The sequence below is a fragment of the Melospiza melodia genome, unplaced genomic scaffold (assembly GCF_035770615.1).
Source record: "Melospiza melodia melodia isolate bMelMel2 unplaced genomic scaffold, bMelMel2.pri scaffold_18, whole genome shotgun sequence".
NCBI classification, from domain to species: domain Eukaryota; kingdom Metazoa; phylum Chordata; class Aves; order Passeriformes; family Passerellidae; genus Melospiza; species Melospiza melodia.
Window position 1 is genome coordinate 2521523 of NW_026948525.1, and position 142669 is coordinate 2664191.

At 51.9% G+C, this 142669-nt stretch overlaps 2 protein-coding genes and 1 pseudogene across 2 annotated transcripts; all 3 read right to left on the reverse strand.

The window, feature by feature from the left end:
• Positions 1-42025: 42025 nt before the first annotated feature.
• Positions 42026-78576, reverse strand: LOC134433330 (olfactory receptor 14J1-like; the record flags this gene model as incomplete). The annotated part of the gene is made up of 2 exons (XM_063182189.1): positions 42026-42031; positions 78115-78576. Coding segments are annotated over 2 exons (468 nt in total), but the record flags the coding sequence as incomplete, so codon positions are not given.
• A 3-nt stretch (positions 78577-78579) lies between these two features.
• On the reverse strand, positions 78580-78894 carry LOC134433453 (olfactory receptor 14I1-like; the record flags this gene model as incomplete). The annotated part of the gene is made up of 1 exon (XM_063182305.1): positions 78580-78894. A coding segment is annotated over one exon (315 nt), but the record flags the coding sequence as incomplete, so codon positions are not given.
• Positions 78895-104741: 25847 nt separating this feature from the next.
• On the reverse strand, positions 104742-123114 carry LOC134433331 (zinc finger protein 845-like; annotated as a pseudogene).
• Positions 123115-142669: the final 19555 nt, after the last annotated feature.

Sequence of the window (142669 nt, forward strand, 5' to 3'; positions counted from 1 at the left end):
GTTTCTTTACATTGTCAGGTTAAAAAAAAAAAAGTTGTAAAGAAAAAAAAGTGTTCTAAAGAATTTATTTCTTACTACCTTTTTTTTAAATTTGCTTTTAATAAAATTTTCTTTATACCCTTTTAAAATTTTAAGCCTACTTTACCTTTCTCATAATCCTATCTCACAACAAAATAAATACATAAATAATTAACCGACACTAAAACCAACCACACTCATCAATACATTAATTAAGAGATATCAAGATTGGAAAAAGTCTTAAATTAACAAACCAAAACCACTACAATGTCATGATAAACCATTTGCGAAAGTTTCTCTGATTTTCTAAAGCTGACAGTAAAGGCTGTTTGCTTGTTTGGTGCTCCTAAGAATCTCTTGTAGGTATTTCTTCAGGGAGTCCAATTCAGAGTTGGTATGGTTTGACACTGGCACAATGCCAGTGCCCCCATGAAAATTCCCTCTCCCTGGCATCTGCTGTGAGGTGGTACCCGGAAATAAGCAAAGCAGGCTCCTGCTTAAGGAAAAAGGAAAAAAAACTTTATTAACTAAACTACAAAAAACTAAACCACAAAGGGAAAAAAAAAACCAAGGAAAATTAAAACTACACAGAAACACTTCCCCCTCCTCCTCCTACCAGATCCCCAGTACATTTACATTTCCCAAAATTATCCACACTCGGTCTGGCACCACCCTTTAGAAAATCAAATCTTCAGCTCATGAAGATTAGACGGAGTCCTTCCTTGTATCACGGACTTCTTGTCACAATTAGCACCGCCCAGAGTCCTGCTATCTCGTGACATCATCTTTCCATGCCAAGGTGCTCTCACCACCAGGCATGGGATGGGGCAGAGGCCTGCTTTCAGGGTGGACATTTTTAAGGATGCCTCATCTCGTTCCAAGCAGAGCACAGTCTCATCTCTGGGACCTTTGTCCCCCCCATTTCTTCTACACCCCCTGGGGCCGAGGGGTCTCAACACCAAACACTCTTGGCTCCGAGCCTCCGCTTCCCCCTGCAATGCAGCCTCTGTATCACCAGGAAACAGTCCATGGATATACAACAAAAGAGTCCAGCAAAATTGCCACTCCATCTTCCTCCATTCCTTCAACATCTCTCTTTCTCTTTGCCAGACCCCCTTACTGGCCTATTTCTTCCTTCATCCTCCTCTCTTATCTCTTTCCTAGGAAAGGTAATGTTCCGTGAAGTTCTCATTATCCACAAGGGTTAAAAGCTCTCCCAAGCGGCTGGGCTGCTCCCAGCCCCCCCCCTTCTCCTCCCAGCCGTGCTGCCAGCACATGATATCAAGTTTCAAGGTAACAGTTCAAGCACAGGCTGCATTCTCTCTCCGTCTCCAAAAGGAGGGGGAGGGGATGCAAACAGGTCGTTCGGTGCCCCCTCCACCCTTCCACCGGGTCCGGCCTACCGTAAATGGGCCACGTGGCTTTCCCCTCCCCCAGCCCAGCCAGCAACTGGGCCGGGGGAGAGACCCAACTCCTTCCCGCCGGAAATCCAAAGAGAGCTCTGAAGGAAAAGAGCCCTGCTTCTAACTCCTTGGGTTTGTGGTCTCAAGAGGCGGATCCAATGCCCCACTGGTCAAACCAGGTGCTCATCTAAAAATCCGAACACCCATTGGTGACCACAGCAAAAACAACATATCCCAGATGTCCCATTTCCAGTAAAACCACGACAGAGCACCTGAATCTTGGGGCACCCAGCTGCTACCCATGTTTGGAGGTGCCTGAGGAGGGCTGGGACAACGCCCAGTGACATCCTGCAGGGACATCCTGCAGTGACATCCCCCCTGTCCTGCCCTGGGTGAGCTCAGTCCCAAACCTTACCCTGATCCTGGTCTCAATCTCACTCCATGTTTAGACACACTCACAGTTCTGTATTTAATCTCATCCCAGAGCCAGACTTGTCTAGCCCCAGACCCAATCCCAACCCCAGCCCTAAAGCCAATCCCATGTCCAGTTTTAAACCCAATCCCAGCTCTAATCCAAATCTCAGCCCCAACTCCAAGCCCAGCCCCAATTCCAGCCCCTTCCTAAACCCTCAGCCCCAAACCAAATCCCAGGTTCAGCCCTTCTGGGGGTTTGGGGGTGTCTCTGTCCCTCTGACCCCGATGATGTTTGGGTGGGGTCACAGCAGGGCTGAGAGGGACAGAGACCCCCCCGGCCTCCCCAGGTGTGAGAAGGTCGGAGAGCCCCCCCAGCCCCAAGCACCCTCAGTGTTGAGAGGGACACAGAGCCCCTGGTCCCCAGCCCTGCACAGGCATTGCCTGAGGCCAGAGGGATGGAGACCCCCCGAGCATCCCCCAGGGTGAGGGGACAGAGACCACCGAGCATCCCTCAGGGTGAGGGGACAGAGACTGCCCCGAGCACCCCCTGGCACAGGGGTGAGAGGGAGGGAGAACCCCCAGGCATTCCCTGGATGAAAATGATGGAGACCCCCTGGGGAATGGCCTGGGGTGAGAGGGACAGGGAAAACCCCCCTGGGGAATGGTCTGGGGTGACAGGGACAGGGACAACCCCCCTAAACCCCTGCCAAGTATCCCCCAGGGCGAGAGGCACAGAGACCCCTCGAGCATCCCCTGGTCACTGGCAAAATAAATTTGGCAGAAATCATACTTGACTCTGCATAAATCACTTTGATGAATATTTGATTTTCCCACAAGTCAGATGTGATGAAAATGCAAACAAATCCCAAACATTAATAAACTGACTGTACAAGCAATTTTTGACAATTCCAAGTTCCACTGGTTCCTGCACAGCTCCAGCTCAGCTGCTAGCACATTCTGATAAAAGTGTGAATTCAGCCCAATACAGATATCATAAAAAGGAAAGGAAACTCTTTGTAGCTGTCACAAAGGCGACAGGGATGAAGAGAAAAATGATTCTCACATTTCGCAAAGCACTCAAGCATGGGAATTCAGGAGTTATTTGGGAATTTAGCTACTTGAGCTGAGCTTCTTGTAGGACTTTCAGCAGCCTTATGTTCCTCACCATGGGGTGAATGAACCTTGTCAGTCTCGCTGGTATCATTTGCTCCCTTTCCTCCTGTGATTTAAAAAAACATTTCAAGGAAGGATGTTGCAGACATTTTTTTCATAAAATCCTCTCTTTTAGGATTTGTCCTTTCTGGGAAGCTGGGGCCCCAGAAGAAAAATGCAAACAATAATTATCTGCTGATGTGGAATGTAACAGGAGCATCTGTGATCGGTCTTCTGTGAGTGTTTGGATTTGCTGACCACTCACGGGAGAGTTGGTCCTTGCTTTCAGCTGGACACAGAACTCTGTTATTCATTCTTTTCTTTCTATTCTTAGCTTAGCAAGCCTCTGCAACTTTTCTCTTTATTCCTTTTAGTATAGTTATAATGTATTATATATCATATATCAATAAATCCAGCCTTCTGATCATGAACCAAGATTCTCGTCCACTTCTCTCACCCTGAAGACCTTCATCAGGTCGCTGTAATAGAAGGACAACAAAATATTTTCTTTACACTCTGGGCCCACAAAGGCGATTTACCTCATCGGTTCTCCCATAAGTCACTCAGAGGAAGCTGCAGCCCAGTTTCAAAGAGTTCCTCCAGAGAGAACCACAACCTCCTCAGAGGAGGGCACCATGCTGTTGTCAAAGGCACTTGGGTTCAGAGAACAGTGCCTAAACTCACTGTGCCAAAATAATTTCACAGTCTGGTGAGTTTGGTTAAGAAACGTGTTAGATTCCTCTGCCCCAATTAAGGTGATAATGATGTTGCCCGATTGATCAATGACACAAAACTCAGATAAGTTTTGTGGGTGCTTTATTAAGGGCCCGGGGAACTGGGGGACTCACGTCCCAAAATCCCAGCCCCCAAATTCACGTATGGATGCTTCCCTCTTATACATGCGATTCACAACAAAGTCTCTAAGAAACAGTTTCCCGTTCCCCTTGCCTAGCCTCCAAGAAACAGTCCTCCGTTCCCCTTGCCTGGTCACAGACCCCTTGTGATACATTCCTTGGTTCACAAACAAGATCATTAATCCTCTGCTTATCTTATTCTAAGAGCATTGTATGCTGCCTCTAGACAGGTTAGCATTCTTACTTTCTTGCACTAGTTTAATTATTTATTAAATCTCTAAGACTACCTGCTAGGTAACACACAAAACCTAACACACACTTTCAACGGCTACAAAACTACTTTTTAACAAACCAGTTCACACACAACTCACTATAATTAAATATTTTGCTAAATTTCATTTCTTTTCCAACATTTCTCCCCTTTTGAGCATCCTTCAGTCTTGCTGCAAGGATGCTCAATCAACAGTATTGACAGTAACATCTTCATAACGAGGTGGGGAGTGTTTTTCATTCTGCCGCACACGGGTCATCGCCTTCAGCAACCGGAGAGATCGCCTCTTTTCCTTTTTGATCACACCTAAGAGGCATCTATATACAATCCATATAGTCACTAAAAATACTAAAAACATTAGTACATACTGTATAGCAGACATAATCTAGCCAGACAGGTGAAGCTCCAAAGAATCAAATACTGCTCCTATCTAATTATGCTGTGCTTCCCTTTCAATTTCTTTGGTTTTTGTTTCCACTTCTGCCAGTTGAGAAATATCTTTCTCAACTTCAAGTGTAACATTTGGAATGTGTACACAGCAATGATCTATTCTCTTACTCAGGTAAGATTCAGTACCGTGTTTCTTTGTTGTTTATCCTGATCCCAACTGACTCTTATCTTGCCTCGGCTTCTTTCATCCCTCCGTTGTCATATTGCAATAACTTCACCGGCCTCAACTCTCTGGCGGTCAAAGATAACACAAGTTAATTGAACATCCATCTCTTTCATGACTGTAACTTTTGTTTCTTCAACCTGTACTAGAGTAGACCCTTGAACGGGTAATAGTCTCATGATCACTAGAGGTAATATAATTAAGAAGGCGGCTTTGCGCGGAAGATCATCCGGGTTGGAGACACTATCTGGGTTTCCCATTGGAACGGTGCCTTCTTTACCCTGGTATAATGGATCTAAGCATCCATCCCCTGGACCTTCACCGCCGTGTAGGTAGTCATCATCACTTGGTGGGGTCCGCTCCATGATTCCCGTAGCGGATCCGTGATCTACTTCTTGACGTACACCTGGTCCCCAGGCTGGATGTCGTGGGCAGAATTCTCCAGCGTGAGCGGTCTATTCTACTGTAACATATTTCTTAAAGAATTCAAGATCTTATTAAGTGACATAACATACTCTGCAATCGCCTGGTCCCCACTCACATGTACCTCCCCTTTTAATACAGTTGCATGATATGGTTTGCCATATAATATCTCATATGGACTTACGCCTACTTTTTCTTTTGGTTTAATTCGAATCTTGAGTAGGGCTAAAGGTAAAGCTTGAGGCCAGTGCAGTTTAGCTTCCTGGCAAATCTTTTTGATTTGTCCTTTCAGAGTTTGATTCATCTTTTCCCCCTGCCCACTAGACTGAGGTCTCCAGGGGGTATGCAAATTCCAGGTTATATCTAACATTCGTGCTAATTCCTGCACTACCCCGGCTATAAAATGCGGACTCCTATCTGATGACAATCTCAAAGGTACTCCAAATCTTGGTATTATTTCTTTTAACAAGGTTTTTACCACCTCCTTAGCCTGATTAGTTCTACATGGAAAAGCTTCCGGCCACCCTGAGAATGTACATATGTACACTAACAAGTATCTGTATCCCTGTGCCCTAGGCAATTCAGAAAAATCAACTTGCCAGTAATCTCCTGGTTGTGGCCCGACTTGCAACTTTCCCATTTGTATTTGTCTCTTAACTACTGGATTATTTTTCAAACATACTGGGCACATTGCATTAACTCTTTTTGTCATTGTTAACATCTGATTAGAGATTATCTCATTCTTCAAAAATTTTACCAATACTTCTGCCCCCCAATGACATTTATTATGTTCTGATTCCAAAATAAATTTCATTATGCGGGTAGGTATCACTATTTGTCCCATTGGTGTAACGTACCACCCAAGTTGATTCCTCTGTGCCCCTAGCAAGTTTATTAGTTTTCCATCTTCTATTGAATATTTGGGCTCCTGATTCAGGTATGGGGTAGCCGGCTTTGTTCTTACTGGTACCAATGCCATTTGAGTCCATACTTCCCGTGCCACTTGCCGTGCTGTAACATCAGCAAATCGATTTCTTCTGTAAACGTCTCCTTCTGCAGTCTGATGTCTTCTAACATGCATTACTGCAACTGCTTTGGGACTGTGTACCGCATCCAGTAGCTGTAGCACTTCTTCCCGGAGCTTGATGTTGGTTCCCTGTGAATTCAAAAGCTCCCTTTCCTTCCATAATGCCCTATGTACATGAACCACACCAAAGGCATATTTAGAATCTGTCCAGATATTAACCCTTTTGTCCTTGCTCAAATACAGGGCTCTGGTGAGTCTAATCACCTCTGCCTTCTGGGCCGAAGTTCTAGGTAACAAAGCTTTTGCCTCTATTACCTGATCTAATGTTACCACTGCATACCCGGCATAGCGAGTCTCATTCTCGACAAAACTGGATCCATCAGTGTATAGTTCCCATTCAGGTTCTTCCAATGGTTCATCTTTTAGGTCGGGTCTGCTGGCATATACTTGTTCAATTACCTCTACGCAATCGTGCACCAGTCCCTCAGCTTCCTGGTCACTGCGTAAAAACTCTGCTGGATTAACATGATTAGTAGTCCTTATTTCAATATCATCCTCTTCTCTCAGGATGGCCTGGTATTGCAACATTCGACTGGATGATAGCCAGTGACCCCCCTTTTGCTCCAAAACGGCCATGACCATATGGGGAACAAACACTTTCATTTTTGCCCCCAAAGTCAATTTCCGGGCCTCTTGAATAAGAATTATTGTTGCCGCCACGGCTCGTAAACATGAGGGCCACCCGGAACTTACCGAATCCAGTTGTTTAGAGAAGTATCCCACTGGCCTCTTCTAGGATCCCACTTTCTGGGTGAGGACCCCCAATGCCAGTTTTTTACCTCTCATTCACGTACAACTGGAATTCCTTGGTCACGTCAGGGAGTCCTAGGGCTGGGGCTTCCTTTAGTGCCTGCTTCAATTCTTGGAAGGCCTTCTTTTGCTGTGTCGTCCACTCCAACCGATGCTGCTTCAAGGCCTCATATAGTGGCTTGGCTAGGAGACCGAAATTCATGATCCACAGTCGACACCATCTCACTATTCCTAGAAAAGATCTCAATTCTTGATGGTTACGAGGCAAAGGAATAGCACATATTGCCTCTATTTGGTTTACTCTCAAACGTCTCTGCCCTTGTGTGATCACACAACTGAGGTAAATAATGCTATTTTTGACCAATTGAGCTTTTTCCTTAGAAACCCGATACCCTGCTTGGCCAAGCATGTTGAGTAATTTAATTGTTAATTCCACGCACATTTCCCTTTCCTTAGTAGCCAGAAAAATGTCGTCCACGTACTGCAGGACTACATACAAGGATGGGGATATTGTTACCTGGGTTATCTTCCATTCCTCCAGCTCCTTGGCCAGTTGGTTTCCAAAAATAGTAGGGGAGCATTTAAATCCTTGTGGGAGTCTCGTCCACATAAGCTGCTTCTTTCTCCCAAAATCAGGACTCTCCCACTCGAAGGCAAAATATTTCCTACTCTCTACTGCCAGTGGGATGCAGAAGAAGGCATCTTTAAGGTCAATCACTGAGAACCATTTAAACTCTTCTGATACAGATGTTAACAAAGTATAAGGATTAGCAACAACTGGATGTATGTCTTTCACTATTTCATTAATAGCTCTTAAGTCCTGTACCAAACGGTACTTACCATTAGGTTTCTTTACTGGAAAAATTGGAGTATTATACTCCGATTCACATTCCTGTAATATTCCTTGAACCAAAAATTGTTTAATTAACGGGGCTACTCTCCTCCTTGCCTCAAGCTTCAAGGGGTATTGCTTTATCTTCACTGGTCGGGCCCCTTCCTTTAGTTCCACCTTTACTGGCTGCGCAGCTTTAGATTTTCCGGGGACCCCTGACTCTCTTACCCAGGGTACTACAGCCTGCTCAGTTTCTTCTGGAATAGGAAAGGTATCCACTTCCTTGATTACAAAAATGCCTGCTATTTGTTCCTCAGGTATTTCTAATTTCACCTTTCCCCCTTCAAATATTATTTTCACATTAAGTCGGGACAACAGGTCTCTGCCAAGAAGGGGTGTGGGGCAGTTTGGCATATACAAAAATTGGTGATCTAATTCCTTCCCCTCAAACCTAAGATTTAAAGGTTGTAAAAATGGTTGTTCCTCTAGCTTCCCTGTTGCTCCCACCACCTGTACCGTTGTGTCACTCAAAGGTCCCAATCGTCTATTGAGTACAGAATAAGTAGCTCCAGTGTCTACCATAAATTCTTGATCTTTTCCATCTATCTCTAAAACTACCCTTAAATCCTTTTCTAGTTAGCTTTGATTCTGATAGTTTCCCAAAACTAGTGCTTGAGTGACTTCTGCTGGTCCTCCCGTGAATCCTCCCACAGGGGCATTTCCCATTGGGGCTGTCCTTAATCCCATGTTTCCCATGCCCATACCTCCTCTAACCGGGCATTCATTTTTCCAGTGTCCCAATTGTCGGCAAAACGCACACTGGTTTGGATCCAACTTCCCCATGTTAGGTGCAAACCCAAATCCTCCCCGACCTCTTGGCAACCCCCTCTGTCCGTGATTAGCTCTTCCCCGACCTCGACCCCTAATGGGTCTTCCTCCTGCCCCTGCCTGTTGCATTACAGCCAGAATACTAGCTTGTTGTCTTTTTGCAGTTTCTTTTTCCCTGTTGTTGTATACCTTCCACGCTACCTCTAGCATTTTATCCAAACTTCTAGTATCCTCTCCTTCCAGCTTTTGTAACTTTTTCCTAATATCCTCTTGTGATTGCCCCATAAACAACAATGCCAATTGAAGTTTACTTGATTGATCCTCTACATCTAAATTAGTAAACTTCCGAGCCATGTCTTTTAATCGTTCTAAAAAGGCAGACGGAGACTCATTCCTGTCCTGCTTGACCGAATACAACTTAGACCAGTTCATAGTCTTAGGTATTCCTGTCCTAATTCCTTCCACCAACAATTTCTGATATCGTTTTACAGCCCTTATTCCTCCCGTAGAGTTTGGGTCTCACTTAGGTTCCTCACTTGGTACCAATTCATCAACTGTCTCATTTAGTTGTCTCAACCGAATTTCCTCACAAGCCTTTTCTCTAGTGGCTCTAATAACCATTTCCTTTTCCGTGGAATCTATTATAGTATCTAATAATAACTGTAAATCATTCCAGTCCGGATTCTGAGTCTTTATTACCATTTTAACCACCCTTGCCACCCTTTCAGGATCCTCCCGATAACTCCCCGCTGATTGCTTCCATATTACCAAATCCCCTGGGGAGAAAGGCACCTTTATAAGTATCCTTTCTCCCTGTGGTCCCACAGCTTCCTTCAACGGCGCAATTAAATGTGGCCCCTTCTGCCCCTTCCTTCCCTTGCGAGTCCGTCCTGCTACCGGAGTTCTTTTAACACTCTCATTCTTTTCAGCATCACAACCATCACTATCACTCTCACTAGATCCCGTTTTTATAGCTATATACGCAGGGGGAACAGGGGGCACATTAGGAGCAACCGGAACCCTTGGAGGTGCTATACAATAAGACAAATCCTCCTCAATTGAAGGATACAAATTACGCTCCTTTCTTTCTTTACATCCCACACACTCCCTTTCATCATTCACTTCTAAAACAAAAATACTGCATTCCTTTTGCCATTCCTCTTTCCGATATAAAACGAAAAACAAATCCAAATATGGTATTTCATCCCATTTCTCATTTCTCCTTAAAAATTGCATCAAAGATTCCATTATCCCCAATTCCAGTGTACTATTCACCGGCCATCCCACTTCCCCAATCTCATATTCAGGCCACCAATGATTACAATAATCTATCATTTTACTTTTATCCAATTCTTGATAATACCCTTCACTTTTCCACCGTTTCAATATACAACCTAATGGTGTATTTCCAGGTATTTTACGATTGGCTTGCACTAAGGTTTTAAAAGTTTTAAAAGACATCATATTACAACCTTTAATTCCACTATTAATCCCAATAAACCAATATACCTTAAACCAATATACCTTCTCACCATCCTTCCCTAAAACAAACAGGAGGCGAGTTCCGGTCCTGCGTCCTTAGACGTCTTATGGCTGGAGCCTAGGCTTTTTTTACCAACCACCAAATCCAAATCCAATTATCACCTTTTTTTTCCAATATAAAGCACCTTCGGGCTTACCTTAATGCAGTTTGTCGAACAGGCGCGGGGGGTCGGGCACAACCGATGACTCCCCGAGAAGTGCTCGGTGCCGGCTTGGAGTGGATCGGGGCGCGAACCGCCCCAGCAGCCCTCGGAGTCCTGCTGCGGTCGCCAGAAAACTGTTGCCCGATTGATCAATGACACAAAACTCGGATAAGTTTTGTGGGTGCTTTATTAAGGGCCCGGGGAACTGGGGGACTCACATCCCAAAATCCCAGCCCCCAAATTCACGTATGGATGCTTCCCTCTTATACATGCGATTCACAACAAAGTCTCTAAGAAACAGTTTCCCGTTCCCCTTGCTTAGCCTCCAAGAAACAGTCCTCCGTTCCCCTTGCCTGGTCACAGACCCCTTGTGATACATTCCTTGGTTCACAAACAAGATCATTAATCCTCTGCTTATCTTATTCTAAGAGCATTTTATGCTGCCTCTAGACAGGTTAGCATTCTTACTTTCTTGCACTAGTTTAATATTTATTAAATCTCTAAGACTACCTGCTAGGTAACACACAAAACCTAACACACACTTTCAACGGCTACAAAATTACTTTTTTTGTACAAACCAGTTCACACACAACTCACTATAATTAAATATTTTGCTAAATTTCATTTCTTTTCCAACAATGAGACCAAACCCAAAATGAATTTTATTGAACAGTAAATGGGATAGAAAAGGGGGGACAGGAAGGGAATGAGAGGAAAAAGAGCCCTCCCCGGGGCAGGGCAAGTGTGACATTGTCCCCTGTATACGGGGCATTCCCAGGGTTGGGGTTTTACAGCTGAGCCAGTTTGGGTAAGGGGGGTGGTGTTCACCCCCTGAGCAGGGATTACCCCACTGTTTCAGGTTGCCATGCAAGATGTAACCAAATGCATGTTTTCAATCACCATCTTCATCAACTGTTATAAACAGGTGGGGCAATGTTCTTTATCTCTTCCATGACTCAGCCCTGATAACGCCCTCCAGGGGAGATATCTCCTGTGAATGGGCCATTGAGTGTCACTGCAGAACTGAAAAAATTCCATCCTCCCATTGTGGGATGCTCCGCCCAGGGGGAGGATCCAAGCATTCCTACCTGGATATAAGCTGAGACTTGCCACACCAGGCGTAGCTTGCCTACTGGATTCCCAGAGGACAAGAGCTCCATAACCACCACTGGACCTCCAGAGGAAGACCAGACCCTTCTACAGGATCACTGCTTCGACAGAATCGTGTTCATTTCTCCAACAGGACTGCACCACCATTTACTGGGACTGCTGCCACCACCCTGACCAACAGGGTGTCAGGTTATATCCTGACTCTGTCAGTTTAAGGCAGTGTTTCTGTATCATTGCCTTGATCTTCATTTTCTTTTAAATTGTAATTCTGGTTTAGACCCTCCCCAGGTTTGCGTTCAAACCAGTACAAAAGACAATGTGTGCACCCTTTGTTTTCTTCCCAGAACAGGATTTCCCATTCCCAAACCTTGATTGGATGGAGAAGGAGGTTGTGAGGAAGAGGAAGGATCCCCGGGACACCCAGATAGGTGAGGAGGAAGTCAGTTCCTATTTCCCTCTCTCTCCTGCTCCATCTCCCAGCCCAGCACAGCCCCTGGCTGCAGGACAACCCTGCTGCCAACGCCATCCTGCCGGGGATGCACTGGGGGAATCTCCTTCCCCTTCCCTCTGGCATGGAGGCAAATCCCATCCTGTCCTTGTCCTTCCTTCCCCAGGGAAGGAACTTAGGATGGAGACCAGGGAGGAAAAATCTGCATGGCAGAACCTCGTGAAAGAGGCCACTTTGAGTGATTCTAACGCACAGGAATCCAACAGGGAAGAAAAACCTCAGACATCCCCCATGAGGAGGAGGGGCTCCAAACCCAGCCCAGGGTGCTCTGAAGAAGAAAGAGCCACCCTGAGCCAGGAAGGTGGGCAGAGCTACAGCCAGAGTTCAGAGCTGGTGGTCCATAAAAAGCTTCATGATGGGGAGAAGCCCCACAAGTGCTTGCAGTGTGGGAAGAGCTTTAGGCGGAGCTCCCACCTGATCAGCCACCAGATGATCCACACCGGGGAATGGCCCCACAAGTGTGGGGAGTGTGGGAAGGGCTTCAGCTACAGATCCAACCTTGTGACCCACCAACGCATCCACACTGGGGAGAAGCCCTACGAGTGTCCCCAGTGTCAGAAGAGGTTTCAGAGCAGCTCCAATCTCCTCCAGCACCAGCGGATTCACACTGAGGAGAGGCCCTTCCACTGCCCTGAGTGCGGGAAGGGCTTCAAGCACAACTCCGACCTCATCAAGTACCGGCGCATCCACACTGGGGAGAGGCCCTACGAGTGTCCCCAGTGTGGGAAGAGCTTCACCACCAGCTCTCACTTGATCAGACACCAACGGAGCCACCAGTAAGGGATCCCTGCAAATGCCACAAATGCAGGAACAGCTTCATCCAGCACTCCAGCTTCATCCCCCATGGGAGAACCCACATTGGGAAGAACCCTGGTGATCCATGTTCCCCATGATCCATGCTGGGAAGACACCAGTCCCTTTCCCTGCCCCTACCAGTGTCATGATGTGGCATTGAAAAACATGAGGGTCTTACCATGGCTGTGTCATTACATTCACTCCCACCTCAGAGAATTTCCAGGTGCAGAAAAGGGACACACTCTCTCTCTCTCTCCCTGAGAAGAAGGGTGTCCTTTCCAAACAGGGGAAATTGTGGCCAGGAAGACCCAGTGAATTGTGGTTTAGTTTTCCCAGTAAACTGTTTCATTTATCCCTTCTGTTATCAATATTGTTTCAGTTCTGTTTGTCCCTTATCTTGTTCCTGTTCCTAATAAATTGTTCTTATCCCAGCCCGGGATCTTTGCCTTTGTGCTTTCCATGGGAGGCAGGAGGGCAGTGAGGGCAGCGCGGTTTTAGCAGGGCCAGGAAATTGGGGAATCCCATTCCTGAACCCCCGCCCGTGGAAACCGAGCATCCCAGCTGGTCCCAGCCCTGGTGGCCATGGCAACAGCCTTGGGAGTGGGTCCCTGGCTGGGGCTGTGGGAACCTCTTCCCTCTGGTGCCCAGGGACAGGAGTGGAGGGAACGGCTGCAGCTGAGTCGGGGCAGGCTCCGGTTGGATGTCAGGAAAAGGTTTTTGCCCAGAGGCTGCTGGGGCCCTGCCCAGGCTCCCCAGGGAAGGGTCCCAGCTCCAGGGCTCTCTGAGCTGCAGCAGCGTTTGGACAGCACTGCCAGGCCCAGGCTGGCATTGTTGGGGTGTCCTGTGCAGGGCCAGCAGTTGGACTGGAGGATCCTGATGGGTCCCTCCCAGCTCAGCCAATTCTGTGGTTCTGGGATCCCATGAGCCTGGGGATGGGGCTGCCAGTGGTTGCCATGGCAACGGGCTCTGGCTGCAGGCCTGAGCTGGTGTCCATGGCAACCAGCCCTGGCATGGGGTCTCCATGGAGCTGCCAAGGGACTGAGCATAGCAACAGGGATCTGGTGATGGTTGCCATGGAAACTGACCATAGCAACAGGGGGCTGCTGATAGTTGCCATGGAAACTGACCATAGCAACAGGGGCCTGCTGATGGTTACCTGCTTAAGATCAGATTTGTCACAGGCCCTCAGAGGGGTTCCTTGGGGAATTTCCAAGAGTCTCCAGGCTGTTCCAGAGCTGGAATGTCACAGGCACAGACAGGGGCTCCATGGAGACCTCCCAGGGCTTTCTGGGGATGGTAAAGAGCCCTGTGGTCAGAGGCAGTCTCAGCCATTCCATGGTGACATCCCAGGGCACCTTGGGCTGCAAAGGCACCGATCTGTCACAGGCACTCACGGGGGCACCACGGTGACATCCCAGGAGTCCCCAGGCTGCCAAACAGCTGGGATGTCCCAGACACTCACAGGGTTCCTGTCATGGGCAGATATATTTATATAAATATGTATTCTCTATTATGGTAATGATTAGACAAAATTGCCTTAATCAGAAATATTTATGCCAGTATGTTAGAGACGTAAAATATATTATACAGAGCACTAGGAAATTATTTCAAAGCAACTGTATTAAGCAAAACCCGTAATTAAGCAGAGATTGATGTCACTCCCCTAGACCAATGACCATGGGCAATTCCCTTTGGCTCAGCCTGGAGCAGTGACCTTGAGGGTGTCCCCACCGCTGGGAGGAATGCCCACACCCCTCAAGAAGGGTAATGTCAGGACATGCTGCCATTAAAATTTGGGATGGGGCTTTTCCAGTCTGAGGTGCTGCCCTGTCAGTCAGATGTGCCCAGGCTGGGCCAGCTCAGCAGCTCTGCAGAAGCTCTCAGTGGTGTCACTTGGTTGCTCCTTTCTCTGGGGATTTTTCCAGCTCTGCCACAGCTTCAGCTCCCTCTGAGGATGTTGAACTTTGAGATGGAGGAGTCAGGCTGGTTTCAGCATTATTCACCCCCAAAGCAGTGTGACACCCCTTCTTCATTTCCCACTGGGGGCTTTGCAAACAGGACCTTGTTGGAGTTCTTGGAGCCCATTGCAGGCAGAGCCTCCTGCTCCAGCAGGAACTGCCTTTCCTGTGCCATCAGCAGGGCAGGTCCCGCTGCAGGAAAAGCCCCAGGCTAGCCCCAGCATAGGGAAGGGCTCGGGCACAAGGGCAGAGTGCCGTGCTGGGAGCTGTGCCAGGGAGAGCCTGAGGCACCAAAGGCACCTTGGCAGCAGCAGCTGCTTGCAGGCCATGGCCAGAAGCCTCCCTTGGCAGCCCGGCCTGGTGGCCACCACTGCAGAGCTGCTGCCTCAGGGCTCATTCCTGGCTGGGCTCTGAAAAGCCACTTCTGCCCCAGGAGCCTGACTGGGAAGCCATTGGCCCCAGCACCTTGGGGACAAGATATTAATTACAAAACTCTTCATGGCAGCAGAGCCAAGGCAGGGGCAGAAGAAAGGGCAGAGGCAGGCCCAGGGGACAGGGCTGCCATGGTGATGGCTGTGAGGTCACTGCCCCAGCAGCAGCCTGGCTGCCCTCAGCAGACATTCTGGCCAGAAGCCTTGTGAGGGCACCCAGCACATCAGAGAACCCACAATGCAGGAATTCTGTCACTAGGGATGAGAGGGTTTCAATGGGCAATGCTGCACAAAGCTCCTGCTCTTGGACAATTCCTGGGATGGGGAATCCACTTCTCTGGAAAAACGGTTACAGTTTCCTGCCACTTTCTTAATTGTAAAATATTTCCTCCTTCTAACAAATGTTAATTTGTCCCCATTCAGTTTAAAAATACTAACTCGTTTTCTGTCACTGTAGGATTTAGGAGAAAATAACTTCGAATGCTATCTTTCCCTTTTCACAGACCTTGGAGAGGACTCAAAAATCTCCCAGAATGGGGTTTGTAGACCTCATCACAAAACCAGCAGGGAGAGTCTGCGGCCTCTGTGGTCAGTGGTGTAGAGACTGAGGACTGAAAGGGAATAGCCTGGGAGGGATGGATGGGTGGTTGCAGAGAGGCTGGAGATTTTCTTCATAGTAGGAATAAGCCTGAAGAAGACCTAATAGCACCAAGTGCAGCTTGGGAGGTCCAGACTGAACACCAGCAGAAAGGAATTTCCCTGTCAGAGCAGGGCTGTGGTGCAGCATGTCCCCAGCAGGAGCCTGGAGCAGCCCAAGGCTCTGTGTGGGCAGGCAGAGGCAGGCAGGAGGCAGAGCTGTCAGCAAAGGAAGGGCCAAGCCATGTGGGGCAGCCAGGGATGCCGACAGCCTGCAGGGACAGAGGCGCAGGTTAGCTCAGCAGCAGAAACACCTTTCCCTCGCTTGTCCCCAGCTGTCATCACTGCCACCAGTGTTCTGCTCTACCTGGAACCTGGGGACATTTTCTCAGTCCTGTCCCTCAGATGGATCTATTTAAAGTATGAGAAACTTCAGTGTTTCACCCTCTTTTTGAGTTCCTGAGAAGTTCTTTGAGCCCACTCTGAGGGATTGAATCTGATGCAAAGAGCACTAAAGCCCCAGAGGCTCATTAAAGTCCCTGTGCTGTGTCTGTGCCGCTGAGCTGGGCCGGGCTCCTGGCCCAGAGGCAGCTCCTGGCAAGGGCAGCGCTGCAGAGAGACAGCTCTGGCCAGGAGCAGCTCCTGTGCACAGCCCAGCAGGGCTGGGGCACTGCCAGGGCCCCTCAGGGACACCAGCAGGGCACAGACAGAGCTCACAGGGGCTCAGCACTGGCAGGGGCTGTGGGATGGCCCTGAGGGAGCTGCGTCACAGCAGCACCTCTGTGGCTGTGTCGTAGAGGCACAGAGCAGCTGGGATGTCAGCCAGGGGCTGTGTGACAGAACAGAGTGGGCTGTGTGAGGTCACAGATTGGGCTGTGACATCAAAGAGTTTGTTGTGTGAGGTCACTGAGCAGCTACAGCGTCATAGAGGGGACTTTGTGACAACACAGAACAGGCTGTGAGATCATGGCATGGCTGCATGATGTCATAGAGCTGGCAGTGAGGTCAAAGTATGTGCTGTGACCTTACAGAGTGTCAGTATGACATCACAGAGAAGGTTTTGTGACATCACTGAAGGGGGTTGTTACATCACAGAGCTGGCTGTGACATCATAGAGTAGGGTGTGAGGCCATAGAGGAGATCCTGCCATCATAGAAGGTGGCTCTGTGACATCAGGGAGTGGGCTGTGACAGCAGTGGGTGGCTGTGTAACATCATAGAACAGGCTGTGACATCACAGTAGAGATTGTGAAATCATAGAGTGACTTTCTGACATCACAGAGACTTCTGTGACATCACAGAGCATCTGTGTCACAACATAGCGTGGCGTCTCAGAGTTGGGTCTGGGACATCACAGCGGCAGTGTGACATCATAGGGATCTGTGTGACATCACAGGGGTTGTGTGACATCACAGGGCCTTTGTGAGGTCCCTGGGGCGGTCACTCTGCCCTGGCCCCCCTCACAGCTCCCCCCAGAGCAGTCCAACCCTGCTCGTGCACAGTGGGGTCCCCTGTCCCCCCGGGTCCCCCCGCCCCCAGCCCTGCAGCCTCCCCCAGAGGATGTTCCACAAGATCGACCCCAGAGCCTGACACAGGCACGGTGGGCAAGGCCCTGGGGGTGGCACAGGGGGACAGGGACCCCCCGGCAGCGTCCCCGTGTCCCCCAGGGCCAGAGCCTGGGCCAGGGCTCCTTCACCCTGTTACCAATGAGGCCTTGAGAGCGCTGAAGAAATCCCCAGCAAGGGAGCAGCAAAAACCAGACTGAATATTAAGGGACAGCAGCACAAAGTTCCTTGGCAAGAGTCACTCTGCTCCTGACTGGACACTTCAGGCACAACAAGGAAACAAAGCAACAACAAAACCAAACAGAATCCAAACAATCAAACCAGAAATTTACTGAAAACTGCGGCTTTCATTCCTAAGGAAAAGAACTGTCCTTCTTATCTCGGTGCCCATGGCCAGAATTGGGATTTCACCTCCAGTATTCCGTATTGTGACAGAGTGGAGGAATTTCTTGTCTCAAGACATTTCATGTGTGGGGAGTGTTGCAGTGTGTTGCAATTTCCTGTTTTAAACTTCCCAGCCCCTTCCCAGGTGTGGCAATATCTCTCTTCCCCTTCCCCCTCGCCCCCTGCTGGGCTGTCAATCAGTCTTAATATTCCAGCAAGGCCATCATGTGGTTGGTGAGGTTCAAAAGATGCCCCTGTGCCCAGAGGTCATTGGTCTGTCTGGGTGTCATCGTTGCCTGAGACCCTGCCCCTCCCACCTGGTTGGTGGCTCACCTGTCCCTTCCCTCTCCCTCCCCCTGGAGCTTAAAAAGTCACTCAGGCCATGCGGTTGGGATTCTGTTGGTGCTGTTACCTAAGATTCAGATGTCTGTGACCATGGAATAAACTCTTGATATTAACCCTCCAGCAGAATCTGTCTCCTTTTCCTCCTCACCTTAGCCTGAAGCCTTCGCACCTGAGGCAAACTGAGTTTCCACAAGCCTGGACTTGTTTTGGCGCTCAGCTGCACCATCCAGCCAGCCAAAAGTGTCTCTGAGGTGAAACACCACAGTTGCCGCCTTTGGCCAAGGAGCAGGGGTCAGAGGAGCCCAGGCACAATCTACCTGGTAATATTGGGATCTTATTCCAATAGGGGAGGAAGGGGCAGGTCCAGCCCTCCCCTGCCCTGGAACCCCAGCCCTGCCCTGCCCTGCCCTGGAACCCCAATCCCCCCAGAGCCTCTATCCCAGCCCAGCAGTGTCTGCCAGTCCCTGGCACAGCACAGGCAATGCTCCACAGCCACCTCCGCAGCCCCAGCCCAGCTCCTGAGGGACCAAATGAGCCCAAGTCCCACCTGGGGGAAGGGCCCAGGAAGACCAAGGGGTATTGAAGGCTGACCACAAGGCAAGCACACACCTTGACCCTACCTCGTCTTGGAATTTCCATCTGAATGCTACTGGAATCCAGGAGTTGGTACCTCTGTGTATGCTCCTCTGTATCCTTTTCGCCTCTCTCTCTTTCTGTCCTTTTCTTCTATTTTGGTCCTTTTGCAAATTTGAGTAATGTAAAATTCAAATAGCTTAGTTTGTGAAGTTGATTGGGCCAAGTCAGTGCTTTAAGAAGTGTTCTGTGTTGATTGAATGTCATATTAAATCTTTTGCCAAAAATTCTCGGATTTTCTACAGTTCCCAGTAAAGACTGTTTTGTTGTTTTGAGCTCCTGAGTATCTCTTGTTGGTATTTCTCCAGGAAGTCCAATTCAGAATACAGAAACAATTGTAATTCCTTTTAAATATCTCCTTGACAGAGTTTTCTACTGGATGGAAGTCAGGGCTTGTGTGCCCTGCCTGGCCCAGCCCAGGCAGGGCTTTCCCAGCCACATTCCACACTCCATTTCCCAGCTGGAGCCACTGGTGCCTCTGAGTTGTGCTGCCCCAGCCCCAGGGACGCTCTCCTTGTCTGCCCATTCCCCCACGGTCTCTGGGCAGGGATGGCCTCAGTGGGGTGGCTGACATCCTCAGTACCTTGGAGGCTGCTGCTGAATTTTCCTGCTCCAGAGGCTTGTTCAGCCTTCAGCTCTTCAGTGTAGGAATTCAGTGTCCCAGGGCTCATTAACATTCAGAACAGCTAAACAAGCTAAGCTTCTGGGAATAATTTGATTTAAGCGTTCAAATCAAATGTGTGGTTAATTAGTCAGATTTCAGAAGCCAATTCAATGTGAATTTCCTGAATTTAAAAAAACAGGAAGAAAATATTTTTTTAGGTCCTGTAATTTTTTTTTTACTAGTAATTCATTGAAATGTGCAATCTCCAATTGACATTGAAACCAAGTACCTCCTCATGCAGTTTGACTGGGTATGAAAATCAGGACCTTTCATGGCTGACAATCAATCAGACTCTGTCCCTACCCCCACCCCACCATTTTCCCCATCCAAGGCTGGCACTCAGAGCAGCCTTGTACCAATCTGAGCTCCCTCCAGCCCACACTGGACCTAGCCAACAGACCACAGCTGAACAGGATATAACTTAGTAAAAATTACTATATTAAAATAACAATCACACAATTACAAACTCTTCCCTGAACTATGTGCAATGTCCCAGCATGTCTGATGAGTCCACTGTTCACAACTGATTTGCATACTAAAATTAATTTTTGACTATTGTGGTTCTGTGATAGATATAAACACAATTAAGTTCTTGTATCAGGATTCTTGTCCTGGACTGAGGACAGAACAGCTCAAACAATTCCTGATTTGCAAATCTATCAGTGGTGGATGGAGAAGGGAGGTCAGGCTGCTCTTGGTGTTGACGAAATGCTGAAAGCAGCCTGACTCATTTCATCTGCTCATGCCCTGGCTGATCTCCCCTCTTTCCCCTTCCACCCATCGGCTTTTGTCTCCCCCCAGCCCCCTGTGAAGAGCCTGGCTCTGTGTTCTCCATCCCCTCCTCGCTGGCACTGCCAGGCTGGGATGAGGAGCCCCTCAGCCTTCCCTGCTCCAGGCTGGACCAGCCCAGCTCCCTCAGCCTCTGCCCACAGCCCAAGGGCTCCAGCCCCACCTTGGAGGCCCTTCCCAGACCCTGCTCCAGCTGCCAGACATCTTTCCTGCCCTGGGGAACCCAACCCAGGCCCCAGTGACCTGGATAATCCCCGTCCTTGATGTCCTGGTCACACAGCCCTGGCCCCTTGTCCCCATGTCAGTCTCTGGGGTGGATCCTGTGGAACATCCTTTGGTGGAGGCTGTGGCTCCAGGTGGGCCGGGGGGATCCTGGGGGACAGGGACCCTGCTGGGCATGAACAGCATTGGAGTTGTTGGGAGAAACTGTGAGGGGGAGCTGGGGCAGAATGACCAACCCAGTGACCTGACAGAGCCCTGCTGGGATGTCACACAGCCCCTCTGGGATGTCACACAGCCCCTCTGCGAGGTCACAGCCTCCTCTGTGATGTCACAGCCCATTCTCCAATGTCACACAGCTGGTCTATGATGTCACACCAGAGTCTGTGATGTCATTGTCTGCACTGTGATGTCAGACCTCTGCCCTGTGATGTCAGAGCTGGATCTCTGATGTCACAGAGGCAGACTATGATGCCATGGCTGCTCGATGACCTCACGTAACCCACTCTGTGATGTCATAGCCCACTCTGTGACCACATGGTACCAGATGATAAATTGTCTTCACCAGGTGAGCTCACACCTGGAGCTTGTTCTCCACAACCCCAGGCCTGTGGAAACCACACAATGCCCATTGTGTGAGAAGGGGAACTGGAAGTTCAGCAGCCTCAGTGTCCTGCCAGCTCAGCCAGGCCCACTGGAACATTGGGATCCACGACCACCAGGGACCACCAGGGAGACCCCCAGTACAGGAGAATGCCTGGGTAAAGGGGAGGGGAAATATATTAATGATTTCAGGGAAATGAATATCATATGTATTTTTAGTCCAGGACAATCAATTAATATGTATGCAAAATACAGAATATAAACAGAAACTTTCCTGTACTCAGCATGCACAGCTTTGGGAGGAGCTCTCCCCCATGCATCCAGCTGAATAAAGAATGCTGCTTCTTAATGCTACATTGGGGTTAAGGAATTTTCTGGTTTACTAAATTTTTGGTAACACTCCCACTGCCAAGGAAAGCTCTGTCTGCTGCTGTTCACAAACAGAGAAGGGCTGGTGGCAGATGTGGGGCTCAGAGTCTGCCTGGGGCACAGTGACCATGAAATAATGAAGTGTTCAATGTTCTGTGAAAGAGGGAGGGGCAGCAACAAAAATTCTGCACTGGAAATAGGAAGGGCAGACTTTAGCCTGTTTAGGCTGCAGATTTGGGGAATACCAAATCAGGTACTGATTGCTTTAAGGGAAACAGCCCTTAACAACAAAGGGATCCAGGAAGAATGGACACATTTCAAGAAAGTAATCATAAGGGGGAAGAAGCAGCCTGTCCCAGTGTGGCAGAAGATGAGCTAGTGAGGAAAATGACTGGCCTGGCTGCCCATGGAGCTTTTCTGGAGACTCAGGGGTGGAAAAAGGACCAGCAACTCAGGAAGTCTTTAGGGTGTTGCTGGGTCATACAGAAAGAAAAGCTGAGAGTTGAAAACTCTAATAAAACTTAACCTGGAGGGTTCAGCAAAAAGAATAAAAATGTTTTCATAAAAAAAATAACAGCAAAAAGGAGGAGTAGGAGAACCTCTACTCTTTATTGGTTGCAGTAAAGAATATAGTAACAAAAGATAAGGAAAAGGCTGAGCTACTTTACCCCTAGTTTGTTTCAATTTTCAATATTAGGAAAGGATATCCTCATGACAAGTGTTCTCCTGAGCTGGTAGATGGGCACAGGGAGCAGAACAGCCCCTGGAATCCAGGAGGAAGCAGTGGGTGACCTGCTGAGCCACTCAGATGCTCACAGGTGAATGGGATCAGACAGGATCCATCCTAGGGCAATGAGGGAGCTGTAGATGAGCTCCCCAGGCTGCACTCCATCATTTACCATCAGTGCTGGCTCAGCAGGGAGTTCCCAGAGCACTGGAGGTGCCAGTGTGAGCCCATCCCCAAGCAGGGCTGGAAGGAGGATCTGGGGACCTCCAGGCCTGTCAGCCTGACCTGGGTGCCCAGCAAGGTTATAGAACAGATCATCCTGAGTGCCATCACAGGGCACCCCCAGCTGATGGGAACAAACTTTATGGCTGAGTGCAGAGGCCAAGACAAACCTGGGTGGTTTCCTGCCATCCCCCAGCCCTTGCTGGCCCCAGAGCTGATGGCATTTGTGCTCCCTCAGGTTCATGTCCCACACCAACAGCATGGGGTGCTCCCCCTGCTGTGTGCAATGCAAACAGGGGCTGCTGAGCCAGTGCTGCCGTGTCTGTGCCTGCAAGGATGGGGCACCTGTGTGAGCTGGGGGAGAGGCCAGGGCTGCAGAGGGAGGATGTTGTTGGCAGCTCCATGGGGACGCTCTGGGACGCTGCCCTGGGCTGTGCAGCGCACTGGGGATGGATCAGCCCCTGCTCTGCTGCTCCTTCCCATCTGCCCCAGGGCCATTGCAGAGCACCAGCTGTTGCTGCCCTCAGCTGCATGGCAACCCTGGGACAAAGCGGTGCCAGGGCTGTTCCAGGTACAATTGCAGTGACACTCATTGGTGCCACCAGGTGCCATGGCAACGGCCACAGGGACCCGTTCCTTGGTTTGGTGCCATGGCAACCAATGCCTGGCGCTGTTGTGATGGTTGGTGGCCATGGGAAGCTGCCCTGGCCCCTGGCTCAGGGCTGGTGTCAGTGCCCAGAGCCAGAGGGGATCCCTTGCTGGGGGCTGTGCCATGGCCACCTGCCCTGTGCCGCGCTGGCCGCTCAGGCACCAGGAACCAGCAGCCACCAGCACTGCCAGGGCCAAAGGCCAGGTCAGCCAGACAGAAAGGGGCGGGGCTGGGCACTGTTTCCATGGCAACCGGCACTGGGGGGACACCTGGGTCACCTGGCCTGGCAGTTGCCATGGAAACCCCTGGCAGGGACTGAGGGCACAGCCCCTAGCACTGAGACACTGCTGGGCCGGGTGCTGGGCACAGCGCTGGGCACGCAGAGATGGTTTTGTTCTTGCTGAGCTGCAGCACAGCCAAGGCCTGTCCTGCCCATCGTCAGCCACGCTGGGGAGGGGCTGGGGCTGTGGGGGAGCTGGGCAGGGACACAGCCAGGACAGGGGACCCCAACTGAGCCCGGGCACACCCCAGACAAGAGCACATCATGCTCAGGGTGTGAAGGGGGAAATTTTGGAGGGAGGGCTTTTGCCTTGCCAGGTAACACTTAGGCAAGAGGGGGCCCTGTGTCCCCAGTGGGCAGGGTCACTACCAAAGACACAGACACCAACTGAAGGAATTGTGTCATTTCTATCATGCACAGTTGCAAAGAATTACAAAAGGATAAGCTCAGCAATCCATCATAACTCATCATTACATTTTGATGACCAATCCCTTGGTGAAACACTGGAGGTGTTTGTGACAAAGATTCTGGCTGACTTTCAAGGTACACCTTACAGACATCAGGAGTACTTTAGTGACACCGTTCTTCATTCTTTTTTCTCAATCCCATTGGAGTTAGGAACAAGAATTCTGTTGTGCCTGGAGCTGGCACCTTTTTAATTCCAGAATAATGCCCCCAGGCCCTTTGCTGTTCAGCTTTCCCATGCTGTCTGTGGCTAACAAGGCCTGGGGGGCCCTTTCCCCTCTGGCTGGAAGGGGCCGGGTCCCAGTCCCTGAGGGACACCCAGGCTCCTGGATGGAATTCCTGTGCAAGTCCCTCAGTGTCACAGCAGCCTTCAAATGGAGCCCTGTGGATCAGAGCATTTTCCACAGGGGCCCGTGGGGCAAACAAGGAGATCTGGTCTGGCAGGATGTGTAAAACAGTATCCTGGCAGATCTACTTGTTCTCACACAGAATCCTTGGCTGCAGGGACACATTCCCATTGTTCCTGCCCAGGTTCCAGGACTCAGAGTTGTCTTTCCTAGGAGCTGCTCCTTCAGCTGCCTCGGAAGGGCCTTTTGGCCTCTGGACCCACAATCTGGCTCCATTATCAGGTCTGCTGCATCCAAACCCTTTATCTCCACAAACGGTGGTGACTAGAGGTGGATCTCCTTTTTTCAAAATTGTTCTTAATATTGCAAGATCAATAATTGTGCTACCCTGTCATGGGGTTGAATAATCCAATCCTGGTCACTATAGCTTAACAGAATTACTGTAATTTCTCCTTGATATTCTGCATCAATTCCTCCTGCCATGACAGGAACGCTTTGCAAGGCCAAGCTCCAAGGGAGCAGTTACCAAAGCAAAGTGTCCTGGAGGAATCTGAACTCCTGTTTCAGTACTGATAGCTCTCATTTGCTTTGAATTTCTCCTAATGAATTCCAATGCATGAAGGCCCAGCCCTGCAGCCTCTGGGCTGGCCCTGCCAGGGGCCATCACAGCCAGAACAATTTCCCAGGCAGCCCAAGTCTCACTGCCCATGGTTGGATTTGCAAACTGGGGGCAGCTGTGCACAGCCAGGGGGTTTCCATTTCCCCAGTGGGCCATTGTGAAGGGCATGGAGCACATCTGGGAGATGGGTTCTCCATGGGCAAAGGTTCCCATCTCCTCATTTTTCCAACTGCTCTTTTAACTACCCCTTCACCCGTGCAACCAATCCTGCAGCTTGTGCATAATCTGGTACATGAAAAACCCTGCAGGCTTAATCACTGTATTTTTCATAGGAACAGACAAAGCACTCTGCATCACAGTATCAGCAAACGCTGCAAAAATAGCCAATTTCCTCCCTTCCTCCTTTTTCATTGTATACAATCTCACAAAGTTGGCAACTGACATTAAGGTCCTGGCCAATCCTGTTCTGTAGGGTATTTAGTGTTACATCCTTGAGCAGCCAAAGATACCAAATTAGTATTGTCAGCACTATTTCACATTATTCTTATTTTATATGTACATATTGTTATAGAAATATAGATATAGATATGTAGATATAGACACATATATATATAAATCCATAAATATAAACATGAAGGTCTTATTATCCTATAAATATGTATATACTTATTTATTATATTATTATTTCACTTGCACAGGTGCATATGAGCTAAGATTAAAACCTTCTTCTGTTGCTCCATGTGGGAGCATTCCAACAATAATTGTTCCTTCTGAAGGTGCTGTGTCCAATGGACTCTTAACAAATTCATCTTTGTCTGCCTAAACCCACAAGGTCTTTTCCTTTTCCATTTGCAATTTTTGGGTGCATTTGAAGCCATCCAGGGGTGCAGCTTCTTTTACCCGACTGCCCCACTGCCCACACAGGGCTCCAACCTCAGCCCATTCCAGAGCCAGGGAACTCCAGGGAAGGGCTTCCCAGCTGGGAATTTCTGATGGCACTGATTCCTCACACTGACACTGAACAAGTGACATTTTGTTGGGATCTGGCCAGACTGTGCCAGTTTTGTTTTACCAGTGGGCAAAGTCAGCACCAAAGACACTGACTCCAACTGAAGGAATCAGTGTCATTCACTGCAGCTCCAAGCAGCAAAGAATCACAAAAGGAGCAGCTCAGCAATGTACCCAACCATCCCCACCACAGATTGCCTGCAGTGATTAAGAAAGGTCCAGCAGCATTTACCCTCAGCCTTTACCATCCCCCAGACCCACACAGCAGCTGGGGAAGCTGTCACAGCCAAGGGCTGCAGAGCCACTCCTGGGCACTGGGAATTCCTGCAGGTGCCTCCAGCCCCAGGAGAGGCTCCAACCCCGCTGGGAGAGGGCCCAGCTCTGACAGTGCTGAATGAACAAACTGACAGCACTGCTAGTGTGGCAGCATCTGCTTTCATCCTCCTCTTGGGTCCCTCCCAAAGCCTGGCCAGGGCTCAAGGAGGAACCAAGGGAGCTGACTTTGATCCTTCAGCCCCAAACAAGGCCAGATGTCAGATTTCATGGCCTTGTCTGGCTTCTAAATACACAAAGGTCAATACATGTCTCACTAATGAGTGGCTACATCTATTACAGGGCCTAATGACCATGCATATTTCATCAGGGAGCAGATACAAAGATAACCTTTGCTTGGAAGGTTCATCCAGAGGCCACCTTTGGCTCAGGGCCTGCTGTCCAGGCCTCACTCAGGGCTGGTGTCCAGGCCTTGGCACTTCAGGGACGTGGTTTAGTGCTGGGCTTGGCACTGCTGGGTGAGCGGCTGCACTGGGTGAGCTCAGAGGGCTTTTCCAACAGAAAGGATTCTGTGATTCCATGATTATATCCACTGCATACAGCTGGGGCTATTTTAGCAGCATTCCTTTGCTCCAAAAGTTCCCTCTTGCCCAGCTCCTGTGGCCTGAGGCTTCAGCTCCTTCAGCTCCTGGTGCCGAGTTGCTCATGCTGAACGAGACGGCTCAGAGAGAAGAACACAGTCCATGCAATTCCTTCTGGGACACGGAGAGGGGAGGCTGTGCAAACAGGAGCATTGTTTGCTGTGGCCTCCTCTCTGCCCTTCACGCCTTTCAGCGCTTTGAACCAGCCAAGAGCTTTCTCCAAGAGTGCAATGGAGCAGCTGTTCCTGCTCCCAGGCCTGGCTCTCTCCAGTCTCTGCCCTTGCCTGGTTCTGTCCCTCCTGCTGTGCCCTCTGTTGCCCCAGGGCTCGCTGGCTGCTGCCCAGGACTGTGGCACTGGCACAGATCCAGTGCTCCAGAGCCTCCTTTCTGTGCCCTTGCAGCTGCCTGGGCACAGCAGCCTTTTCCATCTGGAAGCTCCCCATGCACAGGGCGTGCCCAGCTCCGTTCCTTGCACAGCCTCCAGGAGCCCAGGGCTGCCATCTCCAGTCCCTGCTGGCACTGGGGGCTCCCAGGTGCCTCAGGCTGCTGTGACACCGCTGCACACGGGAGGCAAGAGGGGCAGGGGCTGTGCTCAAAGTCAGCTCCATCTGCTGCTGCTGCCGTGGGGTCATTTGTGCAGCCCTGGCCCAGAGTCAGGGATCAGATCCTGCCAGTCTCTTCCAGCCCTGGCTGCTCAGAGTTTGGGCCTTGGAGCCTCAGGTGGCCAAAGGCAGCTGCTGCTGGTCCCTCTGTGTGCCCGTGTTCAGCAGTGCTGCTCCATCAGTCTGTGCCCAGCAACGGGGAAAAGCCTCAGCCCTGCAGGGCCAGGAGCTGCCGGGCTCTGCCTGAGCAGCTCAGCCAGCAGGAAGGGAGCTGCTCCACACAGGAACCAGGAGCAAAGGACATTTCTTCTGTAGGACATGTTTTCTATTTAGAGGGAAAAAAAAGGAAAAAGGAAAAAAATAGGTAAATTGTAAAAGATAAGAATAAAATCCAAGTGTTAGTGAAAAAACATAACACAATGTTAGTGAAAAAACCAAAATATAAATGCAAAGATACATTCTTTGCATTAAGAGGTAAATGATCTTTTTCAAAAGAGAACTCAGTTCTTTACATTGTAAATGTGCTGATGGCATGGATCCATCTTACTGACCTCAGCAGCCTCTTAAAAGATTTTGGGCTTTGTTCCCAACACTGGTATTTGAAATTGTGGTCAAAGCAAGAGGAAATCGCTTTGTGCCCTTCCAGCTCCAAGCCGGACTGGGAATGGAAACTCTGTCAAAGCCCAAATCCTTTAGAAGATGACCTTCCTTCTCAGCCTGGGAATGAGCTGCACATTCCCTTTGAAACTGCCAAGAGTTTCTTAGAGTCACAAAGTCCCACTTACGGCTTTTTGCTCTGGTTTGGAAGTGCAGAAGGGCAATTCTCCATCCACCAGCTCCAGACTGCACTGCCTCAGGAGCACGGCCCACTCGCCAGCTTTGGCCCACTCGTGGCACTGCTAGAGGAGGAACAAACTGCAATTGCACAATTCCAGCCAGTCAAGAAGGAAGAATGGGACAGACAAAACACCCTGTGCAGATCCAGGCGTTCAGCTGGGACTGTGGAGAGTTTGGGTCCTTGCCAGTTGGATGTGTGTCCCCAGCTGCAATCTCTGGGCCTGCAGCACAGTCTCACTCACCTGCCAAAGCAGAAAGCTCAGGCACTGTGCTCACAATGGGCTCGTCTGATGCAGAGCTGTGAGAGCAATGTGAGTGCAGAGCCAGCCCAGCTGGGCCCAGGGCTGAGCCCAGCAGAGCCCTGGCAGAGCCCAGAGCAGCCTCAGCACCCGCAGAGCCCGGCTGCAAGGAGAGAAAGCAGAAAGCGCCCGTCAGCTGAGGGCTCCTGTGCCCTTGTGCCAAGGTCTGCGGTGCCCAGGCCATGCTGGCTGTGCCCAGAGCTGTGCCCAGAGCTGCCCATCCCTGCTGCCTTTGGCACAGAGCAGGAGGGCAGGACATGTGCCCAGCCTGCAGCCAGCCACGGCACATCCAGCCCTCAGCAGCTGCCCAGAGCAGGATGTTCCTGTGCTCGCTGCCATCTCCCAAAAGCTCTGATCCCACCCTGCCAAGCACACAGGGACCCACCTCACACCACCCACGGCTGCAAGAAAAGCTGCTCCCAAACCATGGCCTCAGCCTTCTCCAAGGGCATGGCCCATCCACGCCACAGCTGCTCCCCAGCACTTCCCCATCCACACTGGACCACCTGGAATGCTTCCTCTGGAAAAACAAACAACACATTATTGAAAAGAGATTAGATGCAAAAAGGGAAAACAAGGAAAAATGGAAAAACTCTTATCTCTGTCAGAGCCTTGAGGAAGGCCCAACTCCTACATGGTAGGGAAAAACCCAGCCATGGCTGAGGAAAGCCCACATTTTCTCTCTTCCCCCCTGCACAGCCCCCCAAAATCACAGTGATCCCAAAGCAAACAAGGGCTGCTTATGGCCTCTGACAGCCCATTGCTCAGGGCTTGCCAGCGCCCCAGCCCCTCAGGGGCTGCCCCAGCCCGGCCAAGCCGCAGCCCCGCAGCCCCACAGCAGCTCCAGAGCAGCCCCATCCAGAGGCACCTGGGAGCCCTCAGCAAGGCAGCCAGCACCACACGGGCAGGAGGACATGGATGGCACTTCCTGCCTGGCACAGGGCTTGTGGCCATCTCCAGGCACCGCTCTGGCAGGGATCCCCGCAGCCCCGGGCCCTGCCCAGCCGCTCTGTGGGCAGCACAAAGGCTTCAGCAGAACCACCACAGGACAAGGGCCTTCTGGCCATTTCCCTTTACCCACTGCACGCCTGGGCAGCTGGCTGAGCGCAAGCACCCTTTTCCCCCTGCAGGGCCTCAGGACCCCTCAGCCTGCTGTGCTGCTGAGCACAAGCTCCCTTTTCACCCTTTCCTGCCTCTTGCCCTGCAGACCCTGGGCAGCAAAGAAAAGCTCCTGGCAGTCTGTGTATCATAACACATTCTAGAATTGAATTATTTACAATAATCTATAATATATACAAATATATATCATGACATATACTCTATATTATTTATTTACAAACTAGATAAAAAAGGGAAAAGAAGAAAAGAAAAATCTTCAAGAAAAGGAAAATTACCCCTGGCTCAGGTTGCCCCAGCAAAGACAGCCTCCCAGATCAGCTCTCCTCCTCAGTCATCTGGCAGTGCAGCAGCCGAGCCCCGACAGGCGAGGCCGACTCCGCCATGCCCTGTGCAGCTGATCATGCAGCCTCCAGATGGTGGAATATCGCCCACGCTGTATTGCCCGGAGGACATGCAGTGTTTCAAGTGCCAGCTGTGACACGGCACTGCTCGTGTCCTCTGTCAGGGGTTCCAGGGCTGCAAGAGGGAGGAACAGAGGCACGGTCAGAGCCGGATCTGTGGGGAGCCCAGGAGAGCCCCCTGCCAAGGCCATCCCAGCCGGGTCTTGCCATGGCCAGGAGGGAGCAGGGAGCAAGGGGATCAGCCCAAAGCTGCTGTCCACCAATGGCCCACGTGGCCCTGAAAGCTCCGTGTGCTCTGCCCACGGGAGCAGAGCCCTCCGCAGCTGGGGCAGGGCTTGCAGCTCCCCTCGGCAGCCCCCGCTGTCAGCCCGCTGCCCTCACTCACCAGTGCAGATCAGCTGCAGCTCCTGCTGCTGCCCTCTCAGGCGCCGCCCGGCCATGCCTGTGAACACAGAGCCTGTCAGGGCCCCAGCGGCACAGCTCCCTGCCAGCGGCGCTGCTGGCGCTGTGGCCACACGGGCTGCTGGCCCGGCAGGGCTCAGCCCGGCCCTTGCCGCACGCTGCCGCCCCAGGGCACGGCTGCCAGAGGGCGGAAGCAGCGATGCCCAGGCCAGGTGGGGCTGCACGGCGCCCCAGGGCACGGCTGGCGCTGCCGGGGCAGCAGGCGGGGCCGGGGCCGAGCTGCGGCGGGCCGGGGAGGGGAGGGGCAGCCCGGGCTCGGGACTCACCCATGAACCTGATGGCCGCCTCTCGCAGGGGCTCCTGTGGGCTCTCGAGGTAGCGCATGGCCTGGCGCAGGTGCTCGGCCGCTCGGCTCCTGTCCTCTGCCAGCTGCAGAGAGCGGCAGGAGGGAAGGGTTGGCGCGGGCTCAGCCCCTGGGCCCGGCGCTGCCTGCGCCCAGCCCCGGCCCCCCCTCCCCGCACAGCCCTGAGGCGCGGCCAGCAGCCGCTGGCCAAGGGCTCCCGAGGGGAAGGGGCAGAGAGCCGGCTGCTGCCCGGGGAGCCGCGGTGCCGCCCCACAGCCCCGCCGGGCTGGGGCTCCATGGGCACCCGGCTCGGGCCCACAGGAGCCTGGAGAACAGCCCGCGCGGCCTCTGCGTGCAGCACCGGGCCGGGGCACAGCTGCCAGTCCCGCACACTGAGCACCGCCCTCAGGGGCCTTCTCCAGGCTGAGGCTGGGGCTTGCAGGCCATCCTTACCAGGAGCTCAGTGAACTTGGAGAGTTTCTCTTTTTTCACAGTTTTTTCAAGAGCTTTCCTTTTCAGGAACTTGACCGCACAAAGGAGCGTTTCCCGAGAAGTCTGGAGAACAGCAGAGATGCGGAGATGGCCCCAGAGCCCAGGGCACAGGAGCTGCAGCCTGGAGGAGGCTGCAGTCCAACAGGCGCAGGGCAGGAAGCAGCCGAGCCCCCTGCCAGGGGGACAGCAGCAGCCCACGAGTCCTCACCTGTGCCACAAGCAGATTCTCATTATGGCAATGGAAGAGCAGTGGCAGCAGGCTCTCACACACTTGTGTCATCAGGAGCGTTTTTCCTTCTTCTTCTACAGCAGACATCAAGTTTTGAAAGACAGTCATGGAGAGCTGCTGCACCTGGCTGTCACCCTGTAGAACAGGAAGGCAGCAAGAGCTCTGCAGCAGCTGATTCTGGACCACATTGGCACAGGCCTGCATCTCCACGGGGCACCCAAGTGACCGGGCAGCAGCCAGTGGCCGTGACTGGGGGCCTTACAGAGCCTTACGTTGTCAAAGAGTGGCAGGAACACCTTAGCCAGCTGCAGGGCCATGGGGCTGGGTATTGGGGCACCATTATCCAGGAACAGATAGTCCAGTAGCATGGTGGTCACCCTGACCTGCGGGAGCTCCACGAGCCCTTCAGTCAGGCCCCGCATTCTTTCGGCCTGCGTGGAAGGCAAGTTTGTGAAAGGCCACCCTGCTGCTGCAGGGCCCAGAGGCCAAAGGCCTGTCCTGAAGCACTGGGGCAGCTGAAGCGGGAGGCAGGAGAGCTGGGGGCAGCTGCCCCAGCGCACAAAGCCCAGGCAGGGCCAAGCGACTGCGTTGCCCAGCCCCACGCTGCCTGCACGGCTTCTGCCACTGCCCCCTTCTCACCAGTGGGGAATGGTCCCTGCGCGGGAGGAGGACCCTGAGCAGCTGGCTGCCAATGTCTGCACGCTCCCTCCGCAGCTGCCATGACAAGACATCCATGATGCTGTCCCTGCAGTCCCTCAAGTCCAGGCACTCGAGGACCTGCAAGGCACAGGGCAGTGACGGGGGAGCCGGCCGGCAGGAGCCCGGAGCCGCACGGGGCTGGGCCCAGGCAGCAGCGCAGGGCACGGGCACCGTCCCAGGCATCTGAGAGGGCAGAGAGCTGGGAGGCAGCTCAGCCAGGTCATGCTGGCCTTCAGGCTCACCTCCGCAAGGAATGCCAGGGCAGGGAAATCCCAGTATGGCATCTCTTCACTGAGCATGTCAAGGAGGCAGCATAAGATGCTTTTACACAAGGGCCTGGATGCATGGCACATCTCCCTGCAAGGCAGAAAATGGCATTAAGATCCTGAGCCAGGGGGCAGGGGGGGGAAGCCTCTCCCAGTACTGACTCACACGGTTCTTGTCTTTCCCCACCACCCACTGCCAGGGGACCTGGGCCCTTTGAGGTGTGGCCGCTCCTGGGCACCCCCTTTCCCAGCCTTTTCCAGTCTGCTTGGCTGTCGCTCGTCCCTTTGGCCCCAGCCACGGGGACTGTGTGGGACAGCCCGGGCACAGGGCACAAATGCCAGGAGCAATGGGGAGAAGGGGGGGTCTCACCGGGCCAGCAGAGCCACGGCAGAGTGGTGGGTATCGACGCAGAGCAGCGTGTCCCAGCCACACTTGCCTTCCATTGAAACCACCACCTGCTCACACTGGAGAAGGCAGAGCAGGGACTGCAGGGTCTGCACTGCAAACCTGTGGGCAGAGAGCAAAGCCCAGGTCACACTGGCAGCACTGGCTCCTTTGCAGGCCACATGGCAGGGACAGGAGGAGTGGGATGGAGCACCTGTTGGGGCTGGTGGCAAGGCCGTGCTCTTCCTGGCATTTCTTCCAGAAGGTATCCACCTCCTCTGGCATCTCTTCTGTGCTGAAGAACACTTGGAAGAGCAGATGCACAAACAGGTGGGGGAAATACAGCGTCACTACACGTGGGACACGGGGCTCCTGGAGGATCTTCCACATCACCACGGTTGCCTGCAATGGACAAAGCCCCACGAGACAGCGCTCAGTGCCCAGGTGTCTGTGTGGCAGAGCCTGAGCAGGGCAGGGAGAGACCCGGAGAGACCTTAGCAGGGGGAGCACGGGGCCTGGTGGGCCTGAAGCTGCCACTGGGGCAGGTTTCAGGCCAGCGCCTGAGGCAGGGAGATGCAGTGGGGGAAGGAGGAAGGAGAGCTGCTGGAGAGGCAGCCTTGGGGCCAGCAAAGGCCAGTGTCAGAAACTCACAGCCAGGCCAAAGACACCCGTTTCGTCCCCATCGGAGGTGCACGTGCTGCACTCTGGCCAGCTCCCCAGCACATCCAGGAGTATCAGCTGCACTGGCTCTGCAGTCCTGGGCGAGCACATGATGGTCTTCCACATGGTGATGGCAGCTCTGCAGGGTTAGAGCTCTGTCTCAGGGCGGGTCTCAGACACAGCACCGTGGCCTGGGCATCCCCAGGGGCCCGGGCTGACCACCGGCTCTGCCTCTGCCCACTGGCCCTTGCCAGCAGCAGCCAGGCAGCCTAGCCCTGTGGGGACAGAGCCCTGAGGGGCGGCAAGGGAGCATGGCAGCAGGCTTGGGGGCTGATGTGCCTGGGCTGGGAAAGGCAGCAGCTAGAGGGCCCTGGAACTCTCTGTTGGTCACACACCTGGGCCAGGCGGTACAGGGTGATGGGCTGGGGAGGCCTGAGCCCTGTGGGCAGGTGGGCCCCATACCTGTCACAGGACGGGGCCACACGCAGGAGCGTCACCACTGCGTCATCCGGGTGTGCTCTGGTGAGATTCAGCAGGGCCTTGTCCAGCCTGTGCTCGGCAGAATCATTGGCCACAAGCCACTGGTGGATGTACCTCACCATGGCAGGCACCTGGAGAAGGCAGGGGACACTTGGAAAGCTGCCAGAGGGAGGAATGTCCCCAGCTGCCCCAGAGAAGTGCTTCCCTTGCCTCCACACTGCCATGGCCTCAAGGCTTACAGTAAGCAGCAGGCGTGGCTTGGGAGGCCAAGCAATTGTTGGGAGGATGGAAGTCAGGCCACAGGCTGCTTACTTGCTTTGCACTGGAAGGACCCTCCTCCACAAGCATATCCAGCAGGGCAGCACTGGTGTTGGTTTTGAAGATGGGAGGGTATGCTCTGAGCTCAGTGCCCATGACGCTGGTCTCTTCCTCCCGAATCCTCTTCATGAATTTGCCAACAATCTGTAGCAGAAGGGCAAGAAGCCGGGGATGTTGCATGGAGTGCTGCACACACGGTGCTGGGCTGAGCAGGGACAACAAGCCCAGCCCAGGTGGGGGGGGCTGCAGGTACCTGCGCTGTGCTGCGGAAGAGGCCACGGGTGCGTTCCTGCTCCTGTGTGCGCTCCAGGGCTGCATCTGGCAAAGAGCGAGCGCAGTCAGAGCTGAGGGGCTGCAGGAGAGGCCAGAGAATACAGCCCAGCACTGTGCTACCCCGGCAGGGAGAGCCCCGGGATGCTCCAGGGCGATGGAGCACGGCCCCTGCAGGGTGTATGCCCGGCCCCTCTTCTGTCCTGTCCGTGGGCATTTGCCCAGGGGATGGGATCGGATGGGATGGGGTGGGATGGGATGGGATGGGATTGGATGGGGCCAAGTTGGCTGCAGGCTCCAGCCCTGCAGCCCAGCTCTGCCACTCACCCTCCTGCGGTGGAATGAACGGCACCACCTCTTCAATCTCCTGCGCTGGGGCAGCTCCAGGGCCTTCTTCCTCCTCCTCCACCCAGGCCAGCTTGGGCGCTCTCGGGGCTCTCTGCTCCATGGCTGTGCCTGGAGCGCGCCCCAGCAGCGAGCCCAGCCGATGCCGCTCCTGCAGGGCCTCCTGCGCCTCACCTGCGGGCGGGACGCGGCGGTCAGCGCTCGGCCCGGGGCCAGCAACGGCCCCGAGCGCCCCTCACCCGCCCCGGGGCGGCCATGCCCCGGCGTTCCATCTTCGGAACGCGGCACGGGAGGCTCGGGGCCGGCGGCCGCGCTGCCGAGCGGCGGAGCTCGGGCCGGGGAAGCCGCAGCGAAGGCGGCGGGAGCGGCCGCGCCGCCTGTGTCCTCCGCGGGCCCCGGGAGGAGCCGGGGCCGGGACCGGGGCCGGGACTGGAGCCTGCCTCGGGGCCGGAGCCGGGCTCGGGCCAGGCGGAGCCGAAGGGCGGCGGTGCTGCCCCGGCCCCCGGCACCGATGCCCGCCCGGCAGCGCCACCGCCAGCACGGCCAGAGCCGGACGGAGGCGAGACCGCGGCGGGACGGCCGGGGCCGGGCACGGGGCAGCCCCGCCCGGGGCCGGGGGCGGGCCGGGGGCATGGCCCGGCCCGGTAGGGGAGAGGGAGGCGGGGAGAGGAGAGGGACGCCGGGCAAGGGACCCCGAGAGAAGGGTGCCCGACAGCGGGAAAGGGAGAGAGAGAGAAAGAAAGAGAGAAGAGAAAGAAAGAGAGTATTCAAAATATCTCTTTGCTCTTTGCTGCTGCCGCCGCTGCTGCCGCCGCTGCTGCCGCCGCTGCTGCTGCCGCTGCTGCAACTGAGGCACCGGGGCCGTTCGTCCCCGTGTCCGTTCCCCGCTCGCCCCACGAGCCCCACGTTCGAGCCCCGCGCGCCCCGGGGACAGCCCCTCCGTCTGCCCAAACACGGGAACTTTGCAGTGCTGAGCCCGGATGCAGAGCCCTGACTCCTGCACACTGGCACAGCGATCCCCTCGCTCGCTGCTGGGCATTGTCCTTGCTGAGGGGCAAACACTGTCGGGCCACCTTCCCTTGGGGTAGGATTCCTACCTGAGCCCAGCACTGCACTGACACCTCCAATGTTGCTTTCCTGTAAAACCGGGAAGGAAAACTGTGTGTGGCTCATGGTATTTTAGAGGGTCTAAAAATCACTAAGTCACCGATCTTAGAGGTGCAGTGCACCTGGAATTACTGGGATGGAGAAGTAGTGCAACATGGAAAAGGGGAGCATAGAAATAAATAGAGGAAAACATCTTGGATTGTTTCTTTCATTTTCATTTCACTTCTGGAAAGCTGTTTCAGTTTTCCAGGAATCTTCTCCTGTCTGCTCTTCCCAAGAATCTCTCATGGAGACCAAGGTCAAGCTTCTGTCACAAGATTTGCCACCGGGAAATTACGCCACTGGTGAAATTTTCATTGTGACTGTTTGTGCTGGCTTAGGGCAAATTTTGGGAGGAAATCTCCAAAAGGGGTCCGTCTAGAAAGCAAGTTCAAATGGCCCCTCCCCCTACTAGTTCAGGAAAAGACTTCCCTTGAGAAAAGTGGAAAAAAACCCAGTTTATTTAACAAGTAGAGTATTCACAAGCATGAAAAATGAATTATATTAAATCAAACCTCTGACAGTGGTGAAGAGATGGCAAATTCAGAAAGTCCTTTCTGTGGGTTGTAGTTGGCTCACTCGGTCTCTCCTGAGTCCCTCTGGTGCTGGAATGCAGCGTCCCAGAGCTTGGTGGGCCACAGGTGTGAGCTGCCGGTGTTTGTCTGGGTTTTCAGTCCAGAGCAGGTTTAAACAGTTCCAAGAAAAAGGAAAGCCACAGTCCGAGGAACTTCGCTTCCTAAGCTAGCTAAAACCAAATTGCTAGACCTGGGCTGTGAAGGCATCGGGAAATTTCCAAATCTGGGCACTGGCGGTCCCAGCAAACACATGAGCTGGATGATGCTGGTGCCAGAACCTGCAGATTTCCAAATTTTGACTTTCTGTGCCAGCAAATCACTGGACTTGGGCTGTGCCAGCACCAGGAAGTTTTCAGATTTAGGCGCTGGCACTGCCAGCCAACACCAGATCTGGGTGGTGTCATTGCCAATGACAGAAATTTGCCAGATTTGGGCTCTGCTGGCACTGAAAAATTTCCAAATCTGGGTTCTGGTGCAGGAAACACAAGATGTGGGGGCAGTTCCAGACCCAGTAGCAGGAAGCTGCCACAGGTTTTGGATTTCTGTGCCAGCAAATTGCTGCACTTGGGCTGTGTCAGAATAGGGATATTTCCATATCTGGGCACTGGCAGTGCCAGCAAACAGCCCATTTCAGGCTCCAGGCTCCAGGAAGGACTGGGTCTGGATGCCTTCCTCTTTTCTTTCCTTCTTTCCTTCCATCTTTCTTGGGATCCTGCTGCGAACAAACTCCAGATTGGGCGGTGCTGGCAAGGGGAAATTGCCAGGTTTTAGCTTTCTTTGCCTGCAAATTCTGGACATGGGTGGTGCCAGAAGAGGGAAATTGCCAGATGTGGGCACTGGCAGTGCCAGCGCACACCAGATCTGGGTGGGGAATGTGCCGGCACTGAGAAATTTCCTGATGCTAATTTTCTGTGCCAGCAAATTGCTGGAATTGTGCTGTGCAGGCATCTGAAACATTCCGGATCTGGGTACTGGCGGTGTCAGCAAATCCGAGATCGGGTTGCTGTAGGTACCAGGTCTTTGCTTGGTTTTGACTTTCTTTGCCAGCAAGTTGCTGCACTTGAGCTGTGCAAGAATAGGGAAATATCAAATTCTGGGAAATGGCAGTGCCAGCAAACACCACATTTCAGGAAGGATTGGATCTGGACCCGTTCCATCCCTGCCTCCCTCCCTCAACAAGGTGCCAGAGGGGCTGGAGAGCAGCCAGGCAGAAAGGGACCTGCAGAGACTGATGGACAGCAGGCTGGACATGAGTCAGCAGTGTGCCCAGGTGGGCAAGGAGGCCAATGGCTCCTGGCCTGGATCAGGAATGGTGTGGCCAGCAGGAGCAGGGCAGGGATTCTTCCCCTGCACTCAGCACTGCTTGGGCAGCACCTCGATTGCTGTTTGTAGTTCTGGTGCCCCCAATTTAGGAAGGACATGGAAGGGCTGGAGCGTGTCCAGAGAAGGGTAACAAGGCTGGAGAGGGGTCTGGAGCACAAGAGCTGTGGGGAGTGGCTGAGAGAGCTGGGGTTGTTTATCCTGGAGGAGAGGAGGCTCAGGGGAGACAAGGTGGTGTCAGGGCACAGGTTGGACTTGATGATCTCCACAGCCTGTTCCACCCTTGCTGATTCTGGGATTCTCTGAAACCACCCTTGCAGCAGTTGCAGGAGGAGCCCTGGGCCTCCTCTTCAGCAGCTCCAGCAGCCCAGGTCCCTCAGCTTCTCCTGCCAGCCCCAAAGCCCATCCTGTCAGTCCTGCAGAGCCTCTGCAGCTCCTCCTCACTGCCCAGAACAGGGAGCCCCAGAGGCAGACACAGCAGCCCAGATGTGTCCCCCTGGCCTGTGGTGCCGCTGGCAAGGGAGCAGCACCAGGCACTGCAGGAGCCTGCAGACAATTGATCTGAAGGCCAAAGCTCCTTAGCTCCTTCTGAAAGAGCAGGAACAGTTCCTCATTGCAATGTGGTGGAATGCTGGGCACCACAGCTCCAGGTGAGGACTGGACACAAGTTTGCTCCCACTGAGTGCTGGGATGGGTTCTGCAGGAGCTCTGGGCTCCTGTGCTTGCCAGGCACAATGAGGAGAGAAGGAGCTAAGTGCACTGATGTGGGAAATGGATATCTAGAAATCTTTTAGGGCCTAGTAGAATGCCCACAGAGTATGAATCTGTATATAAACCTTGAGACAAGAAATGCTAACTTAAAAATGCCATGGAATAGGACAGATATTGTTGAGAGAGAAATGGAGGTGGAAAAAAGTTCCAAAAGATGGCCTTGCAAATAAGATTTTGGAAAAACAGAGCTATGAAAGATGCATTGTAGTGGGACCCACGAGGGGCAGTTTTAATAATTGGCTTTAAGGCATTCACAACGTGGCATGGCAAAAGGCTGATAGACCAAAAAAACTAATTATAATGTATTATAATTAGGAAATAGTTGACTTCTGATTGTGATGGCGTGAATTATAACATCTGTATTGTCTCACCCTTCTCATAAGACTGAAAATGGAATAAAAGTTTTTAAAACACCTCTCAGTGTCCCCATCTCTAGGTCAAGAAAAGAGTATTATCCAACACACTGAACCACCTTTGCCTTGAGCATAACCCAGCCTGGACCAAACACACTGAAAGGTTTCCCCTTTGGCCCATGTCTCGAAACATCAGGTCTGCTGTTTGACAGCTCAGGTTGGTTTGGTGTCAAGGAGTTTCCCTCAGAAATACGGGGTTTGTCCTCCTCTGTGCCTTCCCCTCAGCAGCCTTGGGGATGCTCCTGTGTGAAGCCATCTGTCTCACACAGTCTCAGACAACTTCAAACAGGATATTGTGCAATAAGTCGTCTCCTCTGAAGTGTTCCAACAGTCCCTTTCCAGCAATAGGAAATTATTACTAATAAATGAAAGTGGAAAACCCCCAACAGTTTATTAACAAACAGAATCCCCCCATGACACGCGTTACAAGAAGGTGCCGGGGTCTCTCTCGGAAGAACAGGAGCTGTCACGGAGCAGTTCCAGCAGCTGATGGAAGCTCGGGGACTCGTCCGGGGTCGGCTTTCTCCCATGGCAGAGCTCCATGGAGCGGGCAGGGCAGTGAAGCGGCTGGGCTGGAGCCCCTCGCTGCCTTTTCTCCCCGGCGTGGCTCAGCCCACAGACTCTCGGGCTGGGAGCGGGGCCGCTCCGCTCCTGCCGGCACCGTGTCCCTGGGCTTGGACAAACAGTTTCCTGCCAGGAGAGCCCTGCACACTGCTCCACAGATCTTTCATAAAGGCCCAAACCAACTCCAAACACTCTGTCAGCTGCAGCTTTGCACAAAGGGCTGCAGCAATCCAGGACAGCTGCAAGTGAGTGTCGGAAGGCTCTTGTCTTGTTCCTGACAGCAGAATTCTTGATGATCTTGTGCAATTTTCTCCCTAGATGTAACATGAGAGCTGAGGTTTTTTGTTAAAATACTTTATGATGAGTAACAAGCCTTGGGAGCATGAGGTGCAGGACTGACATGCGAAAGCATGAGCATATCCTCCAAAGGGACCAGTTTAATTGTCCATTTTATTACTCTTGTATTTACTCCACACTAATAAGGAAAACCAAGCTCTGCTTGGAGGCAAAACAGGCATGGGATACACTACAGTCCCTCACAGGCTCAGCAGGGCTGGCAGTGACACAGCAGGCAGTCTGCTTCATTGCAAACCACTACAGAGCTGCATCCCAATCTGGTTTAAGTGGCGTGGTATTATTAAGAGCTCCTTTTCTGCATGAGATACAAAAAGGAGATCCCAAATGATCTTCATGCAAGCATGCAGTAAAGAACTGCTCCTGCTATCCTAATGAAGCGTTTGCTTTGGCAATTACACTCTTCCCATTCATCTTTTGATGCAGACACCTCAGGTTTTCCCCCACACCCTTGCAAGGCTGGCAGTCACTGTTTCCCATTTCCTGTTCTTCCCCAGAGATGGTGCAGTGGCTGCTTTGAAACAAAGAGCCCTGAGATCTGAACAGCTTGAAGGAGCATGAAGTGCTAATTAAGTGCTCATATTGGTAACACCCAGGTCTGACCTTCCCAGAGCTCTGAAGCAGCAGCAGCAGGACCATGCATCATTCCTGTTGGTGGATGTTCATGTTTCTCATGTGCAAGAGCAATGACTTTGAGGAGGGACAAAAATGCCCCTCTCCAAACAGTGGGTGTGCAAGGAGATGTGAAGTTTCACAGCCTCTTCTAGGATATTTCAGAAAGATCTAAGAGAATATTGTGGCATGGGGTAGGTCCCTAATTTTGTCTCCAGAGGAATCCCCACAGGGCACATTCACTCTGCTGCTGATGGCAACCCCATAAGCTCACAAACCAATTTTCCCTGCAATGTGCCACCCTGCCTGGGCTTTACTAGGCCGGGACTAGACCCAGAGCCAAGAAAACACATGCAGCCAGGTGACATTGTGTAACATCGGAAGCTGGCAACCATGAGGACTTTGCTGTCAAAAGGTTACAGTTTGCACTGGGCCCAGAATTGCTTTTCCCTAAGGCAAAGCAACTTGAAATGTGAAGTTTCAAAGCTTCGAATGACTATGAAAGGAAACTGCAAAATAATTTCTGGAAGGGCAGCATTGTCAATGATCATGCAGCCCACCAACAGCTGGAGCTGAATCCAGAATTGCTTCTTTCAGCTGTGCAGGAATTCATTCCACTGGCAAGCACTGGTCCATGGGAAAAAATGATCCCCTAGCTCTGGGCTGAACGGCAGCCAGGCTGCAGTGCAGATCTGAGGAACCCTTGTAACTTGTTATTGGCCTCCCAGTGCACTCATCCTTCTGCAAACAAGGGGAAAACAACACAGCTGCACTGCTCTCCCGGGTAAATTTACATACAGGTGATTTTGGCAAAGCAGTGCATCATTTCCCGGTGAAATACACGACCTCTTCTTACCTATGGAATTGTGATTGAAGACACCTGTGAGCCAGATCTGTGGGAGATTGCAAAGGAGCAAAGCTTTGGGATTTGGGCACACTTCTCTTGGTTTCTTTGCTCAGGCCTTTGGTGAGCACAGAACACACCTAGGTAGAAAACCTTTGACTAGACAAGATCTTTTGGATCCATTGTCCCCCAAACATGTTAATGTGTGGCCCTGTTACAATGACAAGTTGAAAACAGCAGCACAAATGACACAAAGAAACCATGGCCAAAGAGGAAGAGGAAAGAGAAGAGGCCCAATGAGGAAAGGATGTGGTGAGACACTGGCACATTGAGTGAGATGCTCTCCCATAATCTCTAGGCTAGCAGGTCATGGTCTCACATTCTCCTCTTGGTTTTTTCAATTTTGTTTATTTATTTACTTTTTTTCATCATCAAAATGAAATATATAGAATTAAAAACATGTCATCAAAACTTAAAGACAGAATCAAAACACATTAATTCAAAACTACATCTAAAGATCAGAACATATGTACAGCTGTAACTATCAAGCCTAACGCATCAATCCTATTCTTCAAACACTCTTCATACAGGCGGCAGCTTCTTCCTGAGCTTGGAGGAAAGAGAGCTCTTCTGGACGGGAGGCGAGGACTTTGTGGGTGAGGGAACATTGGAAGTGTCCCGAGAAAACTTCTCCTTAAGACTGTAACCAGTCAGATCTGCAAAATGGAGACACAAAGTTTAACAGAGAGGCAAAGTTTAACAGAGGCCACCATGCAAACCTAAAGCAGCTGAAGCTCCATATTTCATGGGACACATTTCCTGGAAATGTCCAAACAGCTGCACAGGGAAACATGCTCCTGCTGGCAGACACTGAGGCAGGCCAGGGCAAACCTGAGCCACTTGCCCAGAGCTGGCACAGGCCCAGCCTGGCCTCTGGGCTGCCCTGGGACAGCAGGGAGCCCAGAGCCCTGTGCTCCCCAGGAATGGCTCAGCTGCACATGCACCCTCCTGCTCCTCCGCCTGCCCCACAGCTCAGCAGCCCCACAGCTCCAGGGGCACTGGCAGCAGCACAGCTCATTGCAGGGGCACGTGCAGGGCACAGCTGTTCCCTGGCAATGTGCACAGCCTCTCTGGGCTGCCACAAGACCCTTCCTGCCAGCAGAGATTGGCCCAGCTCCCCCCTCACCTCTGTGTGAGGCTGAGCCATGATTGCCTTCACCTTGTCCTCAACCTGGAGCAGCTTCAGGCCCCCCATGCCATGAGTAGGAAGGGCAATGGAGAGAGCAGGGGCAGATGCACACCACAGAGACCTGCAGCAGGATTGAGGCTCTTTTCACCCATGTATCCCGAAATCTGCAGAGTTTTGGAAAACAACAAATGCAGGGAAAACACGTGGTGGGCTGTGAAGTTGCAGAATATCCAGCAATGCAGCCTGTTTCTTCTGTGGAGCTTGGCAATGGATCCATCTGAATGTTTTACCCTATTGCAAAGCTGAGGAAAGGGTGGCAGGCAGTTTAGCCAGGCTGTCCTGTTCTAGAGAGTGTCTCTTGGGAACTATCAGGCCCAGCACCAACATTTAAGGCAGCATTTGCTTCAACTGTCCCATGGCAGTCAGCCTGTGAAGGTGCCTGTAAAGTGATTTATCATCTCAAGGCTAACATGAAACATCACTTTGAATAGAAAGTAGAGCTCTAAGGCCATGACAGTCATACAAGACTCCTTTGGCAGGAGCTGCACCTGCTGTGCAGGCTGTGCCACACCCAGCAGATTGTCCCCCATGTGCTCCATGAGGGCAAGGATGCTCTTCGTTTCCCAAGTTAGTGGCATCATGAGGAGATGTGGTTTTCCCAGGGCCTCTGTGGTTAGCACTGTGAAATACAAAACACTGCTCACAGCTGCAATTGCAATTGTCCCTCTGCCCACAAAAGCACAAGGCTCTATCCTTGGCCTTTGCAGGCACTTTCCCTTCCCCATCAGTCACCACATCCAGGAAAATCTGAGAGACTGGGAGAACTCCAGGAAGCAGCAGGAAGCTGAGTCAGAGGAGCTTTAGTTTGGATATCAGGAAAAAGGGTTTTTCACCCAGAGGGTGGCTGGGCACTGGAACAGGCTCCCCAGGGCAGTGGTCACAGCACCAAGCCTGACAGGGCTGAAGGAGCATTTGGACAACAATCTCAGGCACTTGGTGTGACCCTTGGGCTGCTCTGGGCAAGGCCAGGAGCTGGACTCGATGGTCCTGATGGGCCCCTTCCAACTTTCCATATTCTTTACTTCTGTAATTCTGAGAACTGATGGGCTGCAGGAGGGCAGAAATAGGTGACAAGAGGAGAGAAGGGAGGTTGGTTGGAGAATCAAGTCACTGAGTCCACAGAAGATGCAGGATACAGGACCCTTCCCTCCAACCATTCCCATTGTCTGTCTCATCCCTTCTCCCTCCCCCACACACAAAGGTGAAGAACATCACTAAAAGAAGAAGAACCTACTTGACTCCCATGTCCATGAGAGCAGTCATTGCTCGTGCAGGAGTCACATTCTCCACCATGATCCCGAGGGTCTGACTGGCTGCTTTCTGAACAAATTCTGGGGCGTTGGACACCATCTGGAGAAGGACCCGAGCAACCTCATCCACCTCAGAGTCCATGTCCTTCTTCAAGGTCACAGAGAGCTCTCCCAGAGTGACAATGTCAGAGCAGGACACCTTGGAACCGAGGTTGGTCACCTGGGGAAGCCATGAGGGGAAACATAAGAATCACCTTGGAAAGAAAACCAGTTGCCTTCAACAGAAGTCCCAGGAAATGACAACACTTCCCATTGTGTCCAGAGGAGCATACAAGGACAGAAGAGCAGGAGAGCACAAGCACAGAAAGGCACTTACTCTGGCACCAATTTCTGGCTTCAGACCTGCTTACTGCAGGCGTAAATAAAAATTTCATTAAGTGTTCTATTTAACCCTTCTTAAATGTCCACATCTTTGTTTTTAGGCCCTTTTACTAGAAAATAAATAAAGAGCTGCTTTCAAATCATGAAGGCAAAAGTCATAAAGATAAAAGAGTCAGGTGCTCCTGTTCAAAAAAGCAACACCAGCAGCTGAAGCACTCAGCCAGGAAACAGAAAACACAGGCTCAGGTCTACAGAATAATTTGCAGCGTTGAATTATAGCTTGGGCAGAGACTGGGACTCTGGCAACTAACATCATTAGTGTCTCAGTTTCTGCATTTGCACATTGCATTATGAAGGCACCACACTCAAAGATGAGTGTCAGATACCCGAGCTGCCAGTAAATACAGCTGCATGTGCCCACAGATCCTACAGACAGCTGACAGACATTGGAAATATCAGGTCTAAAACCAGAAATTAAGGCAGACCCTGAGCACACATGGAGGTGAGCAAGCACATACCTACTCTACACACTGTGTATGAAGTATGGGGGACAATTCAGAACAATGTTCTCACCTTGCTGGCAACTGCCAAGCAAACCTCACCAAGTCTACAAAGCAGGAGCTCTGAATGGGACCCAGCCAGGTGTTGGATGGTGAAGAGTCCCTCCTCCTTCAGCTCCCTGAAAGGCAGAAGACTGATTTTTCTCTGCACCAAGGCAGCACCCTCTGAAATGACCAGGCTGGCAGCTCAGTTGAACAATGGGAGGTGCTTTACAAGGAGTGCTTAATGAAATCATGGAATGCGTTGCCCCAGGATGCTGTGGCTGTCAAAAGCATTCACAAACCCAAGAGGCAAAGAGAAGGGGTTTTAGAGTGGCCATTTGAGAAGACAGCCTTTCTGAAACCTCTGGCACATGAGGCCCCTCTGTCCCTGCTTCCTAGAAGCTGTGAGACCGGGCCATGCTGCTGTTTGTTGTCACCTCCCTGTACCTGTCCCTGGGACACAGTGCCACCGGGCTGTTATTGGGGCATTTTCCTTCTTTGCCAGCCCCAGCAGGCATTCAGCAGGGAGAGTCTGCACTGCCACTCTGGAGCTGAGTTTCCACTCTATGATCTCGGCCTCTCTGTCACCCCCTCCACTCCCCCTCACACATTCCCCAAAAGCAGCAGGATGTCTGCTGGGACCACCTCAGCCTGCAGGAAGGCCAAGTGGGTCCTGGCCTCTCCTGACCCACAGCACAGCTTTCTTTTATCCCAGCATGGAAATATAAAAACTGTATTATCACATCACACAGAGGGCCAGGAGCTTTTTATTTTGGCTGCAGGTGTCCACAGGGGATTGGGGAAGAGAAGAAAAAGAGTGCTTTGCAGCAAGCAACCCAGCTACTCAGGCAGGATGATAGGAAAGTGTCTGGGAGCTGCTTTTTAGGACTTTGGTTGTTCTGCTGAAGCTTCTGACAGAGCTGGTGGGCAGATCCCAGAGCTGTGGAGAGTTCCTGGGAAATTTGTCCTTGGATATGCCTATGAATGCTCTCCCAGCCAGGAACTGCCATCTGTGTCTTGTCCATATGTTACTGCCTTGACTGTTGAGTGTCTGAGGTGCCTCTTGAGGCTGCTATGGACCTCCTTCACCAAGGAATGGATTGTGATACAACATCCCTTTCTGCTTATGTTTGGGCACTGACAGAGCCTGGACCACTCTGGCTCGAGCTTGGGCTCTGGCCAAGCAAGATTGCCAATGAGAGCAGCTCATGGTCCTCAGCTCTTCCCTGCTGCTGGGACAGACAGACATGGCCATGGGGACAGAATGGAGCTGCCCCATCTGCCAGGTCACTAAGAAGGATGTGAATTTTTCTCTGCCCTGTCACCACCAGTTCTGCCTGGGCTGCATCCTGCAGTGGGCAAAGAGAAATCCAGCGTGCCAACTCTGCAGAAGAATGATAGAAGCTGTCAGGTTTTCTGAGTAGGATGAACAGGACTACATACAATTTGCCATCAGCTCCCCCAAACAATTGCTAGAGTCCAGCAGGGAGAGAGCCTGGCCACCTTGCTGAAAACAGCCCCCCAGACCCTGTGATGGCTGCTCCATCTTCCCCACAGGGAACACTGTCCCCAGCTGAGCAGGGGGCTGCAGGACCAGAGCCTGTGGATGGCCTCCTGCCCAAGGAGTGGGCCCAATTTTTCAAATAACAATGTCATCTACTGGACCAAAGGTGGCTCTGGCTGCAGCAGAAGCTGGAGGGAATATGCCAGCACCAGAGATGGCTGGTTAAGGAATTCATAGAGCAGCATCCTGCATGCCCTCTGTGCCTATGGTCAAGTTGCCAAAACCTTGGTGCCAGTACCGCAGCTTCTCCTCTGGAGCAGTCTGAATTGCTGCTAGCATAGTCCAGGGTAAAGAAGCAAAAAGGACCTTTGCATAATCTCCACAGATGTTTCATTCAGCCGTGCAGGGAGATGTTCAGCTCCCAGCACCCACACACAGAGGGTCTCACTTTGTCTCCACAGAGGCCTGGGGGCTGACCCTGATCTCGGGGCAGTACAAAGATAAGGGGGCCGATCAGGGAATAGGGAAGGTGTGGCTCAGGAACACAGGAACAGACATAGGAACAGGGGAAGGAGCCAATGGGGTCTAACAGCTCTTTGAGGGAAGCTTCTTGTGTCTCCCTAGACCAGGGAATGCCCCCTCAGGGTCTCCACAATTTCTCCTGTTTTATATTATTAGGAAAGCTTCTCTGAAGGATCAACTGAATCAACACAAAATGACAAAAATCATCAAAAGCGCTCACAGGACAACTGTTCAAAATTCAAACAATTCTGAGTTCCCAAAGTGCCAACAGATTTCTTGGAGTGTCTTAGATCTGGCAGGACGGATGCAGGGTTTTCTTAGCAGAGTTTATCAGGAAACTGAGTCATCCATACTGAACCTCTGGTCCATGGCCTCCTCACTGCCATCGTGCAGCAAGGAGGCCCAGAGGCTGCTGTGCTCTGGGCCTGTCAGGGATGAACACAGCGGCTCTGTGGCCAGCTCCAGCTCCAGCAGCTCACAAGAGGAGACTCCTTCCAGAAGCTCTGCTGGCTCCAGTGTGGCAGACCAGCAGAGCCCACTGGAAGCCCCCCTCCATTGCAGCCACCCCCAGCTGCGCCCATCATCACTGCAGAGCAGGAGCTGCCCCAGAGGAGCTGCGGCAGGAGCTCGTGGCAGTGGCAGGTCCCTGTGCCCCGGGCAGAGCCACAGAACCTCTGCTCCTGGCTGGGACAGGGGCTGCTCACCCTGGTGTCCCACCGAGAGGAGGGATCCTGGGCCCCAAACTCTGCCCAGCCCTGCCAAAGGCCACCCCGCCAGCAGTGCCAGCAAGGTTCCTGCAGCCATTCAGTCAAATCAGAGGAAACAAATGTCTCTGTAGCTGACACAGACTCTGCACACAGATTTCTCCCCCTTCTCCTGGTGCCTTTCCCTGGCTCCAGCAAGAGCTGCAGGAAATGCTGTGTGAGCCATGATGATGGAAGAGCTACTGATAAAAACACTGGGGTGATGCTTTCAGAGGAGTCATGAACGGAAGATTGACCAACCTTCCAGCCAATGGTGTGCCATAAGTTTACATTTTTTAAATAGTTGACTGCAATCTATTAGTAAAAAGAAAGATATGGAAACAAATTAAATCTCCCACAACTGCTGGCTTTCCTCAGGCTCCATGGTCTATGTATTGCTAGATTTACTTCATTTAGGCAGAATATTAACTGCCCTGACTTGTTGGAGACTGACCACAAGGTCTCATCTGTGGTGGGGAGTCACTAGAATTAGCTCAGCAGAGGCATCTTCAGCTGTCCAAGTATAGCAGAAATACATATTCTCTGCTTCAGGGCTGTGTGACAACAGCTGCTGGTGTGGGTTTGTCAGCGTTGCTTCATGGATTACTCCTGGGAAGGAATTGTGTGCACAGGCACAGTATGATGGCTTCGATCTCCTCTAATTACTCCAATTGGATGATGGCCAGAACTTTTAGGCAAAAAGCATCATGACAGAATAATTTACAATATTCTCCAAACTACTCCTGTGGTTTTGATTTTCTTACTGATTAGGTTCAGTGTCTGGCCTCAAGAAATCAGTCCAGAGAGAACAGGCAAACCTCAGCTTGCAAGTTAGAGTGCAAGTCTTTAATCTGCCGTTTTTGCAGCATTTATAAACTGCTTTTCAACATATTTGCAAAAAAATCTCTCAGTTCTTTCTATACCTATCCAGAACCTGACTCTCTCCTTGTTTTATTTTGATTTGAGATCTCAGCATGATTTTTTTCTGGACAGGGAAGTAAGAACCAGGTGCAAATACAGACTACAAGTGTGAATCTGTACTGCAGGAACTGAGCTGTAGCTTGGAATTAAAGGCAAGAAGGGATGCCATGGTAAATGTGAACGTTTAGTGCTGGCATAGGAGCCTTCTGCAATGCTCCACAAACCCATGGTTCACATTGCTAAAAGCTCTCTTTCTGGTGTTACAAAGAGTGTTGAAGACCTGACTGTAAGTAAACAAAATAGCCAGAATGTTAATTTTTTTTAATATGGCAAACAATGACTAATAATTCAGAGCTCATAGAAGTGAGTATTCAGATTTCCACTTAGTATGTGCTGGCAGTTTTAATTTGAAATCAACAGGTTTATCCAAATCAAGTTATCCATAGGCATTAATTTTCTCTATGATCTACCTAAAAATGCCTCATTGTCTGATAAGTTTAGTAGAAATTTGCAAAGTCAACAGTCCACAGATTTTCATTTCTTGTTTAGTGGCTATTCTGCTTGAAAGCTTTTACAGACTAATCAGTTTGGATGTAATTAAAATGCCAGTACATTTCATCTAGCCATTTTGGTATTAGAACAAAACCATATGACTGCACAGCCTTTTAAAAAACATTTTAAAATAAATTTTCAAATCAACAGTCTGAGTAGGACTCAGAATAAAAACTCTACCAAACTTCAACTCCATTGGAAGATTCCCTTGTCACCCTGTGAATCAAATCTACATTCAGAAGATTAAAAGTCCCCATTATGGTGGTTTTGGTATGGTTAGGAACTGGGTCTTCTTCCTTCTCAGCTCCATGCTGCAGTGCCTTTGGGATGTGGCCTGCTGGCCGTTGTTTGTGCAGCCCTGGTGTTTCTCCCTGAGGCAGAAAGTGCAATTGCATTTCCAGCCCAGAGCCCGTGAGGAGTGGGGCGTGCAGAGCTGTGCCAAACCCAGGCCAGCAGCTGTGCCCCAGAGGGTTTTGGTTCCTGCCCAGGGCAGCTGGTGCCTCTCTGCCGTGAGTGCCTCCCCTTGCCAGGTGCCCATGGACAGCAGGTGCAGGGTTCTGCACGGGGCATGGAACAGGGTGGGGATGTCTGCTGGCAACAGAGTGCAGCGGAGAGCAAACAGTCCAGGATGGTCCTGGAGTGTGTGACAGAGAACTCCTGACACAGCTGGTGACTGAGCCAGTGAGGGAAGGCACTGCTGGGCCTGCTGTTTGTGAGGAGAGAAGGGCTGCTGGGTGACAGGAGGGTTGGAGGCGGCCTTGGGCTCAGGGATCACAAAATGCTTGTGTTTGATTCCCAGAGAAGGAACGAGAGATGTTGGGGAAGTGTTGACCTGCAACAAATTGTGAATTTGTTAAGCTTTAACAGGCAGTGCTTGATCGTACCTTCCCTCACAGCAGTGGTTAATGTGTGCAAGTGGATGTCTTAGCCTTGAGAATAAAGACAGTGGGCCTAATGAGGACGTAGCTGCAATGCATTCAAGGAGAAGAAGGCTCTTAGCCATGGGAGGAGAATTTTAGGAATGAGTTTTTCACCACATGACCACCAGAGACCCTCAAGAGACCCCTACTCTAAATGTCAGTAATTTTGGGGAAGTGATTTAAACATGTCAAATACTTTGTGAGAATGTTTAGCCTGTGAGTTAGAGCAAAGTAATGAATAAAAATAATGAAAGTAATGTCTTAGTTCCATGGATACTAACACGTGGGTGTGCATGTTTCAGGGAAGTGATTCCTCACACACCCAGCACTGAAATAAAGTAATTCCTCTTTTCTCACACTGAGCTGGCAGTGTAGATTGGCCCTGCTTGGTAACTTTCATTTTGGTCATTCCTATTGAAGCATAAGGAATGGTTGAAATGAAATCTTTTCCAGCTGTTTCCCTTTGGTTTACCTGTTTGAGGGTTAAAATTGTGTGCTGCAGGTGTGCTGGGTGTGTGCAGAGCAGTGCAGCCCCAGAAACCCCTTGGCTTGCCCACAGGTTGCCATGCCTTGTTGCCAGGTGTGCCCGGCTGTGGCAGGAGAAGGAGCCCGCAGCGCAGTGGGCACCGTGCCCTGCCCAGCCGGGGCTCTCTGGCACAGAGCAGCAGCAGCGCCAGCACCGTTCAACCCACTTCTGCCTTGGCTTCCCCTGGCACACAGAAGCCTCTGGAAATCAGCACCGCCAGTGGCGTTCCCAGCTGGGAGCAGCTGCTGCTGGCGGGCAGATGGTGCCGGTTTGACTGCTGCCAAAGGGGAAGAAAGGCAGAGATGTACCCGCACCGGAGCCCTGGGCATGTCCAATAAAGGTGCAAATATGTGGGGAGATTTGTTAGGAAGCATTTCATCTGTGATGCCAACAGTGGCTTCTCTCCTGGTTCTGTGTGTTCTGGATGAGTAATGCAATGGTTGGCTCTGACAATTAAGAAGTAGATGTTATGTGGATGTTCAAATGAGTAGTGATTATATTGTAATATATCCTCCCATAGTCCTCTTTCCCGTCCCCCTTGTAACAGCCTGGGCAGTCAGGGCATTTGGGGAGGGCTGGCTTGTGACCAACAGGCAGGGTGTAACAACACCTGACCTCCAGTCAGGATGCAAGAAAGTAATCTCCACCAATGGACAGCAGAGAAAGAGTTGACTGAAAAACTTTTGGAGGGGCTAAGGGTATAAATGGCAGAACATCCTTTTTGTAGATGAGCACATGGCTGCTAGTCACAGAGACTCCCAATGCTGCAATTTTTCCTTATTCAGTCCTTTGTAAAGGTTTACTAAACGTTTACAATTTTAAAAGTGAGAGTCATTTCTCACATGTGCAATGCTGTGGGCCATTTTCTTGGTCTGGTTTCCTTTGCTTGTGTCCCATCTGAGTGCTCAGCTGGGGTACAGGCTGTGGGTGCTTGGGGCACCCTTGGGAGTTCCTATTGGATCCCTGAAAAACAGGGTTTGGCCCATGGGGGGAATTTGTGCTGCTTTGTGACAGATAAGAACGTCCCAGGCTCTTTTGTGTTTGCTGTAGGGAAGGTTGATTATTGCTTTGCATAAATTCACAGGCCAACATGGAGCGTTTGCTTTGTGATGTCAGGGCATGGTTGCCACCTTGTCGTAGTGGCATCAGAAGGTTGCCTTGGTGCACAGAAGGCCTGAGTGTCAGAGCAGCCCTAGTGCTTGCTCACATCAGGAGAACTTTCCTGGCTGGCGCCTTTGTCAGTGGATAGCTGCCCTCTGACAAGAGCCTTTTTTTCCCTAGTTTAGGAAAAACTCATACAACACTGTTACAATGTTTCATCATCTGGCTAAAGCAGCAATTGCTGCCTATGGCATTTCTTTTTCTGTGTATTACATTACACATTTTGCACGTAAATAGAGGTTTCCATTCTACTTAGGCTAGGGTGTATCCTAACCTGGCTTTTATATGTCTTCCTGCTCTTTCTTGGTGGCTGAGTTTCTGGTTTTGAAATAGAAAGAGCATTAGGATGCCAGTGGTTTGCTAAAGCTCCTGTCAAGAGGTCCAGCTAAAAAGGGGGTGTCTGTAGCCACAGGGGCAGCATTTGCAGGGGAACCTGCAGGACTTCCGTTCCCTCCACGGGAGAGTCTGTGGCAGCAGAGTCTGTAATTTCCTCAGTTTGTTGGGACAAGCAGGACACCTTTGAAAATGTAGACTGGCAGAGCTTCTTGGAAGGCCTTCTAAAAACTCTTCAGTTGTTCCCAGGATTCAGAGAAAGCTTATTTTCTTTTTAAATTTTGTCATGAAAGGATTTGACTGTCTAACTTAATAACCTTTTACTGTGTGCTAAAATAGTTATTACCTTTGAAAGAAAATGCAAACTCTAAAGCAGTGAGTGTCTGCTCCTGATCCGTAGAGGTGCTGCTGTGCTCTTCCACAATAGAACTGTCACAGCTCAGGGGAATTTTGGGAAGCTTTTCTGGGCAACTATTTCCTGCAAGTTAATGAGAATTAGTGCGTGTAACTGACCGGAAAAAAAAAGAGTACCTGAAGGAGAGGATTTCAGAAGCTGTTTTATGTGTTTGGTAGAACAGGAGCATTGAGTGTTGAAGAGCAATTTGCATTTTCTTGGTCATATTTGTATTCATTTACTGGCTAAACAGGCCAATGTGTTGGCACAACCATGAATATTGTCCTGATCTCTTGCTGGCTGTGTGAATGAAATGTGTCCCCTGGAGGGGTGTTGTGAAACAGGAAATCATCTGTGTTTGGGTTGACTTGTTCTGTGGGATTCAGCAGCCCAGGCAGTTTTCTGACAGCATCTGGTTCATTTTCCCTTCCCACTACAGGTCACCTGAAAGCGTGTATTCAGCAGTGCTGAAGATCCTGAGGTGAGTGAGAAAGGAACATTTCATGTTCCTGGTGTTTAAGAATTGTAGAGGAAGATGTAAGCTTGGCCAGTAGCAGTAGACTGAAGAGGGCCAGCTAGGAAGGCCGAAAGAAAATCCATATTCATGCCTGAAACAAAAGTAACAAAGGCAGCGATAGATATTTTTAAATTTCCTTCTCAGAGTTTGAAGAACTAAAAACCTAGTTTTAAAAAGAGAACGATGCTTGCAGACAGCAGATAGGATAAATTTAATTAAGAGCAATTTCCTCTACAGTTGTATTAGATAATTTTAATTTAAACAGAGTGACTTAGAATCCTATTCCTATCAAACTTTATGATATCTACTTGGAACATGAGGTGGTAGAACAGGAAGGCCATCTTGCAATGGTGCCTGCAGTATCTGAAGCGCAATGGGCACCTTTGTGGCTGGGGAGCTGCGTGGGCCCAAAGGACGCAGGGCTGGCGGCCGTGAGCAGCTGAAGATGAGGCAGCGTGGGGCCAGGGGGCCCAGAAGGCCAAGGGCACGGTGGCTGTGCCAGCAGCAGGGGGGCAGCAGGAGCAGGGCAGGGAGCGTGGCCTGTGCTGGGCAGCACTGCGGCCACAGCTGGAGTGCTGTGTGCAGCTGTGGGCCCTGGGAAGCAGAAAGTCATGGAGGGGCTGCAGCGTGGGCACAGAGGGACAGGGGAGCTGGGCAAGGGGTGCAGCACAAGGCCAGGGAGGAGGTGCTGAGGGAGCTTTAGCCTGGACCATGGGGGCTCATGAGGGACCTTCAGGCAGACTGCCATAGATCCCTGCCTTGGATCCATAGAGCCAATGCTCAGCACGAGGGCTGTTTCCCTGCCAAACATCCCTTCACGGCCTCCAAGTGCTTTAGACACTGGAGTAGGTAACACTTTCATATTTTGTTTGTTTATTTGTTTGTTTGTTTGCTAGAAGGAGAAGCCTTGTTGTCCTGGTTTAGGGCGAATTTGGTAGAGAACCTCCAAAGGGGCCCCTCCAGAAAGCAAAACCCACACGGCCCCTCCGCCCAACCGGTTCGGGAAACAATTCCTCGGAGAGAAGTGGAAAGAACCTGCTTATTTAACAGGCACAGCACCCCCCAGCACACAAAAGGAACAATACCAGATGACACCACTCTGAGAAAGATGACAAAATCAGAAAGTTTCTTTCGGGGGTGGTTGCTCTGTTCTCAGTCCCTCCGGCGCTGGGGCAGCTGCTGCAGGCCAAAAGGGTGCAAACCCTCGGTGTCCCCAGGTCCCAGTCCAGAGTAGGTTCGAAATGGTTGATAAAAAGGAGAGGAGAAACAGACCAGGAAGGATTTTGGTATGTTTAGCTAGAGCAAGCGAATAAGCAGAAGCAAAAGCAAGCAAAAGCGAGAGCGGAGAGACAGCAAGCAAAGCAGAAAAGCCAAAAGTAAAAAGCGAAAGCAGCCCTATGTACTGCCCATCTCTGTGTCCCTGATAAGAGAAACCCGAAGAAAACTTTCACTCTTCAGAGACAGTCTTAAAGGCACAGAACAGATGAATGGGGATACAAGCATCATAATGTCACCCCAGGACATTCCACCCCTTATCCCCATATCATCAACATACTACAACACATCATGCATTATTCATACAAAATGTCCATCTGTTCCCCCAAAATTTACAACCAATACCCATCATGCCTTCATCTCATCCCCACACTGGATGACTGAATCCAGGCCCTATATTACAGAGCTGCAGGATTCCCCCCTTTCACTTTACTCACTTAAAGTTTCATCTATCACTTGCTCAGACCTTTGACACTTACACATTTCCTTCTATCTCATGTCTGTATGGTTTAATGTACAGACAATGGCAGTAACATCCAATGAACAGTGATATTGCACATCATTCTTACTCCAAAATCAGATCTCCCTGAGGTACATATCGTGTTGTTCCATCTCTTTGCATTATCCACCATGTGCAACCTGGTCCCTGAGCAAAGACAACCCCACGAATGGGTTTGTCTCTACTCGAGGCAGAATTGATCCACACAGTCTTCCCTAACAAACCTCTGATATGTACCACTGGGACTTTGTCTCCTTCTGTTATATTCAGGGACTCAGACTAGGCAGGACCTGCTCGCTTGGTGGAACCTCAGGTGTTAACTAACCAGGTGGCCTTTGCTAAATGCTGCTCCCAATTTTTGAAAGATCCCCCACCCAAAGCTTTCACCTGGGATTTTAGTAGTCCATTGTACCTCTCCGCTTTGCCTGCAGCTGGTGCATGGTAGGGGATATGGTACACGCACTCAATGCCATGTTCCCTAGCCCAGGTATTGATAAGGCTGTTCTTGAAATGGGTCCCGTTGTCAGACTCAGTCCTCTCAGGGGTGCCATGTCTCCACAGAACTTGCTTTTCAAGGCCCAGGATGGTGTTTTGGGCCGTAGCATGAGACACAGGGTAGGTTTCCAACCATCCAGTGGTGGCTTCAACCATGGTCAGCACGTAGCGCTTGCCCTGGCCTGTCTGGGGCAGTGTGATGGAGTCAATCTGCCAGGCCTCCCCATACTTGTACTTGGACCACAGCCCACCGTACCAGAGGGGCTTCACTTGCTTGTCCTGCTTGATGGCAGCACACGTCTCACAGTCATGGATGACTTGAGAAATACTGTCCATGGTTAGATCCACCTCTCGGTCTCATGCCCACTTATAGCTGGCATCTCTGTCCTGGTGGCCTGAGGCATCATGGGCCCATCGAGCTAGGAATAACTCTCCCTTATGTTCCTAATCTAGGTCTATTTTGGACACCCCTATCTTTGCAGCTTGGTATACCTGCTCATTGTTCTGTTGCTCCTCATTGGCCCTACTCTTGGGTACATGGGCATCTACATGGCGGACTTTCACAGGTAGCCTCCCTACCCTGGTAGCAATGTCTTTCCACTCTTCAGCAGCCCAAATTGGTTTTCCTCTACGTTGCCAGTTAGCCTTTTTCCACCTCTCCAGCCATCCCCACAGAGCATTGGCTACCATCCATGAATCAGTGTAGAGGTAGAGCTTCGGCCACTTCTCTCTCTCAGCAATGTCTAGGGCCAGTTGAACAGCTTTGAGTTCAGCAAGTTGGCTCAATCCACCTTCTCCTTCAGTGGCCTCTGCCATCTGTCGTGTGGGGCTCCATAAGGCTGCTTTCCATTTCCGGTTCATCCCTACAATGCGACAGGAACCGTCAGTGAAAAGAGCGTAGCGTGTTTGCTCTGGTGGCAGTTGGTTATAGGGAGGAGCCTCTTCAGCACGTGTCACTGGTTCTTGTTCCTCTTCATCTATGATACCAAAATGTTCACCTTCGGCCAATTTGTAATTACCTCCAAAATCCCAGGGCAATTCAGTTTACCTATACGGGCGCACTGAGTGATGAGAGCAATCCACTTGCTCCATCTAGTACTGGTGGCATGGTGAGTGGAAGGAACCTTGCCTTTGAACATCCACCCCAGCACCGGTAGTCGGGGTGCCAGGAGGATTTGTGCTTCAGTGCCTATTACCTCCGAGGCAGCCTGGACTCCTTCATAGGCAGCCAGGATTTCCTTCTCTGTTGGAGTGTAGTTGGCTTCAGACCCTCTGTAGCTTCGACTCCAAAATCCCCGTGGTCGACCCCGTGTCTCCCCAGGCACCTTCTTCCAAAGGCTGCAGGAAAAGCCATGGTTCCCGGCTGCAGAGTAGAGCATGTTCTTTACCTCTGATCCTGTCCTGACTGGGCCAAGGGTTACTGCATGAGCAATCTCCTGCTTGATCTGGACAAAGGTTTGTTGCTGCTCAGGGCCCCAGTGGAAATTGTTCTTCTTGTGGGTGACCAGGTAAAGAGGGCTCACGATCTGACTGTACTCAGGAATATGCATCCTCCAAAAACCTATTGCACCCAGGAAAGCTTGTGTCTCTTTCTTATTGTTGGGTGGAGACATTGCTGTGATCTTGTTGATGACATTGGTGGGAATCTGACGCCGTCCATCTTGCCACTTCACTCCCAGGAACTGAATCTCACGAGCTGGTCCCTTTACTTTGCTCTATTTAATGGTGAAACCAGTTTCCAGGAGGATCTGGATGATTTCCTTCACTTTCTCAAACACTTCCACAGCTGTGTTCCCCCACACAATGATGTCATCAATATACTGCAGATGTTCTGGAGCCTCTCCTCTTTCTAGTGCAGTCTGGATCAGTCCATGGCAGATGGTGGGGCTGTGCTTCCATCCCTGGGGCAGTCGGTTCCAGGTGTACTGCACTCCTCTCCATGTGAAAGCAACTGAGGCCTGCATTCTACTGCCAGAGGAATGGAGAAAAAGGCATTGGCAATGTCTATAGTGGCGTACCACCTTGCTGACTTGGACTCCAGCTCGTACTGGAGCTCTAATATGTCTGGCACAGCAGCGCTCAGCAGTGGAGTCACTTCATTCAATGCACGGTAGTCCACAGTCAATCTCCATTCTCCTTCAGATTTTCGCACAGGCCAAATGGGGCTGTTGAAGGGTGAGTGGGTCTTGCTGAGCACCCCTTGTCTCTCCAGCTCTTGGATCATCATATGGATGGGGATCACAGCATCTCGAGTGGTTCTATACTGTCATCGATGCACTGTTCAGGTGGCAATTGGTACTCGCTGCTCTTCTCCCGTCAGGCATCCTACTGCAGATAATCTCAGATAACCCAGGCAAGGTGTTCAATTGCTGGATGCCCTCTGTCTCTACAGCAGCTATTCCAAATGCCCATCTGAGTCCTTTTGGGTCTTTGAAGTACCCACTTTGAAGGTAGTCTATGCCCAAAATACATGGGGCCTCTGGCCAGTCACAATAGGATGCTTCTTCCACTCATTTCCTGTTAGGCTCACATCAGCTTCCACCAAAGTGAAATCCTGGGATCCCCCTGTCATACCAGCAATAGAAACAGACTCTGTCTCCACATGTCTTGATGGGATTAATGTACATTGCGTACCAGTATCAACCAAAGCTTTGTACTCTTGTGGCTCTGATGTGCCAGGCCAACGAATCCACACAGACCAGAAAACATTGTTTTCCCCGGTCTCTACCTGGCTAGAGGCAGGGCCCCTCTAAGCCTGGTTATCCTTCTTTCCCTGGGCATATATTTTGGATGTTCCTTCGAGGGGATCAGACATGTCATCATCATCATACCTGGTGGTTTGGCTACGGGCAACTGGAGCTGCTTTGCTTCTGTTGGCTTCCTTCAGTTCAGCACCCGTCGTGCCAGAACAGCAGTAGGTTTCCTATCCCACCTTCTCATGTTTTCCCCACAATCACGCAGGTAGAACCACAGCTCAGCTTGTGGGGTGTACCTTCTCTCACCATCTGGGAAACGTCTGCCTTGAATACCAGAACCTCTGATCTGTACTGCTGAAATTTGGAGAAGGTCTTCTTTAATCTCCTCTCTAAGCTTCTTATGATTATCCTCTATCTTATCCTCTAAGTTCTGCAGACGTGTTTCTACCGCTGCGATTCTGGCATGTGTCGGGCCATGTACAGCATCTGCATATGCTCGGAGCTTCCTTGCCATGTCCAGCACAGTCTCATCCCTCTCATCTCTCTTCATGATGGCTAAGGCAGAAGCACATTCATGTGGCCCAAGTCATTCAAGTTTTCACCACATCACAGACATGCATGGTACTAAGTCTGGATTCCTAGTTGTTACGTCATCTGAGAAGATAATCTCTGCCACTGCCATTTCTCTCAGGCGTTGGATCCCTTGCTCTATTGTCTTCCACTGAGTTTGCTGCATATAGAGATCATCTGCACACAGGTATCTTTGTGCAACACTGTCCAAGACCACTGCCCAGAGGCTGTGAGCATTAGCCCCCCTCATCATTCCTTGGTCGATGACAGGATCCTGCGACAGGGATCCCAAATGCCTTGATTCAGTGCCATCCAGAATTGTAACCTTGCCTGCAGCATTCCAGAGATGGACCAGCCAACTAATTATGGATTCATCAGGTCGTCTGGTGTAATCCTTCCTTAGGCCACGAAGGTCCTTCAGGGAAAAGGACTCAATATTTGCATCTGATCTTGCAACTGCTGCTTTGACTCCTGATTTTATGTCAGGAGGCATTGAGGTTCCTTCTCCTCCATCATCATCATCATCATCATCATCATCATCATCATCATCATCATCATCATCATCATCATCATCATCATCATCCTCCACTGGTCGATTGGTCTTGTCGGTGCATTTCCCAGTTCTAGTACTGGTAACAACAGCCATGGGTTTAGCTGCTGGCTTAGTCTCACTATCTGGTTTGGCTGCTGGCTTCGAGCCTGGAGTGTTGTCTGCAGCCTGAGTCACTGGGATAGTTGCTGATTTATCTCCCTGCCCCCCTGCCTCTGTCTGCTGCCCGACAGTCTCTAAAAGAGTGAGATAAGCATATGCCAGGGCCCAGCTCACTGCAATGACCTTCCTCTCCTTAGGCTCATCCTGGTACTTCTCTTTCAGATATTTCCCCACCTCAGCTGGGTTCTGAATTTGTTCATGGGGAAAATCCCAGACTATAGGGTCAGAGAATACCTTCAGGATTTGGCCCATATCCTCCCATTTCCCACACCACTCAGGATTTTCCACACTGGGGTCTACTCCTGAGTCAGGGGTCTCATCAGCCCATCTAGAAATCTCAGCTCTCATTCTAGAGAAGCAGCAGGCTGTATAGAAGAAGGTTACCAGATTGAATACCAAAAAGATGGTTTCTTTAATATTGAAGGGAAACTGAACATTCCTTCACTAGTGATGCAACTGATTCAGAGGAGAAGAAGGAAAGCAGAGGCTGAAAAACCTCATTCCCTGCTGCTCCTCTAACAAACTGGATGCATAACCAGAGCCATGAACCATTCATACCTGGAGCAGACCCTAGCATGTTTATAAACTTCTTGCACATCATTGCCACCAAGCCCAGCAGGATAGCTACTCTGGTCACTGCCCCTCTGATGTAAAAACTACGTATTAGGGGCAATACTAAAGCTATTTCTGGATAAGAAAATAAACCTAGGGACCATAGAGGTATTAAATTCTCAAAAAACCCTAGGGACCAGAAATGCATGCAAATCTTCACCCCAATAGACATTATGAATCCAAAAAGCATGGCTATTAGCTAATTTAAATGAACACAGAGTAATAGCAACCAAAATGCAGTCAAAACAGGGTTTTTCCATTCTCTCTAGAGCCCCACATTTGGGCACCGATGTTTTGTACTGGTTTAGGGCAAACTTGTCAAAGAATCTGCAAGGAGGGCCCCTCCAGAAAGCAAAACCCACGCAAGCCCTCCCCGCAACTGGTCCGGGAAAAATGTTCCTCGGAAAGAGGTGGAAAGAACCTGTTTATTTCAGGCACAGCACCCCCCAGCACACAAAATGAACAATACCCGATGACACCACTCTGAGAAAGATGAAAAAATCAGAAAGTCTCTTTCGGGGGTGGTTGCTCTGTTCTCAGTCCCTCCGGTGCTGGGGCAGCTGCTGCAGGCCAAAAGGGTGCAAACCCTCGGTGTCCCCAGGTCCCAGTCCAGAGTAGGTTCGAAATGGTTGATAAAAAGGAGAGGAGAAACAGTCCAGGAAGGATTTTGGTATGTTTAGCTAGAGCAAGCGAATAAGCAGAGGCCAAAGCAGAGCAGAAGCGAGAGAAGAAAAGAGAGCAAGCAAAGAAGAAAGATGAGAGCAAGAAGGGAAAACAGCCCTATATACTGCCCGTCTCTGTGTCCCTGATAAGAGAAAACAAAAAAAACTTCCACACTTCAAAGCCAGTCTTAAAGGCACAGAAAAGATGAATAGGGATACAAGCATCATAACGTCACCGAAGGACACCCCTTCTTTTGCAACATCTGTAAGCTTAGCTTTGGCATCTTTTGGTCCTTTGCAATGCAGCTGATTTCCTCATAGCCTATTTTATGAAGACACTAAAATTCCCGATTATCTGCATTTTTCAATTGCATTTCATTTGAACCTATCTCCTTTCCAGAGTGTTTGGAACCCTTTCTTTTGGGATTTGCAAGATTCCTTTTCCCTTCCTGAAAGGAAATTTCGGGAAAGGAAAAGGAATCTTGCGGTTTCAATGCGGACCACTAGAGGAATCTTTGGTGCATGTCCCTGCCCTTGATGGCATGCCATGCCTTTTGATGGCTTTGACTTTGGGAAAGACTTTTTTCTTTTTTTGGTTGTTTTATGAAGTGTCCATGCCATGTCCCTCATATTTTCCCCCCTAAGTTGTGTCTTCCTCCTTGACCTTTTTCCCCTTCTTTTGCAACATCTGTGAGCTGTTATTGGCATGTTTTGGTCCTTTGCACTGCAGCTGAGATAATCCTGGGGCATTTTCTCAGAGTCACTAAATTTCCCAAATTTTCTTTTTTTCTCCTCCAATTGCAATTCCTTCGAAGGTATCTCCATTCCAGGGTGTTTGTAAGTCGTTCTTTTCTCTTTTGGCTTTCAGTTGGGATCAATTTTGGCAAGCTTTCTGCATGTGCCTGCCCTTGATGGCGTATGGCCTACCTGCATTTTGATTGCTTTGACTTTGGAAAATATTTTTTTCTTTTTTTTTTTTTTTCTTTAAGTATCTATGCCAAGTCTCTCATATCTTCCCCTCTATGTTTTGTCTTCCTCCTTGACTTTTTCCCCTGCTGTTGCAACATCTGAGAGCTTAGTTTTGGCATGTTTTGGACCTTTGCCATGCAGCTGATTTCCTCACAGCCTATTTGATGAAGACACAAAAATTCCTGATTTTCTGCTTTTTTCAATTGCATTTCATTTGAACCTATCTCCTTTCCAGAGTGTTTGGAAGCCTTTCATTTGGAATTCCCAAGGTTCCTTTTCCCTCCCCGAAAGGAAGTGATATTTCCTTTTGGGAAGGGAAAAGAAATCTTGCGATTTCAATGGGGACCAATAGAGGACTTCTTGGTGCATGTCCCTGCCCTTGATGGCATGCTATGCCTTTAGATGGCTTTGACTTTGGGAAAGATTTTTTTCTGGTTTTGGTTGTTTCATGAAGTGTCCATGCCATGTCCCTCATATCTTCCCCCCTAATTTTTGTCTTCCTCCTTGACTTTTTCCCCTTCTTTTGCAACATCGGTGAGCTTACTTTTGGCATGTTTGGTTCTTTGCACTGCAATGGATATAATCCCGGGCCATTTTCTTAGAGTCACTAAATTTCCCAAATTTTCTTCTTTTCTCCTCCAATTGCAATTCCTTTGAAGGTATCTCCATTCCAGCATGTTTGTAAGTCCTTCTTTTCGGTTTTGGCCTTCAGTGGGGATCAGTTTTGGCAAGCTTTGATCCATGTGCCTGCACTTGATGGCGTATGGCCTGCCTGCATTTTGATCGCTTTGACTTTGGGAAAGATTTTTTTCTACAATTATTTTTTTTTTTCTTAAACATCCATGCCAAGTCTCTCATATCTTCTCCTCCAAGTTTTGTCTTCCTCCTTGACTTTTTCTCCTGCTGTTGCAACATCTGAGAGCTTATATTAGTATGTTTTGGTTTTTTTGCAATGCGACCCTGATTTCCTCACAGCCTATTTGATGAAGACACTAAAATTCCTGATTTTCTGTTTTTTTCAGTCGCATTTCATTTCAACCTATCTCCTTTTCCAGAGAGTTTGTGTTTCTTAGCCTTTCTTTCGGGATTCGCAAGATTCCTTTTCCCTTCCCACAAGGAAGTGATATTTCCTTTCAGGAAGGTAAAAGGAATCTTGCGATTTCAATGGGGACCAATAGAGGAATCTTTGGTGCATGTCCCTGCCCTTGATGGCATGCCATGCCTTTTGATGGCTTTGACTTTGGGAAAGAGTTTTTTCTTTTTTTGGCTTTTTTATGAATTGTCTATTCCATGTCCCTCATATCCTTCCCCCTAAGTTTTGTCTTCCTCCTTGACTTTTTCCCCTTCTTTTGCAACATCTGTGAGCTTCCTTTTGGCATTTTTTGGTCCTTTGCACTGCACTGGATATAATCCCGGGCCATTTTCTCGGAGTCACTAAATTTCCCAAATTTTCTTTTTTTCTCCTCCTATTACTATTTAATTGAAGATCTCTCCATTCCAGTGTGTTTGTCACAATGGTCTTCATGATTCCGTGAGGCCTCACAGTGTTACAATGTCCCTTTGGTTTCATAGGACTACTTGATTTCACGAAGTATCTTGGATCCTTTGGCCCACACGGCCCCGCAGTGTCACAATGGATCTTTTGTTCCATGAGGTCTGGCAGTGCAGCAATGCTCTCCTTTGTTCCACCGTGTCACAATGGCCTCTTGGTCCCAAGGGTCACCACAGTGTCAAACATGTTTCCTTCATTCCAGGAGTCCCTGAAGAGCAGTACTGTCCCCTTGGTTCCATGGGGCCCTGCATTGTCACGATCGCCCCATCCTGACACCAGGTCCTGCTCTGTCACAAAGCTCTGCATGGTTCCACAAGGCCCTGCAGGATCATAGTGGCCTCTGTGGTTCCAGGAGGCCTCAGAGTGCCACAATGTATTCCTTGGTGCTGCCGTGTCACAATGCAGCCCTGGTGACACAAGATCCTGCAGTGTCATCAGGGACCCTTGGTTCTATGGGGCACCACAGTGTCACAGTTGTTCCCTCAGTTCCCCGAGTCCTTGCAATGGAGCACAGGCCCCTTGATTCCATTGTCCCCAGGCTCTCCCAAGGGTCTCCTTGGTTCCTCAGTGGCACAAGGGCCCCTTGGTTCCACAAGGCCGTGCAGGGTCACAGTGGCCTCTGTGGTTCCACCAGGACCCAGATTGTCACAATGGACCCCTCGCTTCCACTCAGCCCCACAGTGTCACAATGGCCCCTTGGCTCTGTGCTGCCATGTCGTACAGTGTCGCCATGGTCCTCTTAGTGCCACCAGGCCTTGCAGTGTCACAATGTCCCCTTGCTTCCCCAGGGCCCTGCACTGTCACAATCATCAGAGAACCAGCCAGGCTGCAAAATACCTTGGAGAGCATCAAGTCCAACCTGGGACCCAACACCACTTTGTCACCCAGGCCATGGAACTCAGGGCCACATCCAGTCTTTCCTTAAACACTTCCAGGGATGGTGACTCACCCAACTCCCTGGGCAGCCCAATCCAATGCCCAATTTTGAGGAGAATAATTCCTCATGTCCGGCCTAAATGTTTCCTGGTGCAGCTGAAGGCTGTGTCCTCCTGTCCTGTCACTGTCCCCTGGGAAAAGAGCCCGAGCCCCACCTGTCTGCGCCCTCCTGTCAGGGAGTTGTAGAGTGTGATGAGGTCTCCCCTGAGCCTCCTCTCCTCCAGGATAAACAACCTCAGCTCTCTCAGCCACCTTTCACAAAACTTGTGTTCCAGACTCCTCCCCAGCCTTGTTGCCCTTCTCTGGACACGCTCCAGCCCCTCCATGTCCTTCCGAAATTGGGGGTACCCAGAACTGGACACAGCACTCGAGGTGCTGTCCAAGCAGTGCTCAGCACATGGGAAGAATCCCTGCCCTGCTCCTGCTGGCCGCACCATTCCTGATCCATAGGAGTGCCAGGGTTTATCAGGGAAATTGTGGGGAGGGAGTGGGGGCAAAGTGTTATTGATTGTCAGCCATGAAGGGTCTTGATTTTCATGTGTATTCAGACTGCTTTAGAAGAGTCTGGGGGTCAATATCAATTGGACATTTCTGATACCAATCTATAAACAGGAAATGAAAACCAAACTTGCATTGTTTTCAATACAGCAGATTCACTTTGAATACTCTTCTGAAATCTGTCTAATTAACCACAGAAGAACTGAAAACATAGATTATTCCCATGGGCTTTTCTTGTTTAGGTGTTTTGAGCAAAAGTTTATGAGCCTTTGTCACTGAATTCCTGAACAGGAAAGCTCAGCAAAGAAGAGGCCTCTGGAGTAGTAAAATCCATCAGCAACCTCCAAGTGGCTAAGGATCCATCCCATTCCGAGCAGCAATGGAAAGAAATGGGCACAGCTTTGCGGCTGCCTCAGCTTTGGCATGAGCCCTGGGCCTGGAGCAGGATCAGCTCTTGAGGTCCCCAAGGCCACGGCTCTTGTGCTGCCCTGGGCAGATGGGATGGCAGCAGGGGCTGCAGAGCTCTCAGCACCTCAGCCCGAGGGGAGCAGGGCAGCCAGGGAGCCTCCTTTGGCCTTGGCCCAGCACCTTCCCCCACGGTGGGGCTGAGTCCTGTGGCAGCTGCAGCTGCTGCTGTGCCCTTGCCAGGGGCTGAGGCCATGGGGCAGTGGCCAGAGCAGCCTGGCCTGAGCAGAGCTGTGGGGCCAGAGCCGGCTGGGCTGGGCTGGGCTGGGCTGGGGAGAGGCCCTTGGTGCTGCCCAGAGCTCAGGGCAGCTGGCAGAGCTTGCAGGGAGCTGGGCTGGGCTCAGAGAGCCTGGCCCAGAAACCATCAGTTTCCATCTCAGCCTGGCTGAGCGTGCAGAGACCAAGAAGAGCAGGCCAGGGTCTGCAAGTTCTCTGGGTGGGAGCTGAGCTTGTGAGCCCCTGAGCCCTGCCAAGTGCTGGGGCTGCACCTCCATCTCCAGAGATGTGATAGATGGGAGCAGGGACAAATAATTCCTACTGGATTGTTTCTTGTTTTTGCTTATACAGGTGACCTGGAGTCATATGTAGATGAGCTGTTTTGTTTCAGATAACTCGGGTAAAGTGATAAGAATAATATTTTTAGCTGAAAATAATACTTCACACATAATACACAATAAGAAAGAAGAGACACATAAACAGAAGAGCATCTGAGTTTTTAAGAGTGTGAGACTCATTGATGTCCCAGCAGTCAAACCTGTTCAAATACTTTCCTCAGGGCTTCCTTGAGATGAGAGGTGACCACCAGAGACCAAGGCCAGCCAGAGCTCTATGTCCGGCAGCTTTTGTCTAGGAGAACCCTTGCATACAGGGAATTTTCGAGGGGAGTATCAATTTTGGCTGTGGGCACCTCGAAGGACAAATGGTTCTTTTCCATAGGAAGGAAAGCACTGGGAACCAGTTCTCCAGGGGCTGATGAAAGACAGCCCTCAACATTCCAACATCAGCTGGGCCTGTCAAGTGGGCCCTGGGTGGCCAAGCTAGCCAGATCTGTTCCATGTTCCCTTGCTTTCATGGCACTGTGCAGTGCCATGTCCTCCTTGCTTCTGCAGTGTCACAATGGCCCCATGCTTCCAAGAGGCCCTGCAGGGTCGCAGAGGCCCTTTGGTTCTGTGAGGCCCCACAGGGTCACAATGGTCTCCATGATTCCATGGGGCCTTGCAATTCCACAATGCTCTCCATGGATCCATGGTGCCCCACAGGATCACAACGGCCCTTTGGCACCACGGGGCCCTGAAAAGCAGCAATGGCCTCTTGGCTCCACAAAGCCCTGCTGCTTCACACTGGCCTCTTGGGACCATGCAGCCCAACAGAGCCACAATGATGTCTTTGGTTCCACGAGGCCACACATTTTCACAATGGTCCCTTGGATCCCTGAGGCCCTGAAGTGACATCATGGTTCCACAGGAAGGAAAGCAGGAAGGAAAGCATGGAGCCCCAGTCTTCCAGGAGCTGATAAACAGCAGCCACTAGAGGCCAAGGCCAGATAAATCTGTCCGTCCTGACAGCTTTCATCTGGGAGCAACAAAATAAATATCTTGTATCTCAGGTGTAAATATTCTGTATCTCAGATATATGGGATTTTGGGGGAAGAATCCCAATTTCAGCCCATGAGCACCTGGATGAGAAGGCCAGTTCTTTCCCTCAGGAAGGAAAGGACAGAGCCCCAGTTTTTCCAGGGCAGATTAGAGGCAACCACCAGAGCCAAATTGAGCCAGGCCTGTCTGTCCTTGCAGCTTTTGTCTGGGAGAAACCCGTGCATGTAGAGAATTTGGGAGAAGAACCAATTTTGTCAGAGCTGTGAGCAGAGGCTGAGGGAGCTGGGCTTGTCCAGCCTGGAGCAGGGAAGGCTGAGGGGCTCCTCATCCCAGCCTGGCAGTGCCAGCGAGGAGGGGATGGAGAACACAGAGCCAGGCTCTTCTCCGGGGGGCCTGGTGGGAGACAAAAGCCAATGGGTGGAAGGGGAAAGAGGGGAGATCAGCCAGGGCATGAGGAGATGAAATGAGTCAGGCTGGTTTCAGCATTTCGTCAACACCAACAGCAGCCTGACCTCCCTTCTCTATTCCCCACTGACAGCTTTGCAAATCAGGAATTGTTCGAGCTGTTCTGTCCTCACTCCAGGACGTGAATCCTGATACAAGAAGTTAATTGTGTTTATATCTATCACAGAACCATGTTTGTGTGAAATAAATTTTAGTTTGGAAATAACTTCTGAATGACGGACTCATCGGACACTGCTGGGACGTTGAACATGGCTCTGGGAAGAGTTTGTAATTGTGTGATTGTTATTAAATTGTATCCTGTTCAACTGTGGTCTGTTGGCTAGATCCAGTGTGGGCTGGAGGGAGCTCAGATTTGCACAAGGCTGCTCTGAGTGCCAGGGCTTGGATGGGGGAAATGGTGGGGTGGGGGCAGGGACAGAGTCTGATTGATTGTCAGCCATGAAAGGTCCTGATTTTCATACCCAGTCAAACTGCATGAGGAGGTACTTGGATTCAATGTCAATTGGAGATTGCACTTGTCAATGAATTACTAGTGAAAAAAAATTACAAGACCTAAAAAAATATTTTCTTGCTGTCTTTTTAATCTCAGGGTATTCACATTGAATAAGCTTCTGAAATCTGACTAATCAACCACAAAAATCTGAACACTTAAATCAAATTATTCCCAGAGGCTTGACTTGTTAAGGTGTTCTGAATGTTAATGAGCCCTGGGACACTGAATTCCTGCACTGAAAAGCTGAAGCCTCTGGAGCAGGAAAATTCAGCAGCAGCCTCCAAATTGCTTAGGATGTCAGCAGCCCTCACTGAGGCCATCCCTGCCCAGAGACCGTGGGGGAATGGGCAGACAAGGAGAGCGTCCCTGGGGCTGGGGCAGCACAACTCAGAGGCACCAGCGGCTCCAGCTGGGAAATGGAGTGTGGAATGTGGCTGGGAAAGCCGTGCCTGGGCTGTGCCAAGCAGGACACACAAGCCTGACTCCCATCCCACCAAACAATTCTCTCAATGAGACATTTAAAAGGAATTACAATTATTTGTGTACTCTGAGTTAGATGTACTGGAGAAATGCCTACAAGAGATTCTCAGGAGCTCAAAACAACCAAACAGCCTTTTACTGGGGACTTTAGAAAATCAGAGAAACTTTGGCAAAAGGTTAAATATGACAGTCAATCAAAACCAAACACTTCTCAAAGCATTAGCTTGGCCCATTCAATTTCACTAACTGTAAGCCTATTCAATTTTAAGTTAATCAAAATTTGCAAGGAGAGAGAAATAGAAGTAGTAGATACACAAAGAGAGAAAGACAAATAAGATACAGAGAAGTACCCACACCCAGATTCCAATGTTGTTCAGATGGAAATTCCAAGGGGAGATATGGTCAAGATGTGTGCTTGCCTTGTGGTCAGCCTTCAATACCCCTTTGTCTCCCTGGGCCCTTCCCTCAGCTGGGAATTGGGCTCATTTGGTCCCTCAGGAGCTGGGCTGGGGCTCCAGAGGTGGCTGTGGAGCATTGCCTGTGGTGTGCCAGGGCCTGGCAGACACTGCTGGGCTGGGATAGAGGCTCTGGGGGAATTGGGGTTCCAGGGCAGGGCAGGGCTGGGGTTCCAGGGCAGGGTAAGGCTGGACCTGCCCCTTCCTCTCCCACACATGAAATTTTTCTAGCCAACAATCTCCCCCAGTCTGTCACAATAGGCACTCTTGGAGCTGGAACCCAAATTTGGCCATGGGCACCTGGCCAAGGTGGACAGTTCTTTTCCATAGGAAGAGAAGCACAGAACCCCAGTATTTGGAAGGCAAGTGAGATACTCACTGGGCCAAGGCCAGCCAGACTTGTCAGGAATGGCAGATTTTGTCTGGGAACAGTCTTTGGATTTAGGAAATTTTGAAAGTGGAACCCCAATCTTGGCCAGGGTTACCTGGAGAAAGCAGGACAGTTCTCTTGCATGGGAAGGTAAGCAGAAAGCCTTGCCCAGTATTTTGTGGATAGAGGGGAGGTGAGCCCCATGAAACCATTGCCAGCCAATCTTGTCCTGGCAATATTCCTATGTGAACAACCACTGGATATAAGGAAATTTGGAGGTGAAATTCCAATTCTGGCCATGGGTGCCTGTAGCAGAAGGACAGTTCTTTTCCATAGGAAGTAAAGTACAGAGCCCCAGTGTTTCAGCAGCAGATGAGGAGAGACCCTCAACATGCCAAGGTCAGCTGGACTGCTCAGGCAGTATATGGGAGGCTAAACCATCCAAACCTGTTCTGTGTTCCCTTGGTTTTATGGGGCCCCATAGTGTCACAATGATGCCGTTGATTACAAGAAGACCTGCAGTGTCACAATGGACTCATGGTTCAATGGGGTATCACAGCGTCACAGTGGCTGCAAGGTTCATAAGGCCCTGTAGTGTGACAATGGTCCCAAAAATTCCACGAGCCCTTGCAGTGTCACAATGGTCTCCGTGGTTCCACAGGCCCCACAATGTCACGTGACTCCTCTGTTCCATGAGCCCTGCAATGTCACAATGGACCTTTGGATTCTGAAGGTTTGCAGTGTCACAATGGTCTCCTTTGGCTCCACAGTGTCCCAATGGGCCACTGATGACTGGAGGCCCCTCTGTGTCACCCTGGAGCTTTGGTTCCATGCATCCCTGCAGTGTCACAAAGGTCTCTTGGTTTCACAAGGCCCCACAGTATCACAATGGTCCTCTTGGTGCTGTAGGGACCCCCCAGCGTCACAATGGTCTCACTGGTGCCATGAGGCCTCACAGTGTCACAATGCCTTGTTTATTTCATGGGGCCTCATAGTGTCACAATGGTCTCCATGATCCCTCAGAGTCACAATGGTTTCCCTGGTGCCATGGTGCCCTACAGTGTCACAATGGCCCCTTGGTTCCATGTGGCCCCACAGTGTCACAAGGGTCCCTTGGTTCCATGGGCCCTGTGCTGCTGCATTCCCCCTGTCCCCTTCTCAGGCCGCCCTGCCAGCTGAGAAATGCTCCTTGGGCCTGGGCCTTGGCCAACAGCCCCTCGGCTCAGCTCCTCTGCAGCTCATCACAAACACTGTCTGCTCCAGCCACTGCTGCTGCCCAACCAGCTCCTGGCTTCTGAAGGAGCAGCTCTGGGAACTGTTTCTGTTCTCTCAGTGGCACAACATCCCTGTTCTCACACTGGCAAAGAAAGCTGTTTATGCCAAGGGCGGTGCCAGGATGACTTAACCTTACCTACATTGCCTGTAGGTAAGGTTAAGTCACAAGGTCTAAGTGAAGTTAAACACTGCTAAGAGTTGTTGTTTCCCAAGTTGTTATGTTTAATATAAGTTAAAAGCTGAGTTAAATACTGTTAAATGTGAATCCTCTGTTAAATTGCAAAGTCATAGGTTACAACTAAGATTAAATCCTGCTAAATGCTGGTTTTTGCTAAATTGTGAAATTGAAGGTATCAGTTAAGGTTAAGGTATAAATTAAGTCCTGTTAAGTTTGAGCTCTGTTAAGCTTTTGGGCCATATTCCTTTCATCCTTGCCCTCACTGTCCTTGTGTCACACACACACACACACACACACACACACACACACACACACACACACACAGGGACAGTTCTTGGTTGATTTCTGGTTTGATTGCCTGGATTTTGTTTGGTTTTGCTGTTTCTTTGTTTCCTTGGTGTGCCTGAAGTGTCCAGTCAGGAGCAGAGTGACTCTTGTCAAGGAACTTTGTGCTGCTGTCCCTTAATATTAAATCTGGTTTTTGCTGATCCCTTGCTGGGGATTTTTTCAGCACTCTCAAGGCCTCATTCGTAACAGGGTGAAGGAGCCCTGGCCCAGGCTCTGGCCCTGGGGGACACGGGGATGCTGCTGGGGGATCCCTGCCCCCTGTGCCAGCCCCATGGCCCCTGCCCCCGTACCTGTGTCAGGCTCTGGGGTCGATCTCGTGGAACATCCTCTGGGAGAGGCTGCGGCAAGGGGTGTGGGGGGACCCGGGGGGACAGGGGACCCCGCTGTGCATGAGCAGCGTTGGACTGCTCTGGGGGGAACTGTGAGGGGGGCTGGGGCAGTGACCTCCCCAGTGATCTCACACAGCCCCTGTGATGTCATTCACCTCCGTGTGATGACACACACACCCTGTGATGTCACTCCCCATCTGTGACTGATGTCACACAGCCATCTGTGACCTGTTACACAGCCCCCTGTGATGTCACATGGCCCTTATGATGTCACACGGCCCCTGTGATGTCACACAACCTTGGTTCAGTGCTGGGCAGCCTCATCCCCATCCCAGCATGGGTCTCTCCCTCCTGCCCCATCCCTCAGCCGGTGGTGCCCTTGGGTCGCTGGGCCTTGGCTTCCTCTTCTCCCTGGGCATCCCGTGCTGCCCGCCCGCCCAGGGTGTCCTGGGGAGCTGCTGCCCCTGAGCCAGGGGCTCTGCTCTGCTGCCCTGGGCACCCCAGGGCTCCCAAAACACCCCACGGCCAGGGCAGGCCCCGAGTGTCACCATGTCCCCTTGGTTCCATCAGGCTCCGCAGTGTCACAGTGCTCCCTGCGCTCCCTGAGGCACCACATCACCCAGCCCAGGCCATTGCCGGGGTTCCAGTCAGTCCCAGTATGATCCCAGTGACTCCCAGTCTCTCCCAGTATATCCCAGTTGTCCCCAGCATGCTCCCAGTCACTCCCACTTCCTCCCAGTTGATTCCAGCATGATTCCAGTCAGTCTCAGTACGGTTCCAGTTGCTCCCAGTGTATCCCAGGAGTTCCCAACACACTGTAAACTGCCCTCAGCATGCTCCTACTCACTCCCAGTGGGATTCTAGTCCCCATCTGTATTGTTCCAGTTGCCTCCACCATGGTTCCAGTTGCTCCCAAATTCCTCCCAATATGATCCCAGTTGCACCCACTTGCCCCAGTATAGTCCCAGTCACTGCCAATAAGATCTCAGTCACCCCCAGTATTGACACAGTCACTCCCAGTGGCTCCCAGTTTCCCCCTCAACGTGGTCCCAGCTGTTCCCAGTGTTGTCCCGTCCAGTATTGTTCCAGACACTACCAGTATATCCCAGTTGCCCCCAGCATGCTCATTCCCAATCACTCCAGTTGCCCCAGTATGATTCCAGTTGCCCCCAGGATGACCTCATTCATTCCCAGTCACCCCAGTTGCCCCCAGTATGCACCCATCATTCTCAATTGTTCCCAGTAGCCCTCAGTGTGCTTCCAGTCACTCCCAGTATTTCCATGTCTGTGCTCCAAGTGCTGCTCCCAGCCCTGATCCATGGGGATGGGAATGTCCTGCTCCCTTGCCGGGGCAGGGTCACACCTGAGCCAGATGTGCAGGGCAGGACCTTGCCCTGACCCCAAGCACTGTCGCAGCTGCAGGATCTGCTTCCCATCGGCCTCTTCGTCCTCCAGCCCTGAGCCCAGCCTGGTGCTGAACAAAGGGGCTGGGCCAAGGTCATCCCCTGGCAGGGGCTGCTCAGCCCCTCTGCCCCCTCCCCAAATTCCCTCTAGGGGAGCAGGAGCTGGGGCAGGAGCCCTGTGGGGAGGGACAAGGGGGTGACACTGGGATGGGGGGATCACACACGCTCTGGGCACGCACAGTCCCTGGGGACCCCCCCCTCACCTTCTCCTGCAGCACCAGGAGGATGAACCCCAACATGGAGCCCCTGACTGCTGGCAGTATTTTGTGGGGTGGGGTCTGGTGGCAGCTTTGGGGTTCTGGGGGATCACGACCACCCAAAAACCCCCTCCCAACCCCATAGCCACTCCTGCACCCCTCCAACCACCCCACAGCTCCAGGCTAGGACATCCCCAACCACTCCCTGCAACATAAATGTCCCCAAAAATCACAAAACCCCTTTCCATCTTCCCCAAGACCCACCTAAATTCTCTCCATAACATGCAGCTCTGCCAACACACAAAACCCCTCACAACCCTGGGTGGGGGGAACCCGGCCTGGGCAAAAGGAGAGGCAAACTGGGCAAACTGGGGCCTGCACATCCAAACTGGGCCTTGCTGGGGACCCTGCTTGGGACTGCCAGCCTTTGGGTCTCCTCTTGGGAGATCCAGGAGGGGGAAACACAGAGACGGGTGGGGAGTGGAATCACTGGGAGGGACTGGTTTGTACTGAGATCATACTGGGAGCAGCTGGGCCCATGCCTGGGGAGACTATAATCACACTGAGAGAGACTGGGATCATTCTGGGATATACTGGGAATGAGTGTGATTATGCTAGGGTGACCAGGAGCAGCTGTGAGCAACTGGGATCATGCAAGGAGCAACTGGGAGGAACTGGGAGTCGCTGGGTGCATGCTGGGGGTGTTTGGAAGCAACTGGGCTCATACTGAGATGAACTGGGATCATGCTAGTGATGACCGGGATTGGACTCACTGGCAGGGAGTGCGACTACACTGAGGCTGACTGGGAGTGGTTGGGAGCAACTGGGATCATGCTGAAAAGAACTGGGAGTGACCTGGACTATGCTGGAAGGAACTGGGGTACACTGGGAGAGACTGGGAGTGACTGGAACAAAAGTGAGGGTGAAAGGGAGCAACTGTAACCATGTGGAGCACAACTGGTTCATACTGGCAGGGACTGGGAACACACTGGGGTCATCTCTGGATCGTACTGGGAAGGACTGGACTAATACTGGGAGAGTCTGAGAGTGACTGGGAACACACCCTGCACATCATCCTCCATACTGGGGGGGACTGGGAGCAACTGGGAACAACTGGGAACACGCTGGGAACAAATGGCATCATACTGGGACTGACTGTGTTGATCTAGCTGGAGGCAACTGGGACCATACTGGGAGTGATTGGAAGTTACTGGGATTATACTGGGACCACACTGTGACTGCTGGCATGTGACAAGGATCCTACTGGAGCTTACTGGGCTCATATTGGTGTTGAAAGGGAGAAACCGAGATCACACTTTGGGTTACTGGGAGCAACTGAGAGAAACTGGGATCATGCTACAAGCAAACTGGAGGAACTGAGAATGACTGGATGCATGCTGGAGGCAACTGGGATATACTGGGTGTGACTGGGATCATACTGGAGTAACAAGCACCTTACTGGGATCACTGGGAGTGTCTGGGAATGACCACGGACATGCTGAGGGCAACTGGTGTATACTGGGAGTGTCTGTAATCACACTGGGGATGACTGGGAACACACTGGGAACAATGGGGACCGTGCTGGGGAGAACTGGGACCACAAACTGGGAGAAACTGGGAGTGAGTGGGAGTGACTGGGTCTACACTGGGGGCAACTGGGCATGACTTGCACCATGCTGGGAGGAACTGGGATCATATCGGGAGTGACTGGGACCATACTGGGGGCAAATAGGATCACACTGGGAGGAACAGGGAGCAACTGGAACCATGCTGGGGGCAACTGGGGTCCTAGTGGGATCACAGTGGAAGAGGCTGGGCCCATGCTGGGATTGATTGGGATCATACTGGATCTTACTTGGAGCAACTGGGACTGCACTGAGGGTGACTGGGAGTGGCTGTGAGCAACTGGGATCAGGCTGGAAGCAACTGAGGACAACTGGGACTGACTGAGAACATAGTGGGAGCAACTGGGATACACTGGGAGAGACTGAAACCACACTGGGGTAAATGGGAGCAACTGGAACTATACTGGATGATAATGGGAGCAGCTGTGCCCATGCTGGGGTGATACTGGAACTGACTGCCATCATACTGGGATTGACAGGAATAGTACTGGGAGTATCTGAGAGTGGCTGGATTCATACTGGAACCAAACTGGGAGTGACTGGAAAGGTGTTGGCTGTGACTGGAACCATGCTGGAGGTGACTGGGAGCAACTGGACTCACACTGGGAGTGACAGGGAGTCACTCTGGGCATGACTGGAATCATACTGGGAGGATCTGGGATGGACTGGGATCATACTGGGGGTGGTTGTAACCATACTGGGAGTGACTGGGATCATACTGGGGGTGGTTGTAACCATACTGGGAGTGACTGGGTGCAACTGGGATCATCCTGGGAACCATTGAGATTACAGCAGATGAGAATGGATCCTGACTGGGGGGTACTGGGAGCTACTGGGACCATGCTGGGAGGAAAATGTGGACATACTAGGAGAGACTGGGATCATACTGGGGGTGGCTGTAACCATACTGGGAGTGACTGGGTGCAACTGGGATCATCCTGGGAACCACTGAGATTACTGCAGATGAGAATGGATCCTGACTGGGGGTTACTGGGAGCTACTGGGCCCATGCTGGGAGGAAAATGTGGCACAGTGGGAGCAACTGGGATCATTTGGAAGGTACTGAAACCATGCTGAGGGGACTGAGACTATAACTGGGATCATATTGGGAGCAACTAAGACCTTACTTCAGGAAACTGCCAGAAACTGAAATCATACTGGAAGAAACTGGGAGGAACTGGGAAAGACAGGGATCATTCTGAGCTAACCAGAACATTACTGCGCACACTGGGATATACTGGGAGTGTCTGTGACCATACTGGGTGGACTGGAACCACACTGCAAACAGCTGGGACCATGCTGGGGGCAACTGGCAGTGAGTGGGACCATGCTGAGAGGGACTGGGACTATTCGAGGGACAACTGGGATCACACTGGGAGGAACTGGGAACAACTGGGACTATTCTGGCAGCAGCTGGGATCATACTGGGATCACAGTGGGAGCAGCTGGGTCCATGTTGGCTGAGACTGGGATCAAAATGAGGGTGACTGGAATCATACTGGGATTGACTGGGAGTGGCTGTGAGCAAGTGAAATTAGGCTGAAAGCCACTGGGAGGAAGTGGCAGTGACTAGGAGCATGCTGGGTGTGACTGGGATCATACTGGGAGTTTCTGGGACTATACTAGGGGCAACTGGGAGAATGGGGAACACACTGGATGAAAGTGGGAGCAACTGGGCGCAAATGGGACCATGTTGGGTACAAATTGCATCATAATGAGGAATGGCTGGGAGTGCCTGGGCTCATACTGGGAAGAAGAGGGATCCTGCCAGGAGTGAGGGGAAGTGAGCAGGATCATCCTGGGAGTGACAAGGAAACTGGAAGCACACAGGGGCGACAACTGGGCTCATGCTGGGAGCAGGGCTCCTGGACAGGATGGAGGCAGGGGCCAAACCCAACAAGGTGAGGTTTAACAAGTCCAAGTGCTGGGTCCTGCACTTTGGCCACAGTAAACCCTGCAGCAATACAGGCTGGGGACAGAGTGGCTGGACAGCAGCCAGGCAGAAAGGGACCTGCAGGGACTGATGGACAGCAGGCTGGACAGGAGCCAGCAGTGTGCCCAGGTGGCCAAGAAGGCCAATGGGTCCTGGCCTGGATCAGGAATGATGCAGCCAGCAGGAGCAGGACAGGGATTGTTCCCCTGTGCTCAGCACTGCTTGGGCAGCACCTCAAGTGCTGTTTGCAGTTCTGGTGCCCCCAATTTAGGAAGGACATGGAGGGGCTGGAGGGTGTCCAGAGAAGGGACACAATGCTGGGAGGGGTCTGGAGCACAGCTGAGGGAGCTGGGGTTGTCTTTCCTGGAGAAGAGGAGGTTCAGAAGACACAAGGCAGTGGCAGGGGAAAGATTGGATTGATGATCTCCGAGGTCTTTTCCAACATTGCTGATTCTGGGATCCTCTGGAAACACCCTTGGAGAAGTTGCAGCATGAGCCCAGGGCCTCCTTTTCAGGAGCTCCAGCAGCCCAGGTGCCTCAGCTTTTCCTGGCAGCCCCAAAGCCCATCCTGTCAGTCCTGCAGAGCCTCTGCAGCTCCTCCTCATTGCCCAGAACAGGGAGCCCCAGAGCCAGACACAGCAGCCCAGATGTGCCCCCCTGGCCTGGGGTGCCTCTGGCAAGGGAGCAGCACCAGGCACTGCAGGAGCCTGCAGACAATTCCTGCAGCACTTGTAGGATGATCCTGCTGCCCAAGGGACGTTCCCATGGTGCGAAGTCAGGAACTGCAATGGGGAGTGGGGCCAGAGAGGAAAGGGCAAACAGGGATGGGCTCCTTGGAGGGGAGGGAACAGGGATGGGCAATAGGAAGAAATCTGGATCAGGAAAGAGGAAGGAAAGCAAAGGTGAAGGCAGGGAAATGCTCGGGGCAGTTTGGGAGTGGCTGCCAGGCAGCCCTGGCTCTGAGCAACAGTGCCTGCAGTGGGACAGGAAACTCCCAGCAGATGGGAACAAACTTTCTGGCTGACTGCAGAGGCCAGGACAAAGCTGAGTGGTTTCCCTGGTGTCCCCAGCCCTTGCTGGCCCCAGGGGCTGATGGCATTTGTGCTCCCTCAGGTTCATGTCCCCACACCAACAGCATGGGGGTGCTCCCCCTGCTCTGTGCAATGCAAACAGGGGCTGCTGAGCCAGTGCTGCTGTGTCTGTGCCTGCAAGGATGGGGCACCTGTGTGAGCTGGGGGAGAGACCAGGGCTGCAGAGGGGAGATGTTGTTGGCAGCTCCATCAGGACGCTCTGGGATGCTGCCCTGGGCTGTCCAGCGCACTGGGGATGGATCAGCCCCTGCTCTGCTGCTCCTTCCCATCTCCCCCAGGGCCCTTGCAGAGCCCCAGCCATGTTGTTTGCCCCCAGCCTGCCCACGGCCAGCCTGGGGCTGCTCACGGGGCTTTTCTGTGCTGAGCATTGGCCTGGCTGTGTCCTTGAGAGAGCCTGGGCAAGGAGCCTGGAGCCCCTAGGCCCTGGCCTGAGGTGTCAGCGCTGCCCCAGCAGTGCCCATGGGCTGTCCCTGCTGCAGTCCCGGCACTGCCACCCCCAGGGCTGTGCCCAGCCCTGAGAGCACTCAGGCCCTACAGCAACACCAGGGCCACCAGGGCAGTGGGGCAAGGCCATGGCAGCAGCACTGGCAACACCAAGAGCTGCTGCTGCTGGGCACAGCTGCTGTGCCAGCACTGATCTGCCCCCAGCTCTGCACACAGACATTGCTGCTGCAGCTCCAGAGAAGGCAACAAGAGGGGGAACTCTGGTTAAAACTTTGCTTGGAGATCCTTTACTTCCTTTAGAGCCACTGAGAGCACAGCTCCTCATTGACACAATCTGGGGCCACAGCAAAGGTGGAGAGAAATGAAATGAGAAATGGCAAAACCAGTAGCACTTCATTTGGACAATACTAAAAATAAAAAAAGAATGAGAATAATAAACCAACCACCATACGCAAGAAGAACAATGAAAGATTACATTGATTTCAAGTGATTTGCAGAAATTGGCAAGCAGTTTAATGTTTCTGATATAGTCCAGTCACCAATCTCCACACTGCAGCCTTGAGCTCCTGGTTTCTCAGGCTGTAGATGAGGGGATTCAGGGCTGGAGGCACCACCGAATACAGAACTGACAGGGCCAGATCAAGGGATGGGGAGGAGATGGAGGGGGGCTTCAGGTAGGCAAAAAAGCCAGTGCTGAGAAACAGGGAGACAACAGCCAGGTGAGGGAGGCAGGTGGAAAAGGCTTTGTGCCGTCCCTGCTCAGAGGGGATCCTCAGCACAGCCCTGAAGATCTGCACATAGGAGAAAACAATGAACACAAAGCAGCTTGAGGCTACACAGACACTTAGAGCAAGAAGCCCAAGTTCCCTGAGGTAGGATTTGGAGCAGGAGAGCTTGAGGATCTGGGGGATTTCACAGAAGAACTGGTCCAGGGCATTGCCATGGCACAGGGGCAGGGAAAATGTATTGGCTGTGTGCAGCAGTGAGTAGAGAAAGGCACTGGTCCAGGCAGCTGCTGCCATGTGGGCACAAGCTCTGCTGCCCAGGAGGGTCCCGTAGTGCAGGGGTTTGCAGATGGACACGTAGCGGTCGTAGCACATGATGGTCAGGAGGGAAAGCTCTGCTGAGATAAAGAACATAAAGAAGAAGAGCTGAGCAGCACATCCTGAGTAGGAGATGTTCCTGGTGTCCCAGAGGGAATTGTGCATGGCTTTGGGGACAGTGGTGCAGATCATACCCAGGTCGCTGAGGGCCAGGTTGAGTAGGAAGAAGAACATGGGTGTGTGCAGGTGGTGGCCGCAGGCTACGGCGCTGATGATGAGGCCGTTGCCCAGGAGGGCAGCCAGGGAGATGCCCAGCAAGAGGCAGAAGTGCAGGAGCTGCAGCTGCCGCGTGTCTGCCAATGCCAGCAGGAGGAAGTGGCTGATGGAGCTGCTGTTGGACATTTGATTTCTCTGGCTATTGGGAGCTGTTCATGGAGAAAAGTCAGTGACCGGTTAGGAGAAACTTCTTCCAGCAAAATCAAAGCCTTTTTCCACAAACCCTTCTCCTGTAACACTCTGACACCCTTTTCAATTTCCAGAAGATTTTTCTTCAGCTCCAAGTTTGGAGCCCTGGCTGGTGCTGCCTGAGTGGGACTTCAGGTTTAGGGTAGGTGCACACAGAGGTTTTTATAGTTCAGCCTTGCTGTGCAGACATAGGAGGGGCACAGGGACCTGTCCTTTTGTTCTTCTTTGAATCTCTGTTAACACAGACAGCCCTGTCAGCATCTGCCCTCCCACTGCCAGAGAACAGGAATGGTAAAGTCTCTTAAAATGTACTAGTGTTATTTACAGCTTTTCTTCATCTCCCCTGCTGACTATTTTTGGATGTCAGAAACTCTCTGCATTTCTGCTGCCCTCAGGGAGAACAGTGAGTTCTCTGAGGCAAGGTGGTGAGTGGAGAAGAAGGGGAGGATGTCTGTCACCCTGTCCTGTTTCAGGATTCTCTAAGCTTTCACCTTTCCCAGACAGAGGATGATCACCCTCCCATGTTTCCCTTAAAAACCATCCTGACATTGCTGACAGCAGATGGATCCCCACAGTTCACCAAATGTCCATCCCCTTCTCAAGGTCTCAGCCCCACATTTGTACCCAGGACAGGGCTCATTTCACCAACCCAAAAGTATTTTCTCATCATAGACCTTCTGTGTCTCACTGTGGGGCTTTTAGATAACACAGAGATGCTACAGACAGGTTTGTATCCTGGAGGGAAGCTCAAAGCTTGGACTGAAATCTCAGGGAGATTCCAGGTGTCCCTATGATGGCATTGGATGAAGGGAGATGCAGCTCCTTCCCTGGCTGCACTGACAGCATTGCCCAGAGCCAGGCACTGGGGACAGCGTCACCCTGAGCCAGCTGTGCCCCCTCCAGAGCCCCCAGGGCCAGGCAGCTGCTCCCAGCCCTGTGCTCTGCAGAGGGAACTGAGCCCGGGTCTGCAGAGCTGCCCCACAGCTCTGCTGCAGCTCTGCCTGCACAGGAGGGGCTGCATGCCTTGGAGCCCCGGCCATGAGGGCAGAGGCTTGGCTGGGGCACAGGAGGGAGGGGGCTTGTTCAGAGAGAGGGGCTGCACTGGAGGGGATCCTGTGGGCATCTCTAAACTCTCCCTGCCACAGCATTGCTGGGTTTTTTCTCTCATTGCCTGATCTTCTCTCTGCTTCCTGCAGATTTCCCTCCAGCAGGTGTTTCCCAGTGCCTGATCTCTCCCTGCCAGCACTCACAGACCCCAAATCTCTGTGCACTCTCCTTGGCCCTACAGAACCCTGCTTGTTTTCAGGGCACTGCCTGGGGCCAGGTTCTGTTTGCAGATGGGACAAAGGACAGCTCAGACTGAGCCTGATGGGTTCAGCAAAGGGGATGCTGGTGCTGTTCATGGGCAGAGTGGCTGAAAGTACATTAGGGATCTGTGAATCTACAGAACACAAAAATAACAGTTCCAATGTCTCAGAAACTTTTAAAATTTTGTAATTATAATTCATAATCAATCTTGAATATTAATCCCCCCACTCCCTGCCATTCTCCAATATTAGGAATCCGAAGTCTTTGGAAATGTCCTAATTTTTAATGAAATCCTTGTATTGGAAATATTTTATGACTGACTAGCATTCCTCAGCATGTCAAAGCTTCATGAGCATTTCACCTCCCCTGAACCAGAAATATTCAGAGTTTTACTCACAGAGTCTGTAGGCTTTGGGATGTTCCAGCTTTAGGAGATCACTCCAGGAGCTGCAGCTTCATTGTCCTTCAGCCAGAGGTTCCTGCGGCAAATGCTGGCAGTGATTCTACCCCAGGCACTTCTCAGCACTTCCCAGCCCTGACTGATTGAAGCTCTCTGTGCCTCTGTGCTGTGCCCAGGGTGGCTACCGGCAGTGCCCCAGCCCTGCTGGGCTGGGAGAGGAGCTGCTCCTCAGGAGAAATGTCTTTTTGAAGGTCTTCTTGGTTTGCCAGGAGCTGCTTCTGTGCCAGGAGCCCAGCCCAACTCAGCAGCACAGACAGAGCACAAGGACTTTAATGAGCCTCTGGGGCTTTGGTGTTGTTTACATCAAACTCAGTCCCTGAGAGAGTGTTCAAAAAACTTCTCAAGAACTCAAACTTAAATTGAAAGTCTGAAGTTTCTTGAAGTTGTTATGGTTCCCACTGAGGGACATGACTGAGAAAGTGTCCCTGGTTAGTTCCGGTTAGAGCAGAACACTGGAGGCAGTGATGGCACCTGGGCACAAAGAAAGCAAAGGTGTCTCTGGTGCTGAGCAAAGCTGGATGTGTTTGAGGAATGCCAAGGGCCAAGGCCTGAGCCCCAGTCCCTGGCCAGGCAGATCCTGTCCCTCCCTCCTTGCTCAGGGCTCTTCCCGGGATGGGCACTGGCATGTGGGGATGTGCAATGCCAAGGGCAGGACCATGGGGCAGCCCCTGCCAGGCTGCTGAGCAGGGACAAGGAGGCAATGAGGCCCCAGCCCTGCAAGGGTCACTTGTCCCCTCGTGGCCTCAGGCCCAGGGCCAGCAGCCATGGCCACAGTGCTGCCCAAGTTGGCTCTGGCAGGGCTGTCTTGCAGCTGCTGCCCATCCCTGTGCCCTGTGCAGCCCAGGCTGTCCCACGGTGTCCCTGCCCTGTGCCTCTGTCCCTGCAGGCTGTCGGCATTCCCCGGCTACCCCACCTGGCTGGGTCCTTCCTTAGCTGACATCTCTGCCTCCTGCTGTCCCGCGGTGTCCCTGCCCTGCACCTCTGTCCCTGCAGGCTGTCGGCATTCCCCGGCTGCCCCACCTGGCTGGGTCTTTCCTTAGCTGACAGCTCTGCCTCCTGCCTGCCCCTGCCTGCCCACACAAAGCCTAGGGATGACCCAGACTCCTTCTGGGGGCCATGTTGCACCACAGTCCTGCTCTGAGAGGGAAATTCCTTTCTCTTTGGGTCCTGTCTGGCCCTCCCTATCTCTCCTTTGCATTAATTCTTTCTTTCTCTGTCTGTTCTCTACTATGGAAAAAAGATCCACCACCTCTGAAACCACCATTCAGTCCCTTCCAGGGCTCACCTCTGCTGTCCTCAGTCCCCACCCAACTGAGCACAGAGCTCCTCTGTCCCTGTAGAGTGCTCATGTGCTTGAGGCCTCCAAACCCCACCTTGGGAGATATCTGGGCCCTGTCCAAGGTATTGGCAAATGAAAACATTCTGCTCATAGTCTAAGAAAATCACCTCAGGACAACACCAGTCAGACCTGTGTGTCCTGGCTACTTTTGCCTTGGAGCAATCCTTGGATAAATAGAATTTTTTAGGCCGAATTTCAGTTTTGCCCATGGGCACTTTGATGTGAACAACGATTCTCTTCCATTGGAAGGAAAGCTGAGGCCCAGTGTTTCAGGGGCAGATGAGCAGCAGCCACCAAGGGCCAAGGTGAGCCAGACCTTTCTGGAATTGCAGCTTGTGCCTGAGAGAAATCCTTGGATACACATAATTTGGGAGTTAGAATACAAGTTTTGGCCACTGGTCCCTTGATGAAAAGGCCATTTCTTTTCCATCTGAAGGAAAGCAGAGAGCCCCAGGGTTTGATGGTAGATGAGAAGCAGCCACTGGGAGGCCAAGCCAGCCAAACTCATCTCTCCTGGCAGCTTTTGATTGGGACCTATCCTTGGATATATGAAATTTAGGGGCCAAATCTCAAATTTGGCCCTGGCCCCTGGACAAGGAGACTGTTCTATTTCCATCACAAGGAAGGCAGAGAGCCCCAGTGTTTCCGGAGTAGATGACAGGTGGCCATCCGAGCCCACAGTGCCAGAGAGAGCTGGCAGGTTTTGTCTGGGAGAAACCCTTCATATCGTGAATATTTTAGGAGGAGTAGCAATTTTGGCCGTTGAGGAATAAGAAGATTCTTTTCCATAGGAAGGAAAGCACAGAACCCCAGTGCTTCAGGAGCTGATGAACTGCAGGCACCAGAGACCAAGGCCAGCCAGACCTTTCTGTAATGGCAGCTTTTGTGTAGGAGCAATCATTTGATATAGGACTTTTGAAGTTGGAATCCCAATTTCGACCACAGGCACCTGGAGAAGAAGGATGGTTCTTTTCCCTTAGGATGGAAAGGGCAGAGCCCCAGTGTTTCAGGGCAGAATTCAGGCAACAACCAGAAGCCAAGGCCAGCACGACCTGTCTGTACTGGGAGATCTTGTCTGGGAGAAAAAACCCTTGAATGTAGGAATTTTGGAGGACAAGTACCAGTTTCGGCCATGGGTGCCTGTGCAGGAGGGACAGTTCTTTTCCATAGGAAGGAAAGCACACAGCCTCACTGTTTGAAGGCAGGTGAGAGCCAGCCCTCAGGAAGACAAGGTCAGCCAGACGTGTTGGTAATGGAAGCTTTTATGTGGGAGAAATCCCTGGATATTGGGAAATTTGGAGGGGGAATCCCATTTTGGCCATAGATGCTTGAATGAGAAAGGCAGCTCTTTTCCAATTGAAGGAAAGCCCAGACCCCAGGGTTTCAGGGGTACGTAAGAAGAGACCCTCAACATGCCAAGGGCAGTTGGACCAGTCAGGCCAAGCCAAGCAGGCCTGTTCCCTGTTCCCTGTGATCCATGGGGCCCTGCAGGGTCACAGTGGTGGTGTCATATTGGATCCTTGGTTTCATCAGGCCCAGATGTCTCACACTGGCCTCTTGTTTCCATGGGGCTCCAGTGTCACATGGTCCCTTGCTTCCATGAGGCCTGGCGGTGTCACAGGGGTCTCCTTGGTGTTGCAGTGTCACAATGGACGTTTGGTTCCATGGGGACTCACAGTGTCAGAAGGGTCTCCTTGGCTCCATGAGGCCCTGCAGAGCCCCTTGATCCAACAAGGCCTCCAAGTGTCATCATGGCCTTCAGGATTCCACGAGGCCCCGCAATGTCACAATGGACCTTTGGTTCCATGGGGTCCTGTACTGTTCTTGGATCCTTAGTTCCATGGGGCCCTGCAGTGTCACAATGGTCTCCATGATCCCATAAGGCCTTGCAGTGTCACAACAGGCCATTGGTTTCATGGAGCCTCACAGTGTCACAGTGTTCCCTTGGCTCCACAAGGCTCTGAAGTGCCACAAAGGCCCTTTGTTTTCTCAAGGCCACCAATTTTAATAATGGCCTCCAGGTTCTATGAGGCCCTGCTGTGTCACAATGGCTCATGGTTCCATGAGGCCACACAGTTTAACAAGGGACCCTTGGTGTACATCAGGCCCAAGGACCCTTGGTGTACATCCTGTGTCACAATGGACTTCTGGTTCCATGAGCTCTCACGCTGCCAGCGGCAGTCTCCTCGGTTCTGCAGTGTGTGCTGGTTTGACCAGGAAGAAGTGGGAATTCTGGGATGTTGTGGTCAAACCAATGGGTGCTCAGATTTTGATACTGGCACCTGATGTGGCCAGTGGGGTTTGGACGCACCCCTGAGATCACGCAGGGGTTAAAAACCAGAGCTTCGGCCCTGGGAGTTCTCTCTTGGGACTTTGAGGCAAAGAGGTCGGATCTCCCTCCCCCGTCCCGCTGCTGCTGCTGGGCGGGGGAGGGGCAGCCATGCGGTAGGCTTGGGCCTGGACAGAGGTGCGGGGTGAGGAGGCTCTTGAGGATGGAAGGGTGGAGGAGCCCCAAGAGACATCGAGCCACCCCATCCCCCCCCACCAAGAGAGAGAGAGGGAGAGCCGGCGACAGAATGTGATAGCAGCTGGCCAAGGAGGAGAAGGGGGGAGTGCGGCAAGAAAGTGCCCGGCCAGAGCAGGGGCCAGAGCAGCGTGGGAGTGCCGGAGCTCTAGGACAGGCAGAGACTGAAATTTTTAACCCTTTTCTTACATGACTGGGACCTTGCAAAAATGCTGATCCTCCTCGGAGCTGAATAAGAAGAGAGATAAGAGATGAGATAACGAGGACTAGGCCCGAGGAAAGTGGAGAAGATTGGCTGAGTGGGGGAAGAGATGGAGTGGCCTTTTGGCTGGACTATCCTTATGTGGCCATAGACTGAACCATTTTTTATTCCTGTGACACAGAGACTGCATTTAGGGGGAGGCAGTGCCTCAGAACCAGGAGGGTTCATTGTGGGCACGCCTCGGCCCCAGGGAGTGAAAAAATGGGGGGGACAGATGTCCCGAAGGAGAGACTGTGCCTCTTTTGGAGTGAGACAAGGCATCCTTAAAAGACAACCCTAAAAGCAGCTCTGGTCCATGCACAGTGGTGAGAGCACTGGGCATGGAAGGAAAAATGTCATAATGGCAAAGGATTTTCCGGGCAGTGCTGAGTGACATGGAAGCACACGAGGTTTCAGCATGTTTCCAGGGGAAGTCTATGGTGCAAGAAGGACTCCTCTCCTCTTCATGGACTGAAGTTTTAGTATTCTAAAGGATGCTGGACTGAGATTTGATGATTTGGGGGAATATATTACATCGAGAAATTTGGTGGGGAGGAGGAGGAAAGTGCTTTTTGTAAGGTTTTCAATTTTCCCCTTATAGTTTTTCCCTTCTTTTCTTGTAGTTTAGTTAATAAAGTTTTCTTTATTTCCAAGCTGGAGCCTGCTTTGCTTATTCCTGGTCACATCTCAGAGCAGACACCAGGGAGAGGGTATTCTCATGGGGGCACTGGCTCTGTGCCAGGCTTAAACCATGACACAGTGTCACCATGGTCCCTTTGTTCCATGAGGTTTCGCGGTAGAACATGGTCACCTTGGTTCCGTGAGGTTCTGTAGTGTCAAAATGGAGCCATGGTTCCATCAGGCCTTGCTGTGTCACAATGGCCCCTTGGTTCCAAGAGGTTTCTCAGGGTCACAATGGTCTCCTTGAATCCGCAGTATCACAATGGAGCATTGGTTCAATGTAGCCCCAATGTGCCAAAATGGATTTTGGTTCCATGGGGTTCTGTTGTGTCACCATGGACCCTTTGTTCCATGAGTTTGCACAGTGTCACAGCTGAGTCCTTGGTTCTGTGAGGAACCACTGTCACCAAATCTCTGAAATATCAGAATAAGGCTCCTGAACATTAATTTGCTATTTCAGAGGGTATCATTTATTCAGGAGAGAGATCCAACATGGAATATCTCCCAACCTCACATGAACGTGTAATTCTACCAGTGTGTTGCACATATGCAGTTGCAAAATGTGAATTACAATTTACCCATTTCCGTAAAACCCACCCCAAGTTCCCAGATTCACTTTTTGTTTTCTCTATCCCTGCACCCTTGAGCCAGATGTCTTCTTCTTCTTCTCTTCCACCCATCCTTGCAGGGACAGCAGCCCCTGCATGTCTTGTTCCTGTGCTGAAAGATCACGGGCAGGGTAAACATGGAAAAAACCCTTTTGATATCAACCCCAGGCTCTGTGTGGGCAGGCAGAGGCAGGCAGGAGGCAGAGCTGTCAGCTAAGGAAGGGCCCAGCCAGGTGGGGCAGCCGGGGGATGCCGACAGCCTGCAGGGACAGAGGTGCAGGGCAGAGACACCATGGGACAGCCTGGGCTGCACAGTGCACAGGGATGGGCAGCAGCTGCAAGACAGCCCTGCCAGAGCCAACTTGGGCAGCACTGTGGCCATGGCTGCTGGGCCTGGGCCTGAGGCCATGAGGAGACAAGTGACCCTTGCAGGGCTGGGGCCTCATTGCCTCCTTGTCCCTGCTCAGCAGCCTGGCAGGGGCTGCCCCATGCTCCTGCCCTTGCCATTGCACATCCACACATGGCAGTGCCCATCCCGGCAAGAGCCCTGAGCAAGGAGGGCAGGACAGGATCTGCCTGGCCAGGGACTGGGGCTCAGGCCTTTGCCCTTGGCATTCCTCAAACACATCCAGCTTTGCTTAGCACCAGAGACACCTTGGCCTTGTTTGTCCCCAGCTGTCATCACTGCCTCCAGTGTTCTGCTGACCCTGGAACCTGGGGACAGTTTCCCAGTGGCGTCCCCTCTGTGTGACCTATTAAAAATCAAGAATATTTGGAGTTTAAATTTAACTCTGTGCTATTGAGAAGTTATTTCAAGACACTCTCAAGGACTGAGTCTGATGTAAAGAACAGGAAAGCCCTGAGAGGGTCATTAAAGTTTTCCTAGTCCAGTTATGCAGAAAGATTTCAAAGAGCAGTAATAAAATACACATTCCTATTTTAAAGAGTGTCTTTTATTAAATTTCTCTTTAGAGCAGAGGTGATTGCAGCATTCTGTGCTTGATATTGACCCAGGGTCTCTCCTCAGCAGCTCTGGCCTGCTCACAGAAGCTGTGCCTGGAGCTCTGACCCAGTGTGGACAACCTTGCTCCACATTGCCCAGCCCCATCCTGTCTGTCCTCACTGCCCTGGGCCCTGCTGTGCTTGCAGAGCTGGCTGCACCCAGCCTGAGAGGGGTTTTCCCTTTTTGTACTTTTTGCAGCAATCTCAAACTGCTGAGTTTCCCCAGTGCAAACAGACACACTGCTCAAGTGTGTGCCAGCCCCAGGTGCCACCAAAGGCACTGCAGAGCTGCCCTGGGCCAGCTGTGAGGGTGGATCATCAGCCCAAGCTGCACTGGGCCCCTGCAAGGGGCTGTGGCCATGGGCACTGCACTGGCCCCACTGCTGGGTTTGGCTGCTGCGGCCACTGTGAGAAATGAAACTGTCCTTGGAAACACTAGGGAGGAACTGGGACATACTGGGGAACACTGGGAATGCTGTGGGAGACACTGGGGCATACTGGGAGTGACACTGGGGGATACTGGGACATACAGGGGACACTGGGGCCAATCTGAGAAGACTGGGGACACTGGGTGTGAGAGTCCATCAGAATTTTCCCTCATCTGCCCTCACGATCGTCCTTGGGAGACCACTGAAGAGAAGACCCAACCCCACCCCCCCACCCCCCCCCGTCTATATCTGGCTCTGGAGGAGAAAAGTCACACGCCATGAGCCCTGAGACCTGAAAGCTCAGTGTTGAGCTATTGTTTTCACAGGAGTGTTTGCTGTATGCTAAGAAGAGGGCACCATGCCCTGTTTGCAACAATAGCAGCTCTGGAAGCTGTCCCACCCCTCAGCCTGGCTGGACTTCTCCTGAGTTCCAGGTGGTCTCCCACAGAAGACCCTCACCTGTTTTACAACCACCATGACAGACGGAGATGTGAGAAGCTTTTCCATCAAGGACTGAGACATGAAACTCCTAAAAGGCCCCTCTGCTCCTTCCAAGGACTGGGACTGAAACCCCCAGCCCAGGGAGGTGTGTGGGGGAGGCAAGCTGACCAAAGCGAGATGTTTGCCTGCAGGTTGTGACCACTGGACCGAGAATACAATGGCTCTCGCTTACTGCTAAGAACATAGACTACCTGTTACACCTATCAAGCTCATTTACTGCTAAGAACATAGACTACCTGTTACATCTGTTCCCCATTGTATCTGTTTCCCCGCCCCTCACAATTTTCAGTAATAAAAACCTCTGAGTTAGCTAGAGCCTTTGAGATCTCCCCAGCGTAGCAGGCGGACCCTCGGCTGGACTGCACCAAAGGACTTCGTCTCTGAGTTAGTAGCTATATCCCCTCTCTCTCTCCCTCTCTCTCTCTCTCGTTCTCTCTCTTTTTCTCTCTCTTAATCCCTCTATCACATTTTTGCTGTAGTTATTTCAATAAAACTGCATTTGTTTTGATTATCACTGCAAACCCCCTTGTACCATGTTGGTGTTTTGCACTCTGAGATCATTCCTATGAACCATCAGGTCATCTGTCCATTAGGATGGACCCTGACCTTAAATTGGCGTCACGGACAGTATTCCAGGAGACAGAGGGATTTGCAGGCAAATCCCATGCTAAATTGAGTGCTCTGACTCCGGAATTGGCACAAAAGATCTCTCAGTGCAAAACAGGGGTAACTGTCACTGTCACTACTGTTGCTGACTCTGATACCGGCCCTGATGCCGACACTGATACTTCTCCTGATCCTGATATTGATGCTGTTACTGATATTGATACCGTTGTTGTTGTATTTGAGTTGAATCTGAACCTGTTACTGTTGTATTTGAGCTGAATTTAAAACTGTTACTGTTTTTACTGTTGTATTTTTGTGTGCCTGGACTGTCTAAAACGGAAGGGACAGACCTGAAGAAATTAAGCTGTGCCTTTTAGACAGATATTGTCCCTTCACCTACACAGGGGAGTGAGGGGTGGCCCAGCAAAGGCTGCATGGCTTTCCCCCTGTTCTAGGTTTCTGGTCCCCTCACAAACAAAACATTTGTGTGCGTGTGTTCATGTGAGTGCGTATCTGTACTGTCTGGGAAGGAAGAGACAAATTTGAAGCAACCTCACAGAGCCTCCCAGACTGATTCTGTCTCTTCAACTACCCAGGGAAGCAAGGGGACAGTAGAAGGCTGTGTGATTTGTGTAACTTAAGTTAACTCCCTGGTGTAGCTTTGGTCCCCTCACAAAATGACTAAGAACTTCAGTGCAAAAGGTAAAGCTGAATTTTATGCTCTGCTTGCTAAATACAATGCCACACCTTATCCGGGGGGAGAAGAATGGGCAAGCTGCAATTGGTTTAACTTAGAAAATGTTATTGATAGAATGTCTTTTTTGCAACATGAAACAAAATTCAAACTGGGCACAAATAAAACCATCCTCTGCTCAGTCTTGGGTGCCTGTCTCACAGCAGCCATAGAAACTTGCTTTAAGTGAAAAAGTGAGGACAATGCTATCATAGACTCCCTCCAAACCCTAGTTGAAGTTTTGCAAAAACAATTGGATGAAGAAAGAAATGTAAATAAGTTGTTGTGGGCTGCCCTGAGAGAGGAACATGTTAAAAATTCACAGAACTCTGATTCCTCAAAAGAACCAGAAGAGAAAGAAACTCCTCACATTAATCAAAATTTCTCTCAAAAAGAATTAGCCCTGATGAAAAATTGCGGGAAGCACTGCTGTAATAACATAAAACCTCTAATTAAAACAGAATGCAACTATATCAATAATGAAGATTTTAGCCCACACAAAACCACTAAAGAAATCCCGTACACTACTACTGAATTAACGAAACTTGCAAAGCAGTACAGGCTTCTCCCTCAAAAATCTGAAACAGAACAGATTTGTCAAATGTCTCTCATTGGGGGAGATCAGATTCTTTTGTCAGATCAAAAAGCCAGTGGGTGTTGGGGACACGGGGTGCTTCTAACCACAGCAGACAGACGCATCCCATGGTCCCTAACTCAGCACACAGCTCATTGGGCAGGGGGGCTACACCCTTGGAAAGGAGAGACCCTTTGGTCAGTACACCCGACCAGCTCCTGGAAAACATTCACAAAACTGGCTGCCTGCAATTGATTCATGAAAATAAATTAATTCCTGGTTTTGAATCTCCAATCCAATCACCTGTAAAGCCTGAAATTATGACCTCTTTAACTCAAAGGCTTCCAGGAACACTTAAACCTACAGCAATTCTCCTTCAGAAAACCATAGTAGCTATGTCTCCTATAGAAAGACCAGATAAACTTCTTAGTAACCAGAATGACCCTTTTGTTCCCCTTTATGACTTGCTGAGAAAAAGAATAAAATGGGATTGGACTTCTTCTCAGAAGGAAACATTGCAATTGCTGATTCTTGAAGTGACAGCACACCAAGCACTGCACCCTATCCATCCTACAGACCCCTTTCAGGTGGAGTGGGGATTTGCCTCCTCACAACTTTCAGTAAACATTTGGCAGCAGGGTCCCGAGGGTCTGACAAAGCCTGTTGGTTTTTATTCCTGTGGTTTCAAAGATGCTGAGAAAAGGTACACTACCTGGGAAGGGGGAGTGTTTGTGGTTGGCTTGGCTCCCAGGGAGGTGAAGGAGAACTGGGCAATCCAAGAAACTGGCAGCTTGGGTAGCAGCCAAAATAAACCTGCCTCTGTGACTAAAGCAACCCCTCCTCTCTCCCTCACTTCTGCTAACAGAGAGGAACAGGACAATGCCCAGGTTGGGGAACTGTTAACTGTTTGGAGCATTTTCCAAAGTGAGGGACAGAATTACTTTCTTGTCTGTATTAACACCAAGTCCTATGCTATGTTTATATTTGGGTTGCTCCACGCTGATGCTTTTAAAAGAGATACAGGAGATAATACTGTTAAAGCAATGCAGGGATGGTTTGGAATTTTCCTAAAGCCACAGGAAATTCAATCTGATAATACTTCTCACTACTGTCAAAGGTGTGCAGGATTGGGCAGAAGGTGAAAAGATTAAATGGATTTCTCACAACTCTCACTATGGATGGGGGGTAAATGAGTGTTCCAAAATCACTGCTTTTTGCCCAACAGCTCCAAGCACAATTCCTTCACTACAGAGACCAGATGATGATTTCAAGAACCCAGCACATTACCCTGGACAACCTGTTTTTGGTGGACCCCCTGCTGCTGTAGGGGAAGTACCACTGCTGTTCAAAACCTCTCTGACAATTCCATTGTTCTAACCTTTTCTGCCTCTTCGTGGCAGAGTCTGTTGTGTTTACTTTTCAGAAGAACTCCGAGGGACATGAAGACCTGATAAACCATGATAACACTAGTGATGGACAACAGAAATAATGCTTTCCCCTCCTTTATGTTAACACCAGGTGATGATAGTATACATGACATGTAAATTAACTGAACTTGAATAAATTGGCTGTCACAATTAAAGATTTGATCAAATTACAGCAACCACTGCAGTCATTCTTATTGGCTTTGTGAACACACCAGTGGCTGCTATCAAGCATATTACCAAATTGGGAGAAAGTAAATGTAAATGATCACAAATTGGTAATTGATGCACTTGGTGCTACACAAAACAATGTTTATTTGGCTCTCAGCTGTATCCAGGCACAATTGTGGGTGCAGTCAATTTTTGCTTCAATTATAAGAGAAGGTGAAGAAGGCACTTTTCTCACTGAAATTCGGAAAATAATTTGGGACAGTGCCACTGACTTTGAAATAGAATTCCAATCCTGGTGGAACCTAGTGAATTTTGACCTGTGACGTAATTTTAAATACAACGACAGTTTTTTTTTTAACTATACAAAATGCCTCAGAGCATTTGATTTTCCCTGTTCTAGCATTAGAACTGAATTATGACGGTGCTATTCTCTATCTTTCTGAACATAGAGAATGGGCCTGTCAAATTGGTAAGAAATGGCAAACTGTTGATTTGGAATCTTGTATTGCCCAAGAACAACAATGGTTCATCTGTGAAAGCAATGAAATCATAGTTCAAGACATTTGTTTAGACAGAGAGCAAAATATCTGTCATTTTGAGATTTGTCCTAATGAGGCTTTTGAAACAATTCATAGGCAATACATGTGCATGTTTTAGAACTATTTGTGATTTTTTGCTCATATAAAATGTTATAGTAGATACAAAAAATCATTCAAATTTCTATGCTTGTAACTCTACTAAGATTTCAGGATGTGATTTTTCTTTTGAAGCTCCAGTCAATTCTCACTACCTGTGGCAATCTAACTACACACTGATTCACAAACTGATGTCTACTCCTATTGAGCTGAATCTCACTCTGGTAAAACAACTGCTGCTCCATCAGAACTTGGTTGAAATCCTGGAGAAGTTCAAGGAAAGCGGACAAGAGACCCGGGTGACTGTTCATCACAATGTAAGACAGATACACCGTGTCATGGAAAGGGTGGAGAAAGATGCCGAGCACAGGTGGTGGGATACACTTTTAGGTGGTCTCCTACTGCTACGAGTGTCTTGAACAGTGTGTGTCATCCCATTGTTATCCTTTTGATTTTAATTCTGTTTGGTTTCATTTTATCAGCAATCCTAGTCGTTATGAATTGGAAGATGGTGAAACAGCTGACAAGATTGACGTCTATAGTTAATGCACACAATTTGGCTGATGCCCCCTGCACCGTGGAAATCCCCGAGACATTTGACACAAAGCAATTATGAATTAAGCATATGTGTTTTAGAGTAATCCTGATTTTCTTTTATGATTTTGTGAAAATTACTTTTGATTTTTAGTGAATTGTTTTAGAAAATTATTTTAAAGTTAATGCTTGTATTATGATTTGTTTATTACTTTTGCTGTTGATTATTTGTGATTTGTTTTAACCATCTCTTGAAATTGTTATAAAAATAATATTGTTAATTAATTAATTATTTTTTGAAATTGTTATAACAAGAATATTAATTAATTAGTTTTAATTAATCAAACACTTCTGAAAAATGTTATGATAATCAATATTAATTATGTTTGTTTATTGTCTCCCTTTTTTTCCCCTTCTTTTTCCTATCCTTTCTCTTCCTCCTTTTCTCTTTTCTGTCTCTCTGACATACTGTCTCTGCTTTTCCGGGTATGCTACCAACGTACGGCAAGACTGATCAGCAAACCTCCAGAGCCCTGCTGACGAAGATCCCTTCAAGACAATTGTGAGTCACGGGGTCGTGTGAGAGTCTGTCCAAATTTTCCCTCATCTGCCTCACGATCGTCCTTGGGAGACCACTGAAGAGAAGACCCCCCTATTTAGAATCTGGCTCTGAAGGAGAAAAGTCACACGCCATAGGCCCTGAGACCTGAAAGCTCAGTGTTGAGCTCTTGTTTTCACAAGTGTGTTTGCTTTATGCTAAGAAGAGGGCACCATGCCCCGTTAGCAACAATAGCAGCTCTGGAAGCTGTCCCAGCTCTCGGCCTGGCTGGACTTCCCCTGAGTTTCAGGTGGTCTCCCACAGAAGACCCTCACCTGTTTTACAACCACCGTGACAGACAGACGGAGATGTGAGAAGATTCTCCACCAAGGACTGAGACATGAAACTCCTAAAAGGCCCCTCTGCTCCTTCCAAGGACTGGGACTGAAACCCCCAGCCCGGGGAGGTGTGTGGGGGAGGCAAGCTGACCAAAGCGAGATGTTTGCCTGCAGGTTGTGACCACTGGGGAAAGAAAACAATGGCTCTCATTTACTGCTGAGAACATGGACTACCTGTTACATCTGTTCCCTATTGTATCTTTTCTCCCCCCCCCCCTCACAGTTTTCAGTAATAAAATCCTCTGAGTTAGCTAGAGCCTTTGAGATCTCCCCAGCGTAGCAGGCGGATCCTCGGCTGGACTGCACCAAAGGACTTCGTCTCTGTGTTGGTAGCTATATCCCCTCTCTCTCTCTCTCTCTCACCCCTCTTTCTCTCTTTCTCTATCTTTTTTTCTCCCTTAATCCCTCTATCACATTGTTGCTGTGGTTATTTCAATAAAACTGCATTTGATTTGATTATCACTGCAAACCCTCTTGTACCGTGTTGGTTTTTGCACTCTGAGATCATTCCTACAAACCATCAGGTCATCTGTCTACTAGGACAGACCCTGACATTGGAGAGACATTTCTATGAGTTTTTTCGATGGGCAAAGTTCTTTGGGTTTTCCACGAATGTGCTCTTTGCCCTTGATACGTTCGTATGGGAAAGCATGGAACCCATTTTCCAAGCCATTTTGAACCTTGGATTCGGGTTCCCCCGCATTTTCCAGTGTTCAGGGCACTCTCTCCGGTTTTGAAAGAGAGAGCGGCTGCTTTCCCTGGATTGTTGACTGCAGGAGGCAAGCCCTATTCCTCCGAATTCTCATGGGAGAAGTTCCTTTTGGGGGAGATGATCTGCTGCTTCCCAGCCTCCCTGGCTCGCAGCAGAGGGGCGAAGTCTTGCCCGCAGCCAAAGAAGTTTTTCCCCTGCATTTTCGGAGCATGCTCAGATGGAGCCACTTTTTCCCTCCTCCGTTGCTCTCGGAGGGGGTTTGAGTGGGCTGAGCCGTTTGTGGGGCTTCCCCAAACCTCCCCACGGGTGCGGGCGCTTCCCCACATGGCCTCTCCCATGGCCGTCCCTCCTGCAGAGCCTGTGGGTGCAGCGGCCCCGCCTGGGCTTGCGAGCTCAGAAACACCGCTTCCCGCGGCTTCACCGGTGTTGCAAGGCAAGAGCGATCAGGCACCGCTTCCGCCGCTTCCCGCAGCTGCGCCGGTGTTGCCAGACGATGCACACAGTGACAATGGCAGTCGCCGTCAGCGTGTGTCCGAGGCTGCGCCGCCTGTGGATGCACCAAGAGCCGGCCCCATGTGGGTCCCTGTAGCCCCGCTCGCGGTGGCCCTGCTTTCACCCTCAGCGCCGATGCCGGAGGTGTCAGTTGAGACCAGCGACCCAGTGCTGCCGCCGTCACCCCCCCCCCGCCTGCTGCGACTGCATTCTCTCTGGCCTCGCCCCCCCCACCAGCCACCCCAGCAGTTCTGCCGCCTTCGGGGACTCCGTCCTCCATGTCTGCGTCAGAGGCTGCCCTGGAACCGGAGGCATATCCGAGCTCAGACTGTCCCATACCGTTTGCCCTTGCAACAGCAGTTTCAGCAGCTGGCCTCTCCTTCCATGGAGGAGGTATGGCTCAACAGCTGAGTGCGGGTGCAGCCCGCCCGCCTTCTTTCAAGCTCAGCGTTCTTGGCGGGTTGGGGGGTGTTTGGTCAGTTGTTTCCCCTTGGGGGGAGCGAATCTCCCTGCCGTCCCTCATGCGCCCCAGCCGCAAGGGGGAGGGGAGTCCTGAAAGTTCTGCCTTTGGTCCCCAGCCCAGATGGGGTGGGGGTGGTACTGGGAGGCAGATGGGGGAAACACCTTTTGCATTTGCATTGCAGAGGCAGAGGGAATGGCGGAAAGCCATCATTGCTTGTTTTCTGTGGGGAACAAACATTCCCAGACCCGAGATGGAGATTCTCAGGACAGCTTCTGTCCCCTCACTACCAACATGCATCAGTGATTTTGGGGGGAAGGATGCGTTTGGTCACTTGTTCTGCCATTGCACTGGCAGTGTGGTGCCGGGCTGTGACAACACAGAGCCCGCCTCGCAGACCGGGCCTGGGCTGTTTGGCTCGGTTCCCTGGGCCAGGGCCACTGCCCGGCCGGCTGCTGGGTTTGGGGGCTTTGCTTCCCCCGTCAGGACCTGGACCACTGTTCTGTGGGACAGGTCTGGGGTTCTTGATCCTTCCACATGGGCCAGGGCCCACTCAGGGCCTCTCAGGCTCCTCTCTGCTGCTGCTGCTCTTTCCAAAAAAAAAAAAAAAAAAAAAGTTGAAAGAGCTAGTAGCACCTCAAAAGCATTGAAGAGCCAAAAATTACAAGTAGTTCAATAAAGGAGTGTGGCCAAGGCATTAAAAATTTTTTGTCAAAATTGTTTGGTAACTGTCAATGGATTTTTGATAATTATTGATGATTTTTCTTCAGCAATTTGTTGTTTCAGGATTCTGCAAGCCTGTTTCAGGACCAAAAGGGACTTTCAGAAATGTCAAAGAGGAACATCCTCAGTCGATGGACTTTCTCCTGTAACTCAGCTGTTTGGAGTTGAAGCAATGAATTTCTTTGCATTGTTTAAGCATTTTCTTATGTTGTAAGATTGTTTTAGTGATATGATAGAATTTTATGTTCTACAAGTGAAGAATTTCCCTGATCATTCCACATCAGCACTTGATTGAGGTTTTTCATTGGCAACAGATAACCCGTCAAGTGTTTGTTCTTTCTTCTGCATGGGTACAGCAGACAAAATGACAAACACTTTTCTTTTTAATTTAACTAAAATAAAAAGGGTGATATGTCACAGACATCTTTTATGAAAAATCCTTTCCTTAGGATTTTTCCTCCTGAGAAGCTGAGAGGCCTCAGGAACAAAATGTAAACAATGGTTATCTGCTGCTGTGGAATGCAACAGGTGGATCTTTGATTGGCCCATGTTGGTTGTTTCTAATTAATGGCCAATCACAGTGAGCTGGCTTGGACAGAGAGTTTGAGCCACAAGCCTTGGTTATCATTCTTTGCTATTCCATTCTTAGCTAACCTTCTGATGAAATCCTTTCTTTTATTCTTTCAGTATAGTTTTAATATAACAAATATAATTAAATAATAAATCAAGCCTTCTGAAACATGGAGTCAGATCCTCGTCTATTCCCTCATGCTAAGACCCCTGTGAACACGGCCACGGTGACAGGCTGCCAGGGAGACAGCGTGACCGGAGCTCCACCACCCCTACATCCCGGGCACAGGCGAATCGGGGGCATTTCCATGGCACCCCTGCTACACTTCCCCATCCCCCCTGCCGAACTCCCTTTGTCACTCTCTCAGCGTGGGGGACTTGGTGGCACTGCAGGACCCCTCTTTGTGCCATCACTGAGATGGCACCTGTGCTTTTTGTCACCACCACCTGCCAATTTGTCACCAGTGCCCTAAAACAGGGGGTGGCCCACATCCTATGGTGGGGGAGAAGGGACAGCAACATTTTTGGTGTCTCCCTAACCACTTCCATCCCCCCAAGGATGCTCTGTGACTCTGCACTGCTGCCCCCCCCCCCCCCCCGCCCCTACGTCCTCCTCCTCCTTCACCTGTGCCCCAGGAGGTGATGCCGCTGCTCCCACCGGGGACGTGCCAGTGACACCAAGGGGACACTGTGGACCGTGACACCGAGGGGACCCCTCAAAGGGACTGCAGGGTCACAGTGGCTCCTGGAGTGACAGCTGGTGGCTCCTGCAGTGACAGCTGGAGGTCCCACCATGCTGTGGTGACAATTTGGGGGGTGGGTGCTCTTTTTGGGGTTCTCCAGGGTCGGTCCCAAAATCCCCTCCCATCACCACAAAGTCACCTCTCCAGGCCTCGCCTCAGTTTCCCTCTCGCTCTGCAGGGACCATGTGGAGCTGATGTGATAGCATTGGGTTTATTTGGGGGGATTTTGGGTTGGGGGCTACTGGGATGGACTGGTGGGACAGTGGGATGGGCCAGGCTGTGGCCAGGCTGGTGGTCATCTTGGCTGCGGGCAGGCCAGGCTGGGGGGCTGCAGGGCCAGGGGCTGTCCAGATCAGAATCCAGCTGGGATCCATGGCCCGGATGTCCATCTGGACCAGTGTCCATCCAGAGTGGGATCATGGTCTGGTGTCCATCTGGACCAGGGTCCAACCTCTCCTGCCCCCATCCATCCCATACTCTCCAGCCAGGGCCACTTCTCACTGCAGAGTGGACAAGACCCTCGGTCAGTGCCAAGATGACCCCAAACCCCGTCCCAGCAACCCTGCCACGCCACCCACCCCGAGCCCCAGTGCCACTGGTGTTCCCTGGAAGCCAGGCCAGATCCAGAATTCCTGGCAAAGGAGATCCAGAGTCCTGGGCTGGGGACTCAAGGACATCCAGGATAGCGAGCACTGAGTCCATGGGGCATGGGGGGACAATTAGGAACACAGCTGGGGACATGCCTGGGTGGACGGGGGTGGGGGGTGAAGGGGGTTAAGGGGTGGGGAGAGGGTTGGAGGGCGGGATGCACCCAAAACTTCACCAAGTCAAAGGGGAGGATGTTCAAAACTAGAGGGGGAAGGATGGGAAATAGGGAAAGGAGCCAAAAAGGGGGAAAAGAACCCCAAAGAGGGGAAGAGTGACCCAAAATGGGGGGAGGACCCAAATGACAGAGAAAGGATCCAAAGTAGGGAGGAAAAGACACAAAATAGGGAGAAGGGAAGCAAAAGATGGGGAAAGGATCCAATCTGGGGAAAACGTCTCAAAGGGGGAGGAAAGGACCCAAAATCAGAGGACAAAGGGTGTCACGGGAACAAAGCTCTTCCTGTACTTGGGGCACTCTCAGGGCTGCCCTTAGTGGTGGCTCTGTTGGTGTCTGGTCAAGATAGAGCTCTGAGAGAAGCTCTTCCTACACTCAGAACACTTGTAGGGCCTCTCCCTGGAGTGGATGCACCAGTGGCTGATGAGAGCAGCGTTCTGCTTGAAGCCCTTCCCGCAGTCAGGGCAGTTGAAGGGCCTCTCATCTGTATGAAGCTGCTGGTGCAGGAGGAGAAAGGAGCTGGTCTGAAACCTCTTCTTGCATTTAATACACTCATAGGGCCTCTCTCCAGTGTGGATCCTCTGGTGGCCAAACAGGTGGGATTTTGACATGAAGCTCTTCCCACACTGCCCACATTTGTAGGGCTCTTCCAGACCTGTGTGGACTTCCATGTGGTGGGTCAGGTGGCTTCTCCTCTGGTAGCTATTCCCACATTCCCCACACTGAAAAGGCCATTCCCCAGCGTGGTTTCTTTGGTGGATGGTCAGTTCAGAGCTCGTCCTGAAGCTCTTCCCACCCTCTGCATACTCATAGCTTTGTTCCTCCGTGTGGGTCCTCAGGTGGGCAGTCAGGTTGGAGTTCTGGGTCAAGCTCTTTCCAAACTCAGGACACTCGTAGGGCCTCTCCCCGCTGTGGACACGCAGGGAGTGATGAGGCCGGAGTTGTACCTGAAGCCTTTTGCACAATGGTGGCAGCAGAAGAGCCTCACGCCTATGTGACTCTGCTGATGCCTGATGAGACAGGAACTCATCTGAAACCCCTTTCTGCATTTATCACACTCGTCGGGACGTTCTTCTGTGTGGATTCTCATGTGGAGGATCAGGGAGGATCTCAGGGAGAAGCTCTTCCCACATTCTGAGGACTTGCAAGACTCCTCCCATCCTGGAGCTGCTCATGGATCCCCAGCTCTGAGCTGCAGCTCCATCCCTGGCCCAGGGTGGGCCTTTCCCCCTCAGATCCCCGTGATCGGCGTTTGCAGCCCCTCCTCGTAAGGGATCTCTGGGGCTTTTCTTTCCCCTTTGATTCCTGTGCTGTGGAGCAGCACAAAACAGCCTCTTCTACAAGGTTCTCCTGTGGGGATTTGACCTCCCTGGTCTCTGGCCTAAGCTTCTTGTCTGGGGAAGGAAGGACAAGGAGAAGATGGGATTTGCCTCCGTGCCACAGGGAAGGACAAGGAGATCCTCCCAGTGCGTCCCCAGCAGGACAGCTTTGGCACCAGGGTTGTCCTGCAGCCGGGGGCCGTGCTGGGGTGGGAGATGGAGCAGGAGAGAGGGGGAAAGGGGCACTGACTTCCTCCTCACCTGCCTGGGGCTCCTGGGCCATCTCCTTCCTCACGGCGTCCTCCTTCTTCATCGGGCCAAGGTTTGGAAAAAGAAAATCCTGGTTTGGGGGAAAACAAGGGCTGAACGTGTTGGGTTTGATAGTCCTGTTGCCCAAGTGCAGCTGGAGAAGTCAATGCCCCTTTCAGCCTTGAGGGGCCTGGAGCCCGCTCATCCCCAGCCTCCCCCACCCCTCCAGGCAGCCAGTTTGTCTCCCAGCTCCGGGATCGCCCCTCTGCGCTCTTCCCCACTCCAGGGCTCCCGAGCTCCTGTTTGCTCTCCTGGGCATCCCCCAGCCCGAGATCGCCCTGTGCCCATCGGTACCAGGCGAACGTGAGTCTGTTCCCTCCATGGGAAATTAACGGTTCAGGTTTGAGGTCCTGCAAGAGTCAAAGATCCCCTGCCCCATGATAAAACCCTCCCAGAGACCCCCCGATGGATCTGGTGCAAGCTCCCCCTCCCCACTCACCTGCGGCTTCTGGAGGGGGCAATGCAGCAGGAGTCAGGGGAGCTCTGGCCTCAGTGGCAGGGGAAGGCGGCGGGGAAACCAACGTGGTTGTGCTGCTCCTCTTCCTTCTGCTCCTCCACTTACTCCTCGTCTGTTCCTCCTCTTCCTCCCACTTTTCTTTCACTCCTAGACTGGCCCAGGCAATGCTGACACCCAAAAGCAGCCGCGCTCTGCCCTGGGCGGGTTCCGAAACAGCATGGCAGTAAAACTGGGGAGTGAAACTGGGAGCATTGGGAAAGATCATGAGAGCAGCAGAAAGGAATTGGGAGCGCTTTCCCTGCCAGTTCTGCTTTTACTGGGAGAACTGAGAGGGAACTGGGAGCAAACAGCACTCGGAGGCGGCTGCAGCCGGCAGCTACTGGGGCCACGATAGAAGGCCTGGTTATGAGAATTAGAGAGCGATCACTCGCTGGGATTGGTGGGCGGGAGCAGCGCGGGGTTTGCTCGGTTATGTGAGGGCCGGGAGGGGCCGGAGCAATGGCGGCGGCGGCCGGTGAGAGGGGACAGGGAGCGGGAATGGGGACGGCAATGAGGACAGGGAGTGGGTATGGGGACAGGGAAGAGGCATGGGAATGGGGACATGATCGTGAAATGGCACCTGGAACTGGAATGGCACAGAGAATGGGGACAGGGACCGGGAATTGGAATATGGGTATGGGACTGGGAATATTGAAATGGAAATACGGGAACAGGAGCGGGACCGTGAATAACAGAAGGGGAACAGAGACTTGGAATATGGGAGACGGATAGGGAATGAGACTGGAATGAGATTCAGGCTGGGATGGCAGCGGAACGGTACCAGGGTGACATGGGAATGGGTGGGTGAGAGGGGGTGACAGCAGGGAGAGGGGGATCCTGGACAGGGACACTGGCAACCAGGACAGAGGGACATGGAGACAGTTCCAGGGCAGGGGGGCCTTGATCAGCCACACCACAACTTTCACCAGGGTCCCCAAGCACTTTTGCACCTACTGGGCCTGTTCTGCCCAAAGCCCTGAGCAACCCCCAAGTCCCTCCCAGGAACCCCCACCTCCCTCAAACCCAACATGCCCCCCGTCCCCTGGCAGATCCCCCCATGTCCCCATCAATGGCTTATTCCAAAGTCTTTGTTTTTACCCTGGTTTTGTGTGTTTTGAAGGGACCAACAGAAATGAAAGGAAAATCCAGGCCACGGGGTGCAAGGAAGATGTGAAGCAGCTGGACAGGTGGTTTCTAACATGGATAACCGGCAACAGGGATGGCCTGGGCTCTGCTTACTGGGGTTCCCTGGGGATTACCCAGGGTGGATGCCTCTGTGGCGGCTGGAGCTGGCGCAGCGCAGGAAGGTCTTCCTGCACTTGGGGCACTCACTGAGCTGCCCTTAGTGCTGGCTCTGTTGGTGTCTGCTCAAGATAGAGCTCTGAGAGAAGCTCTTCCCACACTCAGGACACTCATAGGGCCTCTCCCCACTATGGATGCGCCGGTGGGTCACGAGGGTGGAGTTGTCCCTAAAGCTCTTCCCGCAGTCAGGGCAGCGAAAGGGCCGCTCCCCCGTGTGAATCCTCTGGTGCCTGACAAGATGAGAGCTGGTCTGAAACCTCTTCCTGCATTTATCACACTCATAGGGCTTCTCCCCAGTGTGGCTCCTCAGGTGGTAGATCAGGTGGGAGCGCTGGCAGAAGCTCTTCCCACACTCCCCACACTCGTAAGACCTCTCGCCAGTGTGGATCCTCTTGTGGACAATCAGGTTCGACTTGTGGGTGAATCTCTTCCCACACTCGGGACACTCATAGGGCCTCTCCCGGGTGTGCATGTGCTGGTGGCTGACAAGGGAGGAGTTGTACTTGAAGCCTTTCCCGCAGTCGGGGCAGAGGAAGGGCCTCTCTTCTGTGTGAGTGCACTGGTGCCTGAGGAGATCAGAGCTGGTCTGAAACCCCTTTCTGCATTTATCACACTCGTCGGGACGTTCTTCTGTGTGGATTCTCATATGGAGGATCAGGGAGGATCTCAGGGAGAAGCTCTTCCCACATTCTGAGGACTTGCAAGACTCCTCCCATCCTGGAGCTGCTCATGGATCCCCAGCTCTGAGCTGCAGCTCCATCCCTGGCCCAGGGTGGGCCTTTCCCCCTCAGATCCCCGTGATCGGCATTTGCAGCCCCTCCTCGTAAGGGATCTCTGGGGCTTTTCTTTCCCCTTTGATTCCTGTGCTGTGGAGCAGCACAAAACAGCCTCTTCTACAAGGTTCTCCTGTGGGGATTTGACCTCCCTGGTCTCTGGCCTAAGCTTCTTGTCTGGGGAAGGAAGGACAAGGAGAAGATGGGATTTGCCTCCGTGCCACAGGGAAGGACAAGGAGATCCTCCCAGTGCGTCCCCAGCAGGACAGCTTTGGCACCAGGGTTGTCCTGCAGCCGGGGGCCGTGCTGGGGTGGGAGATGGAGCAGGAGAGAGGGGGAAAGGGGCACTGACTTCCTCCTCACCTGCCTGGGGCTCCTGGGCCATCTCCTTCCTCACGGCGTCCTCCTTCTTCATCGGGCCAAGGTTTGGAAAAAGAAAATCCTGGTTTGGGGGAAAACAAGGGCTGAACGTGTTGGGTTTGATAGTCCTGTTGCCCAAGTGCAGCTGGAGAAGTCAATGCCCCTTTCAGCCTTGAGGGGCCTGGAGCCCGCTCATCCCCAGCCTCCCCCACCCCTCCAGGCAGCCAGTTTGTCTCCCAGCTCCGGGATCGCCCCTCTGCGCTCTTCCCCACTCCAGGGCTCCCGAGCTCCTGTTTGCTCTCCCAGGCATCCCCCAGCCCGAGATCGCCCTGTGCCCATCGGTACCAGGCGAACGTGAGTCTGTTCCCTCCATGGGAAATTAACGGTTCAGGTTTGAGGTCCTGCAAGAGTCAAAGATCCCCTGCCCCATGAAAAAACCCTCCCAGAGACCCCCCGATGGATCTGGTGCAAGCTCCCCCTCCCCACTCACCTGCGGCTTCTGGAGGGGGCAATGCAGCAGGAGTCAGGGGAGCTCTGGCCTCAGTGGCAGGGGAAGGCGGCGGGGAAACCAACGTGGTTGTGCTGCTCCTCTTCCTTCTGCTCCTCCACTTACTCCTCGTCTGTTCCTCCTCTTCCTCCCACTTTTCTTTCACTCCTAGACTGGCCCAGGCAATGCTGACACCCAAAAGCAGCCGCGCTCTGCCCTGGGCGGGTTCCGAAACAGCATGGCAGTAAAACTGGGGAGTGAAACTGGGAGCATTGGGAAAGATCATGAGAGCAGCAGAAAGGAATTGGGAGCGCTTTCCCTGCCAGTTCTGCTTTTACTGGGAGAACTGAGAGGGAACTGGGAGCAAACAGCACTCGGAGGCGGCTGCAGCCGGCAGCTACTGGGGCCACGATAGAAGGCCTGGTTATGAGAATTAGAGAGCGATCACTCGCTGGGATTGGTGGGCGGGAGCAGCGCGGGGTTTGCTCAGTTATGTGAGGGCCGGGAGGGGCCGGAGCAATGGCGGCGGCGGCCGGTGAGAGGGGACAGGGAGTGGGAATGGGGACGGCAATGAGGACAGGGAGTGGGTATGGGGACAGGGAAGAGGCATGGGAATGGGGACATGATCGTGAAATGGCACCTGGAACTGGAATGGCACAGAGAATGGGGACAGGGACCGGGAATTGGAATATGGGTATGGGACTGGGAATATTGAAATGGAAATACGGGAACAGGAGCGGGACCGTGAATAACAGAAGGGGAACAGAGACTTGGAATATGGGAGACGGATAGGGAATGAGACTGGAATGAGATTCAGGCTGGGATGGCAGCGGAACGGTACCAGGGTGACATGGGAATGGGTGGGTGAGAGGGGGTGACAGCAGGGAGAGGGGGATCCTGGACAGGGACACTGGCAACCAGGACAGAGGGACATGGAGACAGTTCCAGGGCAGGGGGGCCTTGATCAGCCACGCCACAACTTTCACCAGGGTCCCCAAGCACTTTTGCACCTACTGGGCCTGTTCTGCCCAAAGCCCTGAGCAACCCCCAAGTCCCTCCCAGGAACCCCCACCTCCCTCAAACCCAACATGCCCCCCGTCCCCTGGCAGATCCCCCCATGTCCCCATCAATGGCTTATTCCAAAGTCTTTGTTTTTACCCTGGTTTTGTGTGTTTTGAAGGGACCAACAGAAATGAAAGGAAAATCCAGGCCACGGGGTGCAAGGAAGATGTGAAGCAGCTGGACAGGTGGTTTCTAACATGGATAACCGGCAACAGGGATGGCCTGGGCTCTGCTTACTGGGGTTCCCTGGGGATTACCCAGGGTGGATGCCTCTGTGGCGGCTGGAGCTGGCGCAGCGCAGGAAGGTCTTCCTGCACTTGGGGCACTCACTGAGCTGCCCTTAGTGCTGGCTCTGTTGGTGTCTGCTCAAGATAGAGCTCTGAGAGAAGCTCTTCCCACACTCAGGACACTCATAGGGCCTCTCCCCACTATGGATGCGCCGGTGGGTCACGAGGGTGGAGTTGTCCCTAAAGCTCTTCCCGCAGTCAGGGCAGCGAAAGGGCCGCTCCCCCGTGTGAATCCTCTGGTGCCTGACAAGATGAGAGCTGGTCTGAAACCTCTTCCTGCATTTATCACACTCATAGGGCTTCTCCCCAGTGTGGCTCCTCAGGTGGTAGATCAGGTGGGAGCGCTGGCAGAAGCTCTTCCCACACTCCCCACACTCGTAAGACCTCTCGCCAGTGTGGATCCTCTTGTGGACAATCAGGTTCGACTTGTGGGTGAATCTCTTCCCACACTCGGGACACTCATAGGGCCTCTCCCGGGTGTGCATGTGCTGGTGGCTGACAAGGGAGGAGTTGTACTTGAAGCCTTTCCCGCAGTCGGGGCAGAGGAAGGGCCTCTCTTCTGTGTGAGTGCACTGGTGCCTGAGGAGATCAGAGCTGGTCTGAAACCCCTTTCTGCATTTATCACACTCGTCGGGACGTTCTTCTGTGTGGATTCTCATATGGAGGATCAGGGAGGATCTCAGGGAGAAGCTCTTCCCACATTCTGAGGACTTGCAAGACTCCTCCCATCCTGGAGCTGCTCATGGATCCCCAGCTCTGAGCTGCAGCTCCATCCCTGGCCCAGGGTGGGCCTTTCCCCCTCAGATCCCCGTGATCGGCGTTTGCAGCCCCTCCTCGTAAGGGATCTCTGGGGCTTTTCTTTCCCCTTTGATTCCTGTGCTGTGGAGCAGCACAAAACAGCCTCTTCTACAAGGTTCTCCTGTGGGGATTTGACCTCCCTGGTCTCTGGCCTAAGCTTCTTGTCTGGGGAAGGAAGGACAAGGAGAAGATGGGATTTGCCTCCGCGCCACAGGGAAGGACAAGGAGATCCTCCCAGTGCGTCCCCAGCAGGACAGCTTTGGCACCAGGGTTGTCCTGCAGCCGGGGGCCGTGCTGGGGCGGGAGAGGGAGCAGGAGAGAGGGGGAAAGGGGCACTGACTTCCTCCTCACCTGCCTGGGGCTCCTGGGCCATCTCCTTCCTCACGGCGTCCTCCTTCTTCATCGGGCCAAGGTTTGGAAAAAGAAAATCCTGGTTTGGGGGAAAACAAGGGCTGAACGTGTTGGGTTTGATAGTCCTGTTGCCCAAGTGCAGCTGGAGAAGTCAATGCCCCTTTAAGCCTTGAGCGGCCTGGAGCCCGCTCATCCCCAGCCTCCCCCACCCATCCAGGCAGCCAGTTTGTCTCCCAGCTCCGGGATCACCCCTCTGCGCTCTTCCCCACTCCAGGGCTCCCGAGCTCCCGTTTGCTCTCCTGGGCATCCCCCAGCCCGAGATCGCCCCTGTGCCCATCGGTGCCAGGCGAACGTGAGGCTGTTCCCTCCACGGGAAATTCACGGTTTGGGTTTGAGGTCCTGCAAGAGTCAAAGATCCCCTGCCCCATGATAAAACCCTCCCAGAGACCCCCCGATGGATCTGGTGCAAGCTCCCCCTCCCCACTCACCTGCGGCTTCTGGAGGGGGCAATGCAGCAGGAGTCAGGGGAGCTTCAGCCTGAGCGGCAGGGGAAGGTGGCGGGGAAACCAACGTGGTTGTGCTGCTCCTCTTCCTTCTGCTCCTCCACTTACTCCTCGTCTGTTCCTCCTCTTCCTCCCACTTTTCTTTCACTCCTAGACTGGCCCAGGCAATGCTGACACCCAAAAGCAGCCGCGCTCTGCCCTGGGCGGGTTCCGAAACAGCATGGCAGTAAAACTGGGGAGTGAAACTGGGAGCATTGGGAAAGATCATGAGAGCAGCGGAAAGGAATTGGGAGCACTTTCCCTGCCAGTCCCGCTTTTCCTGGGAGAACTGAGAGGGAACTGGGAGCAAAGAGCACTCGGAGGCGGCTGCAGCCGGCAGCTAGTGGGGCCACGATAGAAGGCCTGGTTATGAGAATTAGAGAGCGATCACTCGCTGGGATTGGTGGGCGGGAGCAGCGCGGGGTTTGCTCGGTTATGTGAGGGCCGGGAGGGGCCGGAGCAATGGCGGCGGCGGCCGGTGAGAGGGGACAGGGAGCGGGAATGGGGACCGGGAGCGGGAATGGGGACGGCAATGAGGACAGGGAGTGGGTATGGGGACAGGGAAGAGGCATGGGAATGGGGACATGATCGTAAAATGGCACCTGGAACTGGAATGGCACAGAGAATGGGGACAGGGACCGGGAATTGGAATATGAGTATGGGACTGGGAATATTGAAATGGAAATACGGGAACAGGAGCGGGACCGTGAATAACAGAAGGGGAACAGAGACTTGGAATATGGGAGACGGATAGGGAATGAGACTGGAATGAGATTCAGGCTGGGATGGCAGCGGAACGGTACCAGGGTGACATGGGAATGGGTGGGTGAGAGGGGGTGACAGCAGGGAGAGGGGGATCCTGGACAGGGACACTGGCAACCAGGACAGAGGGACATGGAGACAGTTCCAGGGCAGGGGGGCCTTGATCAGCCACGCCACAACTTTCACCAGGGTTCCCAAGCACTTTTGCACCTACTGGGCCTGTTCTGCCCAAAGCCCTGAGCAACCCCCAAGTCCCTCCCAGGAACCCCCACCTCCCTCAAACCCAACATGCCCCCCGTCCCCTGGCAGATCCCCCCATGTCCCCATCAATGGCTTATTCCAAAGTCTTTGTTTTTACCCTGGTTTTGTGTGTTTTGAAGGGACCAACAGAAATGAAAGGAAAATCCAGGCCACGGGGTGCAAGGAAGATGTGAAGCAGCTGGACAGGTGGTTTCTAACATGGATAACCGGCAACAGGGATGGCCTGGGCTCTGCTTACTGGGGTTCCCTGGGGATTACCCAGGGTGGATGCATCTGTGGCGGCTGGAGCTGGCGCAGCGCAGGAAGGTCTTCCTGCACTTGGGGCACTCACTGAGCTGCCCTTAGTGCTGGCTCTGTTGGTGTCTGCTCAAGATAGAGCTCTGAGAGAAGCTCTTCCCACACTCAGGACACTCATAGGGCCTCTCCCCACTATGGATGCGCCGGTGGGTCACGAGGGTGGAGTTGTCCCTAAAGCTCTTCCCGCAGTCAGGGCAGCGAAAGGGCCGCTCCCCCGTGTGAATCCTCTGGTGCCTGACAAGATGAGAGCTGGTCTGAAACCTCTTCCTGCATTTATCACACTCATAGGGCTTCTCCCCAGTGTGGCTCCTCAGGTGGTAGATCAGGTGGGAGCGCTGGCAGAAGCTCTTCCCACACTCCCCACACTCGTAAGACCTCTCGCCAGTGTGGATCCTCTTGTGGACAATCAGGTTCGACTTGTGGGTGAATCTCTTCCCACACTCGGGACACTCATAGGGCCTCTCCCGGGTGTGCATGTGCTGGTGGCTGACAAGGGAGGAGTTGTACTTGAAGCCTTTCCCGCAGTCGGGGCAGAGGAAGGGCCTCTCTTCTGTGTGAGTGCACTGGTGCCTGAGGAGATCAGAGCTGGTCTGAAACCCCTTTCTGCATTTATCACACTCGTCGGGACGTTCTTCTGTGTGGATTCTCATATGGAGGATCAGGGAGGATCTCAGGGAGAAGCTCTTCCCACATTCTGAGGACTTGCAAGACTCCTCCCATCCTGGAGCTGCTCATGGATCCCCAGCTCTGAGCTGCAGCTCCATCCCTGGCCCAGGGTGGGCCTTTCCCCCTCAGATCCCCGTGATCGGCGTTTGCAGCCCCTCCTCGTAAGGGATCTCTGGGGCTTTTCTTTCCCCTTTGATTCCTGTGCTGTGGAGCAGCACAAAACAGCCTCTTCTACAAGGTTCTCCTGTGGGGATTTGACCTCCCTGGTCTCTGGCCTAAGCTTCTTGTCTGGGGAAGGAAGGACAAGGAGAAGATGGGATTTGCCTCCGCGCCACAGGGAAGGACAAGGAGATCCTCCCAGTGCGTCCCCAGCAGGACAGCTTTGGCACCAGGGTTGTCCTGCAGCCGGGGGCCGTGCTGGGGCGGGAGAGGGAGCAGGAGAGAGGGGGAAAGGGGCACTGACTTCCTCCTCACCTGCCTGGGGCTCCTGGGCCATCTCCTTCCTCACGGCGTCCTCCTTCTTCATCGGGCCAAGGTTTGGAAAAAGAAAATCCTGGTTTGGGGGAAAACAAGGGCTGAACGTGTTGGGTTTGATAGTCCTGTTGCCCAAGTGCAGCTGGAGAAGTCAATGCCCCTTTAAGCCTTGAGCGGCCTGGAGCCCGCTCATCCCCAGCCTCCCCCACCCATCCAGGCAGCCAGTTTGTCTCCCAGCTCCGGGATCACCCCTCTGCGCTCTTCCCCACTCCAGGGCTCCCGAGCTCCCGTTTGCTCTCCTGGGCATCCCCCAGCCCGAGATTGCCCCTGTGCCCATCGGTGCCAGGCGAACGTGAGGCTGTTCCCTCCACGGGAAATTCACGGTTTGGGTTTGAGGTCCTGCAAGAGTCAAAGATCCCCTGCCCCATGATAAAACCCTCCCAGAGACCCCCCGATGGATCTGGTGCAAGCTCCCCCTCCCCACTCACCTGCGGCTTCTGGAGGGGGCAATGCAGCAGGAGTCAGGGGAGCTTCAGCCTGAGCGGCAGGGGAAGGTGGCGGGGAAACCAACGTGGTTGTGCTGCTCCTCTTCCTTCTGCTCCTCCACTTACTCCTCGTCTGTTCCTCCTCTTCCTCCCACTTTTCTTTCACTCCTAGACTGGCCCAGGCAATGCTGACACCCAAAAGCAGCCGCGCTCTGCCCTGGGCGGGTTCCGAAACAGCATGGCAGTAAAACTGGGGAGTGAAACTGGGAGCATTGGGAAAGATCATGAGAGCAGCGGAAAGGAATTGGGAGCACTTTCCCTGCCAGTCCCGCTTTTCCTGGGAGAACTGAGAGGGAACTGGGAGCAAAGAGCACTCGGAGGCGGCTGCAGCCGGCAGCTAGTGGGGCCACGATAGAAGGCCTGGTTATGAGAATTAGAGAGCGATCACTCGCTGGGATTGGTGGGCGGGAGCAGCGCGGGGTTTGCTCGGTTATGTGAGGGCCGGGAGGGGCCGGAGCAATGGCGGCGGCGGCCGGTGAGAGGGGACAGGGAGCGGGAATGGGGACCGGGAGCGGGAATGGGGACGGCAATGAGGACAGGGAGTGGGTATGGGGACAGGGAAGAGGCATGGGAATGGGGACATGATCGTAAAATGGCACCTGGAACTGGAATGGCACAGAGAATGGGGACAGGGACCGGGAATTGGAATATGAGTATGGGACTGGGAATATTGAAATGGAAATACGGGAACAGGAGCGGGACCGTGAATAACAGAAGGGGAACAGAGACTTGGAATATGGGAGACGGATAGGGAATGAGACTGGAATGAGATTCAGGCTGGGATGGCAGCGGAACGGTACCAGGGTGACATGGGAATGGGTGGGTGAGTGGGGGTGACAGCAGGGAGAGGGGGATCCTGGACAGGGACACTGGCAACCAGGACAGAGGGACATGGAGACAGTTCCAGGGCAGGGGGGCCTTGATCAGCCACGCCACAACTTTCACCAGGGTTCCCAAGCACTTTTGCACCTACTGGGCCTGTTCTGCCCAAAGCCCTGAGCAACCCCCAAGTCCCTCCCAGGAACCCCCACCTCCCTCAAACCCAACATGCCCCCCGTCCCCTGGCAGATCCCCCCATGTCCCCATCAATGGCTTATTCCAAAGTCTTTGTTTTTACCCTGGTTTTGTGTGTTTTGAAGGGACCAACAGAAATGAAAGGAAAATCCAGGCCACGGGGTGCAAGGAAGATGTGAAGCAGCTGGACAGGTGGTTTCTAACATGGATAACCGGCAACAGGGATGGCCTGGGCTCTGCTTACCGGGGTTCCCTGGGGATTACCCAGGGTGGATCCCTCTGTGGCGGCTGGAGCTGGAGCAGCGCAGGAAGGTCTTCCTGCACTTGGGGCACTCACTGAGCTGCCCTTAGTGCTGGCTCTGTTGGTGTCTGCTCAAGATAGAGCTCTGAGAGAAGCTCTTCCCACACTCAGGACACTCATAGGGCCTCTCCCCACTGTGGATGCGCCGGTGGGTCACGAGGGTGGAGTTGTCCCTGAAGCCCTTCCCGCAGTCCGGGCAGCGAAAGGGCCGCTCCTCCGTGTGAATCCTCTGGTGCCTGACAAGATGAGAGCTGGTCTGAAACCTCTTCCTGCATTTATCACACTCATAGGGCTTCTCCCCAGTGTGGCTCCTCAGGTGGTAGATCAGGTGGGAGCGCTGGCAGAAGCTCTTCCCACACTCCCCACACTCGTAAGACCTCTCGCCAGTGTGGATCCTCTTGTGGACAATCAGGTTCGACTTGTGGGTGAATCTCTTCCCACACTCGGGACACTCATAGGGCCTCTCCCGGGTGTGCATGTGCTGGTGGCTGACAAGGGAGGAGTTGTACTTGAAGCCTTTCCCGCAGTCGGGGCAGAGGAAGAGCCTCTCCTCTGTGTGAGTGCGCTGGTGCCTGAGGAGATCAGAGCTGGTCTGAAACCCCTTTCTGCATTTATCACACTCGTAGGGTTTCTCCCCGGTGTGCCTCCTCATGTGGACAGTCAGGTGGGAGATCCGGCTGAAACTCTTCCCACACTCCTCACACTTGTAACACCTCTCCTCGGTGTGGCTCCTCAAGTGGACAGTCAAGTTGGATCTCTGGCTGAAGCTCTTCCCACACTCCTCACATATATAGGGCCTCTCCCCCGTGTGGATTTTCATGTGGCAGATCAGGTTGGATTTCTGGCTGAAGCTCTTCCCACATGTCAAGCACTTCTGGGGCTTCTCCTTACCCTGAAGCTGCTCGTGGACCACGAGCTCTGAGCTCCAGGCGCCTCCCCGGTCCAGGGTGGGCCTTTCCCCCTCAGATGCCTGAGATCTGCGTTTGCAGCCCCTCCTCGTGCGGGATCTCTGGGGTTTTTCCTCCCTGTTGGATTCCTGTGCTGTGGAGCTTCTCAAAACAGCCTCTTCCACAAGGTTCTGCTGTGGGGATTTGTCCGCCCTGGTCTCCATCCTCAGCTCCTGGTCTGGGGGAGGAAGGACAAGGAGAGGATGGGATTTGCCTCCCTGCCACAGGGAAGGACAAGGAGATCCCCCCAGTGCATTCCCAGCAGGACGGCTTTGGCAGCAGGGTTGTTCTGCAGCCGGGGGCCGTGCTGGGGCGGGAGATGGAGCAGGAGAGAGGGGGAAAGGGGCACTGACTTCGTCCTCACCTGCTTGGGGCTGCTGGGCCAACTTCCTCTTCCTCACAACCTCCTCCTCTTGCATCAGGCCAAGGTTTAGAAACAGGAAATCCTGGCTTGGGGAAAAACAAGGGCTGGGCGCGTTGGGTTTGATGGTCCCGCTGCCTGTCTTGGTGTCTGCTAAGGAAGGCAGAGCCTCCCTTAAAATTGAAAATGTAAACCCCCTCCCTCCAAAGTACTATAATTTTGAAATTAAGGAGCTCTCAGGGAAAGACATGGAAATAGGAATAATGGTTCTTTGCTAGGAAAAAAATAAAATGAAAAATGTAATAGTAGAAAGAAAACCACTGACAGAGTCAGAATCCAAGCTGACACCCTGTTAGTCAGGGTGTTTGTTGCACTCCAATTAAATGGTGGCTGCAGTCCTCCTGGAGGGACAGATGTGGTTCTGTTGAAGCAGTGGTTCCTGCAGAAGGGTGTAGTTTTCCTCCAAAGGTCCAGTGGTGGTGTAGATAGGTCTGGTCTTCCTCGGCGAATCCAGGGGAGAAGAAAAGCTGCTCCTCTGGGAATCCAGTGGAGAAGAAACACTGCTCCTCTGGGAATCCAGTGGGAAAAGCCTGACTGTGGTGTTCCAAATCTCTGATTATATCCAGGTAGGAATGCCTGGCTCCTCCCCATGGGTGGAACATCTACCAATGGGGTGAGGTAATTTTATCAGTCCTGCAGTGAGGCTCAATGGCCCATTAACAGAAGATATCTCCCTGGAGGGCTTGTGGAAGAGATAAAGAAAACTGCCCAATTAACAGAAGATAACTGCCCCACCTCTAACAGATGGCAATAGAATACTTGAGAGCATTTTGTTGGGCATTCCTCCTGCCCCAACCCATCTCTTGAAGTCTCCAGACATTTTGTGTCCATAAAAATCTCCAGACCAAAAAAAATTAGTTGGAAAAACCCTGAGAAATACCATTCTTAAGCCTGCCAAGACTTGAATGTCTCATGATTATTCCAAAAAAGAGCTCCCCATGAATTGCCCTTCTCTGGTCTCTCCACTTTGGACTTCTTGGAGTCCTGCATCTATTGAGCGTTCTCCTCTCCAGGGGTCCATATCCTGTTCAGGCTGCCACGGGAATCCCCAGGGTCCCCCCTCTCTGCTCTTCTGACCTTGGGCTTCTGAGGCTCCCCCTTCTCTGTGCTGCTGGGGGTTCCCTGCAGCCCCCAGGGGTTCCCCAGATCCCCCTCTCTGGGCTCCCTCTTAGCAATGCCGGGGCTCTTGGTGTCTCAGCACTCCTGTTTCCCCTGACTCTGCTCCAGGCTGTGGGGAGCTCCAGGGCTTCCCCCTCACAAGGGTGTTCCCCTCTCCGGGCTGAATCCTGGCGGTCTCCTCTCTCTGGGCTACACACTTCGGTGTCCCAGTGTTCTCCCCTCTCGTGTCCTTCCCCGCGAAGAAACAACCTCCCGGGACACCGCCCAAATCTCCCCAATGGGCATTTGCAGCTTAGCTTTGGAGTCCTTTGAGCTCCAAAAATCCCCCCATCCCCCAAAAAATACCCACCTATGGAGCACCCAGGATATTTGGTTGAGCTCCCGCTCTGTGATCACCTGAGATATGGAGGGGAAATGCCCCAGGGTCCGGGAGTGCTGTGGAGAAAGCGAGGGCTGGAGCGTGTGTTCCCCCCACTTCCACTTCCCACTCCTCCTCCTCTCACCCAGCTCTTCCTCCCACCCGTCCTCCTCCTCTTCCTGCTCCACACCTCCTCCTCCTCCTCCTTCTCTTGTTCCCTCCAGCCCTTGTCCTGCTGCTTCTCCCTCCCTGCTCCACCATCCCATTCCTCCTGTCCCAGTCCTGCAGCCCTCGCAGCCCGCGACAGGAGCGGGGATGGAGCCGGGACAGGTCGGGATGGGCAGTGCGGGGCTCTCAGCTGCTCCCACCTGCTGGGGCCGGGAGGAGCAGGAGGAGGAGAACCCTGCCTGGGGAGAAGGAGAGGCAAACTGGGAAAACTGGAGGCTGCACATCCACACTGGGGCTTGCTGGGGATGTTGGTTGAGGCCTTCCAGCCCCTGGGGCTCCTATCGGGTAATCTGGGAGGGGAGAACACAGACAGGGCTGGGGGATGCCAGGAGTGGCATCGCTGGGAGGGACTGGGCTGTACTGGGATCATCCTGGGATCATTTTGAAAGTGAGTAGGAACCTGCCGGGCCAATTGAGACCATGTTAGGGGCTAATGTGATATACTGGGAATGACTGGGATCATTCTGAGAGTGAGTGGGAGATGCTGTGAGCAACTGGGAGCAAGCTGGTAGCAAATGGCATCATACTGGGACTGATTGTGTTGATGTAGCTGGAGGCAGCTTGGACCATACTGGGATGGACTGGAAGCAGCTAGGATTATACTAGGACCATACTGGGAATGGTCGTACATGACTTGGATCATATTGGAAGTTACTGGGATCATACTGCTGTTAAAAGGGAGCAACTGGGATCACACTTTGGGCAACTGAGAGCAACGGAGAGTGTCTGAGGTTGGAAATGCAAGATGTGAGTGGGGGTATGTATTCTATTGCCATCTGTTAGAGGTGGGGCAGTTATCTTCTGTTAATTGGGCAGTTTTCTTTATCTCTTCCACAAGCCCTCCAGGGAGATATCTTCTGTTAATGGGCCATTGAGCCTCACTGCAGGACTGATAAAATTACCTCACCCCATTGGTAGATGTTCCACCCATGGGGAGGAGCCAGGCATTCCTACCTGGATATAATCAGAGATTTGGAACACCACAGTCAGGCTTTTCCCACTGGATTCCCAGAGGAGCAGTGTTTCTTCTCCACTGGATTCCCAGAGGAGCAGCTTTTCTTCTCCCCTGGATTCGCCGAGGAAGACCAGACCTATCTACACCACCACTGGACCTTTGGAGGAAAACTACACCCTTCTGCAGGAACCACTGCTTCAACAGAACCACATCTGTCCCTCCAGGAGGACTGCAGCCACCATTTAATTGGAGTGCAACAAACACCCTGACTAACAGGGTGTCAGCTTGGATTCTGACTCTGTCAGTGGTTTTCTTTCTACTATTACATTTTTCATTATTTTTTTCCTAGCAAAGAACCGTTATTCCTATTTCCATGTCTTTCCCTGAGAGCCCCTTAATTTCAAAATTATAGTACTTTGGAGGGAGGGGGTTTACATTTTCAATTTTAAGGGAGGCTCTGCCTTCCTTAGCAGACACCAAGACAGGCAGCGGGACCATCAAACCCAACGCGCCCAGCCCTTGTTTTCCCCCAAGCCAGGATTTCCTGTTTCTAAACCTTGGCCCGATGCAAGAGGAGGAGGTTGTGAGGAAGAGGAAGTTGGCCCAGCAGCCCCAAGCAGGTGAGGACGAAGTCAGTGCCCCTTTCCCCCTCTCTCCTTCTCCATCTCCCGCCCCAGCACGGCCCCCGGCTGCAGGACAACACTGCTGCCAAAGCCGTCCTGCTGGGGACGCACTGGGGGGATCTCCTTGTCCTTCCCTGTGGCACGGAGGCAAATCCCATCCTCTCCTTGTCCTTCCTCCCCCAGACCAGGAGCTGAGGATGGAGACCAGGGCGGACAAATCCCCACAGCAGAACCTTGTGGAAGAGGCTGTTTTGAGAAGCTCCACAGCACAGGAATCCAACAGGGAGGAAAAACCCCAGAGATCCCGCACGAGGAGGGGCTGCAAACGCAGATCTCAGGCATCTGAGGGGGAAAGGCCCACCCTGGACCGGGGAGGCGCCTGGAGCTCAGAGCTCGTGGTCCACGAGCAGCTTCAGGGTAAGGAGAAGCCCCAGAAGTGCTTGAAATGTGGGAAGAGCTTCAGCCAGAAATCCAACTTGACTGTCCACTTGAGGAGCCACACCGAGGAGAGGTGTTACAAGTGTGAGGAGTGTGGGAAGAGCTTCAGCTGAATCTCCTGCCTGATTGTCCACCCGAGGAGGCACACCGGGGAGAAACCCTACGAGTGTGATAAATGCAGAAAGGGGTTTCAGACCAGCTCTGATCTCCTCAGGCACCAGCGCACTCACACAGAGGAGAGGCCCTTCCTCTGCCCCGACTGTGGGAAAGGCTTCAAGTACAACTCCTCCCTTGTCAGCCACTAGCACATGCACACCCGGGAGAGGCCCTATGAGTGTCCCGAGTGTGGGAAGAGATTCACCCACAAGTCGAACCTGATTGTCCACAAGAGGATCCACACTGGCGAGAGGTCTTACGAGTGTGGGGAGTGTGGGAAGAGCTTCTGCCAGCGCTCCCACCTGATCTACCACCTGAGGAGCCACACTGGGGAGAAGCCCTATGAGTGTGATAAATGCAGGAAGAGGTTTCAGACCAGCTCTCATCTTGTCAGGCACCAGAGGATTCACACGGAGGAGCGGCCCTTTCGCTGCCCGGACTGCGGGAAGGGCTTCAGGGACAACTCCACCCTCGTGACCCACCGGCGCATCCACAGTGGGGAGAGGCCCTATGAGTGTCCTGAGTGTGGGAAGAGCTTCTCTCAGAGCTCTATCTTGAGCAGACAACAACAGAGCCAGCACTAAGGGCAGCTCAGTGAGTGCCCCAAGTGCAGGAAGACCTTCCTGCGCTGCGCCAGCTCCAGCCGCCACAGAGGCATCCACCCTGGGTAATCCCCAGGGAACCCCGGTAAGCAGAGCCCAGGCCATCCCTGTTGCCGGTTATCCATGTTAGAAACCACCTGTCCAGCTGCTTCACATCTTCCTTGCACCCCGTGGCCTGGATTTTCCTTTCATTTCTGTTGGTCCCTTCAAAACACACAAAACCAGGGTAAAAACAAAGACTTTGGAATAAGCCATTGATGGGGACATGGGGGGATCTGCCAGGGGACGGGGGGCATGTTGGGTTTGAGGGAGGTGGGGGTTCCTGGGAGGGACTTGGGGGTTGCTCAGGGCTTTGGGCAGAACAGGCCCAGTAGGTGCAAAAGTGCTTGGGGACCCTGGTGAAAGTTGTGGCGTGGCTGATCAAGGCCCCCCTGCCCTGGAACTGTCTCCATGTCCCTCTGTCCTGGTTGCCAGTGTCCCTGTCCAGGATCCCCCTCTCCCTGCTGTCACCCCCTCTCACCCACCCATTCCCATGTCACCCTGGTACCGTTCCGCTGCCATCCCAGCCTGAATCTCATTGCAGTCTCATTCCCTATCCGTCTCCCATATTCCAAGTCTCTGTTCCCCTTCTGTTATTCACGGTCCCGCTCCTGTTCCCGTATTTCCATTTCAATATTCCCAGTCCCATACCCATATTCCAATTCCCGGTCCCTGTCCCCATTCTCTGTGCCATTCCAGTTCCAGGTGCCATTTTACGATCATGTCCCCATTCCCATGCCTCTTCCCTGTCCCCATACCCACTCCCTGTCCTCATTGCCGTCCCCATTCCCGCTCCCGGTCCCCATTCCCACTCCCTGTCCCCTCTCACCGGCCGCCGCCGCCATTGCTCCGGCCCCTCCCGGCCCTCACATAACCGAGCAAACCCCGCGCTGCTCCCGCCCACCAATCCCAGCGAGTGATCGCTCTCTAATTCTCATAACCAGGCCTTCTATCGTGGCCCCACTAGCTGCCGGCTGCAGCCGCCTCCGAGTGCTCTTTGCTCCCAGTTCCCTCTCAGTTCTCCCAGGAAAAGCGGGACTGGCAGGGAAAGTGCTCCCAATTCCTTTCCGCTGCTCTCATGATCTTTCCCAATGCTCCCAGTTTCACTCCCCAGTTTTACTGCCATGCTGTTTCGGAACCCGCCCAGGGCAGAGCGCGGCTGCTTTTGGGTGTCAGCATTGCCTGGGCCAGTCTAGGAGTGAAAGAAAAGTGGGAGGAAGAGGAGGAACAGACGAGGAGTAAGTGGAGGAGCAGAAGGAAGAGGAGCAGCACAACCACGTTGGTTTCCCCGCCGCCTTCCCCTGCCGCTCAGGCTGAAGCTCCCCTGACTCCTGCTGCATTGCCCCCTCCAGAAGCCGCAGGTGAGTGGGGAGGGGGAGCTTGCACCAGATCCATCGGGGGGTCTCTGGGAGGGTTTTATCATGGGGCAGGGGATCTTTGACTCTTGCAGGACCTCAAACCCAAACCGTGAATTTCCCGTGGAGGGAACAGCCTCACGTTTGCTGGGTACCGATGGGCACAGGGGCGATCTCGGGCTGGGGGATGCCTGGGAGAGCAAACAGGAGCTCGGGAGCCCTGGAGTGGGGAAGAGCGCAGAGGGGTGATCCCGGAGCTGGGAGACAAACTGGCTGCCTGGAGGGGTGGGGGAGGCTGGGGATGAGCGGGCTCTAGGCCGCTCAAGGCTGAAAGGGGCATTGACTTCTCCAGCTGCACTTGGGCAACAGGACTATCAAACCCAACACGTTCAGCCCTTGTTTTCCCCCAAACCAGGATTTTCTTTTTCCAAACCTTGGCCCGATGAAGAAGGAGGACGCCGTGAGGAAGGAGATGGCCCAGGAGCCCCAGGCAGGTGAGGAGGAAGTCAGTGCCCCTTTCCCCCTCTCTCCTGCTCCATCTCCCACCCCAGCACGGCCCCCGGCTGCAGGACAACCCTGGTGCCAAAGCTGTCCTGCTGGGGACGCACTGGGAGGATCTCCTTGTCCTTCCCTGTGGCACGGAGGCAAATCCCATCTTCTCCTTGTCCTTCCTTCCCCAGACAAGAAGCTTAGGCCAGAGACCAGGGAGGTCAAATCCCCACAGGAGAACCTTGTAGAAGAGGCTGTTTTGTGCTGCTCCACAGCACAGGAATCAAAGGGGAAAGAAAAGCCCCAGAGATCCCTTACGAGGAGGGGCTGCAAACGCCGATCACGGGGATCTGAGGGGGAAAGGCCCACCCTGGGCCAGGGATGGAGCTGCAGCTCAGAGCTGGGGATCCATGAGCAGCTCCAGGATGGGAGGAGTCTTGCAAGTCCTCAGAATGTGGGAAGAGCTTCTCCCTGAGATCCTCCCTGATCCTCCACATGAGAATCCACACAGAAGAACGTCCCGACGAGTGTGAGAAAGGGGAACTCAGATGAGTTCCTGTCTCATCAGGCATCAGCAGAGTCACAAAGGCGTGAGGCTCTTCTGCTGCCACCATTGTGCAAAAGGCTTCAGGTACAACTCCGGCCTCATCACTCCCTGCATGTCCACAGCGGGGAGAGGCCCTACGAGTGTCCTGAGTTTGGAAAGAGCTTGACCCAGAACTCCAACCTGACTGCCCACCTGAGGACCCACACGGAGGAACAAAGCTATGAGTATGCAGAGGGTGGGAAGAGCTTCAGGACGAGCTCTGAACTGACCATCCACCAAAGAAACCACGCTGGGGAATGGCCTTTTCAGTGTGGGGAATGTGGGAATAGCTACCAGAGGAGAAGCCACCTGACCCACCACATGGAAGTCCACACAGGTCTGGAAGAGCCCTACAAATGTGGGCAGTGTGGGAAGAGCTTCATGTCAAAATCCCACCTGTTTGGCCACCAGAGGATCCACACTGGAGAGAGGCCCTATGAGTGTATTAAATGCAAGAAGAGGTTTCAGACCAGCTCCTTTCTCCTCCTGCACCAGCAGCTTCATACAGATGAGAGGCCCTTCAACTGCCCTGACTGCGGGAAGGGCTTCAAGCAGAACGCTGCTCTCATCAGCCACTGGTGCATCCACTCCAGGGAGAGGCCCTACGAGTGTTCTGAGTGTAGGAAGAGCTTCTCTCAGAGCTCTATCTTGACCAGACACCAACAGAGCCACCACTAAGGGCAGCCCTGAGAGTGCCCCAAGTACAGGAAGAGCTTTGTTCCCGTGACACCCTTTGTCCTCTGATTTTGGGTCCTTTCCTCCCCCTTTGAGACGTTTTCCCCAGATTGGATCCTTTCCCCGTCTTTTGCTTCCCTTCTCCCTATTTTGTGTCTTTTCCTCCCTACTTTGGATCCTTTCTCTGTCATTTGGGTCCTCCCCCCATTTTGGGTCACTCTTCCCCTCTTTGGGGTTCTTTTCCCCCTTTTTGGCTCCTTTCCCTATTTCCCATCCTTCCCCCTCTAGTTTTGAACATCCTCCCCTTTGACTTGGTGAAGTTTTGGGTGCATCCCGCCCTCCAACCCTCTCCCCACCCCTTAACCCCCTTCACCCCCCACCCCCGTCCACCCAGGCATGTCCCCAGCTGTGTTCCTAATTGTCCCCCCATGCCCCATGGACTCAGTGCTCGCTATCCTGGATGTCCTTGAGTCCCCAGCCCAGGACTCTGGATCTCCTTTGCCAGGAATTCTGGATCTGGCCTGGCTTCCAGGGAACACCAGTGGCACTGGGGCTCAGGGTGGGTGGCCTGGTGGGATTGCTGGGACGGGGTTTGGGGTCATCTTGGCACTGACCGAGGGTCTTGTCCACTCTGCAGTGAGAAGTGGCCCTGGCTGGAGAGTATGGGATGGATGGGGGCAGGAGAGGTTGGACCCTGGTCCAGATGGACACCAGACCATGATCCCACTCTGGATGGACACTGGTCCAGATGGACATCCGGGCCATGGATCCCAGCTGGATTCTGATCTGGACAGCCCCTGGCCCTGCAGCCCCCCAGCCTGGCCTGCCCGCAGCCAAGATGACCACCAGCCTGGCCACAGCCTGGCCCATCCCACTGTCCCACCAGTCCATCCCAGTAGCCCCCAACCCAAAATCCCCCAAATAAACCCAATGCTATCACATCAGCTCCACATGGTCCCTGCAGAGCGAGAGGGAAACTGAGGCGAGGCCTGGGAAGGTGACTTTGTGGTGATGGGAGGGGATTTTGGGACCGACCCTGGAGAACCCCAAAAGGAGCACCCACCCCCCAAATTGTCACCACAGCATGGTGGGACCTCCAGCTGTCACTGCAGGAGCCACCAGCTGTCACTCCAGGAGCCACTGTGACCCTGCAGTCCCTTTGAGGGGTCCCCTCGGTGTCACTGGCACGTCCCCAGTGGGAGCAGCGGCATCACCTCCTGGGGCACAGGTGAAGGAGGAGGAGGACGTAGGGGCGGGGGGGGGGGGGGGGCAGCAGTGCAGAGTCACAGAGCATCCTTGGGGGGATGGAAGTGGTTAGGGAGACACCAAAAATGTTGCTGTCCCTTCTCCCCCACCATAGGATGTGGGCCACCCCCTGTTTTAGGGCACTGGTGACAAATTGGCAGGTGGTGGTGACAAAAAGCACAGGTGCCACCTCAGTGATGGCACAGAGAGGGGTCCTGCAGTGCCACCAAGTCCCCCACGCTGAGGGAGTGACAAAGGGAGTTCGGCAGGGGGGATGGGGAAGTGTGGCAGGGATGCCACGGAAATGCCCCCGATTCGACTGTGCCCGGGATATAGGGGTGGTGGAGCTCCGGTCACGCTGTCTCCCTGGCAGCCTGTCACCATGGCCGTGTTCACAGGGGTCTTAGCATGAGGGAATAGACGAGGATCTGACTCCATGTTTCAGAAGGCTTGATTTATTATTTAATTATATTTGTTATATTAAAACTATACTGAAAGAATAAAAGAAAAGATTTCATCAGAAGGTTAGCTAAGAATAGAATAGCAAAGAATGATAACCAAGGCTTGTGGCTCAAACTCTCTGTCCAAGCCAGCTCACTGTGATTGGCCATTAATTAGAAACAACCAACATGGGCCAATCAAAGATCCACCTGTTGCATTCCACAGCAGCAGATAACCATTGTTTACATTTTGTTCCTGAGGCCTCTCAGCTTCTCAGGAGGAAAAATCCTAAGGAAAGGATTTTTCATAAAAGATGTCTGTGACATATCACCCTTTTTATTTTAGTTAAATTAAAAAGAAAAGTGTTTGTCATTTTGTCTGCTGTACCCATGCAGAAGAAAGAACAAACACTTGACGGGTTATCTGTTGCCAATGAAAAACCTCAATCAAGTGCTGATGTGGAATGATCAGGGAAATTCTTCACTTGTAGAACATAAAATTCTATCATATCACTAAAACAATCTTACAACATAAGAAAATGCTTAAACAATGCAAAGAAATTCATTGCTTCAACTCCAAACAGCTGAGTTACAGGAGAAAGTCCATCGACTGAGGATGTTCCTCTTTGACATTTCTGAAAGTCCCTTTTGGTCCTGAAACAGGCTTGCAGAATCCTGAAACAACAAATTGCTGAAGAAAAATCATCAATAATTATCAAAAATCCATTGACAGTTACCAAACAATTTTGACAAAAAATTTTTAATGCCTTGGCCACACTCCTTTATTGAACTACTTGTAATTTTTGGCTCTTCAATGCTTTTGAGGTGCTACTAGCTCTTTCAACTTTTTTTTTTTTTTTTTTTTTGGAAAGAGCAGCAGCAGCAGAGAGGAGCCTGAGAGGCCCTGAGTGGGCCCTGGCCCACGTGGAAGGATCAAGAACCCCAGACCTGTCCCACAGAACAGTGGTCCAGGTCCTGACGGGGGAAGCAAAGCCCCCAAACCCAGCAGCCGGCCAGGCAGTGGCCCTGGCCCAGGGAACCGAGCCAAACAGCCCAGGCCCGGTCTGCGAGGCGGGCTCTGTGTTGTCACAGCCCGGCACCACACTGCCAGTGCAATGGCAGAACAAGTGACCAAACGTATCCTTCCCCCCAAAATCACTGATGCATGCTGGCAGTGAGGGGACAGAAGCTGTCCTGAGAATCTCCATCTCGGGTCTGGGAATGTTTGTTCCCCACAGAAAACAAGCAATGATGGCTTTCCGCCATTCCCTCTGCCTCTGCAATGCAAATGCAAAAGGTGTTTCCCCCATCTGCCTCCCAGTACCACCCCCACCCCATCTGGGCTGGGGACCAAAGGCAGAACTTTCAGGACCCCCCTCCCCCTTGCGGCTGGGGCGCATGAGGGACGGCAGGGAGATTCGCTCCCCCCAAGGGGAAACAACTGACCAAACACCCCCCAACCCGCCAAGAACGCTGAGCTTGAAAGAAGGCGGCCGGGCTGCTCCCGCACTCAGCTGTTGAGCCATACCTCCTCCATGGAAGGAGAGGCCAGCTGCTGAAACCGCTGTTGCAAGGGCAAACGGTATGGGACAGTCTGAGCTCGGATATGCCTCCGGTTCCAGGGCAGCCTCTGACGCAGACATGGAGGACGGAGTCCCCGAAGGCGGCAGAACTGCTGGGGTGGCTGGTGGCGGGGGCGAGGCCAGAGAGAATGCAGTCGCAGCAGGCTGCAGGGGGGTTGACAGCGGCAGCACTGGGTCGCTGGTCTCAACTGACACCTCCGGCATCGGCGCTGAGGGTGAAAGCAGGGCCACCGCGAGCGGGGCTACAGGGACCCACATGGGGCCGGCTCTTGGTGCATCCACAGGCGGCGCAGCCTCGGACACACGCTGGCGGCAACCGCCATTGTCACTGAGTGCATCGCCTGGCAACACCGGCGCAGCTGCGGGAAGCGGCGGAAGCGGTGCCTGATCGCTCTTGCCTTGCAACACCGGTGAAGCCGCGGGAAGCGGTGTTTCTGAGCTCGCAAGCCCAGGCGGGGCCGCTGCACCCACAGGCTCTGCAGGAGGGACGGCCATGGGAGAGGCCACGTGGGGAAGCGCCCGCACCCGTGGGGAGGTTTGGGGAAGCCCCACAAACGGCTCAGCCCACTCAAACCCCCTCCGAGAGCAACGGAGGAGGGAAAAAGTGGCTCCATCTGAGCATGCTCCGAAAATGCAGGGGAAAAACTTCTTTGGCTGCGGGCAAGACTTCGCCCCTCTGCTGCGAGCCAGGGAGGCTGGGAAGCAGCAGATCATCTCCCCCAAAAGGAACTTCTCCCATGAGAATTCGGAGGAATAGGGCTTGCCTCCTGCAGTCAACAATCCAGGGAAAGCAGCCGCTCTCTCTTTCAAAACCGGAGAGAGTGCCCTGAACACTGGAAAATGCGGGGGAACCCGAATCCAAGGTTCAAAATGGCTTGGAAAATGGGTTCCATGCTTTCCCATACGAACGTATCAAGGGCAAAGAGCACATTCATGGAAAACCCAAAGAACTTTGCCCATCGAAAAAACTCATAGAAATGTCTCTCCAATGTCAGGGTCTGTCCTAGTAGACAGATGACCTGATGGTTTGTAGGAATGATCTCAGAGTGCAAAAACCAACACGGTACAAGAGGGTTTGCAGTGATAATCAAATCAAATGCAGTTTTATTGAAATAACCACAGCAAAAATGTGATAGAGGGATTAAGGGAGAAAAAAAGATAGAGAAAGAGAGAAGGAGGGGGTGAGAGAGAGAGAGAGAGGGGATATAGCTACCAACGCAGAGACGAAGTCCTTTGGTGCAGTCCAGCCGAGGATCCGCCTGCTACGCTGGGGAGATCTCAAAGGCTCTAGCTAACTCAGAGGATTTTATTGCTGAAAATTGTGAGGGGCGGGGGGAGAGGAGAACAGATACAATAGGGAACAGATGTAACAGGTAGTCCATGTTCTCAGCAGTAAGTGAGAGCAATTGTTTTCTTTCCCCAGTGGTCACAATCTGCAGGCAAACATCTCGCTTTGGTCAGCTTGCCTCCCCCACACACCTCCCCGGGCTGGGGGTTTCAGTCCCAGTCCTTGGAAGGAGCAGAGGGGCCTTTTAGGAGTTTCATGTCTCAGTCCTTGATTGAAAAGCTTCTCACATCTCCGTCTGTCTGTCACGGTGGTTGTAAAACAGGTGAGGGTCTTCTGTGGGAGACCACCTGAAACTCAGGAGAAGTCCAGCCAGGCCGAGAGCTGGGACAGCTTCCAGAGCTGCTATTGTTGCTAATGGGGCACGGTGCCCTCTTTTTAGCATAAAGCAAACACACTTGTGAAAACAATAGCTCAACACTGAGCTTTCAGGTCTCAGTGCCTGTGGCGTGTTGACTTTTCTCCTTCAGAGCCAGATTCTAAATAGGGGGGTCTTCTCTTCAGTGGTCTCCCAAGGACGATCGTGAGGCAGATGAGGGAAAATTTGGACAGACTCTCACACGACCCCGTGACTCACAATTGTCTTGAAGGGATCTTCGTCAGCAGGGCTCTGGAGGTTTGCTGATCAGTCTTGCCGTACGTTGGTAGCATACCCGGAAAAGCAGAGACAGTATGTCAGAGAGACAGAAAAGAGAAAAGGAGGAAGAGAAAGGATAGGAAAAAGAAGGGGAAAAAAAGGGAGACAATAAACAAACATAATTAATATTGATTATCATAACATTTTTCAGAAGTGTTTGATTAATTAAAACTAATTAATTAATATTCTTGTTATAACAATTTCAAAAAATAATTAATTAATTAACAATATTATTTTTATAACAATTTCAAGAGATGGTTAAAACAAATCACAAATAATCAACAGCAAAAGTAATAAACAAATCATAATACAAGCATTAACTTTAAAATAATTTTCTAAAACAATTCACTAAAAATCAAAAGTAATTTTCACAAAATCATAAAAGAAAATCAGGATTACTCTAAAACACATATGCTTAATTCATAATTGCTTTGTGTCAAATGTCTTGGGGATTTCCACGGTGCAGGGGGCATCAGCCAAATTGTGTGCATTAACTATAGACGTCAATCTTGTCAGCTGTTTCACCATCTTCCAATTCATAACGACTAGGATTGCTGATAAAATGAAACCAAACAGAATTAAAATCAAAAGGATAACAATGGGATGACACACACTGTTCAAGACACTCGTAGCAGTAGGAGACCACCTAAAAGTGTATCCCACCACCTGTGCTCAGCATCTTTCTCCACCCTTTCCATGACACGGTGTATCTGTCTTACATTGTGATGAACAGTCACCCGGGTCTCTTGTCCGCTTTCCTTGAACTTCTCCAGGATTTCAACCAAGTTCTGATGGAGCAGCAGTTGTTTTACCAGAGTGAGATTCAGCTCAATAGGAGTAGACATCAGTTTGTGAATCAGTGTGTAGTTAGATTGCCACAGGTAGTGAGAATTGACTGGAGCTTCAAAAGAAAAATCACATCCTGAAATCTTAGTAGAGTTACAAGCATAGAAATTTGAATGATTTTTTGTATCTACTATAACATTTTATATGAGCAAAAAATCACAAATAGTTCTAAAACATGCACATGTATTGCCTATGAATTGTTTCAAAAGCCTCATTAGGACAAATCTCAAAATGACATATTTTGCTCTATGTCTAAACAAATGTCTTGAACTATGATTTCATTGCTTTCACAGATGAACCATTGTTGTTCTTGGGCAATACAAGATTCCAAATCAACAGTTTGCCATTTCTTACCAATTTGACAGGCCCATTCTCTATGTTCAGAAAGATAGAGAATAGCACCGTCATAATTCAGTTCTAATGCTAGAACAGGGAAAATCAAATACTCTGAGGCATTTTGTATAGTTAAAAAAAAAAACTGTCGTTGTATTTAAAATTACGTCACAGGTCAAAATTCACTAGGTTCCACCAGGATTGGAATTCTATTTCAAAGTCAGTGGCACTGTCCCAAATTATTTTCCGAATTTCAGTGAGAAAAGTGCCTTCTTCACCTTCTCTTATAATTGAAGCAAAAATTGACTGCACTCACAATTGTGCCTGGATACAGCTGAGAGCCAAATAAACATTGTTTTGTGTAGCACAAAGTGCATCAATTATCAATTTCTGATCATTTAATATGTTTGATAGCAGCCACTGGTGTGTTCACAAAAGCCAATAAGAATGACTGCAGTGGTTGCTGTAATTTGATCAAATCTTTAATTGTGACAGCCAATTTATTCAAGTTCAGTTAATTTACATGTCATGTATACTATCATCACCTGGTGTTAACATAAAGGAGGGGAAAGCATTATTTCTGTTGTCCATCACTAGTGTTATCATGGTTTATCAGGTCTTCATGTCCCTTGGAGTTCTTCTGAAAAAGTAAACACAACAGACTCTGCCACGAAGAGGCAGAAAAAGTTAGAACAATGGAATTGTCAGAGAGGTTTTGAACAGCAGTGGTACTTCCCCTACAGCAGCAGGGGGTCCACCAAAAACAGGTTGTCCAGGGTAATGTGCTGGGTTCTTGAAATCATCTGCTCCCTGTAGTGAAGGAATTGTGCTTGGAGCTGTCTGGCAAAAAGCAGTGATTTTGGAACACTCATTTACCCCCCATCTATAGTAAGAGGTATGAGAAGTCCATTTAATCTTTTCACCTTCTGTCCAATCCTGCACACTTTTGACAGTAAAGTGAGAAACATTACCATATTGAATTTCCTGTGGGTTTAGGAAAATCCCAAACCATCCCTGCATTGCTTTAACAGTATTATCTCCTGTATCTCTTTTAAAAGCATCAGCGTGGAGCAACCCAAATATAAACATAGCATAGGACTTGGTGTTAATACAGACAAGAAAGTAATTCTGTCCCTCACTTTGGAAAATGCTCCAAACAGTTAACAGTTCCCCAACCTGGGCATTGTCCTGTTCCTCTCTGTTAGCAGAAGTGAGGGAGAGAGGAGGGGTTGCTTTAGTCACAGAGGCAGGTTTATTTTGGCTGCTACCCAAGCTCCCAGTTTCTTGGATTGCCCATTTCTCCTCCACCTCCCTGGGAGCCAAGCCAACCACAAACACTCCCCCTTCCCAGGTAGTGTACCTTTTCTCAGCATCTTTGAAACCACAGGAATAAAAACCAACAGGCTTTGTCAGACCCTCGGGACCCTGCTGCCAAATGTTTACTGAAAGTTGTGAGGAGGCAAATCCCCACTCTACCTGAAAGGGGTCTGTAGGATGGATAGGGTGCAGTGCTTGGTGTGCTGTCACTTCAAGAATCAGCAATTGCAATGTTTCCTTTTGAGAAGAAGTCCAATCCCATTTTATTCTTTTTCTCAGCAAGTCATAAAGGAGAACAAAAGGGTCATTCTGGTTACTAAGAAATTTATCTGGTCTTTCTATAGGAGACAGAGCTACTATGGTTTTCTGAAGGAGAATTGCTGTAGGTTTAATTTTTCCCGGAAGCCTTTGAGTTAAAGAGGTCATAATTTCAGGCTCTACAGGTGATAGGATTGGAGATTCAAAACCGGGAATTAATTTCTTTTCATTAATCAATTGCAGGCAGCCGGATTTGTGAATGTTTTCCCAGAGTTGGTCGGGGGTACCGACCAAAGGGTCTCTTTTTCCCAAGGGGTTGAACCCCCTGCCCAAAGAGCTGTGTGCTGAGTTAGGGACCATGGGATGTGTCTGTCTGCTGTTGTTAGGAACACTCCATGTCCCCAGCACCCACCGGCTCCTTGTTCTGACAAAAGAATCTGATCTCCCCCGGTGAGAGACACTTGACAAATGTGTTCTGTTTCAGATTTTTGAGGGAGAAGCCCGTACTGCTTTGCAAGTTTTGTTAATTCAGTAGCAGTGTACGGGATTTCTTTAGTGGTTTTGTACGGGTTAAGATCTTCATTATTGATATAATTGCATTCTGTTTTAATTAGAGGTTTTATGTTGTTACAGCAGTGTTTCCCGCAATTTTTCATCAGGGTTAATTCTGTTTGAGAACAATTTTGACTAGTGTGAGGAGTTTCTTTCTCCTCTGTTTCTTTTGAGGAATCAGAGTTCTGTGAATTTTTAACATGTTCCTCTCTCAGGGCAGTCCGTAACAAGTTATTTACATTTCTTTCTTCATCCACTTGTTTTTGCAAAACTTCAACTAGGTTTTGGAGGGAGTCTATGATAGCATTTTCCTCACTTTTTAGCTTAAAGCGAGTTTCTATGCCTGCTGTGAGGCAGGCACCCAAGACTGAGCAGAGGATGGTTTTATTTGTGCCCAGTTTAAATTTTGATTCATGTTGCAAAGAAAATGTTCTATCAATAACATTTTCTAAGTTAAACCAATTGCAGTTTGCCCATTCTTCTCCCCCCGGATAAGGTGTGGCATTGTATTTAGCAAGCAGAGCATAAAATTCAGCTTTACCTTTTGCACTGAAGTTCTTAGTCATTTTGTGAGGGGACCAAAGCTACACCAGGGAGTTAACTTAAGTTACACAAATCACACAGCCTTTCCACTGTCCCCTTGCTTCCCTGGGTAGTTGAAGAGACAGAATCAGTCTGGGAGGCTCTGTGAGGTTGCCTCAAGTTGTCTCTTCCTTCCCAGACAGTACAGATACGCACTCACATGAACACACGCACACAAATGTTTTCTTTGTGAGGGGACCAGAAACCTAGAACAGGGGGAAAGCCACTCAGCCTTCGCTGGGCTGCCCCTCACTCCCCTGTGAAGGGGACAATATCTGTCTAAAAGGTACAGCATTATTACTTCAAGTCTGTCCCTTCCCTTTTAGACAGTCCAGGTACACAAATACAGCAGTAACAACAGTAACAGGTTCACATTCAGCTCAAATACAACAACAACAACAGTATCAATATCAGTATCAATATCAGTAACAGCATCAATATCAGGATCGGGAGAAGTATCAGTGTCAGTGTCAGTGCCGGTAAGATAAGTAACAGAAGTGACAGTAACAATTTCCCCTGCTTTTGCACCAAAAAATCTTTTGTGTCAATTCCGGAGCCTGAGCGCTCAATCGAGTGTGAGATTTGGCTTTGGTGTCTGCAGTCTGCGAGAAGTTACAGACTATACATTACCTGCAAAATCTCACTGGCTACTGGAAATCCTGTCTGTGATGCCAATTATGTGAATGTCCGCCCGAAATAAACGGGTGACGAATGATTTTTGGGTGCAAAAATAACCAACAAAAGGCACAGGGGTTTTGCAGTAACAAATCAACAAGGTGCAATTTTATTGATTATAACCACAGCTAAATATGCATTTGGTTAAGGGATCCGGGGAAGAGAAGGGTAAGACAAACAAAAGGGAGGAAAGAAGATCAGGGAATGGGGTATAGCTACCAAAACGTGATGTCTTCGGGGTCCCGTTGCCGAAACTCGCTGGTACACGTCTTGGGGAGATCTCAAAGGACAGTCGAAACCGAACCCCAATATATATACTGTTCTTGGTTGGGGGAAGGTAACTGAAATTAGGTTTCCATGGAGGGGAGAAGTCCATTGTTTTCATGGCCGAATGCTCACATGTACGTTAAGTTTTCCCCCTCCCTGAGTTGGGAGGGAGTACAGTCCCAGTCTCTGGAAGGAGGTTGCCAGGGGGGTGCCATGGGGGTGCCATGGGGGTGTCAATAGGGTGCCAGAGGGGTTCTTGGTTCCTTGATGAGGGGATTCGCATCTCTGTTGGTCCGTCACGGTGGTTGAAGACAGGCGAGAGGGGTCTTCTCATGGAGCGGGGGGGAGCCACCCCAGAGCTCAGTCCAGCCAGGTCAGGAGTTTGGAAGAAAGTCCAGTTCAATTGTCCAGAAAAGGGCAGCATGCCCCCTCCGAATACAGCATGGCGTGTTCTGCAAGCATCACTTGTGAACACACTAGATAAGCAGGAGACTTTCTTTCCCAACTGGCTCAGCAGTTTTAACCCTTCGGCAGTCTTTTCTCATGATGATTGTGAGGCAAAAAATGAAGGATTTTCGGATGGACTTCTACAGTGTGTCTGTGTGCTGGTGCTCTCGTGGTTCCTACCCATTGGCACAAGACACTCTTGGGGAAGGTATTGTCCAGACCACCTAAGACTACAGCAATAACTCATTTTTTTTCATTTACTCTGTGGTGTAAATAAACCATTCTGTCTAATCATGATCAGAAAAAATCAGAGCAGTATTTATGTAAATTTATCTGGTATTCTATGATTAATCCTGTGGGACAAATAGCATTAAAGTCCAATTCCAATGTCCAGTCTTTTATAACTTTGAGAAAGACTGGGGGTGGGCTTGGATCCAGCCACTTCCAGACTCCTCTCTTAGAAGGAATTTTAGAATTCTTGGGGCCCTGCACAAGTTTGAGGAATCATGGTGGCTGTTGAGTGTCATATTTCAGCCTCACGTCTCGGCAGGAGTTTCTCCAATAAAGAAATAAAGCTTTTTCCTGAAGCTCCCACTGTGCCCATGACAGGAACCCTGTGAGTGTCTGGGACATCCTGGCCCTTTGGCAGCCTGGGGACTCCTGGGATGTCACCGTGGAGCCCCCGTGAGTGCCTGTGACAGATCGGTGCCTTTGCAGCACAAGGTCCCCTGGGATGTCACCATGGAATGGCTGAGACTGCCTCTGACCACAGGGCTCTTTACCATCCCCAGAAAGCCCTGGGAGGTCTCCATGGAGCCCCTCTCTCGGCCTGTGACATTCCAGCTCTGGAACAGCCTGGAGATTCCTGGAAAGTCCCCCTGGAACCCCTCTGAGGGCCTGTGACAAATCTGATCTTTAGCAGACAACCATCACCAGCCCCCTGTTGCTATGGACAGTTTCCGTGGCAACCATCACCAGCTCCCTGTTGCTATGGTCAGTTTCCATGGCAACCATCCCCAGCCCCCTGTTGCTATGCTTAGTCCCTTGGCAGCTCCATGGAGACCCCATGCCAGGGCTGGTTGCCATGGACACCAGCTCAGGCCTGCAGCCACAGCCTGTTACCATGGCAACCATTGGCAGCCCCATCCCCAGGCTCATGGGATCCCAGAACCACAGAATTGGCTGAGCTGGGAGGGACCCATCAGGATCCTCCAGTCCAACTGCTGGCCCTGCACAGGACACCCCAACAATGCCAGCCTGGGCCTGGCAGCGCTGTCCAAACGCTGCTGCAGCTCAGAGAGCCCTGGAGCTGGGACCCTTCCCTGGGGAGCCTGGGCAGGGCCCCAGCAGCCTCTGGGCAAAAACCTTTTCCTGACATCCAACCGGAGCCTGCCCCGACTCAGCTGCAGCCGTTCCCTCCACTCCTGTCCCTGGGCACCAGAGGGAAGAGGTTCCCACAGCCCCAGCCAGGGACCCGCTCCCAAGGCTGTTGCCATGGCCACCAGGGCTGGCACCAGCTGGGATGCTCGGTTTCCAGGGGCTGGGGTGCAGGAATGGGATTCCCCAATTTTCTGCTCTTGCTAAAACTGCGCTGTCGCTCGCTGCCCTCCCTCCTCCCATGGAAAACACAAAAGGCAAAGATCCTGGGCTGGGATAAGAACAATTTATTGGGAACAACAATGAGATAAGGAACGATTGATAACAGAGTGTATAAATAAAACTGTTTACAGGGAAAACTAAAACACAACTTACTGAGTCTGCCTTGCCACGTATTTCCTCCTGCCTGGAAAGCACACCCTTCTCCTCAGGGACAGAGAGAGAGAGAGAGAGAGTGTCCCTTTCCTGCACCTGGAAATTCTCTGAGGTGGGAGTGAATGTAATGACACAGCCATGGCAAGACCCTCATGTTTTTCCATGCCACATCATGACACTGGTAGGGGCAGGGAAAGGGACAGGTGTCTTCCTAGCATGGATCAGAAAGAAAAATGGATCACCAGGGCTCTTCCCAACATGGATCCTCCAACTATGGATGAAGTTGGGGCAGTGCACAAAAGTCCTCTGCATTGGGGCATTGGCAGAGCTTCCCTTACAGGCGCCTCCATTGGTGTCTGGTTAAGACAGAGATCTGGGTGAAGCTTTTCCCACACTGGGGACACTGGTAGAGCCTCTCCTCAGTGGGGATGTGCCGGTGCCTGATGAGGTTGGAGTTGTGCTTGAAGCCCTTCCCACACTCAGGGCAGCGCAAGGGCCTCTCATCCGTGTGAATCCGCTTATGCCGGAGGAGACTGGAGCTGGTCTGAAACCTCTTCTGACACTGGGGACACTCGTAGGGCCTCTCCCCAGTGTGGATGCGTTGGTGTATGACAAAGGCAGAGCTGGAGCTGAAGCCCTTCACTCATTCCCCACACTCATAGGGCCATTCCCCAGCGTGGATCCTCTGGTGGCTGATCAGGGTGCTGCTCTGCCTGAAGCTGTTCCCACACTCCAAGCACTTGTGGGGCTTCTGCCCATCATGAAGCTGCCCATGGACTACCAGCTCCAAGTTCTGGCTGAAGCTCTGTCCACCTTCCTGGCTCAGGGTGGGTCTTTCCTCCTCAGAGAACCCTGGGTTGGGTTTGGAGCCCCTCCTCCTCATGGGGGATCTCCAGGGCTTTTCCTCCCCATTGGATTCTTTTCCCATGGAGCCACTCAAACCGGCCTCTTCCATGAGGTTGTGCTGTGGGGATTTGTCGTCCCTGATCTTGATCCTCAGCTCCTTCTCTGGTAGAGGAAGGACAAGCACAGGATGGGATTTCCCTCCGTGCCAGAGGGAAGGGGAAGGAGATCCCCACAGTGCATCCCCAGCAGGATGGCATTGGCAGTAGGGACGTCCTGCAGCGAGGGGATTTTCTGGGCTGGGAGATGGAGCAGGAGAGAAGGGGAAAGGGGCACTGACTTCCTCCTCACCTGCCTGGGTGTCCTGGGGCATCCTCATCTGCCTTGAGGTGTCTTCCGCCATCTGGCCAAGTTTTAGGAACGGGATATTCCTAAAACAAGGGAGGAAAACAAGGGATGAGTACAATGAGCTTTGTACTGATTTAAAGGCAAACCTGAGGAAGAGTCTAAGCCAGAATTCCAATTCAGTAACAAAATAAGGATCAAGGCAATGATACAGAAACACTGCCTTAAACTGACAGAATCAGGATATAACCTGACACCCTGTTGTTCAGGGTGGTGGCAGCAGTCCCAGTAAATGGTGGTTGCAGTCCTGTTGGAGTGATGAACATGATTCTGTCAAAGCAGTGATCCTGTAGAAGGGTCTGGTCTTCCTCTGGATGTCCAGTGGTGGTTAGGGAGTTCTTGTCCTCTGGCAATCCTGTAGGCAAACTGCTCCTGGTGTATCAAAGTGTCAGCTTATATCCAGGTAGGAATGCTTGGATCTTCCCCCTGGGTGGAGCATCCCACAATGGGAGGATGGAATTTTATCAGTCCTGCAGTGACACTCAATGGCCCATTCACAGGAGATATCTCCCCTGGAGGGCGTTATCAGGGCTGAGTCCTGGAAGAGATAAAGAACACTGCCCCACCTGTTTATAGCAGTTGCTGAAGGTGGGGATTGAAAACATGCATTTGGTTACATCTTGCATGGCAACCTGAAACAGTGGGGCAATCCCTGCTCAGGGGGTGAACACCACCCCCCTGACCCAAACTGGCTCAGCTGTAAAACCCCCACCCTGGGAAGGCCACACACACAGGGGACAATGTCACACTTACCCTGCTCCAGGGGAGGTCTGTTTCACAGGCTGGGGACTTTGCCAAATGTTAGAATAATTTTTCTCTTTGTCGCTGTCACCTTTGTGACAGCTACGCATAGCTTCCCCTTCCTTTTCATAATCCGTATTGGGCCTATTTTCCACTTTTCTTTTTTTAGAATGTGCCAGCAGCTGAGCTGGAGCTGTGCAGGACCAAAGGAATTTGGATTTGCAACAAAATAGCTTCTATTGTAAGTTTATAAAATTTTGGGATTTATTTGCCTTTCCATCACAAGTGACTTGTGGGAAGAGTAAATTCAAGGCATTTTATCTATGGTCAATATTGATTTCTGACAAGAAACAACAGTAGTTTGTCTGGTGCCCAGGGGATGCTTGGGGGGGTTTTTCCCTGTCCCTCTCACCCCAGGCCATTCCCCAGGGGGTCTCCATCATTCTCACCCCAGAGAATGCCTGGAGGGTCTCCCTCCCTCTCACCCTGTGCCAGGGGGTACTCAGGGCAGTCTCTGTCCCTCTCAGCCCAGGGGATGCTCGGGGGTCTCTGTCCCCTCACCCTGGGGGATACTCGGGGGTCTCCATCCCTCTGGCCTCAGGCAATGCCTGTGCAGGGCTGGGGACCAGGGGCTCTGTGTCCCTCTCACCGCTGAGGGTGCTCGGGCCTGGGGGGGCTCTCCGACCTTCTCACACCTGGGGAGGCCGGGGGGGTCTCTGTCCCTCTCAGCCCTGCTGTGACCCCACCCAAACATCATTTGGGTCAGAGGGACAGAGACACCCCCAAACCCCCAGAAGGGCTGAACCTGGGATTTGGTTTGGGGCTGAGGGTTTAGGAAGGGGCTGGAATTGGGGCTGGGATTGGAGTTGGGGCTGAGATTTGGATTAGAGCTGGGATTGGGGTTAAGGCTGGACATGGGATTGGCTTTAGGGCTGGGGTTGGGATTGGGTCTGGGGCTAGACAAGTCTGGCACTGGGATGAGATTAAATACAGAACTGTGAGTGTGTCTAAATGTGGAGTGAGACTGAGACCAGGAGCAGGTTTGGGTTTGAGCGCACCCAGAGTGGGACAGGGGGGATGTTACGGTGGGAAGGTTTGGGGAAAATCCTGGTTTGGGGAAAAACAAGGTGTGAATGCCTTTGGTTGGGGATTCCTCCCACCCACGTCCATTTCTATAAGTCACCTGATGTCCCAAAATAAAGAGTAAATTTAAAAAAGCCACCAGGAGTTTCCCATTTCCAGTCTCATCCCTCTTGGGTTATGCTTGGTCCCCCATCTCAGGGCTGGTGGGGATCCCATGGGGCCTGGGGATCCCCCCTCTCCAGGGTCCTGCTTTTGGATTCTGGGAGGTTCTGGGGTCCCAAGGTTCCCCTCTCCAGCCTCACCCCAATCCAGCCACTTGGGGTTCCCCCTTCTTTCTACCACCCTGTCCTGGTTTAGGGCAAATTTGGTTGAAACCCTCCAAAAGGAGTTTCCTCTAGAATGCTGATTCAGCAGCCCCACCCTCAGCCAGTTTGGGAAAATATTTCCTTAGAGGAAAGTGGGAAAAAAAGTTACTTTACAGGCAAAGCATTCACCAGCACAAAAATTGAACAATATTAAGCCAAAAAACCTCTTGCTGCTCCAAAATATATGACAAACTCTGAAAGTTCCTCCTTGGGTTGTAGCTCCGAACACTCAGTCTCTTATCAGTCTCTTATCCGTGTCTTATCAGTCCCTCCAGCACTGGAAATGCCTGGCCCAGGCTCAGCCAGGTGGGCCACAGGTGCGAGCTGCCGGTGGTGTTCTGGCTGTTCAGTGCACAGCAGATTTAAACAGCTCCAAAGAAAAAGAAAAACCACAGTCCAGGGAACTTCTCTGCCTCAGCGAGCTAAAAACTAACTAAAAGCAAAGGACAGCTCTGTCCTGCTGTCTGTCCATCCAGCAGCTGGAATGTAGAGGAGTGAGTGCAGTTTCTGAAAACAAACTGCAGCTTCTTCCTCTTCCCCTTCTCTCTCAGAACCAGCCTTAAAGGTGCAGAACTCATTTCTGGGCTAAACAGACCGATGGGGTACGAGCATTACCCCAGGACACGCCCCTGTCAGGGTCAGGGGGTCCCGTCCCCGCCTCATCTCCGGGCTGCCGGGGGTCCCCCAGCTCAGGTATCGCCCCTTCCCCTCTCCCCGCCCCGGGGGTCCCCCGTTCCACAGCCCCGGCTCTCACGGGGATCCCCAAAACCAATGTCCCGCCCCGTCGGTACCGGGCCATCCCCACGTGGACCCCTGGGACCTTCCCGAGGGGCGATCGCGGCTCCTCTGCCCCCGAAAAAGATCCTCTTGGGGAGCCCGGGGATAGCCGGGGCTCGAGTCCGGGATCTGCCGGCTCCGAACACTCTCCAAAAAATCCTCCCGGAGACCCCTGGCTGGAGCCGGGGCGAGCTCGGCCTCCGCCCTCCCCTGCGGCTCGGGGCTGGGGGCGATGCTCCCGGGGCAGGGGGTGCTGCAGGCTCGGCGTGCGGGCGCTGCGAGCGCCGCGATTCTCCCGCTCCCGCTCCTCCTCTCCCTCCTCTTCCTGCCGCATTTCCTCCGCTGCCAGCCCAGACCCCCCTTTCCCACCGCTCTGCCCCGCGGCCCCGCAGCACCGGCTGCTGGGTGGGGGAGCCCCCGATCGGCCCCAGGGCTGGGCAGGGGCTCGGGGACACCCCCCGGGCGGATCCGTCCCCCCGGCCCGAGCCCCAAATTCCGCTCCGGGGCCGCCGGGCTCTGCGGGCCCGCCTGGCAACCGGTGAGTCATCGGCGAGAAATGCTCTGGTTGGCTGGAAATTGTTTACCGCGTCCTCTGATTGGCTGGAATTGTAGAAGGCGCTACGCCCTGCGGGTGTTCCTGGGAGCTGCGGAGTCCGGCCCAGAGCCTTTTCCCTTTTCTTTCTGTTCTCTGAGACCTCTTTCCTTTTTCTTTCTCTCTTTGAGACCTCTTCCCGCTTTCTTTCTCTCCCTTCCTCCTCCCCATTTCTTGTTCCGTTCAGTCCACGCTCAATAATCGTCGGTTGCTTTCCCACGCTCTCATTCGCTCCTTCACTGGGGCAGAGGCGTCTCTCCCTCGCGGGGTCGTAATCCATGGACAGGGTCCCTTCCCACCCCAGTCCTTCCAGGACTCGCTTCTATTTCCTCCCTCCCTCTGCTTCCAGAGGGGAAGGTGCTGGAAAAGGTCCATCAAAGCCACCTTTGCTGTGTGCTCTGGGAGCCCACAGAGCTGCTGGATCTACTGCCCTTGGGAGAGAAGCTCCTTGGGAGGCACGGCAGGAGCAGCACCCTGGGAGCCTCAGGAATGCCCCTCTGGGATCCACGGCACACACTGCCAGGGTCTGGATTCCAGTTCCCAGCTATGAAAAGATGTTCCTGCCCTTGAGGGCAAAGCTGTCAAGAAGGAGCCAAAAGCCAAGTGGAGCAGGATCTTACAGTGGCATTTCACTGCGAGCCTTCGTAACTTCCGCCATGGTTGTTGTAGCTCCTGAATTGGGAATTAAATCCGGGCACGGTCTTTGGTGTGAGCTGCCCTGGGTCAAGGGAGACTCTGAGAGAGAAACAGAGCAGGCAAAGAGAGGCAGGAGAGAAAGGGGGCCCAAACACAGTCAGCTGAGAAGGTGGCACTCTGAAAAACAGACCAGAACTGACTGAAAAGGAATATAACAGAAAGGAATAATTTTGCACCTTTTTATTTACTATCGAAATACAATTTCTTCCTCTTCTCACAAACCTCTTGCCAGTGTCATTCAGCAGGGCTGTCAGAAAGTCCTTCATTCTAGGTGGATGTTGCAGGCTGCAGCCACAAGGAAAGAGGGAATGGGGATTTTCCTGCTCCTGGGGAGTTTGACATCCTCAGCTGAGGAGAGGAGGAGGCACCAGAAGAAAAGGGCAGCTGGGCTTCACCCTTCCACAGGAAAAACGGGGGAGGGAATCTCTCATCCTGTCTGCTGCTGCTCCCACAGGGATGTGAGGGCTGATCCCAGAGCCCCAGTGGTCACAGTCAGGGCTGCCCTCAGGGAATGCTCGCCTGGTATTGAGGGGCAGTGTCTGAGCATGTTATGGTTTGACACTGGCGCAATGCCAGTGCCCCCATGAAAATTCCCTCTCCCTGGCATCTGCTGTGAGGTGGTACCCGGGAATAAGCAAAGCAGGCTCCTGCTTAGGGAAAAAAAACTTTATTAACTAAACTACAAAAAACTAAACCACAAAGGAAAAAAAAAAAAAAAAAAAAAGAAAACACAAGGAAAATGAAAACTACACAGAAACACTTCCCCCTCCTCCTCCAGATCCCCAGTACAATTACATTTCCCACAATTATCCACACTCAGTCTGGCACCACCCTTTAGAAAATCAAATCTTCAGCTCATGAAGATTAGACGGAGTCCTTCCTTATGCCACGGACTTCTTGTCACAATTAGCACCGCCCGGAGTCCTGCTATCTTGTGACATCTCCTTTCCATGCCAAGGTGCTCTCACCACCAGGCATGGGATGGGGCAGACGCCTGCTTTCAGGGTGGACCTTTTTAAGGATGCCTCGTCTCGTTCCAAGCAGAGCACAGTCTCATCTCTGGGACCTTTGTCCCCCCCATTTCTTCTATACCCCCTGGGGCCGAGGGGTCTCAACACCGAACTCTCCTGGCTCCGAGCCCCCGCTTCCCCCTGCAATGCAGCCTCTGTATCACCAGGAAACAGTCCATGGATATACAACAAAAGAATCCAGCAAAATTGCCACTCCATCTTCCCCCATTCCTTCAACATCTCTCTTTCTCAGACCTCCTTACTGGCCTATTTCTTCCTTCATCCTCCACTCTTATCCCTTTTCTAGGAAAGGTAATATTCCGTGAAGTTTTCATTATCCACAAGGGTTAAAAGCTCTCCCAGGCCGCTGGGCTGCTCGTTGCCCCCCCCTTCTCCTCCCAGCCGTGCTTGCCGGCACATGATATCAAGTTTCAAGGTAACAGTTCAAGCACAGGCTGCATTCTCTCTCCGTCTCCAAAAGGGGGGGGGGGGGGGGGTGGTAAACAGGTCGCTCAGTGCCCCCTCCACCCTTCCACCGAATCCGGGCCTACCGTAGATGGGCCACGTGGCTTTCCCCTCCCCCAGCCCAGCCAGCAACTGGGCCGGGGGAGAGACCCAACTCCTTCCCGCCGGAAATCCAAAGAGAGCTCTGAAGGAAAAGAGCCCTGCTTCTAACTCCTTGGGTTTGTGGTCTCAAGAGGCGGATCCAATGCCCCGCTGGTCAAACCAGGTGCTCATCTAAAAATCCGAACACCCATTGGTGACCACAGCAAAAACAACATATCCCAGATGTCCCATTCCCGGTCAAACCACGACAGAGCACCTGGATCTTGGGGCACCCAGCTGCTCCCCATGTTTGGAGGTGCCTGAAGAGGGCTGGAACAACACCAGGGACATCCTGCAGTGACATCCCCCCTGTCCTGCCCTGGGTGAGCTCAATCCCAAACCTTACCCTGATCCTGGTCTCAATCTCACTCCACGTTTAGACACACTCACAGTTCTGTATTTAATCTCATCCCAGTGCCAGACTTGTCTAGCCCCAGACCCAATCCCAACCCCAGCCCTAAAGCCAATCCCATGTCCAGCCTTAACCCCAATCCCAGCTCTAATCCAAATCTCAGCCCCAACTCCAATCCCAGCCCCAATTCCAGCCCCTTCCTAAATCCTCAGCCCCAAACCAAATCCCAGGTTCAGCCCTTCTGGGGGTTTGGGGGTGTCTCTGTCCCTCTGAGCCCGATGATGTTTGGGTGGGGTCACACCAGGGCTGAGAGGGACAGAGACCCCCCCGGCCTCCCCAGGTGTGAGAAGGTCGGAGAGCCCCCCCAGGCCCGAGCACCCTCAGCGGTGAGAGGGACACAGAGCCCCTGGTCCCCAGCCCTGCACAGGCATTGCCTGAGGCCAGAGGGATGGAGACCCCTGAGCATCCCCCAGGGCGAGGGGACAGAGACCCCCGAGCATCCCCTGGGCTGAGAGGGACAGAGACTGCCCTGAGTACCCCCTGGCACAGGGGTGAGAGGGAGGGAGACCCTCCAGGCATTCCCTGGGGTGAGAATGATGGAGACCCCCTGGGGAATGGCCTGGGGTGACAGGGACAGGGACAACCCCCCCAAACCCCTGCCAAGCATCCCCCAGGGCGAGAGGCACAGAGACCCCTCGAGCATCCCCTGGGCACTGGCAAAATAAATTTGGCAGAAATCAAACTTGACTCTGCATAAATCACTTTGATGAATATTTTATTTTCCCACAAGTCAGATGTGATTAAAATGCAAACAAATCCCAAACATTAATAAACTGACAGTACAAGCCATTTTGTGGCAATTCCAAGTTCCATGGGTTCCTGCACAGCTCCAGCTCAGCTGCTAGCACGTTCTGATAAAAGTGTAAATTCAGCCCAATACAGATGTCATTAAAAGGAAAGTAAACTCTTTGTAGCTGTCACAAAGGCGACAGGGATGAAGAGAAAAATGATTCTCACATTTCGCAAAGCACTCAAGCCTGGGAATTCAGGAGTTATTTGGGAATTTAGCTACTTGAGCTGAGCTTCTTGTAGGACTTTTAGCAGCCTTGTGTTCCTCACCATGGGGTGAATGAACCTTGTCAGTCTCACTGGTATCATTTGCTCCCTTTCCTCCTGTGATTTAAAAAAACATTTCAAGGAAGGATGTCGCAGACATTTTTTTCATAAAATCCTCTCTTTTAGGATTTGTCCTTTCTGGGAAGCTGGGGCCCCAGAAGAAAAATGCAAACAATAATTATCTGCTGATGTGGAATGTAACAGGAGCATCTGTGATTGGTCTTCTGTGAGTGTTTGGATTTGCTGACCACTCACGGGAGAGTTGGTCCTTGCTTTCTGCTGGACACAGAACTTTGTTATTCATTCTTTTCTTTCTCTTCTTAGCTTAGCAAGCCTCTGCAACTTTTCTCTTTATTCCTTTTAGTATAGTTATAATGTATTATATATCATATATCAATAAATCCAGCCTTCTGATCATGAACCAAGATTCTCGTCCACTTCTCTCACCCTGAAGACCTTCATCAGGTCGCTGTAATAGAAGGACAACAAAATATTTTCTTTACACTCTGGGCCCACAAAGGCGATTTACCTCATCAGTTCTCCCATAAGTCACTCAGAGGAAGCTTCAGCCCAGTTTCAAAGAGTTCCTCCAGAGAGAACCACAACTTCCTCAGAGGAGGGCACCATGCTGTTGTCAAAGGCACTTGGGGTCAGAGAACAGTGCCTAAACTCACTGTGCCAAAATAATTTCACAGTCTGGTGAGTCTGGTTAAGAAAAGTGTTAGAGAGATTCCTCTGCCCCAATTAAGGTGATAATGAGACCAAACCCAAAATGAATTTTATTGAAAAGTAAATGGGATAGAAAAGGGGGGACAGGAAGGGAATGACAGGAAAAAGAGCCCTCCCCTGGGGCAGGGCAAGTGTGACATTGTCCCCTGTGTGTGTGGCCTTCCCAGGGTGGGGGTTTTACAGCTGAGCCAGTTTGGGTAAGGGGGGTGGTGTTCACCCCCTGAGCAGGGATTACCCCACTGTTTCAGGTTGCCATGCAAGATGTAACCAAATGCATGTTTTCAATCACCATCTTCATCAACTGCTATAAGCAGGTGGGGCAGTGTTCTTTATCTCTTCCATGACTCAGCCCTGATAACGCCCTCCAGGGGAGATATCTCTTGTGAATGGGCCATTGAGTGTCACTGCAGGACTGATAAAATTCCATCCTCCCATTGTGGGATGCTCCGCCCAGGGGGAAGGATCCAAGCATTCCTACCTGGATATAAGCTGACGCTTTGCTACACCAGGAGCAGCTTGCCTACTGGATTGCCAGAGGACAAGAGCTCCATAACCACCACTGGGCCTCCAGAGGAAGACCAGACCCTTCTACAGGATCACTGCTTCAACAGAATCGTGTTCATCTCTCCAACATGACTGCAACCACCATTTACTGGGACTGCTGCCACCACCCTGAACAACAGGGTGTCAGGTTATATCCTGACTCTGTCAGTTTAAGGCAGTGTTTCTGTATCATTGCCTTGATCTTCATTTTCTTTTAAATTGTAATTCTGGTTTAGACCTTCCCCAGGTTTGCCTTCAAACCAGTACAAAAGACAATGTGCGCACCCTTTGTTTTCTTCCCAGAACAGGATTTCCCATTCCCAAACCTTGATTGGATGGAGAAGGAGGCTGTGAGGAAGAGGAAGGATCCCCAGGACACCCAGATAGGTGAGGAGGAAGTCAGTTCCTATATCCCTCTCTCTCCTGCTCCATCTCCCAGCCCAGCACAGCCCCTGGCTGCAGGACAACCCTGCTGCCAAAGCCATCCTGCCGGGGATGCACTGGGGGAATCTCCTTCCCCTTCCCTCTGCCATGGAGGCGAATCCCATCCTGTCCTTGTCCTTCCTTCCCCAGGGAAGGAACTGAGGATGGAGACCAGGGAGGAAAAATCTGCATGGCAGAACCTCGTGAAAGAGGCCGTTTTGAGTGATTTTAACGCACAGGAATCCAACAGGGTAGAAAAACCTCAGACATCCCCCATGAGGAGGAGGGGCTCCAAACCAAGCCCAGGGTGCTGTGAAGAAGAAAGAGCCACCCTGAGCGAGGAAGGTGGGCAGAGCTACAGCCAGAGTTCAGAGCTGGTGTTCCATGAGCAGCTTCATGATGGGGAGAAGCCCCACAAGTGCTTGGAGTGTGGGAACAGCTTTAGGTGGAGCTCCCACCTGATCAGG